At 36.8% G+C, this 144,179-nt stretch overlaps 4 long non-coding RNA genes across 8 annotated transcripts; 2 read left to right on the plus strand and 2 right to left on the minus strand.

Moving 5' to 3' along the window:
- The first annotated feature begins 32,101 nt into the window (after positions 1-32,101).
- LOC137237412 (uncharacterized) lies at positions 32,102-33,878 on the plus strand. The gene is made up of 4 exons (XR_010948941.1): positions 32,102-32,241; positions 32,301-32,422; positions 32,481-32,597; positions 33,263-33,878. It is a non-coding gene; the product is annotated as an uncharacterized lncRNA (long non-coding RNA).
- Positions 33,879-44,183: 10,305 nt separating this feature from the next.
- On the minus strand, positions 44,184-44,592 carry LOC137243325 (uncharacterized). Its single transcript, XR_010950501.1, has 3 exons — positions 44,541-44,592; positions 44,360-44,481; positions 44,184-44,301 (listed from the first exon to the last, which is right to left on the minus strand). It is a non-coding gene; the product is annotated as an uncharacterized lncRNA (long non-coding RNA).
- A 16,578-nt stretch (positions 44,593-61,170) lies between these two features.
- LOC137237413 (uncharacterized) lies at positions 61,171-120,231 on the minus strand. Of its 5 annotated transcripts, none has more exons than XR_010948945.1 (4): positions 120,163-120,177; positions 118,954-119,111; positions 70,226-70,655; positions 61,171-66,097 (listed from the first exon to the last, which is right to left on the minus strand). It is a non-coding gene; the product is annotated as an uncharacterized lncRNA (long non-coding RNA). The 5 variants fall into 5 exon arrangements; XR_010948942.1 differs by lacking the exons at positions 118,954-119,111; positions 120,163-120,177 and adding exons at positions 71,295-71,764; positions 74,099-74,419; XR_010948944.1 differs by lacking the exon at positions 118,954-119,111 and having other exon boundaries at positions 120,084-120,231.
- Positions 120,232-134,910: 14,679 nt separating this feature from the next.
- On the plus strand, positions 134,911-135,685 carry LOC137237414 (uncharacterized). The gene is made up of 4 exons (XR_010948947.1): positions 134,911-134,994; positions 135,064-135,189; positions 135,262-135,372; positions 135,425-135,685. It is a non-coding gene; the product is annotated as an uncharacterized lncRNA (long non-coding RNA).
- Positions 135,686-144,179: the final 8,494 nt, after the last annotated feature.

Below are 144,179 nucleotides of genomic sequence, written 5' to 3' on the forward strand. Positions count from 1 at the left end.
GCCGTGCCAGTAAAAGATAGGCATTATCCCTTGTCTCCGGCAATGCAAGCCATAGTGTACTCTGAAATAGACAAAATGTTAGAATTAGGAGTTATCGAAGAAAGCGAAAGCCCCTGGAGTAATAGAACCACGGTAGTTAGAAAACCCGGTAAAAACAGATTTTGCTTAGATGCGCGGAAATTGAATGCTCTGACCATCAAGGACGCATATCCCTTACAAAATATGGAAGGCATAATCAGTCGCATCGATGATACGCATTATATAAGTAGCGTGGATCTAAAATTCGCGTTCTGGCAAATAGAGCTGGAAGAAAGCAGCAAACCGTACACGGCTTTCACCGTCCCGGGGCGTCCCTTGTATCAATTTTCAGTCATGCCATTCGGCTTATGCAATGCGGCACAACGGTTGTGTCCATTGTACAGGTTTACAAGTATGATATGTATGAGAGGGAAACAATTTCTTTCCTTTTCTAACACACGGCAGTTTGACACTTCGGTCAGTGTCAAACTAGCGTGGAACCCAGTGGAACCTGCGTGGAACATGAGTTTTGACACTGAACGAAGTGTCAAAATTACCGGGGTTGCTTCGTCGAAAGCGACACAGGGAAGCAAAAAAGGGATCGGAATATCAGATATGGGTTGCTGTGATGGTGAATTTCTTTTAACGAATTTAGTAGGAAATTTTAAGTGCACCCATGTGGGTCCTTCAGAAAATTATAAAAAAGTCTTCAATTGGGGTATCTGAGGACGCGTAGTTATTTCAGTATTAAGAATACAAACACGGGAGTTAAGTTTTTCTACCCGTTCAAAAGTTCTCCGCGAAAAACAGTTTGAAACCGAGGTCGACTGCAATAACCCGTCCAAAAAAGCGGAAAGAAAAATGAATAGACGCGTTTTGTCCTGTTGTCAATAGTCCGAAGAGAAAAAGTATTCGAATTATTGGAAGCGAGGCAAAAACGCGTCTATTAATACCTCCCCCGACGGTTTTGGTCGTGTTTTAGCAATCGTCCCCGTTAAAAAGTATCACAATTTGTTAATTAAAATTGTCCAAAATATATGGTTATTAAAGAGAGATGTAATTAAGTGCTCGTTTGAAAGTAAATAAGTATATTTCTTTGTAATATAAGAAAAAAAATTTTAAGCAGTTTTCGATAGCAGCTACTAAACTTTGTTTGGTCCTAAGAAGTACAACAGTGCCAAATAGCATCCACAAAAAAACGAACAAGAACAAGCATTTTATCAGGTGAGCGTGGCTGTGTATGTGCGTGCTGCTACATATCCTACTTGTAGACCTGTACAATGGTTGTGTCGACTAATGGACCGCGTTATACCGCAGAGGTTAAAGTCAAACGTTTTTATATATCTTGATGATTTGCTCATCATTGCTCCAGATTTCGATACGCATCTGAAAATATTCGAAGAGGTGGCTATGTGTTTAAAAGAAGCAGGGTTAACGATCGGGTTAAAAAAATCAATGTTTTGCTTCAAAGAATTACCATATTTGGGTTATATTGTAGGCGGTGGGATGTTAAAGACAGATCCCGAAAAGGTGAAGGCTACTCTAAATATCCCCTTACCAAAAACAATGAAACAAGTAAGGAGTTTTCTTGGAACAGCTGGGTGGTACCGGCGATTCATAAAGGATTTTGCAACGTTGTCTGCACCACTTACAGACACCTTAAAAAAATCAAGCAAGTTTGAAATGACAGCTCAAGCTATTGAAGCCTTTAATAATTTGAAAAAAGCGCTTACAAGCGCACCTGTACTAAAGCACCCAGATTTTTCGAAGCGTTTTTGGGTCCAATGTGACGCCTCTGATTATGGTGTTGGCGCGGTGCTATATCAAAAGACGATGATAATGCGGAAAACCCCATCGCGTACTTCTCTCAGAAACTGAATGATTGCCAACGCAAATATACCACAACCGAAAAGGAGTGTCTCGCGGCGGTGATGGCAGTGCAAAGATTTCGTCCATATATTGAACTTATGCCATTTACCGTAGTGACTGATCACGCAAGTCTAAAATGGCTTATTTCACTTAAAGATTTAAGCGGGAGACTAGCGAGATGGTCACTGCATCTTCAAGCATTCAATTTCCAAATCGAACATCGAAAAGGGTCCGAAAATATAGTTGCCGATACGTTATCTCGTTGTATCGACGACATAACAATCTTTAATACCGGGCATAGATACTCTAGAGTTCGAATCTGAGGAATACTTAGGGTTGATAGTTACAATCGAGTCAAATGGGGAACGATTGCCGGATGTAAAAGTAGAGGATGGTTTTGTATATAAGAAAATGTTGGCAAGGGCTGTCGAGTTAGAAGAGTTATGGGTACCGGCGGCATTGACATCGACGTTAATTGAAGATGCGCATTGTTCTGAGACGGCTGCACATGGGGGAATGACGAAAACATTGCATCGGTTACGGCGGATGTATTATTGGCCTAATATGGTTGTACAAGTCCGAAACTTCGTTCGTGATTGCCAAGTGTGCAAGGAAAATAAGCCAAGTAATGCCATTTTGAAACCGGGTATAGGATCAGAAGTTATCACTGAAAGACCTTTTCAAAAAATTTATATAGATTTTTTAGGCAAGTATCCCAGGTCCTTTCCCTATTCCCTTTCTTATACGGTTATATTTGTGGTGGTGGATCATTTTTCAAAATTTACCTTTTTAAAAGCAATGCGTGAAGCAACTGCAACCAATGTCGTGAAATTTCTAATAGAAGAAATCTTTTTGAAGTTTGGCGTACCGGAAATAATACATTCCGACAATGGGAAGCAGTTCACGTCAAAACAATTTGCCCATATGATGCAAACGTACCGCATTAAACACCTAAAAACCGCCTTTTATTCTCCTCAGTCAAATGCAGCGGAGAGGGTAAATCAATCGGTTTTGGCTGCCATCCGCTCGTATTTAAGAACCGACCACCGGGATTGGGATTTGTACTTGCCGGAAATCGAATGCGCGTTGCGAAACGCCGTACATTCTGCCACAGGTGTATCACCCTACTTCGCCCTATTTGGGATGAACATGTTTACCACTGGCGCTGACTATGCTTTGGCCAGAAAACTAAGCGCCTTGGATGATAGCGAAACTCTTTTGCTGAGCAATAGGGACCGAATGAGAGTTATGAGGGAAAGGATTAAGGAGAATTTGCATAACGCGTATAGAACGAATGCAACACGTTACAACAAAAGGATCCGCGAAGTGCGATTCGTACCCGGACAGGAAATTTACAAACGTAATCTTGTGCTAAGCGATTTCAAAAATAATATCAACGCGAAGTTTTGCAAAAAATTTACTAAGTGTAGGGTAACGAAAGCGTTGGGTAATAATATGTACCTGCTAGAAACTCTTTCTGGGCGTAGTTTGGGTGCTTGGCATGCAAAAGACCTCAAGCAATAATTTACCATACACGTTGATGTGTCTCCGGCGATGAGGGTCAAGTCGTCCGGAGATGCACGTATGCCTCGTTGTCAGCGAACCTGTAAAAACAAATAGAAGTAACCAAAAAGTAAAATTCTCATATGGATATGACATAATTATACTTCCCGTAAACTCACTGATTTTTCATACATATTTTCCATCGGATTTAGTTGATAAATTTTGCCCGGCGTAACTCATGAAGCAGGAGACTGTGTCAGGGGTGGGTGTTCCCCGCGTTGGGCTGACAAGCCTTTCATCGTCTAACTTTGCGTTATACTCTGGTTGTTGTTTTAATGAAGCTGTTGTATATTGCTAAGATATTTTTGCAACGACGTAATTTTTGCCTAGTTACATGATGTTTTGCAGTGTATGTTGTATGCATTAAAAATTTTGCATACATAATTTTATTGTTTGTTAAAAATCTATAGTACACCTAAATTCGCATAAAATTTGTGGCATAAGTTGCTGCCATAATACATTTTTAATAGCCCATGTTACGACGCATGAGATCGAAGACGTATTCATCACGGACATCATCTGACACTGGTATATAACCAAGTGCAGGATGTAAAGCATGTGGGTTGAGTGGTTCCCATTTTTGGCCCAAGAGAGTATCGAGTTTTTCAGTAAATGAATCCATGCTTGCCTTGGTAGGAGTGTTATCGATCATGGAAACTTTTGGCGATTTAAAAACATCTTCAATGACTCCACAAAACATTGGTCAATATCGATAAGATTCTCTTCGTGTTGATATAGTTGTTTTAGCTCCGGACGTTGAAAAATTCTTTATTTATGCAATCTAATTCGTTATTTCACTTGCTTAGTCTCCAAATAACGTTAGGCGCCGTATTTTCTATCAGAGTATATCTTCTATTCAAAACGTAGTAACTAAAAGTCAAATTTGGGTCTTGTTTTTCTTTCTTCAGGATGACACACGGTTTTTGCACCACGACCGAGGCGCTCACCTGCGAAAGGGATCAGTTCTGTATTAATACAATTGCTTTTGTTGGTTACTACTAATTGCTCTGAGCGGTTTTGCAAATTGATTTAATGTGTAGTTTAATCTGCAAAAGCAAATAATATAATCGACAAAAACAAATAAAATAATCCGGCTATTTAATTGCAAGCTCACTTTTCTTTGCTCTCATCTGCGGCACTGGCACACTTTCAGAAGTAGTTTCCGCAATTGGTACAGCATATTGTTGTTCGTATTGCTCGAGCAATAACATTTTTTGTATTTTAATTGTTAATTTATATTTTGCAAAATATTGGCTAAATTATGGTATTATCTTTTTTTTCACTTAGTTTGTTTTGATTGTGTGCTCAAATGTCAAAATGATGGCGGACAACAAAACAAACAGAACTTAACGAAAGATAGAGCTTTTGATAGGGTTGCCGGACGTAGCATAAAGAATGGTGTAGAGACAGATTGCAGCAACAAAAAAAATTGCTACACTGGAACGGCAAACGATTAGCGGATAAGGAATAGAGTGATTAACGTTAGGCGAGTAGGGCGAAGAAAGAAGATATAAAAGGGGGTGACACAGGTTAAAACTAAGACAGTTTGAAGTGTTAAAGTTCTGGCATACGACTGCCTCCGCGCCACTGTGCTATAAAGTTTTTTAATTGTGAAACCTGTGTTGTGCGTTGTTTTTAAATAACTAATTTAAAATATAAATTTTTGTGGTTCCGGAAAACAAGGAGGTTCCGGCAAGGAGACGAGGATCGGAGTTCCAGGGCAGCGGATTAAAGGTGAGCCGAGTTAGGTAGCTTAGAGAAGTAGGAGTATGTGCGTATATATGTGGATACATATATGAGTACATATAGGTGAATGTAGGGCTAATAGTAATTTTATAATAATTTCTTTTGCTTGGATGGGGGTAATTGGTAAATTTTTTTGTGCATAAATTTTGTTTATAGTTTTGTTGCGGTTTTAAGCGAAATTTTTGCGTAAAAAGTTAAAATAATTTTTATCCAAGAAAAGTTTTATGCCTGTAGCCTGTAGATTCAAATCGTCCTGCGTGTGATAGATTTTTTCTTATTTGAATCTTTAATCTCCTGAAAATTTATTGTAATTATTAGTAATTTATTTATTAGCTAAATTAAAAGCTCTGGTGGATTAGTTAAATTAAATAAACAGGGATACTGTAGATAGGACGTTGGGAATAATTGGGTTAAAATTTTGATATGCGCACATATCGGTACGTACATATATACGCACGTAGGAAGTTAGTTACGGTAATTTACGAAATCCTGAAATTTTAACTAAATCCTGTGTGTCATAGGAAAGAGGGTTAGTGGCGATTTAGGAAAAGTGACTGGAGTGAGAATTGTGGTGGCGTAAAACGAACAGTGCGGCGACGTGTAAGTCCCAAAATAAATATTTTTTTGAAGTAATCGGTTTTGTGATAAAATCTTATTGTGTTATAGTGTGCCCGGAAATTTTGGCGTGGAGGGATTAGGCACAACTCGCCGTAAGTCTTTAGTTCCAAATTATCTTTTTTTTTTATATATATACGTATGTCCAGTTATCTAATTTTGATGCACCCGATGAGAACAACAACAAAATAGGGAAACTGGGGAAGACGTCCCGTTTATATACATATGCGTGGTTACATACACATTTTTGTTTAATGCTCTAAGGTAGGAGAATACCGTTAATGGTGTGCTTCGTGATTATGCCAGAAAACCAAAGCGATCTTTGGTTTTAACAATCTTTCGGAGCACCTATTTTGTTATGTGGTGTACACTCGACACAGAGATCAAAATTTGAATTTTTTTTACATATACCATTTTGCTGTAGTAGCCAATCACCAAAATCGAAAACTAATAATTTCGTGCATATCCAGTTTCCCGTAAGACTCCAATACAAGGCACAAAGGCCAGTAAGAAGCAGCACAAAATCACCCAAGAAGTGGTTTCGGATTTTACATATATTTACTCCTTATATGCATATATAATTTTTGTAGTTTTAGTTTTTTTTGTGTTTTTACGTTTTTTTTTTGTTGCGTACACGCATGCACACACGCATATATCAAAAAAAAAATTATTAAATTTTTCTAAATTTTCGTGATATACATATTTTTGGTACAATCAAGATTTTTTTTTTGTACATTTTTATGCACACCCTATTGAGGGTATGGTAACGAACCAAAAGCTTTTTATATTTGTTTTATAGTGTGCAGGTTGTTGGACTTGCCAATTATAGTTTAGCTATCTGCGTGTCTGCAAGCGAGTAAAGCAGTCGCATTAGAGTGACCAAATTTCTTATTTTTTTTTGCCAAGCTGAAATTAATTGTTAAGAAAATTATTGTGATTAGGTTAGGTGTACTGTATCGTTGTCCTATATATGGTAAGCGATTCTGCCCATAAATAACATTAATATCGAACACTTTTTTTGAGAAATTCTTAAAATCTCATACATATCTACATACATAGGTAGGGGTAAAACCAACTAAGAGAGCTCGATTAGGTAGGATCCATTACCCTTAACCGAGTAAAATTTTAAAATTAAATTTTTTTTGTTCTCGTTTTTTTATTTTATTGTATTGAATGATCGGCAGGACGTTTCATCATAGTGAAACATTTTTTTTAGCCTAAATAATAAGATTAGTTTTTTTTTATTATGATTCATTGTAATTCTTTTTATGATTTCAATATATTTTGAGTTTGTTGTTGAGAGTTAAAATGCGGAGTTAAGCACTTTTTGGGCGGGAGGTGAAGATGGCGTGATAGAGAGGTAAGTGGAGGGGACGGAGCATGGCTAGAGGGAGACCGCTAAAGTTAGGGTGCATGAAACGAGCTGTCCAAGGTAGGGCGGGCTTCCTGAGGTGAGATGTGTGTGAGGCTGAGAGGATGGATGATGAAAGGAATAAATATGCGTCCGTACGACTCCTTGGTGTTAGGGTTGAGGACCACTGCCCCTCTTATACTGAGCTAGTCCGGGTACCCCAAGGAGCCAAACAATACGTGTACGTGACACACTCTGTTAGTTGAACATGAACATACTTATTTAAAGATTATTTACATAATTTCGTTCTTAAAAAATTATTTAAATCTCGCAACATAAAGGAAAATTTAGTTAAAGCGGATTTGGGCTCCTTAAAGCACAGGAAGTGACAAAGCGACTCACTCATACAATCGTATTAATGTTGAATAGTTTTTCCTAATACATCATGTAACAGAAGTGATATCCGCAAAATGGGGATGAAGGCACAAAATTCGTTTTCAATTCAATCAGTACGCTGTTTAAAAATTGACGTACTTGCACATGACGCACGTTGAAAGTTTGGTTGCTACAATGAACTTAATAATCAGTTACCGATTACCATATATGTAATACTCCCATATTGCTACAAAAGGCTAGGTACATTCCCAAATATCAGAGTGCCGATATATTGCTTTTTAAACATTTTTGTTTTTGTATTCAATAATGGAATGTACCTAAATTAACATTTTTTCTTGTCACACTTGTGCTACTACAATCACAAAAATTTTATAGGCTGTCTTGTTTTGATTTCGATTTCAAAATACATTGCCGACTGTAGCATTATATGGACAAGTCATCGTATATTGCAATGATGACATGATATGAAACTTCTCGCTCTCTGAGAGCGCGTGAAAATGTGCATTTTTTATAACATTGACCATAGATGCCATCATCCTCAAAATCAAATTTGGGCATTTCGGAATAACTTTGGGGTATTTTACATGGTAAAGGTTTAATTTATGATTTTCACCGAAAACTTACTCAAGATTGTCAAATGGGATATCAAAAAACTCGAATTTTTTCAGGATCACAAATACAAAAAAAGCTTATTTTACCCGTTAAAATTTTTTCCGTGACAACACGTGAAATTTAATTTTTTGATAGCTAAGATAAAATGTACTTATCTCTTTTCGTGCGTTAATATAACAGCTCATTTAATTTTGTTATTTCTTGTACAGTTTTGCGTTTTTTATTTCGTGACAAAAAAAAACTAATCATTACTACATATATTATAAAGCGTTGGCTGTAACATGCCATCAAAGCGAAGCAACGCGAGCAAAGCGTTTATGTAGTATCTCCTTAACTCTTTTAATTAATTTTTGCATTTTCCACACCACCAGGAGGTATGCAATCAGGCGCGTTACCGAAGTTATTTTTGGGTGCTCGGTTCCCCAGTAGGCCTATATCACCCGTATAACATAATAATAACAATACGAGTAATAATAATAGTAATATCAATAAAAATATAAGTAAATTCATACATAGAACCAGCCAAGCTGAACATAATTTTCGAAAAATTAAAAGGCAAAAACATTAAAAATCATTAGTTCACAATGTTAATAAAAGCAAAAGGTTTATAAGCAAACAACATATCACCAACAAATAAAATTAACTGAAAAGTATAACACAAATCATAAATAAAGCAAATCATAGATATTGCACATTTCTTGATATAAAATATAAAGCAAAATTAATTATAAAATATAAAGCAAAATTACATAAGCGAAAAGCAAACAGCTTTTGGCAATATATGAGGATTAATAATATTTACAAATAGGAATATTTTGTGCAGAATTATATTTTACAAAATATGTTCATACAGACAGAAAAAACTGCAGCCAGTTCTCAATAAAAAAATTAATAGAAGGCTGGAAAGAAGTACTAGGAAATATTAGGAAATAAACGCTGATGCCATTTTACCACCTTTAAAGATGCGAAACGCACAAGATTTTTGTTTTAAAATTGGGGTTACAAAGATCTCTATTGAAAAATTTTAAAACGAAGAAAATGCGTAGCTTTACAAATAGAGCCAAAACCATTTTGGGATCACAGTCGCTACAACAAAGACGGGGTGTGACATCCTTCATTTTGTCGAATAAAATCTGGCCCACTCCTATTCTGTGACAGGCGGAGTCGAATTCCCTATTAAATATTGCTTCTAGCTCCTTAAAATATTCCGTAAAATCCTGCGGCGGCCTTACCAAATCACACCTGCCAATTTGTCTTTGCTCAGTGAAGAAGAATGCGGTTGAAGTCTCCTGAGTTCCTAAATAAGGCAAGGGTTGGGAACAAGTGTGCGCTTTAAAAATTTTTAAGTAAAGGTAGCCAAAAAAGTAGGCATTGGCATTTTGTCTTAGAAAATCGACTTCCATATCATCTAAATCTGTGTGTTCTTCTATTCTGAGCCGATTAAAACTATGATCCGGTCTTGGCAGACCCTGAAACTCCTGCCAAGATAAGTCCCGCATGAAACTGTCATTGCATACACTTGCAACTATGTTTCTAGTTTCTTCTAGAGAAAAATTTTTGTGTTGCGTAACGGGCTCGCAATTTCCTTGTACTACTAAATTTGTATACCGGAGTCCCCAAGACTTTTTAAATAGATTGGTGAACATGTAAGGCGTTATCCTCACACTACTTCCACCTCCTCTCCTAATTTGTCCAAAATAATTTTCCAGACCGTCTTGGCAAAGCCGTCTGGTCTGCAAAAATGGGAAACCTGACTACGACAGAAAGCGCCATAAACGTAATAAGCTATGTATATTATGTATCCAACCCTCGATATGACTAAAAGAATTGGTTATGTCGTTCCCTTTATCATCTTTGATTTTTAGGGTCTTTAAAAGCACAGCGGCTTCCTCAAGAAAACTAACCTGTTCCGTTGTCGCTGAAAATACCTTTTTAGTTGGCAAAATAGCATCAATATTAATGCTGTTGAAAATGTCGAATAGCTTATTCATGAAAAGAATATATTCCGCGGTGTTACAAAAACTAACAGATGTGGAAGCTAGACATCCGGAACTATAAAGAGCTAACATTCCAGAGCCTACAGTATCACTCATAACTTGAGCAGCTAATTTTACTTTCATCTTTTGAAATGTATTGGGACTTATATGTGCGTCTGTTAGCTTAGGTGCGCACCGAATAGGATTTTGGGAATCCTTGTTATAAAAATGTGCAATATCGGACCAACTAATACGAGAATTGAGGGTAACTGTATTCATTGGATTTTGAAGACAATTTCTACTACTCTTCAGAAGATGAGGACAATCATAGAAAAAGAATATTTTCTTGCCATTAACTTCAAAAAATGGACGAGTTTCAGATACACCTAAAAATTTTGTTAAGCTAACAAAATTCGACCCTTGGTCGCAAACAAAATGGCAAGGTATTAGACCTATATTTTGCAACTGGGTAATGGCCTCCAAAATATATTTTCTAGCAACATCCCCTCCGCAAGAACCATGGACAATAAAATAGGCCAAAGGGTGACACCAAGGCGACCCACTAATTCCTTGGACCATAAGAGCCATTGCACTAGTGCCTAATCTACATGTGCGATTTTCGTCGCCATAATCCTCAACTCCTACAATTTTGTCGTATTTTGTGGTATATTGCATATAGCTCTTTAGCGACATTTCGTCACACATTATCGACACGAACTTTTGTTCTTGGGTGAAGCCCCGGCTCCTCATCTTCAAACATTTTAAAGAGCTATTACTTAATCCCGGATCTCGGGGCCATTCTGAAATAAATTGGTCAAGAGTCCTCTCTTCTGGCAATCGAAGGATAGGCTTTAGGTGTCTATATGATAACGGACAACTAAAGTATATTGCTAAAGCCAAAGTTTTGAAATAATTGTCGTATCTACGACCTTTGGGTGGGCGACTACAATTTTGTAAGCCATTTTCCACTATGGGTTTAATTTGAGGTGGGAGCTGACTTTCTACAGCAATAGTGGGACCCACCTCGCTCTCTTTGTTTCTTAGTTGCTCCTCTAAATCTTTCAGCTTAGCTGCCACATCTGACAGTTGGCATCTCAAATATATAATATGCCTACTTTTTTCTTCTAATCTAATTTTTAATATTCGGTTTTCTTCTAAAAGTTTTTCTTCCCTTCGGGCTATTGATGTTAAACTTAAATTTGTTTGACTTCCTCTTTCTCTTAAAAAGTCATCTTCATAAACTATGCTTGAATCTAGCATATACTCTCCAGCCTCCTCTTCGGGAAACTCAAGAGACACTATGTCACTTTCCTGAAGACATTGTTCTAGAACATTCTCTTCAGCCTCCTGAGCTACAGATGCAAGGAGCATCAAACCGCTTGGCTCAGGGGATTGCTCTAGTACATTACCTTCAGCCTCCTCGGTTACAGATGCAAGAAGCATCAACCCGCTTGACTCAAAATATTGCCCAAAACACGATCCTAAAGGGATAAAATCTGAAGGGCTGAACTCAATTATTGTATTGTGACTAAGAAAACTGGTTTGAGAACTGGCTACAGGTACATTAGGAAGATTCGTATCAGGGATAGCTTTCGAGGTCAGCCTTTGTTTGAATTTCATTTTTATAGAGAAATGACGCTCGCAAGCGAAAAGATGTTTTTTGCTTCCTTGCTCCACACCTAAGCGATTTATCCATGCCATATATCTAAAAAATTATACATAAACTATTCACCGTAATAGAAAAAAATATATAAAATATGTTATATCAATTTTACAGAGAGAGCTCATTAAATAATATTTTTTAATTTTTATTATTTTATTAATAGTCTTAGTCATTTCATAAAGCTTCTGTGTGAAATCGGTATTATGCGCGTGTCTATGCGCACTACATTTTAAATTTACTCGTGTTAGATTCGTTTAACAAATTTACATGCCCAAAAAAATTAGGTTAATTCATTAGTAATATGGAAAATACGTAACGAATTTTAAATATTGAGGCGCAGTTATAGTAAACATAAAATTGCTTACATACTTAGTTGCAGCATTTTTGACATATATCTTATAGGAAATTATTTCAAAATCTGCAACTAAACTTAAAACCAACTTTATTTTGACTATAAACCTTAAACTTTACGACCAAAATAGATGTGCAGAAGTTCTGTGCAGAGAGACTTGAAACATACCAGTTAACGCGAAGCCCAAATAATCGGCAACAAACACAAAATAAAATGCAGAAATTTAGCATTTCTATTTTGGACTTAAGCTACAATTTTATGTAAATTTTAAACTTTAGCACACAACTGCTACTAAACGTCCAAAAAAAGCCAAAAGCCGCATTTTGGGCCCAGGATTATGATTACGAAAGCGGAAATTACAAATTTTCCTCTGTCAAGACTACTTCGAGAAAAATTACCTGGCGCTGCTCCGAAAAATCGCGGCAAAAGCTTTCTGTACTGCTGGTAGGTCCAGCTACGTAATCCAAATTATTTTCTCGAAGAGCATCTTTCTGCATAACTGTGTTTGTGTTTTAGTACAAAAAATCATCTAAATTACAATTACCACATGCAAATTTTCAACTTCTACCGACGTCAAAACGCGTTCTTTTACACCTCCCGACGTAACTATCACATAAAACAGTTTACGTACCTGGATTCGTCTTTCTCTCGACTGGGAAATTTGAAAAAATTCTGGCTACCCTCGCATCCCATGACACACTTTTTGTTTCTTGGCATTTTGCTAGCAATTAAACAAATTGTTATATTATTTCATATTTTTTCACTGCAGAAAACACTACTTACAACTTATTATAGTTTAAAATGAGTTTTCTAGTGGGTGATTCAAATTTAGTTGTGATCGGCCGATCCGTTTAGGGCGCAACCCGATTTATACCTACATACACACATTCATAATTTCAACTTTATATATATATATATAGATAGGAGATGTGGATAGACTGAAGTTAACAAAAAATTTTAACAGCGGAAGATTACTAAACATCCAAAGGGAATAACAGCCAAACAACTCTGTAGTCAATCTTTAGATGTTATAAAAACCTAAGTTTGTACGGCAGCCATAGTTCTGAAAAATCCCATTTGTAGGGAAGGTGCCACGCCCCCTTTTCCCCAATTCCACATTTTACTGGAGGTGTTAGGACTTATCATCATATAGCTCCTTATCAATTTTAATTATCCTACCATTACTACATCCAGAGATGTGCTGTATGATAAATTCCATTTATATGGGAGATGCCACGCCCCCTTCTCCCCACCTCACATTTTCTTGGGGGTGTTAGGGATTGACCTCATATAACTCCTTACTGAATTTCAATGTTCTAGCATGAATACCTTCAGAGTTATGTAGTAGGTACCAAATATTCATTTTGCATGGGAGGTGCCACGCCCCTTTTATATATCGATATTATTTTTAGCCTACGACCATCCTTGTAAGATTTCTAGTAGGTTGTGCAAATTTGGTTGTCATCGGTCGATCCGTTTAGGACGCAACTTGATCTATACCTACATACATACATACATAATTTGAGTTTTATATATATAGACGGCCCTCGTGGTGTGATGGTAGCGTGCTCCGCCTACCACACCGGATGCCCTGGGTTCAAACCCCGGGCAAAGCAACATCAAACAATTTTTCTAAACGGGGTCGCCCCTCGGCAGTGTTTGGCAAGCGCTCCGGGTGTATTTCTGCCATGAAAAGCTCTCAGCGAAAACTCATCTGCCTTGCAGATGCCGTTCGGAGTCAGCATAAAATCATGTAGGTCTCGTCCGGCCAATTTGTAGAGAAAATCAAGAGGAGCACCACGCAAATTGGAAGAGAAGCTCGGCCTTAGATCTCTTCGGAGGTTATCGCGCCTTACATTTATTTTATTTTTTTTTATGTTTAAAACAAAAGCGTGATACGGAAAAATCAATACAATGATCATTGTTTAATGAGTTGATGGCAATTAGAGCGCATATGATCGGCCCATTTAGAGCGTAATTAGACTTAAACTGATCAATAGAAAACATGTTATGTTGCCGCAAATTCCGTGATGGAACGTAAAAGTTCAAAGACTCCAAAAGCATGGGACAGTCGAAATTGCCATTAATAATGTCGTAGATAAATATTATCGATGAGATGATAACCCTTCTACTCTCTAGCGTATGCAGATTTATTAGCCTACACCTTGAGATATATGAGGGGAGGGGCAAATCAAATCTTATATCAGATAAACAGTATTTCATAAATATTTTTTGTACACGTTCAATCCTTTTTTATGTACCTCATAATAGGGACTCCATATTATGGAACCATATTCAAGCCTAGATTGTACAAAGGCATTGTGCAATAGCTTTTTAGTATATGGGTCCGGACGGACGGACGGTCATGGCTAAATGATTTTTTTTTCGCCCAGATCATTTTGAAGTCTATATCTATCTCGATTAGTTTATGCCGTTAGGGGGTACCGTTATGCGAACAAAGCTAATATACACTGTGAGCTCTGCTCAGCTGAGTATAAAAATGTTAAGAATTTCCTTTATAAAAATGGACGAAATCAGGGAAAATGTATTCCTATATAAAGAAGTGTATATATGACGCAGGATGCGAGTCATTATCAAAAGTCTAAGAGGAATTGACGCGTACGCACTTTCAACCAATAATAATTTTACTCTGCCTCATATTTTTTTACTACTCCAATATTTTCATTATTGTTTTTCTCGCCTACTAATTTTTAGTATGTAAACTTACAAGTGTTTTATGAAACAGTGCGCGTCACTTCATCAAAGTATGTCCCAATACTCTAAACTTATTGACAGATCCAACACGGCCATACTGACAAGTCACACGACCCGTGTGATATATTTCAAAGAGTCTCCCACTCGGCCATTACTGACTCAAAGTCTTACCTACAGTTTTTCTTTTATTCATTTTATAATAAGAACTACAATTTTCTTTCAATATAAATAAACAAATTTAAATTCATTACAAATATCGCTCCGCTAAGCCACGTTATCATTTTCCTCCACTTACACCAGTGGTTATATCTCCAATCTTACCACTTACACCAGTGGTCACAATTTCATTCTCCACCACTTACACCAGTGGTTACATTTCATTATCCACCACTTACACCAGTGGTTAAACCCAATTTTTCGTTAAAACTAAATTAAATAGATAACTCGAATATGTTCAATTTTCGGAAATTGTGTTCTTACATTTCTATGTCATTGCTTTCAATTTCCTCATCTTCGCCATCTATAAATATAGTACCATCAGGCATTTTACGCAAACGATCATGTGCATACTTATAAGTACGGATAGACTTTGGAGCGGATAGAGTGTACCTATCTCCATCCAAAACGTCAATAATTTTAAAAGGTCCTTTATATTTAGGATCAAGCTTTGTCTGGTTGCGTTCTTCATTTTGCAGCAAAACAAAATCTCCTACCGAGAATCTATTTACCGGAGCTTTATTCTTATCAAACCTCCTTTTATTGTATTTAGCATTTTTGTCAATATTTTCCAAGGCGTTTTGCTTCACATTATCGATGTCAATGTTCAATTCGGTTCCATCAAAACGAATCAGTTCAAGTGGTCTTGCAACCTTTCCTATCAATAATTCCAGAGGGCTGTATTTAGTCGCTTTGCTAACCGTACAATTTAAAGCCAACTGTACATCTTGCCACGAACAACCCTTGCTTGTCTCTACAGCAGTAAACATATTCTTAAGAGTACTCAGTATTCGCTCTACCTGACCATTCGCTCGCGAGCTGCCAGTAGCAATAAGATGCAATTCAATGCCATTAGATTTGCAAAAATCTTGAAACTCAGAACTAGAAAAACACCTACCCTGATCAGCAATTATGCGTTTAGGAGCACCAAAAAGTGATAAACTGAATTTTACTGCCTGGATACTATTCTTTGAATCAATATGTAAGGTATGGTGCAGAATTACAAATTTTGTGAATGCGTCTATTAACACAAAAACATATTCCTTTTGGTCACACTTACCGCTAAGCTTACCGGTTGCAACAATATGCACTGTGTGCCACGGAGTCGAGATCTTTGGAATGGAATGTAGCTCTGCCTGAACTTTACCAGAATGAGATTTAGAAACTTTACATGTAATACAATTGTATATAAATTTTTTGACATACTTTTCCATGTTCTCAAACCAGTACATATCATAAAGTTTTTCGAGAGTCTTTTTCCATCCGAGATGAATTAAAGATTCATGAACGGAATTTATAACCGACCATCTTAGGGTGCGAGGAAGGATTGGCAAACACTTCGTTCTGCCGTTGCGTTGTATATTGCGATGTAGCACACCTGACCGCAGCTCATAAGGTTTGGATAAATTGTCGCTAAGTTTTCCATTTTTTAAATCAGAAACTATTTGCTGAATTTCCTCATCGCGATGCTGTTCAGCAATTAGCCAGTTTCCGGAAATATCCGCAATGTTAACTTCTTTTCTTTCAAGTTTATCTACGTGAATGTTTAAAGTACGTTGTGGGTTTCTTGAAAAAAAATCAACGTGGGCTATACGATCGCCATTCCTATGTATAATATCAAAATTAAATGACTGCAGAAATGCCTACCATCTGTGTACCCTAGGTATCAAGTCCAGCTTGCTACGTGCCGATTTCAGGGAATTACAGTCTGTAATTACTATAAATTTCCGACCATATAAAAAAGTGCTTCACAGCATTCACAACCGAGAGTCTCCAGTTCATAAGAATGGTACTTTGCTCTTACTAAAATATGCCACAACACGAAGATTTTTGTCACTTCTCTGCATAAGCATTGCACCATATCCTAAAGCGCTTGCATCAGTATGCAATTCAGTAAGAAAATTTGGATCAAATATAGTAAGAACAGGAGAATCGGTTAACACTGCTATAATTTTTTTGTCTAATATTTTCGTGTGATGTCCTCCAAATAAGATTTAATTTACTTAAACTCGTTAGGGCATATAAGGGCGACATTACTTGTGAAAGTCTTGGAACGAATTGCCGAAAATATGAAGCTAAAACAATGAATTGGCGTAGTTGAGTCACCTTTTTTGGTGGAGGAAGAGTTACCAAAGCTTCTATTTTTTTTTTGGATTGGGTCTAATTTGACCATCACTCACTTCATACACAAGGTATTCTACCCTTCGCTTCGAAAATGTACACTTCTTAATATTAAGTGAAAATCCAGCGTCGGTAAGTATTTGTAAAACAATGCCAATCCATTTTATACTTTCCTCAACATCTTCTGTTCCTAATACCAAAATGTCATCCATGTAAACTACCATATAAGAATGAACTACCTCCCCAAGAACTTTCATAACAGCCCGTTGAAGGACTGCTGGAGCGTTTCGCAATCCAAACGGCATGGCCAGGTACTCAAAGTGACCTTCTGGTATTATGAAAGCCGTTTTTCTACAGAATCTGAATGCACCGGTATTTGATGATAACCGCTAAACATATCCAAAGTAGTAAAATAATAGCTTCCGTGAAGTCTATTAATTTGGTCTGATATTAAAGGCAAAGGAAATCTATCAGGAATAGTATTATCATTTAATTGGCGATAATCTACACACATGCGATCTGAACTATCTTTCTTTTTAACCAGTAAAATGGGGCTAGCAAAAGGAGAGCAGCTGGGCCGAATTACTCCCACCCTTAATAGTTCATTAATATTTTCGCGAACAATGCCCTGTTCTTCAAAACTTAGTCTATAAGGCCGTCTACAAACGGTCTTATTCGGATCTTTAAGGCGTATTTGCATAGGAGTAACAGCAGTAGAGGTACAAGGCGTGCCTTCCCTAAAACTTTCCTTGAACCTGTTCAAAATATTCTCCAATTTCGATTGAAATTGCTATGGAATATCAGTATTAAGATCTTTAATACTGAAGATTTTTATTTGCTTCTTACAATTATTTACTGAAATTTCGACTTTACTAAAAACTAATTCTTTACAACTCATTTTGACGCACACGCCCTGATAAAATCTCACGCCCTATCATGATATTGTATGACAAATGTTCATCTGGTAATAGGTGAAAAAGTATTTCCATCACAATTGAATTTATTTCAATTGTGGCTAAAATCTGCAATGTACTGGTAACATTCGCGTGACCAATACCTGACATATTCACAACATTGTTAAAACGCTTACCGCAAAACTTTGAACCTATAGATTCTTTCATAAGTGAACACTCCGCCCCAGAATCGTAATAAAAAGTGTATTGCTCACCTGACTCTCGTAAAATACCTGATGGCGACTTAACAGCACAAATATCGACTTTACGATTAGCAATACCGCTCGATGTTTTGTTTTTAAAATTTTCGGTTGGATTTGGACATCGAGAGGCGTAATGCCCCAAAACCTGACAACGATAACACTTGACTGATGCCTTGTTTGGATTAAAAGAACTTCTATTTGATAATTCCTTCTTGGGTGTTAATTGTGTGGCTTTATCCAATTTATATTTGCACATCACCGCTTTGTGTCCTGGTTTACCACAGATGAAACATTTGACAGCAAGTGGAACTGGGGAATGCTTCTGACGTTTGGTATTAATTCGTTCACATCCACTGCTCATTGTTGAAATTTTCCTCTTCGTAAACGACATCGAATTTAGTTCTTGCTGTAAAAGCTTTCTTGTTCCCACGTTTGATGTGAAAGCCAATCGATGAATGCGGGGGTCGAACTGAGCCACATGTGCCAGCACTGTTGAAATGACTATCCCTTCCGTGGACAAATTTTTCCATTTGGTCGATAATGACGACATTTATGTTGCTGCATAAGATGCAAAGCACTCATTTTCTTTTGGTTTTTTATTGCTTAAATTGATAAGGAAAGCAGCATTTGTCTCCGAAAAGTCGAGTCTTGAAACGAAACTATCTCTGAACACATTCCAAGTCATATCGGGGTACGAAATGTGTGTTAGCCAATTTGCAGCTTGTCCTTTTAAAGCACGACTAAGAACCAACATTAAAGATGCACCCTTTAAGGGCTTCTCTGCCATTCACATATCTGTAGTAGCTATCCAGGCTCGTGCACTTACATTAAATCCATCTGGATCAAATTACGGTAGCTGCACATCACTATTTGGACTGAAAGTCGAACCAAATATTTTTAACTGCGAAACAAACTCTTTATTTTGTTGTTCGTATAATTTTTTCCATACACTATTTTCACTATTTAACTCTTCTGGCTCATTGCCCACTTCTGATGACGCAGGATGCGAAGTCATTATCAAAAGTCTAAGAGGAATTGACGCGCACGCACTTTCAACCAATAATAATTTTACTACTCCAATATTTTCATTATTGTTTTTCTCGGCTACTAATTTTTAGTATGTAAACTTACAACAAGTGTTTTATGAAAAAGTGCGCGTCATTTCAGCAAAGTATGTCCCAATACTCTGAACTTATTGACAGGTCCGACATATATAAAATTTAGACATAGAAATTGTAAAAATATTTATGGGAAATAAAAATATAAAAGTAGTAGTTGACAGAAAAGGAGTCAACTTATCAATATATATAAAATGAGAGAGCAAAAATATCATAGTTAGCTATAAAATAAATTTTCTATGCGTGACGTTACGCTTTTGACAACATGTTTCATTGCTGACGCAGTGTTCAGACTTTATTCCAATCGGAGTATTTTGCTCCGCTCTTACCTCCTACTACATATTTTATCTCAAAGCCTTATTTTGGTCGAGTTGAAAACTAAATAGTATTACTTCTTAATATGTTTTGGTTGAAGTTTTCCTTGAGTACGTATGAAAGACTGATTGTTTACAAGTGACGATTCGATAAGATTACGTGAATTCGTTGTTCGTGTCTTAAGACATGTTTGTTTACATTTTACTCAGTTTTTGTACGGAATGAGTATAGAAGGAGTAAAATGTGTCTGTAAATCCTGCCAAAATTTAACATACAGCACTTCTTGAAGTTTTATATAATGAAGTACGTTGATTCAGTGAGGTCAGCTAACCCTATTTGGCGATAACAGTCGCCAATTGGGAGCACCAAGCGAGGTCAAATCTTCCTCCAACTGTCTCTACCAACTCAGTGAAGGTCTTCTCTTATAACATGATCTAGCTAGCGAAGCTTTCTGTTTTTATTCGCTGCGCTATCGTCATATCTGCGAAAAGCTCATATAGCTCATCATTATACCTAATTCGATACTAGCCGTCGACATCACGAATAGGACTATAAATCTTCCAGAGAACTTTTCTCCCGAATACTTCAAGATCCATCTGATCTTCTCTCGACACCTTCAATGATTCCGAGCCATACATGAGGACAAGTATGATGAGCGACTTGTAGAGTGAGAATTTTGTTCGTCGAGAGAGGACTTTACTTTTCAATTGCCTAAGGAAGCACTTTTTGGAAAGAGTTATTCTCCGTTTAATTCTGGGCCGACCTTGTTTTTGCTTCTCGAAATCATTCATAGCCTCGAATTTATATTCGTCAACAGTGACGTGGCTACAAGGGCCACGATTACAGCAAGTACTTATTCTTGTCCATATTTACTGCAATGCCCACTTTTTTGCTTTTTTATCTTATACAAACTCTTCGCCTACATGAACAGCCCGGCGGGTATCCCGTCATTACTTGGCACCTTTTGATTTTTTAGCCGTGATATTGCCATTCTCACTTCATCATAGTAGAATGCCGGAGAGAGTTTTTTATCACCGGCCTTCGAGGTATCGGGTTCGTCTTACCGCACACCCTGTACCTCAGTTACCAGGTCGCCATTGTCGTTCCTACAGGAATCTGCCCGGTCTTGAAACCTTCTGTCATTAAAAGAGCATGAAATATGTGTGGTAAACCGAAACTTATAATAATAATTTTTCGCGATAAATATCCGGGAAGATAGAGTCCACTTTTCTTCCATAATGTGGTGCGCTAATGGGAACATTAATTGTACATCCTACACGTTTTAGGCCTACTCCATGTCCATCTAATAAGGCAGATAACTTTTTTGCTGAAGAACATTTCAGGGCAAAAACACAATCGGCGTAGTCGTTTACTCAGGAAACAGTTTTAAATTCTAAGTAATAAATCGAAAAATTTCAAAAGCGATACGCCATCAACATTTTTTCTCAAATTATATTACAAATACAACAATTCCGGAATGCGGGAACTTGGCTCATTTGTTTATAGCGGTCCACCTTTACATTTTTATTTCACATATCTAAATATTTTTACAATTTCTATGTCAAAAAATTTAAAATCAAAGTTCAGCAAGAATATTACTTTATATAAGGCTACATTTTTCGTTGATATTGTCCATTTATGTAAAGGAAATGCGTAAAATTTTTTTCTTTTCTTTTTATTTCCCTTCCATTAAAGTTTTACGCGTTTAAATAGCAAATTGGGGCTTTTGACGGCAGGCCGCCAACCCAAAACCTATTTTAATGAGCTTAAATGAGCACTCATGTCATTTTAAAATTAAAATACTTTTTTAAAGATAAAATAGTGTTTAAGTTGACTATAAAAAATAAAAATAAATGTACGCGATAACCTCCGAAGAGATTTTAAGCCGAGCTTCTCTTCCAAATTGGCGGGACAGGACCTACTTTTCTTATGTCGACACCGAACGGCATTTGCAAGGCAGAGAGTTTTCACTCAGAGCTTTTCATGGCAGAAATACACTTGGAGTGCTTGTCAAACACTGCCGAGGGGCGACCCCGCTTGTTTCTAATATATTGATGTTGCTTTGCCCGGGGTATGAACCCAGGATATTTGGTGTGGTAGGCGGAGCACGTTACCATCATACCACGGCGGCCGCCAACCAAACCAATAAAAACCTATTTTAATTTAAACATAACTACGGGCAATTATATCAGGTTCTGGTGTGTGGGGTCTGGGACGCGGTTTTAGGCAAGTTTTACGAATTAGTTGACAGATGAACAGACGTTTAAATCCACAACAAATTAACGCCTTATTAACACTTAACGAAAGATATTGATTATGTCAGCCCATTTAAGTTCGAGCGTGTTTTTGCTCATAATTTTTTGCACTTTGTTTTTTGGCAGTATACAATGGACCCTATTAGCAGTTTGGAAACAGATAAAACTAATTAAGTGTTCCCTTTTTACTTTTCTGTTTTCATACACTAAAAATACAGTCATTGTGCGCATATCAATTTGACAACACAATTCAACATACATACATCTATATATCTATAAATCTTATAAAATAAAGTCGCTAAATGCCATGTATGCACATAACTTCACACAGAAGGCTCCGATTTTAAAACGGTTTTTTGCATTTGAAAGCTTAACTACGTGAGATGGTACAGTTAATATAATTGGAAGTTATATATTATAGGGGCGTGGCAAATGGCCAAAATGTAGCAAAAAATCATAAAATTTTTGTTTACACAGCTATAACTCATAAACGGATGGATGGATTTAAAAAATTCTACTTTTCAGTAAAACTTTGAAATATTTCCCTTCGATCTTCATCAAAAAAAAAAATATTTGATTCCTTTCTTATATCAGCCAAATTGTTTAAACAAAAGTAACATTTTTATCAAAAAATGCGTATGTGTGTTTGTTCGCTGTGAACTGTCCGCGCTAATTGCTTTTGAGTGAGGCTTGATGCGACACATACATACGTACATATATAGCATTCGCTGCGTTATTTAACTTCGGGCGTAGGTTTATAGGTATGTATGGATGTACATCACTCATAGTATAAAACAAAGTCGCTTTTCCTGTCCCTATGTCCCTTTGAATGCATAAACCTTTAAAAATACGCAACGGATTTTGATGCGCTTTTTTTTAATAGATAAAGAGTGATTGAAGAGGAAGCAACGGATGAACATATTTGGCCGAAAATTGAACCAGGAGACAGACATAGGCTAATTTTTATTCCGTTCTGGATAGGGTCTTGAGATCAAAACGTGGGCCTGGGTAATCCTGGGATATGTTTGTACAATATGGGTATCAAATGGAAGCTGTTTATGAGTACTTTGATACGGGATATTTTTCGTACCCGCGGATAACTAGGGTCTCGAGATATAAGCGAAAACGTGGACGCGTGTACCCCTAGAATGTGTTTATAGAATATGGATAACGAATGAAAGCTGTTGATGAGTGCTTTAATACAGGATAGTTTTCATACCTATTGGTGACTAGGGTCTCAAGATATGGGCAAAATCTCGATTCGGATACCCCTAGGATGCGTGTGTAATATGGATATCAAATGAAAGTTGTTGCTGAGAGCTTTAAAGTAATTTTCATTGCGATATTCGATTTAGTTGCATTAACCTGACAAAACTGAATTAATAATACCCACATACCTATTTACATACGTCCTATTCGATTTGCCTGGCAATAAAGGATGAAGAAGAATGGGAAAAACTTTAGAGAAGAGAAAAGAGAGAAGGAGACTGAGAAAGAGATAGAGTTAGACGAAAATAGAGATAGATGTAGCGAAAAGACGGAGGGAGGAGTGAATAAAAGGATTAAGAAAAAGTGAGGAGGGGTATAGAGTTAGACGGAAAAAGCTTATTAAAATGTATGGACATGGATCAAATTTAAGGCAGAAGAACGTCTGACGGGTCTGCTAGTACGTATGTATATATTAACAAACAATTATTTCGAAATTTTCTTTTGAAAAAGTATAGCAAAATGTTTTGTCAAAGCCACGTTCATTTTATTTCGTTAGCGTATGCGTCAATATGATTATGTTTGTTTAACTAATTAAAACTTTCCATAGGCACCTATAACAGAAAATGTATATGGAAATATCCTTATAAACGCTTAATAAGCTTTTGTATTTGCCAGAAAAAATGCGCCAAGGGTCCTGGGTTCAACTCCCAGGCAGAGTAACGTCAAAAATAAAGAAAACAATTTTTCTAATCGGCGTCGCCTCTCCGAAGTGTTTATCATACACTCCGAATGTATTTCTGCCATGAAAAGCTCCTCAGTGAAAACTCATGTGTCTTGCAGATGCCGTTCGGAGTCGGCGTAAAAGCTTGTAGGTGTAATCCCGCCAATTTGTAGGAAAAATTAAAAGAAGTACGACGCAAATTTGAAGATAAGGTAGGTAGGTTGAACTGGCCGGTCCATGAGGACCTCACATAGACTGATTGAGTCCGTAGTGTTACCAGAAGTTTGTTTTAACGACCAAACTGAAAAACCCTATCAAAAACCAGGACCTATGTTATAAAATAACTCCGTCCTCTTGGCAAATACTAGAAGCTTCCTAGGACTTAAGCCACTTGCTGCTCCTAGATCTGACAGCTGTATCATTCCTAATAGCTGGGGTCTTAGCCTGGCATGTGCAGGGCACGAGCACAGAACGTGCTCGATCGTTCCCTCCTCCAACCCGCACTTCCTACATCTGCTATCACTGACCAAGTCTTGTTTAAAGGCATGTGACGCCAGAAGGCAGTGTCCAGTCAGAATACCCGTCATGAGTCTACAGTCCTCTCTTTTTAATGATAGGAGTAACTGTGTTAGTCTAAGGTTGTAAGACCTACACATAATCTTCGACACTTTACAGCCCCGCGCTTGAACCCACGCCTTTCCCGCTTGGTCGATCATGTGCACCTCTCGCCTTCGCTTAATCTCGCCCAATCTAATTGGGACATCTATGTAGCAAGCTTCAATGGATGCGCCCTTTTTAGCTAGTTCGTCCGCTTTTTCATTCAATTTGAGGATAAGGTCGGCCTAAAATCTCTCCGGAAGTTATAGCGCCTTGCCTTTATTTATTTATTTTATTTATAACGAACCGAGTTTAAACAAACAAGATTTTTTATTGTGTAGCCTTGACGTTAATTAAGATGTATTGTTGTTATTGAAAATTCTTGAAATTTTGACTGAAAGGTGTTTGCTTATTTTTTATTCACATTGCTCTATTAGGTATAAATAGCGGCCACAAAATTGATCTCGGTGTAGTTTATACTTAAAAAGTGGTGTAAAAGTTCTCAAACTAAATGAATTCACGCAAACTTTACGCGATCCTTTTTGTCGTTGTACGCTGCATTTTATCCTATACGAATGGAGAATTTATACCAATAGAGGCCAGCCCACATTCGGTATCGATATTAGAGTGTTCCAAGTATCTTTGCAGTGGTTCCCTAATATCTTTAAATTCGGTCGTCACAGTTGCGGATTGCGTATACGAAAAAAAATGGGGGAATCTCGCCGTTCTAGCAGGTGTAGCCGATAATAATGAAGATAAGAGAGCTTGCGGTCAACAACACAATGTGCACAGTATAATTTTTGATCCTAAGTATAGGATATATTCACGATTTATGGACATAGCAGTGGTTAAAGTGGCTCGAGATTTTATAAAGCAGCCTAATTTAGTAATGCCTGTAGGGCTTTGCGATACCTCATTAACACAGGGCACGGAATTGAGAGTTAATGGATGGGGTTTGCAAAATACCATATATTATAGAGGTAGTACTTATCTCCGTAATACTACAATGCATATAATGGAAAGGGATCAATGCAATATCATATATAGCCATATATCATTGGTTGACCTAGCAAGCACAATCATTTGTGCTAAAAGTATAAAGGGGGAGCATTATGGAGATGATGGAGCAGGGGCAGTTGTGAATAAAAAACTTTGTGCGGTGGCAATTCATGTTGCTAATAGCCTCGAACATCCTGATTTATTTACAGATTTAACAAATGAAGACGTTAGAAAATTTTTAACACCCCATGCATGTTAGAGAGTGTTGTTATAAATTCACTGTTGAGTGGAATATTACCCTTACCCGACAGATACCGAATTTCGAAATATTTTGAGATATGTCGTTTTCGAAACAGCAGTTGCGATATGGTGACATTCCACTCAACAGTCAAACTGGCGATGTTTGTTTCGTATATCATTTAAAAATAAAATGTTATGATTTCGAGTAAATAAGTATTTTTGATTGTATGCAATGAAAGTGGTAAGTATGTAAATGATTTAAATTGTAAGACCAAAGTTTGATCACTACTGTAAAGTTCCCTAGTGTATGAATAGATCATGAGATAAAAAGAAAATTGCGGAGCAACTATTTTGAGGCCCCGGCAAACTCCGTGTAAAACAGCTGATCCAACCTACTCTATGGAAGTCAACTTAATCGGTTATTGAGGTCATAGAATAACGCCTTAAACATAACGATACAATATCCAACCTATTAGTTTTTGGTTTTCACCCATACCCATAATCTATACATTTTTGCGGTGGCCAATATATTCACAGGTTGGAGATAATATTTTTCGTTTCGAAATTTTTAACATTTTCTATTTAATGAAGTTATAACATATTTTAGGTTAATACACCAATAACCGATGTCAGTATACATTAAGTCAAAATATATTTACGAATTGGGCGGTTTGAATATGGAAAATATTCCAGGGCTTTAAAGAGCTGATATTTTACCAAAATATGATTTTACTTTGACAAAAGGTGTCGCTGAATGTCACACTGATCAAACTGTTTTGAGGAGTTGTAAGCCTAATTTTCGCTTCCAATTTACGTTCTGCTTCATTTAGCTTTTCCTACAAATCGGAGGAACGGGACCTATTTGTTTAATGCCGACAGAAATATACTCGGAGTGTTTGCAAAACTACTGTAAATGGCATCACCGCTCAAAAAAACTTGTTTTCTAATTGAAACACCATTTTTCTTAGTTGGCGATGTTGCTTTGCGTGGGGCTTTAATGCAACACCTTCAGTGTGTTGAGCGGCACGACGCCTTAATGATCAGATAACCCCTTCTTCTCTGCTCTGGCTTCGGCCGTGAACCGATGCATGCGCACAAGGGGCTACCGCTGTGCCTTTAAGGTGCACTTTCCCTCTGCCGACGGATCGATCCACGATGTCTCGGCTACTACAGTCCCGCCCTCTTTAAGCACCTTATATCTAGCGTGCAAGTAGGGAGGCGGCAGTGTCCAGCGGTGAAGCCAGCACTAACCAGTCCTCGCAGTCTCTCGTAGGTCACCGATCCATCCGATACCGCCGCCGACTAGCCCTACGGGAACAACCAGCAGCTGTACAGGTAAAACCCGTTACCAGTATACCTCCCTTCCCGCCTCCGCCCTGGTACGCGCTCCGTAGCCCACCGCTGCTGCTGTCGCATCTTTGCCCGCTGCTTCTATCCCGCCGCTTCTACGACAACTGTTTGGAGTCCGTTATCCTACCGCCGTTTAGCCGCCGTGCTGATTCCACCGCTGCTACGACGACCGTTGGCCGTCCGCTATCCCACCGCCGTGATGATCCCGCCGCTGCTACGACGACCTTTGGGCGTCCGCTATTCTACCGCCGTTCAGCCGCCGTGCTGACTTCCACTGCTTCCATACCGCCGTACTAATCCGTCCGTTACCGTACCACCGTTCAACGGTCCTGCCGATCCCCCCTCCGCTTCGACGACCGTTATCCCCCGCTCTCCTTTCTCCCCCACCAACTCCCCTTCGCTCCCCCAGCCGCGTGTGCGTGTGTTCGTAACACATATATACTGTGTTTTTATTCATTAGGGGTTTGTAGGACCTTTACTCGACCCTGGATTGACTGCGCGTTACCCCAGCCTTAGACAAAACCCTCCTCTTAAACTGTAATGTTGTTCTTTAGTGCATCTCTTATGGAAAACTAGGGCAGAGTACTTGGTTATAATTCGATTACAGAACGATTTAAGAAACACGGAAATGCGATGCTGTCACAGTTAACGATTATTCGTAGGATAGAGCGAAAGTTGTGCGAAAATATTGGTGTGCACTACCATCAGTTTTCCATTTGTAATAATTAAAAGTAGTAAGAGGAAATGAATAACAAAGTTAAAGAGGGAACGTGAGCAAAATGTTGCTATTTGTCTGGCATTATGAGAAAAACGTGCCCTAATCCATATTTTATATCCAACGCAGGGCTAATACTAAAGTACTATACTGTTCGTCGTCGGGTGCAGACGTGGTTTTCCTCGCGCTGCGAAGATAATTTCATTTAATATATTAAAATTGTATTAGCACTAACTATCTAACTGCCTTAAATGCAAGACGAAGTGTTTGGCTGATGACAAAATCAGTTGCGGTGTGTGTTTTCAGGATCTACATCTTAAATGTGCTAGGATAAATGCTGGCTGTGCGAATTTAATAAATAATAAGGAAAATGTCAATAATTGGCGTAAATTTGCAGAACTTTTTTCTCCTTTTCAGGAACTCCAGAACTTTTTAAAAGCTCCTCAGAACACCCATTTTTTTTTTTTTTTGATTTTGAAAATTAAAAAAAAATCGACTTTTGGAAAAATGTGAATATTGGGCGTAAATTAGCAGAACTTTTTTCTCCTTTTCAGGAACTCCAGAACTTTTTAAAAGCTACTCAGAACACCAATTTTTTTTTTTTTATTTTGAATTTTTTTTAACTTTCGACTGTTGGAAAAATGTGAACATTTGGCGTAAATTTGCAGAACTTTTTTTCTCCTTTTCAGGAACTCCAGAACTTTTTAAAAGCTACTCAGAACACCAATTTTTTTTTTGATTTTGAAATTTTTTTAAAAATTTCGACTTTTGGAAAAATGTGAATATCGGGCGTAAATTTGCAGAACTTCATTCTCCTTTTCAGGAACTCCAGAAGTTTTTAAAAGCTACTCAGACACCAATTTTTTTTTTTTTTTGATTTTTAATTTTTTTTTAAATTTTCGACTGTTGGAAAAATGTGAATATTGGGCGTAAATTACCAGAATTTTTTTCTCCTTTTCAGGAACTCCAGAAATTTTAAATAACTACTCAGAACAATTTTTTTTTTTAATTTTTCCCAAATTTGCGACTTTAAACATTTTTGAAAAATGTGAATGTTTGGCGAAATTCTGCAGAATTTTTTTTCTCCTATTCAGGAACTCCAGAACTATTGAAAATCTACTCAGAACAGTTTTTTTTTATCGATTTTCGACATTTTGTATGCTGCGTGAAGTAGGCATACAATAGTTTCAAAACCTTTTTTTTCTATCTAAAAAGCCAGAACTGTTTTCTCCTTTTCAGGAACTCCAGAACTATTTGAAACCTACTCTTTATTGTTTTTTGTTTTGCGAGATTGTGTATACCAACTTCATAGGCATAAAGAAAACACCAAAATTGCTTTGTGTTTGGTTATTTTTACGATTGCAACGATGCATGCAATCGAATGACATTTGCTGGAAAAAGAGTTGCCATTGCAAGAAACCCAAGCTGCAATTCTAAAGCTTAGGTTTTGTTTTTACTATTGGTAGTTTTATTTTAAAGACTAAAACGTGAGTTCAATCGCCTTGCATGAACTTGCAACTGTCGAACTATTGGTTAAAGGGAGGTAGTGCAATATTATTTATAGCCAGTCGTGCCTTCTGGCAACAATTACTTCTAAATTAATAAATATAATTAAATAAACTAGTATCGCCTGTGGTCGAAATTCGACCAACTTGTATTTTTTCAACTCAGTCTATGCATCAAATGTTGGAAATATAGCCAACTGGTCTAACTTACTTAAAATTTTCATTAAAATTTTGAACTTGATCTAAGACGTTGTACTTTTTGATTGTATTTTCTTAAATTTTCTACAAACCTTTCAAATGTAATTATAACGTTTTGGTATGGAGCTCCTTAAACAAAAAAATAAACATTATGTAAAATCAAATGAAATTAACATAGAATTATGGTGAAATTACTTGAAATTGAATTGAAAAATAGGGTTTTCCACACCGGAAGGTCCCCGTTGGCGCGCTACCGAAGTTAGTTTTGGGTGCTCGGTTTCCCAGTAGGCCTATATCACCCAAATACATATATCGCCCATTTACTTCAATAGTGTCATAATTCAAAAAACACGAACTTTTAGTCAAAAACCAAGAAATGTGCTAAAGGAATTTAGCCTATTTCCTGCCACCCGTTAGGTATGCAATGGGCGCTTTACCGAGTTTAATTTTGTATAAATACATATGTAATATGTAAGTGTGACACGAAGCGAAAGTTTCGAGTAGAATAGAGGATACCTTTATAAAAAATAAAATAAAAATATAATAAAAGTATGTAATGAGAAAGAAGGCAGAGTTCACTAAAAAAAATTTTATCAAAGAAAAAAAATAAAGTACTTAAAGTGCGAAAAAATTAAGTGAAGTGAATAAACAGTTCCACATAAAAACGCAATAAGTGCACTTAAACCTTTTTCCGGGTTTTAATGTTATAATTGTGGAAATATGAAGATTATAATGTTCGGATAATGTTGGGATTCCCATTGAGATCTATGTACGTATTTAATTTGTATTAAAGTTGTAAACACTTCATTTCATGAATATATATGACCATATCTACCATAAAATATCGTCTGTGAACGATATAATACTAAGATATAACAAAGCAGAATAAATTAGTAAGAAAAGAAAAACAAACAAAAACATTGAAATTATTCACGCAAACATATTTACTAAAATGAAATTAATTTCATAACTTTAAGCGACATAAACAAATTAGGGTTATGGGATCTAAGCATCTGATTAATGGATATATAATCCAACAAAGTTAGTCTAATAATAAATATAGTGGGTAATATACTGCCTATGCAATACGGCCGCCATGATGGCGGTTGCCGTTTTCACCTAAACCCAAGGGACGTTTTTTTTCGTTTAATATATAACGTGAAATTTTTCGATTCAGTCAAGCTGCATTTAATAATAATAAACTAAGTTGAAATTAAAAAATATATAATAAATTAAAATAAGAAATAAAATAAGTTAGCATAAAAGACAATATAAAAATTTTAATGTTATATTTTTGTAACTTTTTTTCAGTATAAGACGTACTTTATCTAAAATGGGGATTAAATCTGCAAATGCAAAAACATTTTCGGGCAAATTTTTGATTAATCGTTATAAATAAATTTAGTTAGTTTCAACAAAGTTAACTCATTATTTGTTATTTCATGTTTTTTTGAAAACAACTAAAATAAAAAACACAGAATCTGTTAAATAAAGACCTATGTATTTACGTGTAAGTGAAATTTGCCACAAAAAATGGGCCGGTCAAAAATTAATTCTATTTAAGATTTTTTGGTACGCTACAAATTATTTTGGAACAATTTTTTAGGATTTTGGTAGAGGCTATTATAGGTAAGTGGCAACAATGGGAAACCATGTTTTAATCTTTCACCGTTTAGCGCGTACGCTTATGTAGGTTTGTGTCTTAGAGCACTTACATAATTGGTCCACAGATAGCGCGCTTTTGTGCAATAAAGTAAATATCGATATTTGGAGAGATTTTTGGATTTACAACAAACTTTTTCTATTAATTATAAACAAATAGATTAATATTTGTTAACAAAAATAGGCCTATGCACTGCGGCTGGTACATACTGTAACGATTTTACTGCAATTCCCCTTATTTGCAATCTTCTGCCAACGTTCGTATCTCTAAACTGTTGAATAAATAACTCCAATATTGAATAATGGAAAAATGGCCTTTATTATACACTGAGAGAAAAACTAAATTGCTAAAATAACTTTTATCAGGGTCATTTATACAATTGTGCAAAGTTCAAGAAAAGCTATTTGATTTAACATTTAATAATGACAAAACAATAATTTTTAGGTTGATTTAAAAATTTAATAGTCGATCCAACTAGAAATAATGTCAAACGAACATTGTTCCATTTTTCTGTTAAATATCTACAACAATCATTTTTAATGCAACATTGTTATTGTCGATTTGAAATTATAACACTGTTGAATCAACATTATTTTGCGTTAGATCTTACTCTCTTAAATTGTACGTAGCAACAAAACCTACAATGAATAACGGTTAATGGCTTACTGATTTACATTTCTGCATGAGAAAAAGCGTCATTTGTAAAAAATTGTTGCAGCGTGAAGTCGATTTTTAAACAAATATTTAAAAAGGTGATTTTTAAAAGAATGGAAAGTGAAATTGTTGAAAATGTATTCTACGCCATAGGTAGTGAAGTAGTTAATATAACTCCATGTTCTGGCGAAGTGTTTAATGTAACTTCAGGTTGTGGCGAAGTTATTAATAACACAATAAATTCATTTCTGAGCGAGGAAGAAAACGACGAGAACAAATTAAAGGCGATTCTTAAAAGTTTTGATTTGGAAAATGTGTTTGAATATTTAAAAGGTGAGTATTAAATAATATTAAATAATGCATTTCTTGATTATCTCCATTTACGATTATAGCTGCACAAGTAACATACAGGAGTTTAAAATACTTAAGAAAAGAAGATCTGAAAGAAGCTATTCCACCATTGGGTCTTCGAGTGGAATTTCGGGAAAAGCTTATCGGATGGCAAAAGAAAGAGGTATGGTATTCGGTTCTAAAATCACCAACCAACTTAAATTTCTATTTCATTTTAATAGTTTGGCATTGACGACGAAACGATTTCCGCTGATTGCAATGAAATAAAAGGGCTTAATTGTCGACCTGATTTAAATGCTTCAACTAGCAAATATTTTTGCCAAAAAAACATAAATAAGGTAAAATTTATAAATGTTATTGTGGTCGCTTTTTAAAGCTCAGAAGTTCGCGGGCGTTATTTCGTTTTGTTGACAGGCATTTTTTCTCCTTTGAAAATGAAATAAGGCCCGCGGGCTGTATTTCCTTTTATTGGGAAATTACGCCCGCAGCGTTATTGCTCTTTCTCAAACTCAAAGTTTATATTATATTACCCGCTGGACTTTGTCTTGCCCGTAAAATATTTTGCCTACATTCAAGAAGGGAGCCTCGCTAATTTAATATCCCATTTTTTTCTACTTTATCTTCCATTTTTATTCTTAATCTTTTCCATCCCTTTTTCCATTAATTTCCATCCCACTCCCAATTCCTCTCCCACTTCCACTATCTCTTCCACCTCAATTTCATCATATTTGGAACCTCTATACCAAATATTAAATACCTGCTTCAAATAAATGCTGAGATAAAGCGAACTTAAATTTTTCCTAATAGAGAGCGTGGCACACCCCCACTTTTTCAAAATTTTATACTCAAATAGCAATAGTTTGAGCCAAACGTATTCGGATTTTTGATTAGAATCATTTTATTTTTGTTTACTTTGCTTTTGTTTTATTTTATTTATATTATTTCATTTGGATATTTATTTATTTATTTCATTTTTTATTTTACTTTATTTTATTTTCTTCAGGATTTATTTACGTTGTTGTCGAGTACCACACGTGGAAAGAAAATTTTAAGCTTTTACAAAGAGAACAGTAGACTTGACAATATCAACAGGGACGAAGTAATTGCTATTTTAGTCGAAGAAATATGCTACGGAAACACTTCTCTTAAACCGAATGATTTTTATTCGTTAGTAAACGAAATTTGCTCTGTTTTCCCTAGTGAAGTAGACACAAAGGTGATTTTATGTTTTATAAGAGTTTGAAATAAATTAATGTTGTAAACAATATAAAGTTCTTTACTTCTTGATGAAACAAATTTTTTAATTAAAATTTTCAGGAATATTACTATATTCCCCGGGCTGGAAAAAAAAAATCCGAGTGGAAAACTATTCTATAAATACGTAAACTGCCGCAAGTCCAAAAAAGGTTCGCGGAATAATATACCTCACAATGTAGAAAACAATACGCACCAATGCACTGAAGAACTAGACACTTCCATTATCAGCGCTTTAAAGTTGTCGCTCAGCAAGGAGAACGCAGATTGGAACGAAGTTTTGGATAAGTGGGCTAAAACTTTTGCAGCAAGGCAACAAGATGTGAAGAGCTTGGCAAGTGGCGATTTTTTAAAAGCCTGGCCGAAATTAGCCGATGCTCGGGCACCTGAGCTGGTAAATAGATAATAATATTGGTGTATATGCAAAATCAAGTTTAGTAGGTATTTAAAGATTTAGCTTTTTGACATAACTTCATACAGGCTATCTGTCAGGTTCAACCAAATTTAAGTACCTACTTAGCTTTTTCTTTTAACATGCACTTATGTATTTTGTACTAAATTTCCATTTGTTTTAAATTTTTCACTTTATTTAGATTGAAATTGACTTCGATTTTCTGTACCCATTGAAGCAAGGCTCTTTGCGCTCTAAGTGGGACCACCTTAAAAGGAATATTCTACGCTCTTATGAAATAAACATAAATAATGACAATTGTAAGCAGTTATTTTCTTTGGCAAAATCATTGACAAATACAGGTAAATTTATTATTATATGTATATAAATATGTTAAATACCCATCTAATGGAAATTTTTGTTAGATTCCCAGGATTACTTACTTTCAATATTGCTCACATCGGTATTACAAACATCTTCAAGGTTTACGAATAATTCGGGAAAACGCTCTAAAAAGATCACAATAATCGACGCACAGGAAAGTTTTGTTTTGCATATTGAGTCCATAAATGACTATCAACTAAAAATTGACGAAATTGTTCGTAAATATTATTCATGCCATTTGACAATTCAACCTTTCTTAATTGTAGTTGGATCTGTCAATGATCTAAAAAGCTTTTTCATATATTTTGATTCTACTTTATACAAATTTTCCACATTTCTCGAGAGCTTGGATGTTTGCTTTAAAATATTTCAAGTTTTTTCCTTGGCATATCCCGAGGGATGTGAATTAGTTTGGATTTTTATTCAAAAATACTTTTTTGACATAACTACCAAATTCGACTGCAAGTCTTCGAATATGGTGTCCCTTATAAACTTTTTAAAAAATACTTAAACTTTTAATATGTTTATCTGTTTTCAATGCTTTAAAAAGTTTCCTGAATCAACTATTTTGATTCGTCACTTTAAATTCGATCACTTGCTGAAAACAAAATTTCTTAAGATAAAGTGTGCCCAACACAATTGTGATCAAACATTTACAAATTTTACAAGTTTTCAAAGACACTTAAACAATCAACACAATGTTTCTAATAATGGTATTAGTAACAGTATATCTACTACTTACAGCTCAACAAATTATTCCGAATCAATTAATGGCAAGAATAATACTTTCATTCCCACAACTATTAATTATAAGTCAGCAGATTACACTATATCACATAACATAGACAGAAATGTATCACAAGATAACAATGCGTGTAATTTAGTTAGTCATTTGAAGAAGAAATCACTATATTTATGTTTAGGTTTACATCAAAACAATTGTATGACGAGAAAAAATGTTATTGAGGTGCAGAAAATGGTTACAGGTTTATTTAAATGTATAACAGAAACAATTGAAAATGTAATTAATATACATATATTTAACGAAATTCAAGACGATTTAAAATGCATACTAAATTTTTGTAACGACCCTTTTGAGGATATAAAATCTGAATACAGATTGTTTAAGATATTCAAAAGCTTAGACCTTTACGAGGAGCCCAAATCAATAACACTTAAGATATCTATTTCAAGAGTGACGGAACAGGGTAATCCGACCTTGGGCCCTAAATATTTTGATATTCATATCCTTCCGTTGTTGTTCAGATTTAAAAAGTTGTTTGAGATTCCGGATCTTTTGAAATTAACAATCGAAAATACCCGGAATAGTATAAAAGGAACTCTTATTAAAAATTTTGCAAGTGGGGATATTTACAAAATTAAGAGTCAAATGTATAAAGATGACATTGTCATACCCTACATTCTTTACTTTGACGAGTTTCAAGTGAACAACCCCCTTGGAAGTCACTCCTTTTCAATTTGTGGTTGTTATGTTTCGTTTCCTACTTTACCACAACGTTTTCAATCAAAGCTGACCTATATATTTCATGCTGCATTTATAAGCACCTCAAATTTAAAGAACATTGGGAACGAAAATGCATTTTATCATTTTATAGATGAACTCAAACTACTAAAAGATGGTGTTAATATCAATACAAGAAGTGAAATATATAGAGTTCGGTTTATTCTGGGTGTGGTAATCGGAGATAATTTAGCAGTGAATTCTATTCTTGGATTTGTCCAATCATTTAACTCCAAAAGATATTGCCATGTATGCAGCAGGATGAAGGAACAAACGAAATGTGATACATCTGAATGCATAGATTCCTTAAGGACTAAAGAAAGTTATGCAAACGACTTATTGCAGAATAACATTCAATTGACAGGAATTAAAGAAGAATGTATATTTAATAGGCTTCAAAGTTACCATGTTACACAAAACTTCTGCTTTGATATAATGCATGATTTGTATGAAGGTGTATGTACCTACGAGGTATGCAACATTTTATTGGGGTTAATCGAAGAGGGCGTTGTTACTCTGAACGCGATAAATAATAGAAAAAAGTACTTTCAGTTTGGGAAAACCGAGTTCGGAAATGATTCTCCAGCTTTGGATTATCTAAAGCTAAAAAAATTTAACTTAAAAATGACGGCGAGTGAGGCCAAATGTTTTACCCACTTTTTACCTTTAATGATTGGCGACATTGTTCCAATTGGCAACAAGCATTGGAAGTTACTTACACTATTATTGGAAATTTTAGATTTTTTAAGTAAATCAATATATTTGCCTCAGGAACTACCCAAATTACAAAATCTCTCAGTGTAGTTCTTCACAACAACACTTATACTTTGCAACGAATAGCTTGCTTAGTAACCAAACTGATTGATAACTCAAATAAAAGTCTTCTATAGCCCGACAGATTGCGTGCTTAATCAAAACTGCTCGATAGCTCAAATCAAACTGAACTCCAGCGCCTCTACATTTGCTGTCTTTTATACTCTCTGATTTCAACGTTCGCATCTTCTACACTGAGGGAAAAACAAAGGTAAAACTTACTATAACGAGGTTAATTCTACAATAAACAGCTATGATAGTCAACCAGAGCTGTAATTTGTCAAATCAACTATGGTGGAGTAATTTTTACGTTGAAAAATAGTGTTGCAATTATAAGATTGTTCCTTTTCAATTCAAAATAAATTAATGTTGATTTAAAAATTCACATTTTTTATTCAACTTTGAAATAGAGTTGATTCAAACCTGACTTTGTTTTTGTTTCAACATTTTTAACTGTCAGTATGAAAACTTCCTATGTTGCCTTAAAAATGTAGAGATTTTAAATAAGCATTGAAAAGTTGTTGGTTTAACTTTTTTTCAAGGTTGCTTTAAACACGCCTTCAATGTTGGTTTAATTATGTAGGGCTCTTTACTTACCATTCAAAATTCCTATATATGGGCAAGTCCTGTGTCACGGGATTCGCCCATATAATAATTTCCACAAGTAAAAAAAAGAAGTTTTTTTTCAACTCTTTTATTTTAATTGAAATAAAATTAAAGAAAAAAAACTTTTTTAAAAATAAGCTTTTATTATTTTGGTTAATAAAATTAACTAAAAAGTAAACAATAAATTGACTCTAAAGAAATATAACACTTTATAAGTTCATTGTAAGCTTAAACGATAATTAGGCTTTTTCGTCTGCGACAAAAAAATTCTATATTGTACATAATTATATATTTTTAACATTAAAACTTTACACCTAAATTATTAAATCTTACAGTTTATGTCACAGTCCTAATTGTTCTAATAAAAAACGTGTTAAATTTTGATGGTATAATTAAGAACATTTAGGATCTCCTTTTCTTGCTATCGCAATGTAACACGCTTTTATTAGAACAATGAGGACTGTGATATAAACTGTAAGATTTAATAATTTAGGTGTAAAGTTTTAATGTTAAAAATATATAATTATGTACAATATAGAATTTTTTTGTCGCAGACGAAAAAGCCTAATTATCGTTTAAGCTTACAATGAACTTATAAAGTGTTATATTTCTTTAGAGTCAATTTATTGTTTACTTTTTAGTTAATTTTATTAACCAAAATAATAAAAGCTTATTTTTAAAAAAGTTTTTTTTCTTTAATTTTATTTTTTACTTTTTAGTTCGTTTTATTAACAAGTAATAGAAGCTTGTTCTTATAAAAGCTTTAAATATAAGTATAGGGGGTGAAACAAAAACACATATATCAGTTACATCTGCGTATAATGCGTATTGGAATTTATTAGTACACATTTTATGCGCAGCAACTTCAGAGGTGTATTTAAAGTTTAAAGCATTGTAAATATAAGTATTGAAGTCATGAGCCTGGGCATTCGCGCAATTTTAGTGATGTAAATTGCATGGCGCCAGCGCCAATGCGGTGCCAGCTCAATGGTAGCTCATTGACGAAATTACTCCAAGCGAATTTTTGACGCTTCTTAGTAGTGAGTGCGTAGTACATATTACTTGCGCTATTGAGTGAAACGACTTTTGTGTGTCAGGCACGAGTTTGGTGTTATTGGCGCTACTGGCAGTGATGACACTGAGCTGTTGACGGTAGCGCTGGTAGTTCAGATTATGAATCAGAGAAAGAATTGATGACCCGTGTGAATTATTATGGCTTTGGCCGTGTAAATTATTACGGTGTATTTGTATATTTTAGATTTAATGCACAATTAATATTTGTGTGTTTGAGCGGCCAAATAATAACAGTAGTATTGCTAAAGTGCTGCTTAGTTGATGGAATGTCGCTAATTTCTTAGCGATGATCAGCAGATTGTCAATATTTCGTTCAACGGACGCGCGAAATTGCCACATCTGCTCAAATTTTCCAAAGATTTTCCATTCTTGATTTAACTTAAGCTGTTATGCCAATATTTTTCAGCCAGCTTTTTTCAAATAGGTAATTTTTCCAAAAGCAAAATAAATTACAGAAAAGATTACAGGGTTAAACAGCCTTAAAAATTCAGCTATGTTGGTTATACACAGAAATACAACAGAGGGTTGTGTCTCCGCTTTTCGCAAGCGATGAGATTCACCACGCGTGACACGTGATTCACCACGTCCAAATATCACAATCCACGGATAGGTACCGGCGTGTTTGTATGGGACTTAGGCTGTTATGCCAAAGTAAATACAAATCTTTACCGATAACTGTGTTATCGATTAATTTATCGAATTCTAACAAAGTAATATTGCATTGTCATCGGAGTTATACATGTGTGCAAAATTTCAGCTCATTCGGACACCGGGAAGTGTATCAAATTTAACTTGCAAGATTCCATTACAGACAACAAAAGTGAAAGTAAATAAAAGCTTATAATAAAAAACGTGTAATGTAAGAACTATGTATATATACATACGTAAATAAGTAACTTTGACAACTGTCCAGGCAGTGATATTTTGTTCGTTAGTTTTTTATAAAAATATGGCCCATACTTTAGAATTTGTATAAAAGTAAAAGCAATTAAACAAAACGGTATAATAAATATATAATCAAACATACTTAACTCTACAATAAGTATTGCCGTTATTTAGAGGATACAGGTGCAATGGTTTACTTAAAAATTTGGATATTTCGATAATATGAATTTCATCAATTTTACTGCCAACTTCGAATGATTGAAAATGCGTACAAAATTTTTTTAAAAGTATTGGGTAACATAATACGTATAACTTTTCGTTTTGATGTAAAAAGTTATGTATTTTATGAAGTTTAAATACATCCCTTTGGGAAGCTAAATAAAAGTTTGCTTTATATTTTGTGTATCTGTAAACAACTTCGTCCAATATTAGACAATTGTTATAGTCAATACTTTCATTGTGAACAATTTTAGAAAAATAGTCTGTCTTTGTTAAATTTATACATTTAACGAAATTATATTCGATTTCGTTTTCCACACCGCTCTCATGGTCTAATAAAAATTTGGCAAATTGTAATCCAGATTTAACAGTTAATGTATAAGGAGAATTCAGTCTCGATGTGGTATTACCTAAATATGTTTTTGCTTCTTTATGTTTTGCCTCAAATCGCATTCCCCACAAGTATTTAAGAGGACCACATTTTTGAATAACTGTCGAATGGTGAATGAGAAAATGATGTTTAGGTTTTAGCGATCCATATAATTTAATATACAGTAAATGGTGTTCTTTTACAAGATTTTGTAATTTGGGTAGTTCCTGAGGCAAATATATTGATTTACTTAAAAAATCTAAAATTTCCAATAATAGTGTAAGTAACTTCCAATGCTTGTTGCCAATTGGAACAATGTCGCCAATCATTAAAGGTAAAAAGTGGGTAAAACATTTGGCCTCACTCGCCGTCATTTTTAAGTTAAATTTTTTTAGCTTTAGATAATCCAAAGCTGGAGAATCATTTCCGAACTCGGTTTTCCCAAACTGAAAGTACTTTTTTCTATTATTTATCGCGTTCAGAGTAACAACGCCCTCTTCGATTAACCCCAATAAAATGTTGCATACATCGTAGGTACATACACCTTCATACAAATCATGCATTATATCAAAGCAGAAGTTTTGTGTAACATGGTAACTTTGAAGCCTATTAAATATACATTCTTCTTTAATTCCTGTCAATTGAAAGTTATTCTGCAATAAGTCGTTTGCATAACTTTCTTTAGTCCTTAAGGAATCTATGCATTCAGATGTATCACATTTCGTTTGTTCCTTCATCCTGCTGCATACATGGCAATATCTTTTGGAGTTAAATGATTGGACAAATCCAAGAATATAATTCACTGCTAAATTATCTCCGATTACCACACCCAGAATAAACCGAACTCTATATATTTCACTTCTTGTATTGATATTAACACCATCTTTTAGTAGTTTGAGTTCATCTATAAAATGATAAAATGCATTTTCGTTCCCAATGTTCTTTAAATTTGAGGTGCTTATAAATGCAGCATGAAATATATAGGTCAGCTTTGATTGAAAACGTTGTGGTAAAGTAGGTCACGAAACATAACAACCACAAATTGAAAAGGAGTGACTTCCAAGGGGGTTGTTCACTTGAAAGTCGTCAAAGTAAAGAATGTAGGGTATGACAATGTCATCTTTATACATTTGACTCTTAATTTTGTAAATATCCCCACTTGCAAAATTTTTAATAAGAGTTCCTTTTATACTATTCCGGGTATTTTCGATTGTTAATTTCAAAAGATCCGGAATCTCAAACAACTTTTTAAATCTGAATAACAACGGAAGGATATGAATATCAAAATATTTAGGGCCCAAGGTCGGATTACCCTGTTCCGTCACTCTTGAAATAGATATCTTAAGTGTTATTGATTTGGGCTCCTCGTAAAGGTCTAAGCTTTTTAATATCTTAAACAATCTGAATTCAGATTTTATATCCTCAAAAGGGTCGTTACAAAAATTTAGCATGCATTTTAAATCGTCTTGAATTTCGTTAAATATATGTATATTAATTACATTTTCAATTGCTTCTGTTATACATTTAAATAAACCTGTAACCATTTTCTGCACCTCAATAACATTTTTTCTCGTCATACAATTGTTTTGATGTAAACCTAAACATAAATATAGTGATTTCTTCTTCAAATGACTAACTAAATTACACGCATTGTTATCTTGTGATACATTTCTGTCTATGTTATGTGATATAGTGTAATCTGCTGACTTATAATTAATAGTTGTGGGAATGAAAATATTATTCTTGCCATTGATTGATTCGGAATAATTTGTTGAGCTGTAAGTAGTAGATATACTGTTACTAATTCCATTATTAGAAACATTGTGTTGATTGTTTAAGTGTCTTTGAAAACTTGTAAAATTTGTAAATGTTTGATCACAATTGTGTTGGGCACACTTTATCTTAAGAAATTTTGTTTTCAGCAAATGATCGAATTTAAAGTGACGAATCAAAATAGTTGATTCAGGAAACTTTTTAAAGCATTGAAAACAGATAAACATATTAAAAGTTTAAGTATTTTTTAAAAAGTTTATAAGGGACACCAAATTCGAAGACTTGCAGTCGAATTTGGTAGTTATGTCAAAAAAGTATTTTTGAATATAAATCCAAACTAATTCACATCCCTCGGGATATGCCAAGGAAAAAACTTGAAATATTTTAAAGCAAACATCCAAGCTCTCGAGAAATGTGGAAAATTTGTATAAAGTAGAATCAAAATATATGAAAAAGCTTTTTAGATCATTGACAGATCCAACTACAATTAAGAAAGGTTGAATTGTCAAATGGCATGAATAATATTTACGAACAATTTCGTCAAGTTTTAGTTGATAGTCATTTATGGACTCAATACGCAAAACAAAACTTTCCTGTGCGTCGATTATTGTGATCTTTTTAGAGCGTTTTCCCGAATTATTCGTAAACCTTGAAGATGTTTGTAATACCGATGTGAGCAATATTGAAAGTAAGTAATCCTGGGAATCTAACAAAAATTTCCATTAGATGGGTATTTAACATATTTATATACATATAATAATAAATTTACCTGTATTTGTCAATGATTTTGCCAAAGAAAATAACTGCTTACAATTGTCATTATTTATGTTTATTTCATAAAAGCGTAGAATATTCCTTTTAAAGTGGTCCCACTTAGAGCGCAAAGAGCCTTGCTTCAATGGGTACAGAAAATCGAAGTCAATTTCAATCTAAATAAAGTGAAAAATTTAAAACAAATGGAAATTTAGTACAAAATACATAAGTGCATGTTAAAAGAAAAAGCTAAGTAGGTAATTAAATTTGGTTGAACCTGACAGATAGCCTGTATGAAGTTATGTCAAAAAGCTAAATCTTTAAATACCTACTAAACTTGATTTTGCATATACACCAATATTATTATCTATTTACCAGCTCAGGTGCCCGAGCATCGGCTAATTTCGGCCAGGCTTTTAAAAAATCGACACTTGCCAAGCTCTTCACATCTTGTTGCCTTGCTGCAAAAGTTTTAGCCCACTTATCCAAAACTTCGTTCCAATCTGCGTTCTCCTTGCTGAGCGACAACTTTAAAGCGCTGATAATGGAAGTGCCGAGGTCTTCAGTGCATTGGTGCGTATTGTTTTCTACATTGTGAGGTATATTATTCTGCGAACCTTTTTTGGACTTCCGGCAGTTTACATATTTATAGAATAGTTTTCCACTCGGATTTTTTTTTCCAGCCCGGGGAATATAGTAATATTCCTGAAAATTTTAATTAAAAAATTTGTTTCATCAAGAAGTAAAGAACTTTATATTGTTTACAACATTAATTTATTTCAAACTCTTATAAAACATAAAATCACCTTTGCGTCTACTTCACTAGGGAAAACAGAGCAAATTTCGTTTACTAACGAATAAAAATCATTCGGTTTAAGAGAAGTGTTTCAGTAGCATATTTCTTCGACTAAAATAGCAATTACTTCGTCCCTGTTGATATTGTCAAGTCTACTGTTCTCTTTGTAAAAGCTTAAAATTTTCTTTCCACGTGTCGTACTCGACAACAACGTAAATAAATCCTGAAGAAAATAAATCCTAAAGAAATGGCGGCCACCGTGGTGTGATGGTAGCGTGCTCCGCCTATCACACCGTATGCCCTGGGTTCAACTCCCGGGCAAAGAAACATCAAAATTTTAGAAATAAGGTTTTTCAATTAGAAGAAAATTTTTCTAAGTGGGGTCGCCCCTCGGCAGTGTTTGGCAAGCGCTCCGGGTGTATTTCTGCCATGAAAAGCTCTCAGTGAAAACTCATCTGCCTTGCAGATGCCGTTCGGAGTCGGCATAAAACATGTAGGTCCCGTCCGGCCAATTTGTAGGGAAAATCAAGAGGAGCACGACGCAAATTGGAAGAGAAGCTCGGCCTTAGATCTCTTCGGAGGTTATCGCGCCTTACATTTTTTTTTTTTTTTTTAAATAAAAAATGAAATAAATAAATAAATAGCCAAATGAAATAATATAAATAAAATAAAATAAAAGCAAAGTAAACAAAAATAAAATGATTCTAATCAAAAATCCGAATACGTTTGGCTCAAGCTATTGCTATTTGAGTATAAAATTTTGAAAAAGTGGGGGTGTGCCAAGATTAAGAATAAAAATGGAAGATAAAGTAGAGGAAAATGGGATAGAAAGTTAGCGAGGCTCCCTTCTTGAATGTAGGCAAAATATTTTACGGGCAAGACAAAGTCCAGCGGGTAATATAATATAAACTTTGAGTTTGAGAAAGAGCAATAACGCTGCGGGCGTAATTTCCCAATAAAAGGAAATACAGCCCGCGGGCCTTATTTCATTTTCAAAGGAGAAAAATGCCTGTCGACAAAACGAAATAACGCCCGCGAACTTCTGAGCTTTAAAAAGCGACCACAATAACATTTATAAATTTTACCTTATTTATGTTTTTTTGGCAAAAATATTTGCTAGTTGAAGCATTTAAATCAGGTCGACAATTAAGCCCTTTTATTTCATTGCAATCAGCGGAAATCGTTTCGTCGTCAATGCCAAACTATTAAAATGAAATAGAAATTTAAGTTGGTTGGTGATTTTAGAACCGAATACCATACCTCTTTCTTTTGCCATCCGATAAGCTTTTCCCGAAATTCCACTCGAAGACCCAATGGTGGAATAGCTTCTTTCAGATCTTCTTTTCTTAAGTATTTTAAACTCCTGTATGTTACTTGTGCAGCTATAATCGTAAATGGAGATAATCAAGAAATGCATTATTTAATATTATTTAATACTCACCTTTTAAATATTCAAACACATTTTCCAAATCAAAACTTTTAATAATCGCCTTTAATTTGTTCTCGTCGTTTTCTTCCTCGCTCAGAAATGAATTTATTGTGTTATTAATAACTTCGCCACAACCTGAAGTTACATTAAACACTTCGCCAGAACATGGAGTTATATTAATTACTTCACTACCTATGGCGTAGAATACATTTTCAACAATTTCACTTTCCATTCTTACAAAATTCTTTTAAAAATCACCTTTTTAAATATTTGTTTAAAAATCGACTTCACGCTGCAACAATTTTTTACAAATGACGCTTTTTCTCATGCAGAAATGTAAATCAGTAAGCCATTAACCGTTATTCATTGTAGGTTTTGTTGCTACATACAATTTAAGAGAGTAAGATCTAACGCAAAATAATGTTGATTCAACAGTGTTATAATTTCAAATCGACAATAACAATGTTGCATTAAAAATGATTGTTGTAGATATTTAACAGAAAAATGAAACAATGTTCGTTTGACATTATTTCTAGTTGGATCGACTATTAAATTTTTAAATCAACCTAAAAATTATTGTTTTATCATTATTAAATGTTAAATCAAATAGTTTTTCTTGAACTTTGCACAATTGTATAAATGACCCTGATAAAAGTTATTTTAACAATTTAGTTTTTCTCTCAGTGTAGGCGCTTCCATTTCCAGAATCTACTAGTTGTCCATGAGCTCTCAAATTTATCAGCTGTAACTACATTTGCACGATTTTATAGCTTCTCTCATTGCATACTATCAGGAGTATCTCAGATATATGCATGTAGTTGTGCCTTGCTTCTCAGATGCGTGTACCTACATATGTGTAGACATAATGATTGAGGGTTTGTCAATGTCGGTCTTTTTCTCGCAGGTACTTTTAATTTCGCTTTATTTGGCCCATTCGATCCATCAACCTTTTCTTTTGACTTTCGTGGCCTTTGTCGAGTCTTCTCCACCATTATTCGATTACTACTGAACCCTTTCTCCAACTTGAAGTTAAGTGGTATATCTTGGTTCTCATAACGCATCACCCTTCTCTGCATATCGATCTTGATGTCATGGTCAACCAAGAAGTCCACTCCCAATATGACTTCTTCAACGATCTTCGCCACAACGAATTTGTGTAGAACCGTGACCTTTCCAATCAAGACTTCACATATCACTTCTCCCTGGACTTGGTTATACTCGCCAGTGACCGTACGCAACCTTGCTCCAGGTAACGGTTTTACTCTCCTGTTGACCCAGTCAGATCGGATCAAGGAATGAGATGCGCCCGTATCTACAGTCAGTACACGCTCCTTGCCATCCACATTCCCTCTGACGGTAAGACTGCTTGATTTCCTTCCAATTTGCGACACAGATATCACAGGACATTCAATAGCTGGAGCTAGCTCTCGATTTTTCCATCTGGCATGCTCTTGCTCATCTCCTCCAGCTTTGCGTTTACGGCCACCCAAGTTGGAACTACCAGGACCAAGATCGCAATGACGTGCAATGTGACCGGGCTTCCCGCGTTTTAAGCATTTGATAACTTTTTCACTCCGCTTTTGCGATCCTTTCAGCGCCTCCAATATTGCGTCTACCCACTCTGGCCTTTCTACCTCCACACGGCGTGCTTTGAAAACTGGCTTACACAGAAGCAACGCTGTTTCTTGAGTCAGTGCATGGGATGCCGTTTCTGCGAATGTGGGTTTTGGGTTTGCATATGTCGCTCGCTTCGTTTCTACGTCCCGTATGCCATTTATAAAACTCTGGATTTTTACCCTCTCGGTGTACTCCACGGGTGCGTCCGCATTTGCCAAATGTGCCAACCTTTCAACATCCGAGGCAAACTCCTGCAAAGTCTCATTCTTTGGTGACGGTTTCGCAACTCAATTTGGAATATCTGTTTTCTATGCTCGCTTCCATAACGTCTCTCGACAGCGGCCATCAATGCTTCATAGCTGTTCCGTTCGTACTCTGGAGTAGTCTGTAATATTTCGGCAGCTGGTCCTTTCAATGCTACGAAGAGTGCAGCAACTTTATCTTCAGCACTCCAGTTGTTCACTGCTGCGGTCTTCTCAAACTGAATCTTAAACACCTGGAAAGGAACAGAACCGTCAAAGGATGGTGTTTTTACCTTTGGATTGCTTGCTAAAATAGCTAGGCGATTTAGTTGTAACTGCTCCATACGACCTCTTAAATCATCTACTTCTGCCTGAAATTGAGCCATTTTTGCATCCTGCGCTTCCAGTTTTGATGATACCTGTTCTACAATTTCTGCCGACATTTCAGATATACGTGCCTCTTGCGCTTCCAATTGAGATGCCATATATGTCTTTTGGTCTTCCAGTTGAGATGACACTTGCGACGTCATTTCTGAAATACGTGCCTCCTGTGATTCCAGTTGGGATGCCATATATGTCTTCTGCTCTTCCAGTTGGGATGCCATATATGTCTTCTATTCTTCGAGCTGTGCTAGCGCAGCAAAATTTGTAGAAAAATACAAGTCGCACGTTTTTCAAAGCTTAGAATGCGAAATAATTCACGTGAAACACATTTACGAAGCAAATTTTGATAAGGGTCTGTCACCATTGGAATTGCTAAATGCCTTCTATGTTCAAAATCTGTATTCAATTTTCTCCAACATTTCTGTTGCTTCACGTATCTTTTGCACTATACCTGTCACTGTAGCTAGTGCAGAACGTCCCTTCAGCGTCCTTGCAAGAATCAAAAACTTTCATAGATTTTGTTCATGTCAAGAGCGAGTTTCAAGACTTGCCACGCTTTGTGTTTAATCCGTTTTGACAAGACAGTTAAATTTTGACATTATTATAAAAAATTGTGCAGCGAAAAAAGCAAGAAAAGCCACTCTTTGATATCCGAACCTTCTATATCGAATAATTAAAATTTATAATCATCATTATATTTGTCAGAAATGTTCTAAAATGTTACCAAATAACTAGAAAAGATTATTTGAAATAATATGTGGCTGTTAAAAGAGAATTTTATTCCTACGTTACAATAAAACAGTGTAAATAGTAAATATTCTGTGTTAATTTTATTTTCAGCTCTTAGTCCAAAAATCATTTAGCTGATATGGCAAACATTTTTTTTATGTAATCCATCAATAATGATTCATGAATGAGACGTCATTAATTCAAATTAATCAAATGTATTAGGGTTTTTTTATAGGGGGGCCCGCAAATTGTTTAGTCCCTGGCCCGGATTTTCTCTCTACGGCCCTGGCGCAGCGTGCCTAAAGCATACTGTTGATGGAGGCTTAGCACCCTTCGAAATAGATCTATCTGCGCAGCTATGGCAGGTTGTCTGGAAAAAATTTTTCTACTTACTATTCCAAAAACCAAAATACAATTTTTCAAATTTAGAAAAATTAAAAAATAATAATTATCATTAGAAAAACATTATTGTTCTGGCCACGAGCTCGAATCGAACCTTGAATCATTTATCATTGGCTGCCCCTTCAATATTGGTCGCCTTGTCGTGGAGAAGGGGCTTAAGTATCGTGTTGGAATCTCCTCTGCGGAGGGATCCCAACACGAGACGAACTAAGAGGAAAGCCCCATATGTCCTACAGCGTCGATGGCGTGTTCAGAAGAACGGATCACTTGTCGCTGCAGGAGGATTGCCGCACCAACAGCACCCAAGCCAAGGTGTTGAGGTACCCGTGCCGATGGTTGTGTGGTCAGCGGGTGTATATTGAATGGCTGACCGCGAACGGTCCCCTCCGATGCCCGGGCAAGGTCGGTTGTATAAGTGCCTTACCCCCGGTATGCTGGCTCTGCCGGGGGCTGACTAACCATTCCGTGCAAACTCGTGGGAACTGTATGCCCAATATAAATACAAATAATGAGGGGGAGAAAAGGGAGCGTTCTGGGAACGCACTCTGAAGACGATCTTCTGGAGACGCCAACAAACTCCTGGGGGAGCTCAACCTGGCGGAGCTGGGTGAGGTTGGGTCGTCAATCCTCGGAAGGCGAGCAGGCGAGTCTCAACCCAATGCTCGGATAACCTGATGGTCCTCCTCAGGGAAGAGGACATTGGTGTCTGCCTAGTGCAGGAACCATAGGTCTGGCGGTCACAGTTTATGGGCCTAAAGACCCGAAACTATAACCTCTTTTACAAACATGGAGAAGGTAAACCGAGAGCTTGTATCCTCCTTAGGAATACTATTAATGCTTTCTTTTTACCTAATTTCAGTAGTTACGACGTTGCTGTGGTCAACGTCGTGTCAAGAAGCGGCCGAAGCATAACGTTCGCCTCGGCTTATATGGTCGTGGAAATGATAGCACAAACAATCAAGAAGGAGACCATTGTGATGGGTTGCGATGCCAACGCAAGGCACGCGGTTTGGGGGAGCAGCGAGATAAACGAACGGGGTGAGTCTCTGTTTGAATTTATATTAGCTAACAACCTTTACGTATGTAATAAGAGCAGCTCTCCCAACTTTAGTTTTCCGAGTACGGCGAACTACCCGTGGTAGGAGGAAGTCCTTGATATAGCACTAACATCTGACTCCCGGGAGCTTACGGCAAGAAACTGGGAGGTGTCGAAAAAACGTTCCCTGTCGGATCACCGGTTGATCCTTTTCAACATAGACTGGGAAAAAGAAATAAGTCAGCCGCACAGAAACCCTAAACGGACGTTCTGGAGCCTATTTGACAAGATAGTTAGCGATAGACTCCATAGAAGTAGGACGCCTATACAATCTACAGACAGTCTTGACGACCGAGTTCGGTCTCTGGAGAAAAGTTTTCAGGTGGCCTTTAAAGTTGCCTGTCCAATTTCGAGGAGCGAAAAGACCTTCCCACCGTGGTGGGACAAAAATCTCAGCGACCTGAGGTCAAAGCTGAGGAGGATCTTCAACGACTGTCGATTCAGGAACGATTTCCAGGAGTACAGGACGGCTCTGAGGGAGTATAAGAAAGCCATATGGACAGCAAAATCAAGCTCCTGGCGAGAACACTGCGAGTCGGTTGAGTCCACGAAGGACTCAGCCAGGCTGGGAAAGATTCTTCCCAAGAGTCATTCAAACAAGACATTTGTAAAGCGCGCCGAAGGAACATGGGCAGGATCGGCGGCTGAAACTCTAAACATCCTTGTAGATGCTCCCTTCCCGGATGGATCGGGGGAGGGAGTACGCGATACAAAGGCGGCACATCAGGAACTACCTGTTGGCCTCATAAACAACCTTTTAGCGGAGAAGAAAATTGCCTGGGCAATGCATAGCTTCTCTCCATATAAATCACCGGGAGCGGATGGTATTCTACCTATTATGCTGCAGAAGACTCAGAAGTCTTTGCTTAAGGAACTAAAGGAGATCTTTGCGGCACGCTTTCGTCTCGACCACATTCCGGTCTCGTGGACGAAAACAAGGGTGGTTTTCATGCCTAAGTCCGGCAGAAGGGGGCATGAAGTAGCCAAAGACTTTCAGCCAATAAGTCTCACGTCCTTTGTTCTGAGAAAGTTGGAAAGGCTACTAGATATACATATACGGGAGCTTCTAGGCGAGGCTCCACTTTCCACGGCACAGCACGCGTACCTAAGAGGGAAATCGACAGAAACCGCGCTACATGAAGTAGTTCGAACGGTGGAAAAGTCCCTTCATCACAAGCAGTTCACTCTGGCTGCGTTTGTTGATGTGGAAGGCGCGTTTAACAATATAAGCGCTGAAGCGATTGAGGCTGCCCTCGGTAGGGGAAGAAGAAGAACCACTACGGATTTGGATTTCAACCCTGGTTCGCAACAGCGAAATAACAGCAGAGCTAGACGGAGCTAGCAGGTATGCAGAGGTACACCACAGGGTGGGGTGCTTTCACCTCTGCTCTGGTTGATCACCATAAATGAAATTCTGGGAAAACTTAACGCAGGGGGGGTTAAGATCGTGGCGTATGCCGACGACGTGGTAAGAAATGGGAACCCAAGCCAAGCATGGTACTTTGGATGTACGAGGCGGTGGTGCGACCGGTGCTTACCTATGGTTCCATAGTCTGGTTGGAAGCTCTAAGTAAGAGCTACAATCTCACCAGCCTGCAAAAAGTCCAGCGCACCGCGTGTGTTGGTGCCATAGTGGCCGGACGCACTTGCCCCACACCTGCTTTAGACCCCATTTTGCACCTGCTTCCGATCGACTTGCATATACTGTGTACATCGTCACAAACCGCACTGAGACTCAGGGAGTCTGGGTGTTGGGAGGATACTCAGCAAGGGCGTAGTAGTATCCTAAATAAACTTCCGGATGGTACATGTAGTACCGAAACAGATTACCACCCTCACAAACTGAAGTTTGAGTACGGTTGTAATACCGCCATTCCAAGCAGAAACGAGTGGAAGAGAAACCCGGGCATAAGGGACGACATCCAAATCTACACTGACGGCTCCAAGAAGGAATCGGGAGTGGGGGCCGGAGTCTTCTCTAAGTACCTAAATTTGTCTGCATCATTCAGATTCCCATCGCACTGCAGCGTGTTTCAAGCAGAGATCCTCGCGATTTGGCAAGCCTGCAAATCACTGGAGGGCTTGAATGTAGCTGGTAAAGTTTGCATCCTGTCGGATAGCGAAGAAGCGATAAAAGCGCTTTCCTCGCCACACGTTAACTCAAAATTAGTGTGGGCTTGTAAGCGACTCATATCCCAGTTATCCACCAATCTAGAACTACGCGTTATCTGGGTCCCGGGTCATAGGGGGATTGAGGGTAACGAGAAGGCCGACGAGCTAGCACGCAGGGGCTCATCGGAGATGAACGAGGAAATAACCAGTGTCGAAATAGGCATACCCTTAGCAGTAGCCAAGGGGAATATCCAAAGCTTCTACTTGAAGAAAGCACAAACAAAGTGGAATAACATCACCAACTGTGCAATATCAAAATCCATTTGGCCAAACTATGATGGAAAGGGGACGAGAAGTCTTCTGAACAAATCAAGGGCTAACACACGCAAACTGATAGCAGTCTGCACCGGTCATTGGGCAGTAGGTACGCACGCTCAGGTTCTTTGGAACCCCGTTTCTAGAAGACCTCAGAGGGTTATCTGTGATAGCAATCCTGAATGTTCTTAATTTTATCAACAACTCTGGCTGGTTGTAATACATTGACCATAACATTTCGTAGGTTTTTAGACGAGTTACATGGCATCAAAACGGCTTTAAATAGCTACTTGGGCGACCAGGGTCGCAGCCTTTCACCTACCTACCTAACTATCAATAGGCCGATAAAAACAAAAACAATTGTTATTAAACCATGAGCACTTGGGAATGTCAAAAAAAGTAATTGACAATAAACAAATCCAGCATTATCAGTGATTTGCAACAGATGGCGCAACACTGAATAAATATAGTTGGTAAAAAGGAGTAGAAGTAGCAATTTTCCAGTCAAACACACCACCGCTGTATAGCTAAATGGTTAGCGCAGCGTGCCTAAAGCGTACTGATGATGAAGGCTTAGCAGCCTTCGAAATGGATCTATGGATCTATCTGCGCAGCTATGGCAGGTTGTCTGAAAAAAAAAATAAAATTTTCTACTTACAATTCCAAAAACAAAAATACAATTTTTCAAATTTAGAAAAATTTAAAAATAATAATTATAATTAGAAACAAGTAAGGAAGGCTAAGTTCGGGTGGAACCGAACATTACATACTCAGTTGAGAGCTATGGAGACAAAATAAGGAAAATCACCATGTAGGAAAATGAACCTAGGGTAACCCTGGAATGTGGTTGTATGACATGTGTATCAAATGGAAGGTATTAAAAAGTATTTTAAGAGAGAGTAGGCCATAGTTCTATGGATGGACGCCATTTAGGGATATCGCCATAAAGGTGGACCAGGGCTGACTCTAGAATTTCTTTGTACGATATGGGTATCAAATGAAAGGTGTTACTGAGCATTTTAAGAGGGAGTGGACCTCAGGTCTATCGGTGGACGCCTTTTCGAGATATCGCCATTAAGGTGGACCAGGGGTGACTCTAGAATGTGTTTGTACGATATCGGTATCAAATGAAAGGTGGTAATGAGTATTTTAAAAGGGAATGGGCTTTAGTTCTATAGGTGAACGCCTTTTCGAGAAATCGCCATAAAGGTGGACCAGGGGTGTTTCTAGAATATGTTTGTACGATATGGGTATCAAATGAAAGCTGTTAATGAGTATTTTGAAAAGGAGTGATCCTGAGTTCCATAGGTGGACGCCGTTTCGAGATATCGCCATAAAGGTGGACCAGGGGTGTCTCTAGAATGTGTTTGTACGATATGGGAATCAAATGAAAGGAGTTACTGAGCATTTTAAGAGGGAACGGGCATTAGGTCTATAGGTGGACGCCTTTTCGAGATATCGCCATTAGGGTGGGCCAGGGGTGACTCTAGAATATTTGTACGATATGGGTATCAAACGAAAAGTGTTACTGAGCATTTTAAGAGGGAGTGGGCATTAGGTCTATAGGTGGACGCCTTTTCGAAATGTCGCCATTAGGGTGGGCCAGGTGTGACTCTAGAATGTGTTTGTATGATATGGGTATCAAATGAAAGATGGTAACGAGTATTTTAAAAGGGAGTAATCCTTAGTTCTATAGGTGGACGCCTTTTCGAGATATCGCCATAAAGGTGGACCAAGGGTGACTCTAGAATGTTTGTACGATATGGGTATCAAACGAAAGGTGTTACTGAGCATTTTAAGAGGGAGTGGGCATGAGGTGCATAGGTGGACACCTTTTGGAGATATCGTCATTAGGGTGGGCCAGGGGTGACTCTAGAATGTGTTTGCACGATATGGGTATCAAACGAAAGGTGTTACTGAACATTTTAAGAGGGAGTGGGCATTAGGTCTATAGGTGGACGCCTTTTCGAGATATCGCCATTAGGGTGGGCCAGGGGTGACTATAGAATGTTTGTACGATATGGGTATCAAACGAAAGGTGTTACTGAGCATTTTAAGAGGGAGTGGACATTAGGTCTATAGGTGGACGCCTTTTCGAGATATCGCCATTAGGGTGGGCCAGGGGTGACTCTAGCATGTTTGTACGATATGGGTATCAAACGAAAGGTGTTACTGAGCATTTTAAGAGGGAGTGGGCATTAGGTCTATAGGTGGACGCCTTTTCGAGATATCGCCATTAGGGTGGGCCAGGGGTGACTCTAGAATGTGTTTGTACGATATGGATATCAAATTAAAGGTATTAATGAGGGTTTTAAAAGCGAGTGTCCCTTAGATGTACATGTGAAGGCGTTCTCGCGATATCGACCAAAATGTGGACCAGATGATCCAGAAAATCATCTGTCGGGTACTGCTAATTTATTTATATATGTAATACCACTAACAGTATTCCTCCCAAGATTGCAAGGGCTGTTGATTTCGCCTTGTAGAACTTTTTCATTTTCTTCTACTTAATATGGTAGGTGTCACACCCATTTTACAAAGTTTTTTCCAAAGTTATATTTTGCGTCAATAAACCAATCCAGTTACCATGTTTCATCCCTTTCTTCGTATTTGGTATAGAATTATGGCATTTTTTTCATTTTTCGTAATTTTAGATATCGATAAAGTGGGCGTGGTTATGGTCACATTTCGGCCATTTTCTATACCAAGATAAAGTGAGTTCAGATAAGTACGTGGGCTAAGTTTAGTAAAGATATATCGGTTTTTGCTCAAGTTATTGTGTTAACGGCCGAGCGGAAGGACAGACGGTCGACTGTGTATAAAAACTGGACGGGGCTTCCACCGATTTCGCCCGTTTTCACAGAGAACAGTTACCGCCATAGAGTCTATGCCCCTACCAAATTTGAGAAGGATTGGTAAATTTTTGTTCGACTTATGGCATTAAAAGTATTCTAGACAAACTAAATGAAAATGGGCGGAGCCACTGCCATTTTGAAATTTTCTTTTATTTTTGTATTTTGTTGCATCATATCATTACTGGAGTTGAATTTTGACTTAATTTACTTATATACAGTAAAGATATTAAATTTTTTGTTAAAATTTGAATTAAAAAAATTTTTTTTTTAAAAAGTGGGCGTATTCTTCATCCAATTTTGCTAATTTTTATTTAGCGCATATATAGTAATAGTAGTAACGTTCCTGCCAAATTTCATCATGATATCTTCAACGACGGCCAAATTACAGCTTGCAAAACTTTTAAATTACCTTCTTGTAAAAGTGGGCGGTGCCACGCCCATTGTCCAAAATCTTACTAATTTTCTATTCTGCGTCATAACGTCAACCCATCTACCAAGTTTAATCGCTTTAACCGCCTTTGGCAATGAATTATCGCATTTTTTCGGTTTTTCGAAATTTTCGATATCGAAGAAGTGGGCGTGGTTATAGTCCGATATCGTTCATTTTAAATAGCGATCTGAGATGAGTGCCCAGGAATCTACATACCAAATTTCATCAAGATACCTCAAAATTTACTCAAGTTATCGTGTTAACGGACAGACGGACGGACGGACGGACGGACGAACATGGCTCAATCAAATTTTTTTTCGATACTGATGATTTTGATATATGGAAGTCTATATCTATCTCGATTCCTTTATACCTGTACAACCAACCGTTATCCAATCAAAGTTAATATACTCTGTGAGCTCTGCTCAACTGAGTATAAAAAATTATTGTTCTGGCCTTGAGCTCGAATCGAACCTTGAAAAAATGACTTTTCAAAATTTTCAAGGGACTTAAATTGGTAAAGCAGAATATAGATTCATACGTCTTTTATAGAATAATTAATCGCTTTAAGTCGTTTACGAGTTTTCAAAAGGTGTTAAACTAAATTTAATCATATCTCTTCTGTCAAAAAAATTTTTTTTTTAGTTACAACCTTTTTAAAAGGTCTCCTGAGAGATGACCTTATTAACGACTTCGCTGAGATACGGCCTTATTAACAGTTGTCTGAGGTACGTCCGTGTTACCAATACTTTTAAGTTACCACCTTTCTATTAGGATGGGTCGATTTTTCTGAATTATTTTAAAAGAACTTCAAGAAATGTCTATCTATCACTCTTCTGCCGTTGTCATGTGATATTTCTTTTACTTTTCTTTGTTGCACTCAATCTGCCCTAGTCAATCCTACTTGCACGTTTTCGATTTCTATTTCAGAAAAAACGTATCCGTAACGTAAATAAATAACGAACACAAAGTGTAAGTTTCATTTTGCTGCAAATTTTCAAATTTGGCCAGCGTCTTTGAACTAGTTTTCCCGATACTGAAGCAAAGTTTCTATAATTCAAATGCAACCTGATCTGAAAAAAACCTTTTTTTAAACTCTTTCAACTTTTAAGTAGGAGTTAAGAATTATTTAAAAAAAATAAATAAAAAATTCGATCCCCTTCGGCATGAAATTTCTAAATTTAAGAATTACCAAAAATCTCATATTAAAAATTGCCCAATAGTATTGAAAATACTATTTGCGATGCCCGGCTTATTGCGATGCACAGAAGTTCAATATTTACGAAAAATGTTAGTTCACCAACACTTCACACATTGAGATTGAACAAATATGCTTACTGATCAGTTATAATAATTAACCAAATGATTAGTTGGAGACTGTAGAAACATTTTAATCAAAAAGTAAATTTTATAACATACTCTTTTGAATTGAGTGCATAAATATCGTAAATGCAATAACCATGGCTTTTGAGTTGAAATTTTAATAGCTTTAAATTCGTATAAATCTCAATCAAATCATAGCCAAAAACTTTCCAAACGCAATAAGCAATTTTTTTATTAAATGTTGACATCTCAATTTGCTAGGGTCGTACAAAATAGTTTTGTATGGCGGAGGGTCTGATAGGCGAATACAGAATTTTTAACAAATCAGCACGAATTTTAAAATTGTTGATGTTGTTTTACGGGTAAAGGTTTTGGCGAGTGATACCGATGTTGATGATCCTTTGCCAGATATAGACCTGGTACGTTCCGCTAACAAGCACTATAAAGGTACTAGCCCCACCATCTCGGGGACGATATGTGTTTACATTGAACCTTCTAGGCCATAGTTTCTCCCCACCCCCTAGTTCCATGAGGAAGCTGGGGTCTCCAAAGCCTCACCTGCTAAAGAAACAAGACTCGCACGTGAAAGTGAGGTTTACAATTGGGTTGGAGAATCTATAAATTACATGGCAGCCCCTTAATTTCCGAAATTTTAAATTAAAGTGGCTATTTGTAGGAAATTATTTCTTTTCGTTCAAAGTAAACAGGGCCGTTCAAAATTTTTTATATTGAAAAAAAAAAAAAAATGTAAATGTTTAAAGAATTTTGATGGTCCCTTTAATGAATAAATTTTCAATTAAAATTTTTTTCAGTGCTACAATATTTTTGAAAAATTTACTGCTGTCAATTTATTAGTGTAAATTTGATTATCATAACGAAGTGCCTTGGCTTCATATGGAAGTGCTTTTTCTTTGCACTTTCATATGAAATTCAGGCACATATATATGTGAGGGCATATGGGGTGCTATGAAAATTTTTTTTATATTCTAAGTGTGAATCTGTATCTGTTCTTATTCTTCAGGGCAGAACAAAAACAAAAGTGCTATAAGTGTATAGGGGTTGAGCAGCTCTGAAAATAAAGAATTAATTAAAAAAATCCAAAATTTTAGTACTTGTTACCTAAATATTTGGATTCAAGCGCCATGGGGTTGTGAACTATGTTCAAAGTACGTACGTATTATCGACTAAACATCCCTTTCAAGGTGTTTTGAAAATTACATGGACAATTCACAAGAATGTCATATTCATGTAAAATTTTAATAGTTGAGTTGTTTTCATCGTTTCCAATAAAAAATTAGATTAAAGCATAGCATATACGGCGAATAGGTGAATTGGGAATTTCCTAACAAAAAAATGTGTATAAGATCTCTAGACCCTGTCTCCATAGGAAATCGGTTGATGTCTGAGCATCAACTGAGGGCATATAGTTAAAACGAAAGGCGGGTTTTAGAAACCACAAAATTAACCCGCGTATACGCTCCTTGCATTAACCTCTTTGCACTAAATACAAAATCTATGAATAAAACAAATACAAAAATTATTGTATATACCAAAATGTTTACTTTCTACAAATAAGTACAGTACTACTACCACTTTATAGATAAAGAGTCAAAGACTGTGAATGTGTCGATCAAATCTCATTTTGTTATTGTGGTTGAATAAATATTTGCTGAATAATTAATTCAATTTTAGCTCTTACCTTCTCAATTTATTTACCGCCATTTCATGGTCGATGAATAGATACTTCTCTATCTATTGCACTTGGCGCCGTTCGATACTAAATGACGATTTTGAAGTAAAAAATATCAATAGGAAGTTTAGATTAGCTTAAGAATATTTTTAGGGACACGAATTTCGATACGTACTTCACAATATCGATACTTTTGACATTCGATGCCGTTATTTTATACTCGATACTTTTTGGCATCGAGTACTTTTACCGCAGTATCGTAAAGAATTTCAAGTAAAAGATGGCGAAATACGTGCATGGTAAGAGGTAATCGATCAAATAAACAGTCATGTACGTTTGTCTCTTTCTAATTTGTTTCACGAATCGGAACAAATTCTGCGCTGACAAAATGTCTGTTATTTTGTCACAGTCTAATTTGTTTTGCGAATTGGAACAAATTTTTCGCTGAAAGATGTTTAGTCATTTTATTCAGAAAAAGCAGACAACTATCTTCACAATCAAGGTTGCTATGGATCATTCCTGTGTCGGATTTACATAGAACGCTTCAGCGCTTCGCTTTGCCAGATGAATTTTTAGATGCGGTATTGCTACACAACTTTTTTGGAACGTAAAACGAAGCAAAAATTTCACAGATCGTGTCGGGTACCCGATTGTAGAGCGATACTTCATGTGAGTACTGTATCGATATCGTGTCCCTAACTATTCCATTCTTTGCTAGCCAGTTAGTCGACTAGTTAATTAATCGCACTCAATAATAAACTCATAAAAGCTAATCTTCATTTTCACGTGTGTCCTGTCCGTAGAATCAAGTTTATAAGCAGTCAAACCTTGCAGCTAGTCATCTTTTTTACGCTTTTTAACGTCGTTACTTCTTTATTTCGTCTTTCCTACAGATGAAAGGAAAAAAATTATCGATTTCAAAATTACCGACTATCGAAGACGAAAACTTAGGCCAAATTTATATATAAAGGGATTTTGTATTTATCCACTAATCGGTAATTAAAAAACTAGATTTTATATATAAATTTTTTCCTTCAACAATCGTGTACGTAAATACAAAACGCGATATACCTCCGAGGAGATTTAGGACGATTTCCATTTTACGTCGTGCTCCATTTTAATTTGGCCTATAAATCGGCGGGATGTAGGTCTCCATGTTGTATATCGGCTACGAACAGCAGTTGCAAGGCAGCAGACGAATTGTTGTTGAGAACGTTTTTGATGGCAGTATTATGCAAGGAGTGTTTTGCCAAACAATTGCCGAGTGGCAACAACGCTTATAAAAACTGTTTCTGAATTATTTTAATGTTTCTTTTCCAGGGCCTTGAACCCAGGGCTTTCGCTGGGGCGAGCTTGCATGATACTACTACACCACGGCGACGGCGTGTTCAAGTAAACATATACAACATTCCGTTTCTCCATGATACGGCTTAATGTAAATTAGACTGGGCTGGTACCCATGTGAAATAAAAAATTGCAAAAATTCGCCCCGAAAACGCGATATCCAGGTCATAAGAAAACGTTCAAGAAATTTTTTTCTTATCCCTTTGTAAACCAAATTTAAAGTTCTTTTATTTGAAAATATCTATTTTCCTCCTTTATAATTCATTTTCTTTGTAAAACTGCTTTCGATATGCATTTTGCTTCCACAATTGAAGCATGATTTCTTGGTCATTCTTGAGTTTTTCTTTAAGGGTCCAAGAACGGCTCAACAAATGCTTGCAGGCTTAAATTTGAGGGGGCAGCACAGATCTCAAAAAAATTTGATAAAGAAAAAGGAAAATATAAATTTCCAAATAAAGAGTTTGGCTTACAAGAGGAATATAAAAAATTTCTTGAGCGTTTTTTGTAATCTGGATAGAGCGCCTAAGTTTGGGGTTTATGTGGAAAGGATCTTGGTTTGATTTTTCATTTTATTTTTTGCTTGATCCTAACAAATACAGCCGAAACTGTTTTTCCGTAATAACTTTGTTGTTTGACATCTGACTTTTAAATTTGATATGTAATATATTCTGTCTTAGATATCTCTATAAGTCCTTTTGATGTCCTTTTGAGCTCTGCAATCGTTTTCACATCTCGTTTCTTCATAGTTTGGTGAAACGAAAATCATACTTTGAGGAGCTACAACTGGTTTAGTAGACAAACCCCCAGCGGGGTAGTGGACTTCGAATATACCCGTGGTAGGTATGACAAAAATTATGACATCAATTTTAGAAATCAGATGTTAAATAACCAAGTTAAAACACAAAATACGTTTTGGCTGTATTTGCAAGGATCAAAAAAAATTTTTTTAGACCTTGTCAACATAATACCGATTTCACACAGAGGGATAATGAAATAATTAGTAAATTTTTCTACATTAAAGCCCTTATTGAACTCAATCTTCCATATAAAATACAAATTCCTAATTATCTCATTATTGCTTGATTGAATGCATAATGGAGTCAAAAATTTAGTACGTTTTGCTTGATGGGTTCGATTTTATTGTCGATGTAACAAATGGCAATCAAAAATAAATTATTTTCAACAATTTACGAAAAATAGAAAAACTCCAAAAAAAATTAAAAAAAAATGTTTTTGTTGCATTTGTAGTAAAACATAAAATGGCTTTTTCAAAAATAGGCACATATTTTTTCTAAAAGCGTAATTTTTTTTTTTTTTTTGAGGCTGCTGACAGATCATGGCTCAATTACATGGTTGGCTCATCTCGTCAGCTGATTTTATTTTTTTTTTTTCATTTCCCTGGTATAGGGATTGTCAAAAGGAGATGGCAAACGCAAAATGTAATCAACCCATTGACAATCATTTACTGCCGTGGTGCTCAATTTTTTATAAAAAAACATAGTTTCAAATCACTTTGTTATTTTTTTAGTAAACTCGCATAATTTATTGCATTATTTTTCCACAACACAGGAAGAATTGCAAATTTGTATGTTTTCCCTCCATTTCATTCGCCTCAAACCAACACGCAAATTGTGACAATCTGTGCAAAGATATGTTATTGCTGTAGATATGAGCCAACCATATAGTTGCACCATGGTCATAACAAACCGAGATGGTCGGGCTTGGTACCGGAACGTACCGGAACTGCATCGGGCGAAGGACCATCAACATCGATAACACTCGCCAAGGCCTTCCGGGAGTGTCCTTATCGCTACAACAACAACAACAACAACAACATATGACAGATGTTCTCTGTAGGAAGCAAGTGGCCCTGTGGGAAAAGCAAAACTTAATTATTTCATTAAACAAAATTGTGATTCAATTAAGTTTCTGTGTGAAATCGGTAGAAGTTTAAAATTTAGGGGCGGAATTTGGACTTTCCACCCAGTCTAATGTACGTGAGTATCGGTTTGTATTCCAATTCGGATTTGGCGCGCTAAACCTTTTTTATACATTTTTTTTATATTAATTGCACCACACGGAAATCAAAACCAAATCTTCATATACTTTTACTTTTTTAACTTTTTTATTCAATATTTTTTTTTTTTTTTTTTGAATTTTACATTCTTCATTAATTTATAAGCATTCATTATTAAATATACATATATATATATATGTATTTATATATAAAGTTTCTATTATTATAGTACTTTACAAACTTGCATAAAATAGTAAAATCATAAATTCAAACATAATTCAAATTTAATATAATTTATTTAATATGCAATTTGAAACGATCCATTGTAAAAAAATGTTTGTGTTTGCCTTTTTTGATAAACGTATTAAGCATTATGTTTAAATTGTTAAATTTTTTTTTTCTTTTTTCTTTCTTTGCTTATTCGCGTTATTTAAGTAAATCAATTGATAAGCAAAATTTGTTTTCGTATGTTTGTATGTAAAATGGTAAATATTAATTGTGAGCTATATGTATATAAGCATGTAATTATTTGCAAGCAAATTACAAACTATTCTGTGCTGTTTGTGTAATCGGATATATGCATAAATATATATGTGTGAGCTGGAAAGCGTGCGTTTGTCTTTCTGTGGTTCAAGTTTTGTTGCGCAATCTTAAATACGTGTAACGCCATATAAAAGCTATGTTGATTAATATTCGGTTTATTTGAATCTCTGAAGAATTTATCCAAAACATATCTGTTTTTTTTTAATTTGAAATCCGTAGACATTTAAAGATACATAGCCAAAATGTATCTATGATTTGCATAAATGTCTTTTTCTTTTCTAATTATTTATACTTGGGGTAATCACAGTTGGGTGACAAAATTAATATCTGGCATCATTGGCCAGGTATTACACCAGCTTAACGCGTAAGAACTAATACCGCTATGTAGATCGTGTTTGTCAACTCGTGAGGAATTTGCAAACATAGGCAGTTGGCAGGGTTTTGAGTGGGTTAAAATTAACAGACGGGGTAAAACCCTGCATAACACGAAATTGTGATTACCCTTATTGCAGTATGTGCTAATATACATTAAAGCCATAGATAAGCATGCATTTGGGTGCCATCTTATTGAAACTTAAATCCTCCATGTACAGCCAATTAATAAAAAAAATATTTCTATAAAGCATTCCAAAATCAGAGAACATATGACAATAGAGAACCACCAACAGAACGAATAGTGGGAAACAGTAAACCATCAAATCGCGGGTAGGTAATTAACCATTGGGGAAATGTGGCATGAAATTCATCAATTCCAACGCTAGAAAAATTGTATTTTTATATAATAACAATTTAACTATTTTTTTACGTTTTCAGTCACATTTTTGTGAAACGTTAACGAAAACACCGCGTTTTTTGCAAATCTTCAGTTTGACAATTGCTATTGCTGTCCGTCGTTGGCGATTCTCTATAGTTTTACTTCTCTGCACAAAATTCAAATTTTTGGATTTTTTGCCTTCTACTTTTTAAAGCTGCAAATTTATTGATTTGTTGCACCTTTTCACATTTACATATATACCACTCTTCGAACATATGTCTTTTTGCGTTTAGTAGACACTTAAAAATGATGTACATACAATGGAACAATTTTCCATCATACCTTGTCCAATCTGGTTTGGTTTTCGGTGTAGTGTCATCTTCAGCGTCATTTTTCGTACTTACTTCAAAGCATCGGCTAACTATGATAGTTCGTCCACAACCAGCTGTTGGTACCTTACACCTGTTCGCTATAGCACTAGCTGAGAACTAGTCGCAAATTAATATAAAGCGAGACCATTTTCACCCCCAATGGCATAGCAATATCATCTAATGATTTAAATCAGTGATGTGTGAAGCCAACAGAGCTTTGAATACAAACACACGATTTTTTGTAGTAGTGTGTGTGTGTGCACAAGAGAATGTTGAACAAATTTTGAGCATACCCTTTATGCCAGAAGTTCAAGCGAAAGCTGATTCACATCTTGCTCTACTGAAAAAAGTCGCTGCGCTAGCAGGACATGTAGGTGAAAGCCGAAAGAAATTTCGACGCTCTTCGAAGCTCTTGAGGGCATTTCTAGTGTAGCTCTAGTAAGCTAGATAAGTTTAGACCAGAGGTCGTCAGCTAGTATAATAATTATTTGCGCTCAATTCATAGTTTCGAAACTCTCGCTTGTGTTCGCTAAAACATTTGAAGCTCTTTCGAAAATTTTAGATTTTTAATCTATTTATTTTTAACTAAAATGCATTGGCTTCGAAATTCCTAAAAGGAAATAAATGAAGTTGACTACCTTTTTGCTAAGGACCGCAGTACAGATTTGTAAATTGTGTAATCGAGTAAAAAGCTACATTTTACCCTATGCACAATGCGCAATTTTTTCTTTTAAAGTATAAGTTAGTGTTACCACATTTGTTCATTTGAACACAAAATTACCCATTTTGTTCAATTTTCGTTTTATCGGCTTTCAACTACATATACTTTCATAAAAAAATCAACAACAAAAAGAACGTTTTGCGTATAACGTAAAGTTTGACATTCCCTTCGGAGGTGCTTGGGTATATGAAGAGGTTTTCTTTCATGTTTACTTAAGTATAATTACAACAAAAAATTTTCATAAATTTAATTTAATGTTTTACAAACATGTTTTGTTGGCCGTTTTAAGAACACAAAATGCAACAAAACAAATATTAAGAAATATGAATTAAAAACAATTTACAATTACAACAATTAACTTGTTTGAACAAATAAAACAACTTGAACATTAAACTAAGCTTAATTTGTAAATATTCCTGGCTAAATACATACATACAACGAAAGGATCATCGATTCAAACATTCTAGTAGCGCAATGATTTCAAAACCAGTCAGAAATATGAGACTCATAAATATGATCATATATGAGTTTATTATGACTCCGATAATTGGAATTATGAGTCTTCCGCTTATAAAAGGTGTAAGCGTTTCCCACTGAGGACTCCTTTCCGACTCTTTTATGGCTCCGAATGTTTCCTTTGATGCTTATAAGCAAACAACGAAAAAGGACTACTTATGGATTTAAACCGAATAGCTCATTTACTAAATGTTTGAAGAATCGACATACAATGTAATGAAAATTTGATCATCTATGTACGATTACGAATCGTTCACTCAAACAGGTTAATGGGATTGGAATATTTTCCACAGTAGGCATATCAGAAGTAAATGATGTCTAAAATCAACATAACCGGAAGGTTGAGAAAATCCTTTCTTAAGCAGTTGTGCTAGCTCCGGAGCCCACATTCGCAACACGCCTTAATCGTTCAGGGAGTGAAGTTTTTTGGACTGTGCAACTGACAAACGTGATAATACAACGGTTGGGCATTAAATTAGTGATTTCTAAACTAAAAGAACTCTGCCGTTCAAAAAAAACAAAAACAAAGCATAAAAAGGCCCGCAGAGACATGCACAAAGATTTTGCAAATTACTATGCCAATAACTGCCCGGAGAATCCCGTTCTCAATGGCAAATGCCCGAAACTCGAAGTAGTGAAAAGCACTCTCCCCAAGGGTATGTGCGTCACTCTGGCACAACTTCGATATGGATACTGTTAATAGGTTAAACTCTAACTTATCCAGAATCACCCACACCTTCACAATGTATATCCCGCTTGTAACGTGCCCCCACATGACATCACCCATCTTTTCAATTGCAATGTGGAATCAACACCCTTATGCTCATATGTCTTTGGTCCAACCCTGTTGAAACTACAATTTTTCTTAGACTTCCGTTAGAGGATATTGAGGACAATATGTGAGTGATCGCACCAACAACAACAACAAAACCGGGAAAGGTTCATATGTCTGATATTTCTTTCCCACATTCAAGACACTATCGAAGAAAAAAAAAAAAATTCTTAGTTGACAATCGTATGTACTGAGTTGCGTAGAGTTGAGCGCAAATAAGCACATGGAGGATTATTTTTAACAAACAATGCCTTATTAAATCGTTTTCGACCCCTTTTGATTGCTAAAGAGTGATTAATCACTTCGCGATTAAGTTCCTTCCAGTGACTACCTCGTGTACTTTCGAAGCGATGTATTGAAGATACAATAACAAAATATATAGCAATCACAAATTGATTATAAATACGAGTCGAAGAAGACTAAAATGTGATTACAAAATGGAGTTTTAATAGGGTATCATTCTTTAACCAGAAAAGAGACTCTATGATTGGATTTATAATTGCGGGACTCTATATGTATGTGATTTTCTTTGAACTGCAATATACTTCTCTTTCGTCATTCGTATACAATACCAACATGTATGTATGTAGGTGAACAGGCTTACTTAATGCATATTATAATAAAATAATTGCAAACAAAATTTTAATATGATAACATTTATAACTAAAAACGAATACATGTGTGTTGGTATGTACATTAGATATCTGAATTATTTGCAATTTTGTACACATGTACGTAAATAAATATATATGAAGGTAGGAGTTATATAAATAAACATGCATTATAAATAAAAATTTGTAAAACAAATGATGTGCACACAATACAAAATAAGTTGATTTTATATATTGAAGATTTGTCTTGAACAATATTGAAAAAATATGCGCTTTTTTAATTAATTAATATTCAAAGACCTTTCGCGCATTTTTGTTTTTTAATAATAATAATTACAAGTTATGCGGTGTACACAATTTTTAGTTTCTTCTCTATCTTTTATTAAAAACTTTATAATGAATTCGTTTGTATGTATATAACTAGGTACATATATGCAGTTTCATTATAATTCGTATTATCAGTTTGTATATGCATATATGTATGTATTGAAGTGGTGATATGGAAGTGCTTCGGCCTGCTGCATTTCTTTTCCGCCTTTTCAATTTGCTCGATTTATTTCGCTCAAACGTACACTTTCATATTTGTAAGTATGTATAACCGATTTACTGCCAAGCACCAACTGTATAATTGTCTATGTAGTGGCCCACACGTCGTTTACGTCCACCTGAGAAAAGTGCAATATAAAGTTAGTGGGCATTTTTATACAATTTATTATAAGATATTTTAAACAATTACAAATAATAAATAAAATAGTAAATAAGTAACTGTGACGTACATGGACACAAAAAAATAATAATATCTGATAGACAAGTTCAATAAGATATACTTCAATAAACATTTAATAGGCTATTTATACTCGTCTGCTGTTCAATTAAAAAGTTTTCAATCTTCATTGAAATTAAAAATAAAATTCTATTATAGATAAGGTATATCTTTTTATATCATACTTGAAAATTTAAACTTACATACATACTATATACAGTGGTGTTCACCTGAATAGCACACTTTAGTTAAATTTTCTTCCATATGAAAATAGTTATTGTTTATTCGTTTAACAGAAGAAAGGCAAATTTCAAACTCCACTGAATGGGCTATAAAAAGTTGAGTACTCAGAAAAGGTTTTTTAAATAGTTATAAGACTTAAAGATTCATTTTTTATTTTTTTAGATTTCTGTGAATTTTTTTTATTAAGCACTGAACTTACATTCTTACATGCAACGCCTTTTTTTGCCCCAACCGAAATAGTTATGCGTTGCGATAATGTAAAACATGTGTGCAAACGTCAAACCGAAATGTCACGCAGAACAAAAACTGGAAATGGTTTTCACGCAGCAAATTCAATTTCGGTTGCTCTCATACAAGTTGTATGTGCATGAGACATTTTTAACAGAAAATGACTTGTATGCGTTTATATTAGGTTTGCAGAACGGCAACATTGTGGTTAAGTACAAGTGTATTGACTGTCAGAAAGGCACTCGACTAAGTTGTCATAACGGGAAAATCTTCGGTTGAAAACAGTCGATTGGGGTTCTGTGTAGGGGCAGGGAAAGATTGAAACAGGGTTTATGTAGTCACAAAAGCGTTGCCGTGTTCCGTAACATTTTAATTTTATATCATGGTGAAAACTTTCCAGTTCAGAATTAGAGATTTTCATCAAAATTTACTTTATTACCTGAGGTTACTTCTCTAAGTCTTAAAAGCATAGAAGACGTAGAGTTTTTCAAGTAGTTGTTAAAAAGCTTTTTAAACGCAACAACAAATGATATGGGCAAGCTATTTTCTAGGTTTTCTATATTTTCTATACCCGACTCCATTAAATTTGTTTAATACAAGAATGTGGTAACAGCATTTTTAAATAAAAAAAACAACTATATTATTGCAGAAGCGTATTTCATAATTTGGTTTATTTCTACACTCGCAGCACCGTTTTTTTTGCGCGGGACTTTCACAGTGCCATAAGTTAAGGCTGATTTACAGATACGCTTTGGTGGTGTTGCTTCGATCTGACGCTTTGGCAGGCCCATAACATATCAATGGAACTTCCTGCAATTTTTTGTGCTTTGAAGCCATCATTTGCACATATCTTCCATTATTTATATTTCCGCGGTAATTTATTAAACTTTTTAATTTTTAAATACTACTAAATTTTTTTCAAACTATCAAATGCAACTCAGCTTAAAATAGTCTTACGTAACACAAATGCAACTCTAGACCTGAGATTTGCATCAGGTGAGCGAGGCTAAGTTTGACGTTTATCGCTTAGTTGACACACTTAGTATAGCACACTATGAAAGGAAAATTATGTTTTTAGCTCAGAGTAAATGTAAAAAATGTATGAGTTTAACCCCCCATGTTAGGTAAACTCTGAGTTTAAAAGTTAACTTATCGTTCTGCTAGTGGGTCTTATGGTATTGTATATATTTTAATTCAAATTCAAGAAAAAAGTGGTGAACAAACAGTTAATCACCCCTATTCTGCATTTCAATTACCTTCCCGTTCTACGCTCCGCTTTAATCGAAGTTTGGTATTCTGCATTACGACGGAATCGTAAAGAGAAGAGGAAGAGCAAATGATTTTTCGAAATCAGCTGTTGGTACGGAATGTGTGAACATTGGAACAAAATAAATTAAAGAAAATTTGTAAAAAAACACTGAAAAACGTTTATATTTTATTGTCCACGCCATTTTGTACAAAAAAAGCAATAGAATATATTGCCGCAGTGTTATATTTTTTTGAGTGAAGTGCTTTCATAATTGTAAGTGTGTTTTTGTCGTTCTTTTGGCCAATTCCCTGCCGTGGCCACCGAGTTTTGTTAAAACGGATTCCTGCACGAATATAGTTGACATTTTCTGAATTTTAAGGATGCTAATTTCATTGCACTGGCCTAAATTACTTTATAAAGGTTTATTTATTCTTTCCGCAAGGATTGTTTACGTTTTCGCTTCACCTTCCTCTACGCCGGCAGCTTGCTTTGGCATATAACTGGACCCAACGAACAGACACAAATTATAGCTGTCTATTATAATGGAATCAATAGCCGCGGCGTTATTTGTGGAGTTGGAAAGCAACGCATACGAAAATGGCCAGGCGAGAATGGAAAGGCAAATACTGCGAGATTTGTGTAATCTATTTGAGATGAGTGACGAATTGTAAGCTTAAAAGTGGTAAAGTTTAATGACATATTTTCTTATCTAGGTTCAAAAAAAACTTTCGACTTAACAAGGATGCTTTCAAGTATGTATTAGATACTTTTGCGGGACAAATACGTCCAAGGACTTCGACATCGACATGTTGTTTTTGACCTGGAAACATATAAAAAACAATCATCATCAAGCCTTCTACGTTTCTTAACAAGTTTTACTTACATTTTTGTTAAAATTCTGTTATAAATTAATAAAAAAAATAAAAAGAATATATTTTTCCGCCAACTAATTTGCAACTTAGAAAAACGGAACTACGATCGAAATGCAGAATACAAAAAATCGAACGATTCGAAGTTGGATCGAAAGAGATTGGAACACATAATACCAAAATTGCCAAATCGAAAAAATTCCAATCCAAGTCGAAATGCAGAATAGGGCTGAATAATACTAAAAAAAAGCCAAATTGAGCTCTTCGGCTGAGCACCACTGTACATGCGTTTCATACACATATTCAAAAGAAATACATATATAGGTTTATTGATGAATACGCACTACGTATGAGTTAATGTATTATTGCAAATACTTTATAAAATACTTTATAAATTTCCTTGTACTTATAACACGTGCTTACTAAATAACACTGTACAAAAGCATTTTTGGGAAGCAATAACTACAATTAAGAATGAAAGCCCTACATCCTTTAAGTAAAATCTTGAAATCGTTTTCCATTTACATTGGTCAAATTGCTATATGCTAAGGTAATTTAAGCTTTGCAATTTGTCTAAGTGTTTTTAGAAATAAACAAATAAAATACCTGTAATACCCAGTTGGGGTATAATGATAAAACTTAAATTTGTAGAATATTTTAAAATATCTCACAAAACCGTATTTTTTTCCTTTTGTTTAAAGATTGTTCGTATAAGTTAGCACTTAAGAGGTAGCTAAAATATTAAATTTAAAAAAATACGTTTGATCCAAAACCCAAAAAAAAAAAAAAAATTATTGAATTGATGTATAGTGTTCTTACATAAATTATTGTTGAAAATGGGAGGTTGAGCATATTAAATATTGCAACTTAATGGTAACGTGACGGAGTATTCCAGATTCGAAATGAAGGGTGATTAACTTAGGCTAAAATATATGTATGTCGCTATGAGTATGATTTAATTGTACGTACGTACATATACACATTAGATAAGCAATATGACAAAAACAATTTTAAAATACAATAGACAAATAAGACTTCGAAATATATATACCTCTTGTTCAGAATCAATTTCTCAACTAGTCGTCTGGTCTTGAATAGTCACTATTCGAATTCAAACAACTAGTCATGATGATGATAATCGATTATTTTACTAAATAACTTTTTCTAATCGACCAATCGATTATTCGATTATCAAGAGATTTACTTCGAAAGCACATAAAGACAATACACTATTTAATCAACCTCATAAACAAAAAGTGTTGGAGCTTTAAATAGATATACCTACATTGGACATTTTTTTGGTTAACTTAAATAGTTGTTTTGTACTTTCCAAAAACGCATACAAAGATATTTATATTTTAATATATGATGTAAAAATTGAAACTAAACTGAAAATCTTAAAACAAATGTATAAATAACTTCGAATTTTTTAAATACGTACTTTTCTAAACAATAACATTCAATGGGACTTTTCTTTGCTTGATTTCAAACGCACTTGCAATTTTTTCGACTGCGATCAGTAGTGTTGTTGTAGGTAGTAGGCGGTGATATTAAAGTTGATATATATTAAATAGTAGAGCGAGGTGTGTGTTGTTGTTCGATATATACTTATACATATATTTTTGCTTTAACATGATTAACAAGCATTCGTACAACAATACAAACATTATTATTAAAGTTTACAATTTTCTTTGTTTTTTTTTTTTTGAATAAAAAAAACACAATAATATTATTAGCATGTACTGTAGCGGATTTTCGGTTTGGTTTTTTAAAATAAAACGAACAACAATTGGTTGGTTTGTTTTGTTGGTGTGTTCTTGGTGTATTGGTTCACATAATTTATTTACGTTGATTCAGGCGGTTTACACGTACTGAAAGTAGATAAAAACACGTGGAAGAGAGAAAGAGAAAAAAACAAGAAAACAAAAACATTGATTAGTCAAACATACAGACAAATAACATATGGTTTAAAAAGGTAAGCAAATTTTAGTTAAACAACAACTAACGACAAGAAATTGCAGGCGGTTTTTGGGTTTATTTTTGTATTTAGTAATAACAGAGCATCAGCAGGGTTTCATATTTGTTATTAATTTTTAAGGATTTGTTTAATTTTCTAAAGGCAAGAACGGATTGTAGGGTATAATTGCAATGGCGTTTTTGTTAAATTTCGGCGCATTCTGTAGCATTTTTTTCATTTCAGCTAACGAATAATGACTTAAGTCCAACGTTGATTAAAAAAGAGGAACTTCATGAACTCAGTGTTGACTTCCGAATTTAACTTCGAAAATTGAAATGCTTAAGACAGATGTTAATATACAAATACAATAAAATAGAATTTGAATTAAAATAAATTGAATTAAAAAAATATCTTAAAATATAAAAATGTTAAATGAAACTTAAGCATTAATAGTTTCTCAAACATCAATTTGAAAGATTTTAGTCGAATAGTGTTACAAAATTAAAGCACAAACGCAAATGCAACATCAAACATTTAAAAATATATTACGAACTTTTAATTGACTCTCCACATCCGCGTCGATCAAGAATGCAAAGTGTATAAGTGTGTACATTTTAGCAGTCAGATTTGCTTTGGGGTAGGGATCTGTACTTTAATTTCACACCTGTTTTTCACGAAGGTTTATATTCATTTTAATTTTATAGATTTTTTATAATATTTTTCTTTTTATTACTTTCCATTGCTATTTTGTTGAAGTATTGTATAGCTTGTTATGTACTAATATATGATTTTACTGTTTTATAAAATTATTTGTAAAATAATAAAATTATGTTTATATATATTTGATTCGAATTTTGCGTTGTTTAAATTTTTTAATGTTTGACTGCAGTGAGTGATAGTTTTATTATATCTGTTGTGGCTGTGTTAATTTTGTGGGTTGGCTATTTCATCTGAAGTTTTTCTTTATATATTTTTTGAGTATCGTTAATATTTCACTTAATAATTTAAATCGCAGTTTTCTTCCTGAATAAGAAATTAAACAAAATATTTTTGTAGTATTTGTAATACACATATATATTTTTTTTGCTTGCTTATGTTGTATTAAGTTATGTGGCATAGTGTTATATTAGTTATGTGTTTAATGTTAACAATCGCTTAAAGAAGTGCTACACCGTTAGAAAATAATCAAGTCGTTAAGATGACAAATTTCTAAGCCAAATGTGTAAACAATCTGCTTTCTACGCCTACTCCTTTACTACCCAAAAGTTAACAGCAAGTTTTATTCACTTTCACATAACGAAGACTCCCTGAGGAAGGTGCGAATAGCACCAAAACGTGTAGGGGAAAAGGAAAACTTGTTTTTTTTTGTCGCCTTATGTATTGGCCCATCAAAATTGAATTAATAATTTTTTGTTTATTGCACCACTACATTATTATATTAAGTTCTTTCTTTTTGAAGGACACTGGAACGATAGTATAAAAATGAGCCATCAGTTCTCATAGCAAAAGTTTATCAAGTAACACTTATTTTAGCGGCTAGGATGCGGCTTAATTTCTCGCGCAAGGCTTTTAGTTATAGAGTTTCTTGTGTGCCCTTCTTTATTTAGTCAATAGAAAAACTGTATTATCAAAAAGAGCGTTCGGTAGAGAAAGCATACATTATTGCACTGAAGTCTTTCCATTCTTTAATGAGCACTTTAAAAAATTCGGCTTGCAAATAAAGAGCCAGAATTTCGTGACTTTTTTGAAATTTTTACTATTATTAGATTTTTCGAATATCGAAAAATTAAGTTCAAAGAAAAAAATTTTTTTTTTCAAACAACACCGTATTGTATAATTTAATTTATTATGACGATTTGGAGTAGATTTACGCCACTAAAATCAATTTAGCAGATTTTTTGTTCTTCAATTAATAATCATTCGGTAAAATTTCTCAAGTGGTCTCAAGTGTATAAATGACAGGTTCTCAATCAGTCTAACTGATTTTTCAGTTAAAACAACTTATGCAATTGGTCCTTTCCACAGTGAACGACTGTCAATATTACGCCAATACATCTGCAAATTTTTTAGCTTATGTCCACTGCGCTCGCCACTTAGTTCTTATCAACATGGTGTCGCAGAAATCTCTGTCATATAAACAGGTTTCACTGTTAATAGAGCTATAGAATATTTGATTTAGACGATTAAAAGGGTTAAATCAGAATCAACAATTTTTGCGAAATTGATTTCACAGCCATTTTTGTTGAATTAAAAGTTTACAGAAATCTCGGTTGAATTAACCTATAATTCGACTGATTTTACCAGATTTTTTAAGTGATTAACTTCTCTGTCACGACTTTATTATTTGTATATTCAGTAAATATTTATGATAATAAGTTATATGTATATGTGCACATGCTTTTAGTAAGTACGCAAAAAATTGTTAACAAATGTGATAAGAGAAAATAATATTTAACAAAATCATGCATGCAGCGATCAAAAAAATATTATGGCAGCGTTTCTATAAAACTATAAAAAAACGAAAAATTATTAAAAGCTTACTAAAGGTACCTCTAACTGGATTTGGTTATAAAAGCAAAGAGGATAGATATAATAAGAGCCCTTACTCGTTATATTTTTGGCATTTACTCGATGTAAACTGTGAGGTAGTCGCTACTTTTTTTTTGGGCGAGATGTTTATAAATGTCTTCGATACATTTTCATGGGGTATTTGTGTTTATTTTTCCGACTGTATTTAATGAATTATTTAATTCTCTTTCCAAAAATCACGTTTGCATAAAGTGTCAACACCGCATGGATAAATGGGAGGCAATTCAAAAATGTCCCTCATAAAAAGAAGTAGCGACTACCCCACAGTTTACATCGAGTAAATGCCTAAAAAATAACGAGTGACGGCTCTTATTATATCTATCCTCTTTGATAAAAGTTTCTAGGCATGAAAAGACAATAGAGGCAGGCATTTGAAGTAACGGTAGTTTGAGTGCGTAAAGGAAATTGCTAGTTTTTTGAGATAAACAATCACGAATTAAAATTGTTATTATAAGAGTTTTTTCATATACAAGAGCGAGGAACACTCATTTGTTTGACTATTTATTATTTATGCTTCAAGTACAGCAACAGCAGCAAATACAAGTTTATAGTTTTAAGCGTTTTCAATTAATTGTTGCTTAGTTTTTGTTTCGCAGATTTTTTTTTTTTTTTTTTTTTTTTTGAGATATTTGCTAATAGTTATTGTTAAACATGCTTGAATTGCAGAAATTTACGCTTGTTTCATCGATCTACGCTTGCAGCAGCAATATATTGTACATATACTATATACATATATAATAGTTTTATAGTTATAGAGTTCATAGATACCTTGTTTAATTTTTTATAAATATATTACGCCCAGAAATCATTTAAAAATTTCTCGTGTTTAAATAAATCAGTAACAGTATCAGTATTTATCGTCTTCTTATTTTTATAGCGATGATTTTTTTGTTTTTTTTTTTCTTCAAACGCCATTCACTTGTTTACGTATAGTTAGCATATGAAAAGTATTATATGATTTAACGTAATCCTAAGTATTTTTTTCTGTGTAACATTTCATATATTTTGAAACGTGTTTTTTTAGTTGTTTTTTCTGCTTTTAAATTTTTTTTTGTGTATAGTATTGCCTGTTATAATCCAATTTTAAATGTAACCTACTGTTTGCATTTACACAATTCATACATTTCAAAACTTCTGATTTACAGTCCTTTGCCAAGTGGTTTCCGCCACATTTAACGCATATTTTTTCACCCTTACATGCCTCACTCCCATGGTCGTACGAATAACATTTCATAAACCGTGACAATGCCAAATACTCCTGCACCTTGCACCTCCGCCACTTGATTTTCAATCTTCTCTGGTCCATCATTCTTTTGAACGGTAGTGGATCACATTCCAAAACTACCATATATGTATTCTTCAATTTCATATTTCTCTTTATTTCGACTTCTGAATCTGCCTTGAATATTTCTGGATTTTGATTTTTTATTGCCTTTGTAGTACATATTCCTTTGTATGTAGGTCATAAAATTCCAAACTCTTGGGCAGATAACTTCAGGTTAAGGCGTGGCACATTTTCATTGAAAATGCCCAGAATCGGGTTTTTTGTAATTTTCGAGAGCCATGTCCGACAAAACCTTATAAAAAGTTGTTAATATGCTATTTATCTTCTAAAGTTTATTTATAACAAATAAAAGAATGGGAACAGTTTTTGGAAACGGGCGTGGCAGCGCCTCTTATTTGATCATGCATTGGGTACCGTTTCTGAAGCCGTTACTAGAATACCGTTTGACGTAACTTAAACATTTTTAAATGGGTATGGTAACCTCTTTTGACCAATGAAGAAACTCTTTACACTCATTTCTTGTACAAAGAGGAATACTTCTTATAAAAGACACCCAAAATCATTAAATAAACACCCTCCATGGTCTAAGGCAGTGGCCGTCAGCTAGTGAAATAATGATCCGCGCTCACTTCACACATATTAGCCATTATGCAGTGAGTTTTCTAGCTCCGTATCCCTCTCAATTCTCACGGAGTGCTTTGGATCATTGGGAGAATGAAGAAACAGAGGTCGTGATATGTACAAATAAGTTGGCAGATATCGCCGTTGTGTTCCATTTAAAACATGGGGCTAAAGGCAAAGCAGCGCATCTATTTTTGAAAAAGGATGTTTATTAAAGGCAGCGTTGCCAAACTAAAGACAATAAATTTACAAGTTGTTGGGTTGATGGCAAATAAGGACAAAACGAAGTACCTGCTGTCATCGTGCAAAGAGTCAGCCATAATTTCGAAATAGTAAAAGACTTCTTTTTTTTGGGAACCAGCATTAACACAAGCAACATCTGTTCTTAAATCCAGCGAAGAATAACTCTTGCCAATAAATGCTACTTAGGACTAGGTAGGCAATTGAAAAAGGAAGTCGTCTCTTGGTAAAGAAAATCATGCTCTACAAGTCACTTATAGTGCCCGCTATATGGTGCAGAAGCATGGACCATGACAATATTAGATGAAGCGGCTCTACGAGTGTTCGAGAGAAAAGTTCTTCGAAGGGTTTACGAACCTCTACGCGTTGGCAATGGCGAGTACCGAAGTAGATTTAATTATGAGCTGTACGAGCTTTACGCAGACATCGACATAGTCTAGCGAATTATAATGCAGTAGCTACGCTGGGCAGGCCATGTTATGCGAATGAAAGATGACGCTCCGGCCAAGTAAATATTTTCATCGCAACCCACATATGAAAGCAGAGCAAGAGGGCGGACCCCACTACGATGGAAAGACCAGGTGGAAAAAACTATTTAAATTCCCTTGGTATGACTAATTGGCGCCAGTTGGCTGAGCGAAGAAGCGATTGGCACGCCTTGTTGGACGGCTATAACCGTTTAAACGGTTAAGCGCTGTCATACAGTTGTCAAAAGGGGGGATTTATTAAATGATTTTGGACGATTTTATTAGAAATATTCATATTTATAAAAAAGAATGATCTATACTTTCTTCACAATAGTTCTAGTAATTCTTCTTCCAGTAATGGCTATCGAAACGCAGAATAATGAATGGTCGAAGAAGGAGTGCTGAAACACCTATTTCAAATATTTTAGTTTCTTAAACTTCTTGTTATAATGGTATTTTGAAAGGAAAATACGATTGATATAAAGATTTTTTTTGCAAAGATAATACCTTTTACATTGGTCTATGATTCTTTATTAAAAAAAATGTTTATAAAATAGGCGTGCCCCTTAACCAATGTGGGAGAAATATGTGTAACGGATTTTGACTATACGTCAATTGGTTTTGCTAAACGTTGGAAAATGCTTGATTGAAAAAGGAGAGTGCCACGAAATGACCACAAATTGTTTTCCTTTTTCATTTTCTTTTATAAATACTCTATAAGTAAAACATCATATTTACAACTTTTTATAAGATTTTGTCGGGCGCTATTCTCGAAAATTAAAAGAAACTGGGTTTGGACATTTTCAGTTGGAATGTGCCACGCCTTAATTTATTGTAATCTGCCCAGGAGTTGTAATATTTATTACTTACATGCAAAGGAATACATTGGGGGTGCGGTACAGTCTTTTTACGGAAAACAAAATTTTAAGACCACTCTAATGTACATCTGTTTACTACATATTTCATATCTTTGGATATTACGAATGTGATAAAATTACTGTTCAGCCTTATTCATGAAAGCACAGCCGAAGAGAGTCCCGTCCTTACTTGCGTTGTCGTTAATGCATTTGCGTACGTATGTATCAATAAATGTATGTAGGTGAACGTCTCGCAATGGGCTGATCAATGAAAAACTCTAGCATTACTTCAATATATCGTTGGTCTGAGAAGGAATGTTCCTCAAGAACACGCCGTTTTTTGACCGACCCATAAACGCTTTCGCTACATATAGTGAGGTCAATAACCTCTTTACGGTTTTTAACAATACAAATTGGTTCATTACCTACATTGCAAACCACCAGGTTAGTTGTTAAAAGGTAATCGAAAAGTGTCTCACCACGAGTGTTTATGTCGGAACTACCCCACTGGACTGAGTGGGCGTTTGCGTCCTTCCCAATGAACAGATGGCCCTTACTTAGGTCGGCCACCAGATCCTTTACCGTCTTTTGGGGAGGAGGTTCCTCTGCATGGTACGGCATATAAACGGAGGCTAGCGTTAATTGCGTGCCTCCGTTTTCCAAGCTATCCGCTGTAACGTCGCCATTGCTATAGTTAGGTAAGAGAAAGATGTCTAGCTCAGACTTTACCAAAATACAGGTTATAACTTTACCATCATCTGCAGATCGGATGAGATTAAACCCAATTGCCCCCAATCCGTGAGTTATTCACCCAGAGTTGTTGGATAAGGACCACGTCGACGTCGCCTTTAGAAAGGCGACTGATGAGGGCAGCCGAGTCTTCCTTACACTTGTTCGGGTTTATCAGCGTGATCTTGCTCAGACTCGCTTGCATTCATCCTTATGTCGTGGTCCTCCCCGTCGCTATGCAGCAGAGCATCCTCCATCGAAAAGTTGCACAGAGCCCCTGCGCAATATGACTTGACGGAAACTAGGCTTTCTGCATCGGCGAGCTCCGCTTCCACTTCGGGTGCCTCGATGTCCGTGTTCAAAGAGGCAACCGAAAGGGATGCGCGCTGTAGGTCGCCACTGTATACGTGAATTACGACCTCGCCGAGGTCGTAAAACACTCGTCCTTTACTCTGTTTAAGGGGCTCGAGAGCTTCTTCATTCAGGGTCAAAACGACCTGCCGCCTAGGTCCTAAAGCGTCATCGACCTGAATGAAACCCCAGTCATGATTCGGGAGAGCCGGGTTCATTAGCTGCAAATCCTGAAAATTCTATCAGGTTCTGTTGAAACTGCTGAAACCCATGCCCTAGCCCTTGGCCGAGCCGGAATGTCCTTCCAGTCGACGACCTCAATACACACAAGCACAACAGGCCTTGTGTCTCCTCAAGCGATGACCTTGATCTGGCCCTGGTCCATCCTGCGCCAGAACCTTGCGGCGGACTATCCGGAGACTCCATCAGAACATCGAGAACAGCGTTGCCGATTTCATTCCGGACGTACGGCCACTGGTCTTTAGGGATTACAGCACGGTTCAGGATTCCTATTAGAATCCGGCCCTTGGCTACCTCGGCAAAGCTGGGTTTGGCTACAGCCTTTTCGGCGCGGGTTTGATGTTCTCGTCGGACCTTTGGCGCTTATAAGGGGCTGCGCTTTCTACGTTTGTTGCCAGAGAACCCCGAAAATTCGGCAGCAGAGCTCGCGCCCTTTCCATCGGCTTCCCGACGTTCTCTGACAGCGTTTCCGGGGAACGCCCTCATACCTTTACAGGACTTTTGCAGCCCTTCTTTTGTTTCTGTGGAACGATCCCCTGTGGGACTCTTCTTGAGAATGGGTCCGACCCGTAGTTGCCCTCGCGGTCGAACCCCCGGATAATGGCTTGTTTATGGCTCCTTTCTCCTTTGACTCAATGTCACCAGATGGTGGGACCCCTGTCACAGCCGTGGGGAAACCAGTCGCCGTACTGGCGTCAGACGGACGCCCAGCATCAGCATGCGCGTCAGTGTTCGCCGTTGCCAGCGCAACTACCTTCGCCGCCATACTGGTGCCTCCCACCATCAGATGGGATCATCCATGGGGAGCCGACCCGTCGTTTCCAGTGCAGTCGTTCCCCTGGTAGAAATAATTTTTGCGGCCCCTTTTTCCATTGGCTCGGAAGTGGACATGTCGCGAGACCCCTGCCACAGCCGTGGGTTGGTTGCCCGTCCGGCGCTTTGTCGTTTTCCGGCATCAGAAGCGCGTCAGAGTTCGCCGTTGCCAGCGCAACTACCTTCGCCGCCATACTGGTGTCGACACCCACCAAGTCGCTCTTCCCTCTGCTTGCGGTAGTCATCCCTAGTGCGTTAGGGTGTATGGGTTCCCTTGGCCAGTGCGGTCCTTCTCCTTGTGGAGGAGGACGAAATTTTTTTTTTATTTTATTTATTATTCATCTTGTTCGTACGACCCCTTGCTAGACAAGGATCAATAAATTCGAAAGGGGAAGAAATGCCGTCCGCCGCGGCAGAGCCCCTTAGCGCGGTAAGACCATTTATACTCTCTGAGGTGGCCCAATGTCAGAGAGGCTCCGTGCAAATACAGCCAGATTAACCACACCGCTGCAAACATCCAATGGGCACGGTGCCGTATAACACCCTGGATTGGGAGGGGGAAGATCTTTGTCATCGCTCACCCTAGGACTAGGCCACCACAGTCACGGAAATCCATACGAACCTGCATCTTACCGGTTGACATAGTACCGTGGTCAGCGAATAAGCCCGCATCGCGGCAAGATGTCTGTCCTTCGGGAAGGTCCTCGAAGGTAAATCGCGCCAAATATTTTTTTATTTACATGTTCTACTACGACTCTCAATATCATCTGCAATTAAAAGGGTTCTGTGTATGTGATTTCGCAGCTGAAGCGAATTTTGAATATGAATCTTATCGCAGTTCTCTCTTGTACTACTATCTACTGATAGCTGTCATAGTTAGAGTATTTTCGTAAAACACATTTCGCGCAGATCATTTCGCTGAACATGGTTACTGTGCAGCACGTCTAAGTTAATTTTAATTTTCATTTCAAAAATTGGGGGTGGCAAGGGATTATTGATAAAGTTGTAAAAAAATCTTCAAAAGTTTACGGGAAAATATTGCTGCCTTTACAAAGCCTAAAATTTCATAATAACATTTGAACCCCTACCAAAGCTTAAAAACTTCAGGATTCTGCACACCCCGCGGCCAGTTTTTCTTTTAAATGCTAATTTAAAGTAAACTGGATTAGAAGACTTTAAGTTTGTTTAGACAAATTTATCTGTGCGAATGTAGTCGGAAGTTTGCTCACCCATAGAACAGCAGGGCATATGAGTAATTCGCTAATGTTTCCGCGGCTTAACCTTAAGAAGCATAAGTAGTATCCACACAGCATCGGTTAACTTCTTTGCTCAGTTATTAGGGCCAAATAGCCCATACTGGCATAAGACTAAAGTAAACGTCCTAAGGAGATGCGTTCTGGCTCAACAAACAAGAAAATAAAAAAAAGGTTAAGCATGTCCTTTATATACATAAATGGACAATATCAGCCAAAAATGTATCCCTATATAAAGAAATATATATATAAAATTTTGAATAAGAAATTGTAAAAATATTTATGGGAAATAAAAATATAAAAGAGGAGCACACATTACATGGTTTGGAAAGTTGACAGAGAAGGAGTCAACTTATCCATATATCGTCATTTAATTGCGCTCCGCCATGAACCAATAAACAGATCCCGCACTGAAATATGAGAGCAAAAAAATTATAGCTATGAAATAAATTTTCTATGCGTGACGTTACGCTTTTGACAACATGTTTCATTGCTGACGCAGTGTTCAGACTTTATTCTAGTCGGAGGAATTTGCTCCGCTCTTACCTCCTACAACATATTTCATCTCAAAGGTTTATTTTGGTCGAGTTGAAAACTAAATAGTTTTACTACTTAATATCTTTTGGTTCAAGTTTTCATTGTATACGTATGAAAAGCTGATTGTTTATAAGAGACGATTCGATGAAATGACGTGAATTCATTGTTCGTGTCTTAAGACATGTTTGTTTACATTTTACTCATAGTTTTTGTACGGAATGAGAATAGATAGAGTAAAATATATCTGTAAATCCAGCCAAAATTTAACATACAAAGATAAAATTGAGTTTAAGGTGACTATAAGAAATAAAAATAAATGTACGGCGCGACAACCTCCGAAGAGATTTTAAGCCGAGCTTCTCTTCCAATTTGTGTCGTGCTTGTTTTTTGAATTTTTTCTACAAATTGGCGAGACAGGACCTAATTTTTTTATGTCGACACTGAACGGCACCTCCAAGGCAGATAAGTTTTCACTCAGAGCCTTTCATGGCAGAAAAACACTTCTAGTTCTTGCCAAACACTGCCGAGGGGAGACCCCGCCTGTTTCTAACATATTGATGTTGTTTTGCCCGGGGTCTGAACCCTGGATCTTTGGTGTGGTATGCAGAGCACGTTACCATCACACCACGGCGGCCGCCAAGCAAACCAAAAAACTCTGTTTTAATTTGACTATCACTACGGGCAATTATATCAGGTTACCTGTTACATGTACGATCTTGGCATATCGTGCGGACTGGGACGCGGTTTTAAGCTAGTTTTACGGATATCTGAAAGGTGAACAGCCATTTTAAGATCGAGCGTGTTGTTGTTCATAATTTTATGCAGTTCTCCCAACTCTGGTTTTTTGGCAGTATACGATAACCCTATTAGCAGTTTGTAAACAGATAAAAGTAATTAAGTGTGCCCTTTGTACTTTTCTGTTTTTATTCACTAAAATACAGTCATTGTACACACGTAAATTTGACACCGCAATTCAACTCTGCAAACATACATACATATACATATATAAACAAACAATTATTTGGAAATTTTCTTTTGAAAAAGTATAGCAAGATGTTTTGTCGAAGCCACGTTGATTTTATTTCGCTGGTATATGCGTCAATATCAATCTGGTTGTTTAACTAATTAAAACTTTCCATTACAGTTATTAATTAAATAGGCGTATTAGGCTCCTATATCAGAAAATTTTTATGGGAAGGTCATTATAAACGCTCACTAAGATTGGCACGAATCTCCAAATTATAAGTCCTTAAAGGAGAAAAGATAGACCCACCAATAAGTATACCGAAATGATCAGGATGAAGAGCTGAGTTGATTTAGCCATGTCCGTCTGTCTGTATGTTTGTTTGCATGCAAACTAGTCCCTCAATTTTTGAGATATGTTTATAAAATATGGTGAGCTGGTATATTTAGGTGTCCGATTAGACATATGCTGGAACAGGTCGGATCGGACCACTACAGCATATATTCCCCATTCAACCGATTTTCCAGAAAAGAGGATTTTTGTCATATCTTCCTCAATTCTCTTTCGGGATTATTTTAAGAACATTTTCGGGACTATTTCAAATTTTTCTAAGACTATTTCTAGACCGTTTAGCAACTGTGTTCGAGATCTTCTTTGGGCTGCTTCGAATCCGTTGCTGGATTGTTTTCGTAATAATATCGTCGAGACTTTTTGGGAACTTACTCCATATAGTTTCAATATTATTTTCGAAAGTATTTCACGATTGTTTTGGTAATCATATCGCAAGAACTGCCACCGAATATTTTTGTACTATCGCCGGATCTGTTCGTTGTTTTTAGAACTATTTCAAGATCATTAATAAAAGTATTTGAGGGGAGTATTGGATTCTGCTTTTTTAAGAACTTGTGAGGGCGAGTTAACATCACCCATAAACAAACATGCACAGATACGAGTTAACAGCGCCATCAATGTTGCTGACATACGCCGTCTCAGCCATGGCAACATTAAGCCCTCTTGCTAAACATATTGGCACTTCCAACAAGGAACAGTGTGAGACGAAATAAGACTGACAAGTATACATGTGTTTGGTTAGGTGTGTATTCGAACTATAGGCAGATATTTTATGATTTTTGGTACCGAAAGGAGGAATGACCCAGTAGGTTCGGCCCAAAAACAAGTGAATAGAGAATGAGTTAGTTCGAAAACAATAATCAGGTGATCACTAATGCAATTTATGGTAATAAGAAATTAGTTCGAAAACAACGAAAAGACCACCAATGCAATTCCAATGAAAACAGCAGCTTCAACTAAAGGAGACAAATGAGAAGAAGTCAGTTCCGGACATAATCGTAATCTATGCGGTCAGGACTAATAGTTCTCCGCGAAAATAAAGAAAATACTCTAACTATCGTTAGAAATAAAGTGACAGTTCTAAAAACTTAAAGAAATATAAACTCCCTTAAATGCTTTGTCGGGAATGTGAATAAATTCGGTATAGCCAGTAAAACTGTTTATTCTCGGCGGCAAAATTATAAAATCTAAAACAATGTAATAATTTTTTAATAAAGTGCAGTGTCGGAAACATGGTGTTTATGGAGAGAAAGTTGTGTAGGACTTAGAGTCTGCCTCCAAAATGTGTCAGGACTTTGAGTAAACAGCGAAATATCAAATTTCGATATTGATTTTATAAATCTTGTTTCGCCAAAGATAGTTCAAATATCTGCCGATCATATATATATATATATATATATATATATATATATTATATATTATGTGACTGTGGTTTTAAACACAAAAAGCTTTAAATGGATGAAAATGTGTCAGGCCTTTGAGTCCAATTGAGTCATGTCGTTGAAGTTATAAATCTTCTTTCGCCAAAGACATTTGCAATACCGAGAAAAAGAAAAAAAAAGATGTATATTGGAACGATTTTCCGTCATCCCTTGTCAAATTTGGTTTTGAGACAAACCGGTTTCGGCGTTGTGCCATCATCAGTGTCGATTTTCGTTCTGATCTGTTGTTGTCATTTGTCCTGTATTTATAGTTCGTAGGTATATGAGCAGGTATTGTCAAATTGATGCTTGTGTATATTTAGTTATGTGTATGTGCTGTGGGTTCGTTCAGAACCGAGGGTGGTTTACTAATCGATTTGTGTGGCTGACTGGGGTAGGTAGAAATCTGTGATTTTAGTCGTTTGACCTTCTTTGTCGGTTTTTTGTTTTGGTGTGTTAATTGTTTTGTGTTTATTTGTTGTTGTGCGTTTGTCTGTTGTACCTGTGTGATTAAGTTGTTTCCTGTAAACAAGTTTTAAAGGCTCGAATATTGTGTCAGAAATGGTGTTTATCTGTTCGTTTATTATTCTACCGTCGAATGTTTTCTGTTTGTAGATTTCCATGTTTTCGAGTACGTTGAGACGTCGGCCCTTTTCTTGTATGTGAAGAACCCTAACTGTTTTATTGATGTTTGCTGGGGAACATTCATTCTCGACCATGTGATTCGCGAAGTTAGACTCGGGTATAATGTTTGGATTCCGTATTTTTTTGTTGTAATCTCTAATATGTTCTCTGAACCTCGTTCTTATTTGCCGTCCTGTTTGTCCTATGTAACTATGCTGGCATCCGCAGGTAAGCTTGTATACGCCGTGGCTGCTAAACGGATCCTCTGAGTTAATGTTAGTTCTTAGTTTTCGCCCTAGATTGTTCGATGTTTTGAATGCTGTGTTAATGTTGTATTTTTTAAAGAAATTTGCCAATTTATATGTTGCTTTTCCAGTATATGTCATAGTCGTCCAGCTATTATTTTCTTTTTCATTATTTCTTTTTGGTTCTCCATTTGTCCTTCTGAGCTTATCTACTAGTGCTTTTTTATATCCGTTGTTTGCAGCGATATTATATATGACCTCAAGTTCTCTCTTATATGCCTCTTGTGTAAGAGGTGTTCTTTCAAGTCTATGTACCAAGTGCCTTAATGCTGCATTTTTATGATGTTGAGGGTGATTTGAGGTATTGTGTATTATTGTGTCGGTGGCCGTTGACTTTCTATATATGTCATAGTTAAATCTTTTGGCTTCTTTATCAATATTTATCGTGAGGTCTAGATAGTTGATTCCTCCTTTTTTTTCGGTTTCCATTGTAAATTTTATATTGCCGTGCTGTTTGTTGAGGTACTCCAGTACGAGCTCTTCGTTATTAGTAGTTAAAACGCATATTATGTCATCCACGTATCTAGCATAAAATGACACGCCTAATTTGGACTTCAGCTCCTGTATGTACTTTTCTTCCAGATTTTGCATGAACACTTCCATAAGAATTGCTGATGTGGGGCTTCCCATTCCAAGACCGTTTGTTTGTCTATATATTTTATTGTTGAATTTAAAATAGTTTTGACGTAAAGTGGTTCTTAGCGTATTTGTGATTTGCATACTTTTTACTTTGTTTTTTGTGTTATGAACTATTGTTGAGCTAACTATGTCCAAAGTCTCCGATAGTGGTATAGATGGGTATAGATCTTTTATGTCAAAAGATACCAATTTGCTGTTTCTTGTTAGCTCTACGGTCTCGAGTCTCTCTATTAGTTCTGTTGTGTTAGCTATTGCATATTCGTTCCTTAGCTCCAGAGTGTCTATCAATATCGTTTTTAAATATTTGGACAGTTTGTAACATGGTGCCGTTTTAAAATTAATGATGGGCCTCATTGGCGTGTCCGGCTTGTGGATTTTTGGTAGCGCAACCAGTGGAGGAGCCGAAGGGTTCATTTGGACCAATCTATGTGCCATGTTAGAATCTACTATATTTGTTGCATTTTTTATAGCAACTTTGATTTGTTTTTGGTATTCATCTGTGGGATCCTCTCTCATTCTACGACATTTCATTTCCTCTATGAGATCCTCGGTTTTGGATATATATTTCTCTTTTTCGATTAGCACAGTGGTGTTTCCTTTGTCCGCTTTCGTTGTGACAATATTGTTTTTCCTTAGTTTATGCCGTAGATTCTTTATTGTTTTCTCCTCTGTATTCGCTTTTTCTCCTTCCTGTGCTTTCACCTCCTTTCTTATGATTTCTCTGCACATGTGTCTTGCGTGCTCCTGTTCTTCCTGTGGTATCAATGATATTGCGATCTCCGCATCTACAATCGCTTGCTCCGTTTTTCTTACTGTATTCTGGTCCATGATATTGTGCTTCAGGCCCTTTTCGAGAAGTTGTGCCTCTTCCTTGGTAATGGCCACTGTTGTGAGGTTAACGAACTTGTCATGAAACTGGTGAGTGTTTTGGTTTTGGTTACCCTCTCGTCGTCCTGCCAGCTTGTCCAATTTTCGGTTCAGCGACCTGTATTTTTGTTGTAGTTCCTGATCGACCTCTGTCTTAATGCGGTTGAAGCATTCCATTAATACAGTCGTAGGTAGTTGTTCTGCCAATCTTAAATGGATAGATAATAACTCGGCATTTATCTCATCCTTCTTCGAGTATAAGCTTTCCAACTCATATTTTAAAAAATCCTTTTCCGCTTTTCTAACTGTTTTCCTGCTAGATTTGGTATTTGCCTTTATTGTTATTTTTGCGAATTTCGGAGTAACATTCAATTCCAGGCATTGTTTGTTGAACCAAATGCTCGCCTTTGCTTTATATATTTTCAGTAGGCGTCGCTTGTAAATTGTTAGTAGTCCGTTCGCGTTCAAGTTAAAAGCCTGACAAGCAATAACTGACTTATCTTGTTTGGTTGATTTTCCGACAGGATGGAATCAACTATCTAGACCTCACGATAAATATTGATAAAGAAGCCAAAAGATTTAACTATGACATATATAGAAAGTCAACGGCCACCGACACAATAATACACAATACCTCAAATCACCCTCAACATCATAAAAATGCAGCATTAAGGCACTTGGTACATAGACTTGAAAGAACACCTCTTACACAAGAGGCATATAAGAGAGAACTTGAGGTCATATATAATATCGCTGCAAACAACGGATATAAAAAAGCACTAGTAGATAAGCTCAGAAGGACAAATGGAGAACCAAAAAGAAATAATGAAAAAGAAAATAATAGCTGGACGACTATGACATATACTGGAAAAGCAACATATAAATTGGCAAATTTCTTTAAAAAATACAACATTAACACAGCATTCAAAACATCGAACAATCTAGGGCGAAAACTAAGAACTAACATTAACTCAGAGGATCCGTTTAGCAGCCACGGCGTATACAAGCTTACCTGCGGATGCCAGCATAGTTACATAGGACAAACAGGACGGCAAATAAGAACGAGGTTCAGAGAACATATTAGAGATTACAACAAAAAAATACGGAATCCAAACATTATACCCGAGTCTAACTTCGCGAATCACATGGTCGAGAATGAATGTTCCCCAGCAAACATCAATAAAACAGTTAGGGTTCTTCACATACAAGAAAAGGGCCGACGTCTCAACGTACTCGAAAACATGGAAATCTACAAACAGAAAACATTCGACGGTAGAATAATAAACGAACAGATAAACACCATTTCTGACACAATATTCGAGCCTTTAAAACTTGTTTACAGGAAACAACTTAATCACACAGGTACAACAGACAAACGCACAACAACAAATAAACACAAAACAATTAACACACCAAAACAAAAAACCGACAAAGAAGGTCAAACGACTAAAATCACAGATTTCTACCTACCCCAGTCAGCCACACAAATCGATTAGTAAACCACCCTCGGTTCTGAACGAACCCACAGCACATACACATAACTAAATATACACAAGCATCAATTTGACAATACCTGCTCATATACCTACGAACTATAAATACAGGACAAATGACAACAACAGATCAGAACGAAAATCGACACTGATGATGGCACAACGCCGAAACCGGTTTGTCTCAAAACCAAATTTGACAAGGGATGACGGAAAATCGTTCCAATATACATCATTTATCCACCCTGTCGGAAAATCAACCAAACAAGATAAGTCAGTTATTGCTTGTCAGGCTTTTAACTTGAACGCGAACGGACTACTAACAATTTACAAGCGACGCCTACTGAAAATATATAAAGCAAAGGCGAGCATTTGGTTCAACAAACAATGCCTGGAATTGAATGTTACTCCGAAATTCGCAAAAATAACAATAAAGGCAAATACCAAATCTAGCAGGAAAACAGTTAGAAAAGCGGAAAAGGATTTTTTAAAATATGAGTTGGAAAGCTTATACTCGAAGAAGGATGAGATAAATGCCGAGTTATTATCTATCCATTTAAGATTGGCAGAACAACTACCTACGACTGTATTAATGGAATGCTTCAACCGCATTAAGACAGAGGTCGATCAGGAACTACAACAAAAATACAGGTCGCTGAACCGAAAATTGGACAAGCTGGCAGGACGACGAGAGGGTAACCAAAACCAAAACACTCACCAGTTTCATGACAAGTTCGTTAACCTCACAACAGTGGCCATTACCAAGGAAGAGGCACAACTTCTCGAAAAGGGCCTGAAGCACAATATCATGGACCAGAATACAGTAAGAAAAACGGAGCAAGCGATTGTAGATGCGGAGATCGCAATATCATTGATACCACAGGAAGAACAGGAGCACGCAAGACACATGTGCAGAGAAATCATAAGAAAGGAGGTGAAAGCACAGGAAGGAGAAAAAGCGAATACAGAGGAGAAAACAATAAAGAATCTACGGCATAAACTAAGGAAAAACAATATTGTCACAACGAAAGCGGACAAAGGAAACACCACTGTGCTAATCGAAAAAGAGAAATATATATCCAAAACCGAGGATCTCATAGAGGAAATGAAATGTCGTAGAATGAGAGAGGATCCCACAGATGAATACCAAAAACAAATCAAAGTTGCTATAAAAAATGCAACAAATATAGTAGATTCTAACATGGCACATAGATTGGTCCAAATGAACCCTTCGGCTCCTCCACTGGTTGCGCTACCAAAAATCCACAAGCCGGACACGCCAATGAGGCCCATCATTAATTTTAAAACGGCACCATGTTACAAACTGTCCAAATATTTAAAAACGATATTGATAGACACTCTGGAGCTAAGGAACGAATATGCAATAGCTAACACAACAGAACTAATAGAGAGACTCGAGACCGTAGAGCTAACAAGAAACAGCAAATTGGTATCTTTTGACATAAAAGATCTATACCCATCTATACCACTATCGGAGACTTTGGACATAGTTAGCTCAACAATAGTTCATAACACAAAAAACAAAGTAAAAAGTATGCAAATCACAAATACGCTAAGAACCACTTTACGTCAAAACTATTTTAAATTCAACAATAAAATATATAGACAAACAAACGGTCTTGGAATGGGAAGCCCCACATCAGCAATTCTTATGGAAGTGTTCATGCAAAATCTGGAAGAAAAGTACATACAGGAGCTGAAGTCCAAATTAGGCGTGTCATTTTATGCTAGATACGTGGATGACATAATATGCGTTTTAACTACTAATAACGAAGAGCTCGTACTGGAGTACCTCAACAAACAGCACGGCAATATAAAATTTACAATGGAAACCGAAAAAAAAGGAGGAATCAACTATCTAGACCTCACGATAAATATTGATAAAGAAGCCAAAAGATTTAACTATGACATATATAGAAAGTCAACGGCCACCGACACAATAATACACAATACCTCAAATCACCCTCAACATCATAAAAATGCAGCATTAAGGCACTTGGTACATAGACTTGAAAGAACACCTCTTACACAAGAGGCATATAAGAGAGAACTTGAGGTCATATATAATATCGCTGCAAACAACGGATATAAAAAAGCACTAGTAGATAAGCTCAGAAGGACAAATGGAGAACCAAAAAGAAATAATGAAAAAGAAAATAATAGCTGGACGACTATGACATATACTGGAAAAGCAACATATAAATTGGCAAATTTCTTTAAAAAATACAACATTAACACAGCATTCAAAACATCGAACAATCTAGGGCGAAAACTAAGAACTAACATTAACTCAGAGGATCCGTTTAGCAGCCACGGCGTATACAAGCTTACCTGCGGATGCCAGCATAGTTACATAGGACAAACAGGACGGCAAATAAGAACGAGGTTCAGAGAACATATTAGAGATTACAACAAAAAAATACGGAATCCAAACATTATACCCGAGTCTAACTTCGCGAATCACATGGTCGAGAATGAATGTTCCCCAGCAAACATCAATAAAACAGTTAGGGTTCTTCACATACAAGAAAAGGGCCGACGTCTCAACGTACTCGAAAACATGGAAATCTACAAACAGAAAACATTCGACGGTAGAATAATAAACGAACAGATAAACACCATTTCTGACACAATATTCGAGCCTTTAAAACTTGTTTACAGGAAACAACTTAATCACACAGGTACAACAGACAAACGCACAACAACAAATAAACACAAAACAATTAACACACCAAAACAAAAAAACCGACAAAGAAGGTCAAACGACTAAAATCACAGATTTCTACCTACCCCAGTCAGCCACACAAATCGATTAGTAAACCACCCTCGGTTCTGAACGAACCCACAGCACATACACATAACTAAATATACACAAGCATCAATTTGACAATACCTGCTCATATACCTACGAACTATAAATACAGGACAAATGACAACAACAGATCAGAACGAAAATCGACACTGATGATGGCACAACGCCGAAACCGGTTTGTCTCAAAACCAAATTTGACAAGGGATGACGGAAAATCGTTCCAATATACATCATTTATCCACCCTGTCGGAAAATCAACCAAACAAGATAAGTCAGAAAAAAAAAGGTTTATTACTTATTTTCTTATGCCGACCCAAAAGTCAGTGTATGAGCAAGAACCCCACCCCATCCGCTGAAGCATAGCTGGTTGACCTTAAACAGAGTATACTCCTTGAACTCTATACCTATATGGTCGGGTAGGCAATCCATGGTTCGACCCCGTACTGTGGCACTGCCTATTAATGTCCTTTTGGTATTTTGTTGTAGTAAGGCTGGCTGTTCATTCCTTGATAAAGAATGTCGGCTAAGTGTTGGGCATCATGGACCGACAGGTTCGTTACAAACTTCACTATACCCTTCCTTCTGCTTATTACCGTGTGCTTATCTCCGCGACTGCGAGTATTTCGCGATTTATTGGAACCATTTAAAGATTGTTTTCTAAACGATCTCGTTATTTTTTTCAAAATCATATCTTCGCATATCGTGCGGACTGCGTTTAGGCTAGTTTTACGGATATGTGAAAGATGTTTAAGCCTTTCGACCCGGACGCTACGGATGTGTACCACCTAAACTTCAAACGTTTCTTAACCGTTTCAATTAAATTAGTTTGAGTTTTGCTGTTGCCCTGACCATATACATATATTCTTTTCTAAATACATACTAACAAGTCCCGTTACAACTGGTTGTTATTTGTTTTTACTATATCTTTTTTGTGCATTGAAGAGCAGTAAAATTGAAGTGCGAAGTTAGTTTTTTCAAGATTTTTCTATGATATTAAGTGTTAAAAGCGCCAAAAAGATTTAAAATAAATAAAGATATATGTTTTAAAAGTGTTCACAATTTCAAACGTAAGTGTTTATTAAAAACATATATTTTTACGCTTTTTTTAACATATGTTACCTATATGTACCAGTCGCCCGGCGGTAAGTACTAAAATTTATTATTCCGCCAGAAAATGTACCCTGAAGATATCCGAAAAATTCTAGAAGATGAAACTGATAGTGCTAGTGACTATGAGGACATTTCAAGAGGGAGCTCCCACAATTTCATACCAAGTGATTGCACTAGTTCCAGTGGTAACGAAGAGTCCGCAAACGAGGAGAATGTGGCTGCTGGGGGAGAAGTCACACCAATGGGTGTATCGAGTTCTAACAGTGATAACGAAGAATCAAGAGATAAAATTGCTTCAAAACCCATCGCATCAAACACTAATATTATATGGAATACTCCTGATGAGAATTTCGTACGGAAAAATATGTTTATGAACCTCGAAATTACACAATAGCAGAGAACATACTAGAAAAGATATACCTAAGTTATCTGGAAAAAAACTGAAGAGACGTGAAACGGAGTTCAAGTGCACATCAACTGGACTGTTGTGCCCAAAACGGCAAGACACTAAAGAAGTATTGGTACTGAGCAATTGTCACGTAGTTACTGTAGCGACTGTGACAAAAACCTTGAAAGAGGCGAAAAAATTGAAGTACCATGTCCAAATCAAATAAAATTTTATCGGGAGATTATGGGAGGGCTCGATTTAGCTGATCAAATGTCTGGACTTTACGAATACGATATGAAATCGGATAAGTGGTGGAAGAAGGTATTTTATAAGCTTTTATTTACCTTCACTTGGCTGTTGTATGTAATGGAATCTTGCAAGCTAAATTTGATACACTTCCCGGTGTCCGATTGAGCTGAAATTTTGCACACATGTATAACTCCGATTACAATGCCATATTACTTTGTGAGAATTCGATAAATTAATCGATAACACAGTTATCGGTAAAGATTTGTGTTTACTTTGGCATAATAGCCTAAGTCCCATACAAACCCGCCGGTACCTAACCGTGGATTTTGAGATTTAGACGTGGTGAATCACGCGTGTCACACGTGGTGAATCTCACGCTTGCGAACAGCGGAGACACAACCCTCTGCTGTATTTCTGTGTATAGCCAACATAGCTGCATTTTTAAGGCTGTTTAACTCTGTAATCTTTTCTGTAATTTATTTTGCTTTTGGAAAAATTACCTATTTGAAAAAAGCTGGCTGAAAAATATTGGCATAACAGCTTAAGTTAAATCAAGAATGGAAAATCTTGGAAAATTTGAGCAGATGTGGCAATTACGCGCATTCGTTGAACGAAATATTGAAAATCTATTGATCATCGCTAGGAAGTTAGCGGCGTTCCATCAACTAAGCAGCACTTTAGCAATACTACTGTTATTATTTGGCTGCTCAAACATACCCATATTAATTGTGCATTAAATCTAAAATATACAACTCAAAAATGACTCCGGTTGTTATGTCCGCAGCATTTATTTGGTTCAAATACACAACCAATGGCGGCCACCGTGGTGTGATGGTAGCGTGCTCCGCCTATCACACCGTATGCCCTGGGTTCAACTCCCGGGCAAAGCAACATCAAAATTTTAGAAATAAGATTTTTCAATTAGAAGAAAATTTTTCTAAGCGGGGTCGCCCCTCGGCAGTGTCTGGCAAGCGCTCCGATTGTATTTCTGCCATGAAAAGCTCTCAGTGAAAACTCATCTGCCTTGCAGATGCCGTTCGGAGTCGGCATAAAACATGTAGGTCCCGTCCGGCCAATTTGTAGGGAAAAATCAAGAGGAGCACGACGCAAATTGGAAGAGAAGCTCGGCCTTAGATCTCTTCGGAGGTTATCGCGCCTTACATTTATTTTTTTATTTTCATAGTAATTTACACGGGTCATCAATTCTTTCTCTGGTTCAAAAGCTGAACTACCAGCGCTACCGTCATCAGCTCAGTGTCATCATTGCCAGTAGCGCCAATAACACCAAACTCGTGCCTGACACACAAAAGTCGTTTCACTCAATAGCGCAAGTGAAATGTACTACGCCCTCACCACTAAGACGGCCCATACATGACACAAAAGCCATGCGCAAATATAAAACGACGAAATTTGTGCAAATGAAAATTTTGACATACACGGCTCAAAAACACTGGGCAATATTCATTTTTAAAGTAGCGCAACAAATGAAACATGTGTTTTAATTGTATAAAAAAGGCACTAATTGTTTAAAAAATGACTGCTTATTTTCCACAGTGCTCGTAATTCACGGTATAAGTCAATTGTACATACCCGTTTGTATCACTACCAGTACCAGCAAAATGAAGAACAAGTAAGGAAGGCTAAGTTAGCGTGTAACCGAACATAACATACTCAGCTGCCAAATTACAGCTTGCAAAATTTTTAAATTACCTTCTTTTAAAAGTGGGCGGTGCCACGCCTGTTGTCCAAAATTTTATTAATTTTCTATTCTGCGTCATAAGTTCAACTCATCTACCAAGTTTCGTCGCTTTATCTCTCTTTTGTAATGAATTATCGTAATTTTTCGGTTTTTCGAAATTTTCGATATCGAAAAAGTGGGCGTGGTTATAGTCCGATATCGTTCATTTTAAATAGCGATCTGAGATGAGTGCTCAGGAACCTACATACCAAATTTCATCAAGATACCTCAAAATTTACTCAAGTTATCTTGTTAACGGGCGGACGGACGGACGGACATGGCTCAATCAAATTTTTTTTCGATCCTGATTATTTTGATATATGGAAGTCTATATCTATCTCGATTCCTTTATATATGTACAACCAACCGTTATCCAATCAAACTTAATATACTCTGTGAGCTCTGCTCAACTGAGTATAAAAATACAGCCATTGTACACATATCAATTTGATAAAGCAATTCAGCTTTACAAACATACATATGTATATATAAGCAAACAATTATTTGGAAATTTGCTTTTGAAAAGTTAGCAAAATGATTTGTCAAAGCCTCGTTCATTTCATTTCGCTGATATATGCGTCTATATGAATTTGTTTGTTTAACTAATTAAAACTTTCCATTATAGTTATTAATTAAATAGGCTTATTAGGCTCCTAAAAGTTAAGCTAGAGAAGGAACGTTGAGATGAGATCAAAGAAAGCTCTAGCAGCATACTACGCCCGCAAAAGGGCTTTTAGGCGGAACTGGGACTGGCACCACATGTAATTCATGGCATGAACAGCACAGTCATTCGACTGATGCTAACATATGGAGCTCTGGTCTGGTGGAAGGCGCTAGAAAAAAGAGCAATCATCAGACGATCGGAAAGGTTCAAAGGCTGGCGTGCTTGAGAATGTCAGGCGCCGCGAACAACGCATCTCAGGAAGCGCTAAATGTAATATTTCACTTGACGCCTCTACAAGTCTTCATGCATGGATTAGCCGCTAGAGGAGTTCTACGACTAACAGAAACTAACATGTGGAAGACAGCTAAGCAAGGACACGCGACGATTAAGGATGATATGACGAAGGGGCAATTAAACGGAATAATAACCGACCTAAGATCCAAAACAAACCACATCGCAGGGGTTTTGGACTTCCAGGTTAAGAACATACGATATCCTTCAAGAGAAGAATGGGAAGTAGGCCTAGACAACGACAACGGTATCACAATCTTCACCGACGGCTGGAAAATGGAAAAGGGAACTGGAGCTGGGATATACTCAACACATCTAAAGTTAAGCCAATCATTCCGACTTCCTGACGCATGCAGTGTATTCCAAGCCGAGGTCTATGCCATAGACATAGCGGCAAAGCTGCTCCAAGATAGTGCGGTCTCCAACACCGACGTAGCAATCTTTGTTAGCAGCCAAGCCGCCTTAAGGGCATTAGAGTCCAACATTATAAAATCCGATATCGTGCGGAGGTGTAGAACCTCTCTGGCTTCAACAAGTCACCTCAATGTCTCCCTTCGCTGGGTCCCTGGGCACAGCGGCATTGAAGGGTAATGAAATCGCCGATGAGATGGCTAGAAAAGGTTCCAACTTAGACATAAGTAATGTGGATAGCTCCGTCCGACCGCCGCTGATTTATCTCCTAGGGAGAATCGATGAATATGAGAACAGGGCAATGGACTTGCTATGGCCCAATAGGGTTTACTGCGAAGTTTCAAGGTCCTTATGGCCATGCTTGGATAAGAAAGGCACCATCTTCCTTCTCAAACTGAACAAATCTGCGTTGAGGGTACTTGCGGGTGTCATCACAGGTCATTGTGCTATCGCACCAATGCTCCGACGGTGGCGAATACCAACAAGCTCCTTCTGCTGAAGCTGTCAGGATGAGGAGGAAGAGGAGTTAATCTACCACTTTCTCTGCCGATGTCCGGCGCTTCAAAGAAGAAAGCTCAGATTTCTGGGTTCTTTCACAGCCTGGCAGAGGTTGGAAAGGTGGACGCCTCACTTCTCCTTAGGTTCATCCGGGAAAGCAAGTGGTTCGTTGAGGACCACTAGGAGGTAATGGAGCTAAACTAGTCTGCCGCCACCCTCACAACTAACCTAACCTATAAGGGTTAAATCCACAACAAATAGACGCCTTATTAACACTTATGTAATGATATTGATTACACGACTCTAAAAAAAAATTGTTGTGCTTTGTTCTAAAGTTTATTTCATGATTTTATGTTGTACTCTAAAAAAAAACGAAAAGAAAATACCTTTTTTCCGTATAAAGCTTGCTTTCGTAATAGTTATAGTAACAATACTCATGGCGCTAAAACGATAAACAACGATCAGGTGTTTTGTACAAATCTAGAATAACCTAAAATGTCGTCGCGAAAGTGTAAATATGATGATGCTTTTTGTTATATATGTGGGCAATTTGTTAAAGTTCGAGATATAAAATATGAATTACATACATCTCTCATCCTCTGTGAAGGCTACGAAGAAAAGAATATTTTGGCTGTCCTGTTTGAAATCAAGACAATACATGGGCTCCACATGTTGCTCGTATTTATTGTAAAAGATGTTTGGAAGGTAAGTACCAGTACCAGAACCACCGACAAAATTATGGCAGAGAATTGGCTCATCTCTTAGTTCTTATAAAAGCAATGGCGATAAGAAGTTTTTACAGACACCAGAACAACCAAAACATCATTTCATGACTACTGAAGATTTTAATGATTTGATTAGAGATTTAAATTTACCAAAAAGTAGAGCTTTTAGGCTCTCGCTTAAAACAGTGGAATTTGATTTATGATGTTAATATCACGGATGAGCGAACTGGGCATGAAACATTCTCAACATTTTTCACAAAAGAAGATGGGCTTTGTTTTTGTAATGACATAAATGGTATGTTCGAATTGACATACCTTGTGTTTCTAGCGAATGGCGTTTATTCATTGACAGCTCAACAAAAAGTTTAAAAGCTGTTTTATTACTCAACGGAAATAAATTTCCATCTCTTCCAATTGCTCACTCAGTACATCTTAAAGAAAATTATGAAAGTGCCAAAATTGTGCTTGAATCTGTAAAATATCGCGTGTTCAACTGGCAGCTGATTGGAGATTTTAAAATGGTCGGATTTTTGATGGGCCTTCAAAGCGGATATACAAAGTATCCGTGTTATTTGTGCTTATGGGACAGTAGAGCGGATGCTAAGCATTATACTCAACGGTCGGGGCCTGTAAGAAAGGGACTTTGTGTTGGGAAAGAAAACATAAAATTTGAGGCAATTATTGAAGCGGAAAAAGTGTTAATGCCGCCCCTGCACATTAAATTAGGGTTGATGAAACAATTTGTCAATAAACTGGATCAAACTTCAGAAGCATTTGAGTACTTAAGAAAATTTTTTCCAAAGTTACCGGAAGCAAAAATTAAAGCAGGTGTTTTTGTTGGTCCACAAATCAGACAGATTTTCGGCGATGAAAAATTTCCAGCATGGCTGAATCGTACTCAAAAAGCGAGTTGGAACTGCTTCAAAGCAAACGGTTATGGTTTTTTAGGTAATAACAAAGCTGAAAACTACGAAAAGCTAGTTGAAAATACTCTAAAAAAAAATTCAAGACAATGGGCTGAAGGATGTCATTGAAAGTGCATATGCTGCACGCTCAATTAGATAAATTCAAAAACAACATGGGAGCATATTCAGAAGAGCAAGGAGAATGTTTTCATCAGGACATTATGAGCTTCGAACAATGCTATCAAGGCCAATATAACGAATACATGATGGGAGACTATATTTGGGGTTTATTGAGGGATAGTACCTATGAACATAAAAGTAAAAGTGTACACTTTTACATAATTTTTCACTTCTTTGTAAGTTATTTCGATATTAAAACTTAATAAAAATATTTATTTGAATTGTTTCATTTTCAAGTAAAAATTAAAACCACATATTTTGAAGAATATTATTCGAGCGATTTCCTAAAAAGAAAGCAAACTTTTTCATCCCATATATTTTTTTCGTTAAATTACGACCTTAAGGATTGAAATTTAATGCATTGAAGTCAAAGTCAAATTTGTGTTGACCCGTATTATGTCAGCCCATTTAAGTTCGAGCAGTGTTGTTGCTCAGAATTTCGTGCATTTCTTCCAACTCTGGCTTTTAGGCAGTATACAATGGAAACTATTAGCAGTTTGGAAACAGATAAAACTAATTAAGTGTTCCCTATGTTTTGTTTTCATTCATTAACAAGTTCGGCTGTAACCGAACATTACATACTCAGTTGAGAGCTGTGGAGACAAAGTAAGGGAAAATCACCATGTTGTAAAAAGAACCTAGGGTAACCCTTGAATGTGTTTGTATAACATGTGTATTAAATGGAAGGTATTAAAGAGTGTTTTATGAGGGATTGGGCCATAGTTCTATAGGTGAACGCCATTTAGGGATATCGCCATAAAAGTGGATCAGGGTTAACTCTATCAAATCAAAGGTGTTAATGAGTATTTTAAGAGGGAGTGATCCTTAGTTCCATAGGTGGACGCCGATTCGAGATATCGATGAGCATTTTAAAAGGGAGTGGGCCTTAGTTCTATAGGTGGACGCCTTTTCGAGATATCGCCATAAAGGTGACCCGGGGGGACTCTAGAATATGTTTGTACGATATGGGTATCAAATGAAAGGTGTTAATGAGTATCTTAAAAGGGAGTGATCCATAGTTCTATAGATGGACGCCATTTAGGGATATCGCCATAAAGGTGGAGCAGGCCTGACTCTAGAATTTGTTTGTACGATATGGGTATCAAATGAAAGGTGTTAATGAGTATTTTAAAAGGGCGTGGGCCTTGGTTCTATAGGTGGATGCCTTTTCGAGATATCGCCATAAAGGTGGACCAGGGGTGACTCTAGAATTTGTTTGTACGATATGGGTATCAAATGAAAGGTGTTAATGAGTATTTTAAAAGGGCGTAGGCCTTAGTTCTATAGGTGGACGCCTTTTCGAAATATCGCCATAAAGGTGGACCAGGGGTGACTCTAGAATTTGTTTGTACGATATGGGTATCAAATGAAAGGTGTTAATGAGTATTTTAAAAGGGCGTAGGCCTTAGTTCTATAGGTGGACGCCTTTTCGAAATATCGCCATAAAGGTGGACCAGGGGTGACTCTAGAATTTGTTTGTACGATATGGGTATCAAATGAAAGGCATAGATTAGATTGATACGAATCTTTTGTTTACGCTCTCATATTTTCGCTCTCACTAGGGATTTATCTTCTAGTTGTTGCTGGCAACAATCACAGATAAATCCCTGGCGCCAGCTGAAGCGGGTGCCAGAACAAAAAATGTGCCAGCCAAAACAAAAAACGTGCCAAAAATTTTTGTAAACTTTAGTTTGACCTACAACTGTAGAATAGCGTTCAAAAATTATAGGAAAAAGGATAAAAAAGCTTGTTTTAGTGTAAGTATTATTAGTTCGAAGGCGGAGGGTAAATATTATTTCCCATTCAAAAGTTATCACTAGAAACAGGGTTTGTAAATATGAACTCCCGATGCAACCATTCCATTTTGATCACAGAACCTGGAACGCCAGACATGTAGGATAAGCCCTATCCATTAAATAATGTTAACTATTATATCATAGGTCCGATTTACTGAAATATAGATAGAATATATGGTTTTCACTGCGAGTTAAATGCGTTACAATATCTGACTAATTAATTTAATCGAAATGTTAGTTTTACTTAGATTTGTTTATATTTAACTCTAACTAGTCGTATTATTGTAAAATAACTTTAAGGAAATAAATATTTTACGACTATCATTTTATTAAATGATTGAAACTATAATCGCCGAAATGTATGTCAAAAATCCCCATTTTCAGATCTAGTAATTTTTGTTTGGAGTGGCATCATTGATAAATGTTATAAAAAATGTGCATTTTGACAGCGCTCTCTCGAAACAAAGAGTTGCAAATCCATTCATCTATGATGAAAGGTGTTAATGAGTATCTTAAAAGGGAGTGATCCATAGTTCTATAGATGGACGCCATTTAGGGATATCGCCATAAAGGTGGACCAGGCCTGACTCTAGAATATGTTTGTACGATATGGGTATCAAATGAAAGGTGTTAATGAGTATCTTAAAAGGGAGTGATCCATAGTTCTATAGATGGACGCCATTTAGGGATATCGCCATAAAGGTGGACCAGGCCTGACTCTAGAATTTGTTTGTACGATATGGGTATCAAATGAAAGGTGTTAATGAGTATTTTAAAAGGGCGTAGGCCTTAGTTCTATAGGTGAACGCCTTTTCGAGAAATCGCCATAAAGGTGGACCAGGGGTGACTCTAGAATTTGTTTGTACGATATCGGTATCAAATGAAAGGTGTTAATGAGTATTTTAAAAGGGCGTAGGCCTTAGTTCTTTAGGTGGACGCCTTTTCGAAATATCGCCATAAAGGTGGACCAGGGGTGACTCTAGAATTTGTTTGTACGATATGGGTATCAAATGAAAGGTGTTAATGAGAATTTTAAAAGGGCGTGGGCCTTAGTACTATAGGTGGACGCCTTTTCGAAATATCGCCATAAAGGTGGGCCAGGGGTGACTCTAAAATTTTTTTGTACGATAAGGGTATCAAATGAAAGGTGTTAATGATTATTTTAAAAGGGAGTGGGCCTTAGTTCTATATGTGGACGCCTTTTCGAGATATCGACATAAACGTGGACCAGGGGTGACTCTAGAATGTGTTTCTACGATATGGGTATTAAATTAAAGGTATTAATGGGGGTTTTAAAAGGGAGTGGTGGTAGTTTTATATGTAAAGGCGTTTTCCAGATATCGACCAAAATATGGACCAGGGTGACCCAGAACATCATCTGTCGGGTACCGCTAATTTATTTGTATATGTAATACCACGAACAGTATTCCTTCCAAGATTCCAAGGGCTTTTGATTTCGCCCTGCAAAAATTTTTCATTTTCTTCTACTTAATATGGTAGGTGTCACACCCATTTTACCAAGTTTTTTTCTAAAGTTATATTTTGCGTCAATAGACCAATACAATTAGCATGTTTCATCCCTTTTTTCGTATTTGGTATATAATTATGGCATTTTTTTCATTTTTCGTAATTTTCGATATCGAAAAAGTGGGCGTGGTCACAGTCGGATATCGGTCATTTTTTACACTAATACAAAGTGAGTTCAGATAAGTACGTGAACTAAGTTTAGTAAAGATATATCGATTTTTGCTCAAGTTATCGTGTTAACGGCCGAGCGGAAGGACAGACGGCCGACTGTGTATAAAAACTGGGCGTGGCTTCAACTTATTTCGCCCTTTTTCACAGAAAATAGTTATCGTCTTAGAATCTAAGCCTCTACCAAATTTCACAAGGATTGGTAAATTTTTGTTCGACTTATGGCATTAAAAGTATCCTAGACAAATTAAATGAAAAAGGGCGGAGCCACGCCCATTTTGAAATTTTCTTTTATTTTTGTATTTTGTTGCACCATATCATTTCTGGAGTTGAATGTTGACATAATTTACTTATATACTGTAAAGATATTAACTTTTCTTTTAAAATTTGAATTTTAAAAAAAAAATTTTTTAAAAGTGGGCGTGGTCGTTCTCCGATTTTGCTAATTTTTAGTAAGCAGACATATAGTAATAAGAGTAACTTTCCTGCCAAATTTCATCATGATATCTTCAACGACTGCCAAATTACAGCTTGCAAAATTTTTAAATTACCTTCTTTTAAAAGTGGGCGGTGCCACGCCTGTTGTCCAAAATTTTATTAATTTTCTATTCTGCGTCATAAGTTCAACTCATCTACCAAGTTTCGTCGCTTTATCTCTCTTTTGTAATGAATTATCGTAATTTTTCGGTTTTTCGAAATTTTCGATATCGAAAAAGTGGGCGTGGTTATAGTCCGATATCGTTCATTTTAAATAGCGATCTGAGATGAGTGCTCAGGAACCTACATACCAAATTTTATCAAGATACCTCAAAATTTACTCAAGTTATCTTGTTAACGGGCGGACGGACGGACGGACATGGCTCAATCAAATTTTTTTTCGATCCTGATTATTTTGATATATGGAAGTCTATATCTATCTCGATTCCTTTATATATGTACAACCAACCGTTATCCAATCAAACTTAATATACTCTGTGAGCTCTGCTCAACTGAGTATAAAAATACAGCCATTGTACACATATCAATTTGATAAAGCAATTCAGCTTTACAAACATACATATATATAAGCAAACAATTATTTGGAAATTTGCTTTTGAAAAGTTAGCAAAATGATTTGTCAAAGCCTCGTTCATTTCATTTCGCTGATATATGCGTCTATATGAATTTGTTTGTTTAACTAATTAAAACTTTCCATTATAGTTATTAATTAAATAGGCTTATTAGGCTCCTAAAAGTTAAGCTAGAGAAGGAACGTTGAGATGAGATCAAAGAAAGCTCTAGCAGCATACTACGCCCGCAAAAGGGTTTTTAGGCGGAACTGGGACTGGCACCACATGTAATTCATGGCATGAACAGCGCAGTCATTCGACTGATGCTAACATATGGAGCTCTGGTCTGGTGGAAGGCGCTAGAAAAAAGAGCAATCATCAGACGATCGGAAAGGTTCAAAGGCTGGCGTGCTTGAGAATGTCAGGCGCCGCGAACAACGCATCTCAGGAAGCGCTAAATGTAATATTTCACTTGACGCCTCTACAAGTCTTCATGCATGGATTAGCCGCTAGAGGAGTTCTACGACTAACAGAAACTAACATGTGGAAGACAGCTAAGCAAGGACACGCGACGATTAAGGATGATATGACGAAGGGGCAATTAAACGGAATAATAACCGACCTAAGATCCAAAACAAACCACATCGCAGGGGTTTTGGACTTCCAGGTTAAGAACATACGATATCCTTCAAGAGAAGAATGGGAAGTAGGCCTAGACAACGACAACGGTATCACAATCTTCACCGACGGCTGGAAAATGGAAAAGGGAACTGGAGCTGGGATATACTCAACACATCTAAAGTTAAGCCAATCATTCCGACTTCCTGACGCATGCAGTGTATTCCAAGCCGAGGTCTATGCCATAGACATAGCGGCAAAGCTGCTCCAAGATAGTGCGGTCTCCAACACCGACGTAGCAATCTTTGTTAGCAGCCAAGCCGCCTTAAGGGCATTAGAGTCCAACATTATAAAATCGGATATCGTGCGGAGGTGTAGAACCTCTCTGGCTTCAACAAGTCACCTCAATGTCTCCCTTCGCTGGGTCCCTGGGCACAGCGGCATTGAAGGGTAATGAAATCGCCGATGAGATGGCTAGGAAAGGTTCCAACTTAGACATAAGTAATGTGGATAGCTCCGTCCGACCGCCGCTGATTTATCTCCTAGGGAGAATCGATGAATATGAGAACAGGGCAATGGACTTGCTATGCCCCAATAGGGTTTACTGCGAAGTTTCAAGGTCCTTATGGCCATGCTTGGATAAGAAAGGCACCATCTTCCTTCTCAAACTGAACAAATCTGCGTTGAGGGTACTTGCGGGTGTCATCACAGGTCATTGTGCTATCGCACCAATGCTCCGACGGTGGCGAATACCAACAAGCTCCTTCTGCTGAAGCTGTCAGGATGAGGAGGAAGAGGAGTTAATCTACCACTTTCTCTGCCGATGTCCGGCGCTTCAAAGAAGAAAGCTCAGATTTCTGGGTTCTTTCACAGCCTGGCAGAGGTTGGAAAGGTGGACGCCTCACTTCTCCTTAGGTTCATCAGGGAAAGCAAGTGGTTCGTTGAGGACCACTAGGAGGTAATGGAGCTAAACTAATCTGCCGCCACCCTCACAACTAACCTAACCTATAAGGGTTAAATCCACAACAAATAGACGCCTTATTAACACTTATGTAATGATATTGATTACACGACTCTAAAAAAAAATTGTTGTGCTTTGTTCTAAAGTTTATTTCATGATTTTATGTTTTACTCTAAAAAAAACGAAAAGAAAATACCTTTTTTCCGTATAAAGCTTGCTTTCGTAATAGTTATAGTAACAATACTCATGGCGCTAAAACGATAAACAACGATCAGGTGTTTTGTACAAATCTAGAATAACCTAAAATGTCGTCGCGAAAGTGTAAATATGATGATGCTTTTTGTTATATATGTGGGCAATTTGTTAAAGTTCGAGATATAAAATATGAATTATATACATCTCTCATCCTCTGTGAAGGCTACGAAGAATATTTTGGCTGTCCTGTTTGGAATCAAGACAAGACATGGGCTCCACATGTTGCTCGTATTTATTGTAAAAGATGTTTGGAAGGTAAGCAAATTTTAGTAAACTAAATAAAGTAAACATATTGATTCCTCTTTCTAGATTTTAGGTTGGTATCGAGGTGAGAAAAGATATATGAAATTGGCAATACCAAGAATCTGGCGAGAGCCAAAAGATCACGTTGAAGACTTCTACTTTTGCATTGTGAATCCGAGTAAAAGACGTAGAGGTAAAAATGCAAAACCTATCGAATATCCTAATATTGAATCTTCTTCTGCTACAGTCGCACATGATCTGACATGACCAGTACCAGAACCACCGACAAAATTATGGCAGAGAAGTGGCTCATCTCTTAGTTCTTATAAAAGCAATGGCGATAAGGAGTTTTTACAGACACCAGAACAACCAAAACATCATTTCATGACTACTGAAGATTTTAATGATTTGATTAGAGATTTAAATTTACCAAAAAGTAGAGCTTTTAGGCTCTCGCTTAAAACAGTGGAATTTGATTTATGATGTTAATATCACGGATGAGCGAACTGGGCATGAAACATTCTCAACATTTTTCACAAAAGAAGATGGGCTTTGTTTTTGTAATGACATAAATGGTATGTTCGAATTGACATACCTTGTGTTTCTAGCGAATGGCGTTTATTCATTGACAGCTCAACAAAAAGTTTAAAAGCTGTTTTATTACACAACGGAAATAAATTTCCATCTCTTCCAATTGCGCACTCAGTACATCTTAAAGAGAATTATGAAAGTGCCAAAATTTTGCTTGAATCTGTAAAATATCGCGTGTTCAACTGGCAGCTGATTGGAGATTTTAAAATGGTCGGATTTTTGATGGGCCTTCAAAGCGGATATACAAAGTATCCGTGTTATTTGTGCTTATGGGACAGTAGAGCGGATGCTAAGCATTATACTCAACGGTCGGGGCCTGTAAGAAAGGAACTTTGTGTTGGGAAAGAAAACATAAAATTTGAGGCAATTATTGAAGCGGAAAAAGTGTTAATGCCGCCCCTGCACATTAAATTAGGGTTGATGAAACAATTTGTCAATAAACTGGATCAAACTTCAGAAGCATTTGAGTACTTAAGAAAATTTTTTCCAAAGTTACCGGAAGCAAAAATTAAAGCTGGTGTTTTTGTTGGTCCACAAATCAGACAGATTTTCGGCGATGAAAAATTTCCAGCATTGCTGAATCGTACTCAAAAAGCGAGTTGGAACTGCTTCAAAGCAAACGGTTATGGTTTTTTAGGAAATAACAAAGCTGAAAACTACGAAAAGCTAGTTGAAAATATACTAAAAAAAAATTCAAGGCAATGGGTTGAAGGATGTCATTGAAAGTGCATATGCTGCACGCTCATTTAGATAAATTCAAAAACAACATGGGAGCATATTCAGAAGAGAAAGGAGAACGTTTTCATCAGGACGTTATGAGCTTCGAACAATGCTATCAAGGCCAATATAACGAATACATGATGGGAGACTATATTTGGGGTTTATTGAGGGATAGTACCTATGAACATAAAAGTAAAAGTGTACACTTTTACATAATTTTTCACTTCTTTGTAAGTTATTTCGATATTAAAACTTAATAAAAATATTTATTTGAATTTTTTCATTTTCAAGTAAAAATTAAAACCACATATTTTGAAGAATATTATTCGAGCGATTTCCTAAAAAGAAAGCAAAATTTTTCATCCCATATATTTTTTTCGTCAAATTACGACCTTAAGAATTGAAATTTAATGCTTTGAAGTCAAAGTCAAATTTGTGTTGACCCGTATTATGTCAGCCCATTTAAGTTCGAGCAGTGTTGTTGCTCAGAATTTCGTGCACTTCTTCCAACTCTGGCTTTTAGGCAGTATACAATGGAAACTATTAGCAGTTTGGAAACAGATAAAACTAATTAAGTGTTCCCTATGTTTTGTTTTCATTCATTAAAAATACAGCCATTGTACATATATCAATTTGATAACGCAATTCAGCTTTGCAAACATACATATATATAAACAAACAATTATTTGGAAATTTGCTTTTGAAAAGTATAGCAAAATGTTTTGTCAAAGCCGCGTTCATTTCATTTCGCTGATATATGCGTCAATATGAATTTGTTTGTTTAACTAATTAAAACTTTCCATTATAGTTATTAATTAAATAGGCTTATTAGGCTCCTAAAAGTTAAGCTAGAGAAGGAACGTTGAGATGAGATCAAAGAAAGCTCTTGCATAGCAGAAAGATTCAAAGGCTGGCGTGCTTGGGAATGTCAGGCGCCGCGAACAACGCACCTCAGGAAGCGCTAAATGTAATATTTCACTTGACGCCCCTACAAGTCTTCATGCATGGATATCGTGCGGAGGTGTAGAACCTCTCTGGCTTCTACAAGTCACCTCAATGTCTCTCTTCGCTGGGTCCCTGGGTACAGCGGCATTGGAGGGAATGAAATCGCGGATGAGATGGCTAGGAAAGGTTCCAACTTAGACATAAGTAATGTGGATAGCTCCGTCCCACCGCCGCTGATTTATCTCCTAGGGAGAATCGATGAATATGAGAACAGGGCAACGGACTTGCTATGGCCCAATAGGGTTTACTGCGAAGTCTCAAGGTCCTTATGGCCGTGCTTGGATAAGAAAGGCACCAGCTTCCTTCTCAAACTGAACAAATCTGCGTTGAGGGTACTTGCGGGTGTCATCACAGGTCATTGTGCTATCGCAGCAATGCTCCGACGGTGGCGAATACCAACAAGCTCCTTCTGCAGAAGCTGTCAAGATGAGGAGGAAGAGGAGTTAATCTACCACTTTCTCTGCCGATTTCCGGCTCTTCAAAGAAGAAGGCTCAGATTTCTGGGTCCTTTCACAGCCTGGCAGAGGTTGGAAAGGTGGACGCCTCACTTCTCCTTGGGTTCATCAGTGAAAGCAAGTGGTTCGTTGAGGACCACTAGGAGGTAATGGAGCTAAACTAATCTGCCGCCACCCTCACACCTAACCTAACCTATTAGGCTCCTAAATCAGAAAATTTGTATGGAAAGGTCATTATAAACGCTTGATAAGCTTTCTATAACTTTCATGAAAATGAAATGATATAAAATTAAAGAAAAAAAACTTTTTTAAAAATAAGCTTTTATTATTGGTTAATAAAATTAACTAAAAAGTAAACAATAAATTGACTCTAAAGAAATATAACACTTTATCAGTTCATTGTAAGCTTTAACGATAATTAGGCTTTTTCGTCTGCGACAAAAAAATACTATATTGTACATAATTATATATTTTAACCATTAAAACTTTACACCTAAATTATTAAATCTTACAGTTTATATCACAATCCTAATTGTTCTAATAAAAAGCGTGTTAAATTTTGATGGTATAAGTAAGAACATTTAGGACCTCCTTTTCTTTCTATCGCAATGTAACACGCTTTTGTTAGAACAATTAGGACTGTGATATAAACTGTAAGCTTTAATAATTTAGGTATAAAGTTTTAATGTTAAAAATATATAATTATGTACAACATAGAATTTTTTTGTCGCAGACGAAAAAGCCTAATTATCGTTAAAGCTTACAATGAACTGATAAAGTGTTATATTTCTTTAGAGTCAATTTATTGTTTACTTTTTAGTTAATTTTATTAACCAATAATAAAAGCTTATTTTTAAAAAAGTTTTTTTTTTCTTTAATTTTATTTTTTACTTTTTAGTTCGTTTTATTAACAAGTAATAGAAGCTTGTTCTTAGAAAAGCCTTTTTCTTAAATTTAATTTAAATATGAATTTTTTTAAATTTTTAGTAGCGTAAAATATTGTTTAAATTAGTTACGTAATCTTTACTTAGTTATTTGTAACGTGCATGCATCAACTTACTTTTTAGTTAATTTTATTAACCAATAATAAAAGCTTATTTTTAAAAAAGTTTTTTTTTCTTTAATTTTATTTTTTTCTTTAATTTTATTATATCATGATCCGAATATATTGGGGCATATTCATAATCGAAATAAAATGTGACTAAGTTAGTTGAAGCATTTTTGACAGAGAGCACATATAAAATTGTGTCAAACAGTGTTAACTAACTTAACTTTGCCTATGCCGCGTTCAGTTTACAACTACTTATTGCAGATCTCTGATCTGTGGGTTAAATCTGTTTTAAAATAAAATTCCAACTTTCGCTTAGCTAAAATTCCATCACCAAAAATCTGTAAAACAAAATCAAGTGCGCAGAAAAGTACACTTGGTACACTTGCAACACTTACCGATAACAGCCTAACCGCGTTAGCGTTGTTGTATCACAGAATTTTTACACTTTGAAAATGACGGCTGTTGTTTGCAAGGTTGCATTCCTTTGAGTCTTCGTTTTCACCATCTAGATTAACAAAGTCATGAGCCTGGGCATTCGCGCAATTTTAGTGATATAAATTGCATGGCGCCAGCGCCAATGCGGTGCCAGCTCAATGGTAGCTCATTGACGAAATTACTCCAAGCGAATTTTTGACGCAACTTAGTAGTGAGTGCGTAGTACATTTTACTTGCGTTATTGAGTGAAACGACTTTTGTGTGTCAGCCACGAGTTTGGTGTTACTGGCGCTAATGGCAATGATGACACTGAGCTGATGACGGTAGCGCTGGAAGTTCAGCTTTTGAACCAGAGAAAGAATTGATGGCCCATGTAAATTACTATGGCTTTGGCTATTATTGGTTGTGTATTTGAACCAAATAAATGCTGCGGACATAACAACCGGAGTCATTTTTGAGTTGTATATTTTAGATTTAATGCACAATTAATATGGGTGTGTTTGAGCAGCCAAATAATAACAGCAGTATTGATAAAGTGCTGCTTAGTTTATGAAACGTCGCTAACTTCCTAGCGATGATCAATAGATTTTCAATATTTCGTTCAACGAACGCGCGTAATTGCCACATCTGCTCAAATTTTCCAAGATTTTCCATTCTTGATTTAACTTAAGCTGTTATGCCAATATTTTTCAGCCAGCTTTTTTCAAATAGGTAATTTTTCCAAAAGCAAAATAAATTACAGAAAAGATTACAGAGTTAAACAGCCTTAAAATTGCAGCTATGTTGGTTATACACAGAAAGACAGCAGAGGGTTGTGTCTCCGCTTTTCGCAAGCGTGAGATTCACCACGTGTAACACGCGTGATTCACCACGTCTAAATCTCAAAATCCACGGTTAGGTACCGGCGGGTTTGTATGGGACTTAGGCTGTTATGCCAAAGTAAACACAAATATTTACCGATAACTGTGTTATCGATTAATTTATCGAATTCGAACAAAGTAATATTGCATTGTCATCGGAGTTATACATGTGTACAAAATTTCAGCTCAATCGGACACCGGGAAGTGTATCAAATTTAGCTTGCAAGATTCCATTACATACAACAACCAAGTGAAGGTAAATAAAAGCTTATAATATAATATAGTTTGTCACGACCCACCAATAAGTATACCACAATGATCACGATGAAAAGCTGAATTCTTTTAGCCATGTCCGTCTGTCCGTCTGTCTGTTTGTATGCAAACTAGTTCCTCTATTTTAGAGATATCTTGATAAAATTTTGTGAGAAGGAATATTTAGGTGTCTGATTAGCATTTGGCGGAACCGTACGGATCGGACCACTATAGCATATATCCCCCATATAACCTAACTGATTAAGTATTCCCTTTCTACTTTTCTGTTTTTATTAACCAACAAGTAAGGAAGGCTAAGTTCGGGTGTAACCGAACATTACATACTCAGTTGAGAGCTGTGGAGACAAAATAAGGGAACATCACCATGTAGTAAAAAGAACCTAGGGTAACCCTGGAATGTGTTTGTATGACATGTGTATCAAATGGAAGGTATTAAAGAGTATTTTAAGAGGGAGTGGCTCATAGTTCTATAGATGGACGCCATTTAGGGATATCGCCATAAAGGTGGACCAGGACTGACTCTAGAATTTGTTTGTACGATATGGGTATCAAATGAAATGTGTTAATGATAATTTTAAAAGGGAGTGGGCCTAAGTTCTATAGGTGGACGCCTTTTCGAGATATCGCCATAAAGGTGACCAGGGTTGACTCTAGAATGCGTTTGTACAATATGGGTATCAAATGAAAGGTGTTAATAAGTATTTTAAAAGGGAGTGGGCCTTAGTTCTATGGGTGGGCGCCTTTTCGGGATATCGCCATAAACGTTGACCAGTGGTGACTCTAAAATGTGTTTGTACGATATGGGTATCAAATGAAAGGTGTTAATGAGTATTTTAAAAGGGAGTGGGCCTTAGTTCTATATCTGGACGCCTTTTCGAGATATCGCCATAAACGTGGACCAGGGGTGACTCTAGAATTTGTTTGTACGATATGGGTATCAAATGAAAGGTGTTAATGAGTATTTTAAAAGGGAGTGGGCCTTAGTTCTATAGGTGGACGTCTTTTCGAGACATCGCCATAAAGGTGGGCCAGGGGTGACTTTCGAATTTTTTTGTACGATATGGGTATCAAATGAAAGGTGTTAGTGAGTATTTTAAAAGGGAGTGGGCCTTAGTTCTATATGTGGACGCCTTTTCGAGATATCGCCATAAACGTGGACCAGGGGTGACCCTAGGATGTGTTTGTACGATATGGGTATCAAATGAAAGGTGTTAATGAGTATTTTAAAAGGGAGTGGGCATTAGTTCTATATGTGGACGCCTTTTCGAGATATCGCCATAAAGGTGGACCAGAGGTGACTCTAGAATTTGTTTGTACGATATGGGTATCAAATGAAAGGTGCTAATGAGTATTTTAAAAGGGAGTGGGCCTTAGTTCTATAGGTGGACGCCTTTTCGAGATATCGCCATAAAGGTGGGCCAGGGGTGACTCTAGAATTTTTATGTACGATATGGGTATCAAATGAAAGGTGTTAATGAGAGTTTTAAAAGGGAGTGGGCCTTAGTTCTATAGGTGGACGCCTTTTTGAGATATAGCCATAAAGGTGGACCAGGGGTGACTCTAGAATTTTTTTGTACGATATGGGTATCAAATGAAAGGTGTTAATGAGTATTTTAAAAAGGAGTAGGCCTTAGTTCTATATGTGGACGCCTTTTCGAGATATCGCCATAAAGGTGGACCAGGGGGGACTCTAGAATTTGTTTGTACGATATGGGTATCAAATGAAAGGTGTTAATGAGTATTTTAAAAGGGAGTGGGCCTTAGTTCTATAGGTGGACGCCTTTTCGAGATATTGCCATAAAGGTGGGCCAGGGGTGACTCTAGAATTTTTTGTACGATATGGGTATCAAATGAAAGGTGTTAATGAGTATTTTAAAAAGGAGTGGGCCTTAGTTCTATAGGTGGACGCCTTTTCGAGATATCGCCATAAAGGTGGACCAGGGGTGACTCTAGAATTTGTTTGTACGATATGGGTATCAAATGAAAGGTGTTAATGAGTATTTTAAAAGGGAGTGGGCCTTAGTTCTATAGGTGGACGCCTTTTCGAGATATCGCCATAAAGGTGGACCAGGGGTGACTCTAGAATTTGTTTGTACGATATGGGTATCAAATGAAAGGTGTTAATGATTATTTTAAAAGGGAGTGGGCCTTAGTTCTATATGTGGACGCCTTTTCGAGATATCGACATAAACGTGGACCAGGGGTGACTCTAGAATGTGTTTCTACGATATGGGTATTAAATTAAAGGTATTAATGAGGGTTTTAAAAGGGAGTGGTGGTAGTTTTATATGTAAAGGCGTTTTCCAGATATCGACCAAAATATGGACCAGGGTGACCCAGAACATCATCTGTCGGGTACCGCTAATTTATTTGTATATGTAATACCACGAACAGTATTCCTTCCAAGATTCCAAGGGCTTTTGATTTCGCCCTGCAAAAATTTTTCATTTTCTTCTACTTAATATGGTAGGTGTCACACCCATTTTACCAAGTTTTTTTCTAAAGTTATATTTTGCGTCAATAGACCAATACAACTACCATGTTTCATCCCTTTTTTCGTATTTGGTATATAATTATGGCATTTTTTTCATTTTTCGTAATTTTCGATATCGAGAAAGTGGGCGTGGTCATAGTCGGATTTCGGCCATTTTTTACACTAATACAAAGTGAGTTCAGATAAGTACGTCAACTGAGTTTAATAAAGATATATCGATTTTTGCTCAAGTTATCCTTTTAACGGCCGAGCGGAAGGACAGACGGTCGACTGTGTATAAAAACTGGGCGTGGATTCAACCGATTTCGCCCTTTTTCACAGAAAACAGTTATCGTCCTAGAATATAAGCCTCTACCAAATTTCACAAGGATTGGTAATGGTTTGTTCGATATATGGCATTAAAAGTATCCTAGACTATTTAAATGAAAAAGGGCGGAGCCACGCCCATTTTGAAAATATCTTTTATTTTTGTATTTTGTTGCACCATATCATTACTGGAGTTGAATGTTGACATAATTTACTTATATACTGTAAATGTATTAACTTTTCTTTTAAAATTTGACTTTCAATAAAATTTTTTTTTAAAGTGGGCGTGGTCGTTCTCCGATTTTGCTCATTTTTATTAAGCATACATATAGTAATAAGAGTAACTTTCCTGCCAAATTTCATCATGATATCTTCAACGACTGCCAAATTACAGCTTGCAAAACTTCTAAATTACCTTCTTTTAAAAGTGGGCGGTGCCACGCCCATTGTCCAAAATTTTACTAGTTTTCTATTCTGCGTCATAAGTTCAACTCATCTACCAAGTTTCATCACTTAATCCGTATTTGGTAATGAATTATCGCACTTTTTCGATTTTTCGAAATTTTCGATATCGAAAAAGTGGGCGTGGTTATAGTCCGATATCGTTCATTTTAAATAGCGATCTGAGATGAGTGCCCAGGAACCTACGTACCAAATTTCATCAAGATACCTCAAAATTTACTCAAGTTATCGTGTTAACGGACAGACGGACGGACGGACATGGCTCAATCGAATTTTTTTTCGATACTGATGATTTTGATATATGGAAGTCTATATCTATCTCGATTCCTTTATACATGTACAACCAACCGTTATCCAATCAAAGTTAATATACTCTGTGAGCTCTGCTCAACTGAGTATAAAAATACAGCCATTGTACACATATCAATTTGGTAACACAATTCAACATACATATATATAAATAAACAATTATTTGGAAATTTTCTTTTGAAAAGTATAGCATAATGTTTTGTCAAAGCCACGTTCCTTTTATTTCGCTGATATGTATATGCGTCAATCAGACCAATTCTAAATATTCTCGCGGAATTTTGTTCTCGCGGATTTTTTTATTCCCGCGGAAAAATTCCTCCAATTCTTTTCTCCTAGGGAGAAGAGTAATTGGGGAATAGGAATTTCGAATTTTCGAAGTCAGCTGTTTTGTCAATTGAAATTTCGTTGCGCATATCTTATTTTGTTTAAAAAATTTTAAAGTTTAATTATTGGTGCCAATTTGTTTGAAATTAAGAAATAAGGTATAAAAAATGCACATTATTGCAGTTCATGTGGTATTCACTGAAATGAGTAATGAATTGGTGCCACAGCAACATCAACAGAGGAGCATAAGAAGAAGACCGGCGGGATAACACAAATCCGCCGGAGTGGCCTGCATTCATTCTGCAAAGCAATTTTCTGGCGGCCAAGTCGAGTTGAGTTCGCCTTTCGCCATATGCCAAAATCTATTTAAGCCTTCTTAAAAAATCCTTGCGCAATTTCTGGATGGCTGCATCAAATATGCGAAGAGCTCTTCCGTTGCTTATGATATATTTTTCGACTTAAAATAAAGAATATTGTGGTTGTTGTTGTTGTTGTATTAACAGTGAGAATATTGTGGTAGAATGTAAATACATATTTTAGCACAAATTTGTACAAATAAGTGTTCTTTCTTAAAATAACCAATTTCCTTTAACTATTTTGATGCATTCCCTTTAATTTAACTAGTGAAAAAACTCCTATGGAATTGCATAGAAATCTCCCTCACATTCATAATACCCACTTTTCTCCCATAACCGGTTTCCGCTTTTTCGAACATTGTTCAGAATAGGAGGAAAGGGAGAAGTGAAAAAACTCACAAGGAATTTTTATTTAGAATACGAGGAATGGGAGAAGGGAAAAACTCGCACGGAATTTTCTTTTAGAATTGGGCTGATTATGAATCTCTTTGTTTAATTAAAACTTTCCATTACAGTTATTAATTAAATAGGCTTATTAGGCTCCTATATCAGAAAATTTTTATGGAAAGGTCATTATAAACGCTTACTAAGCTTTTTATGACTTTCGTGCAAATGAAACGGTATATTAAGTTTGTCACGAATCTTAAAATTATAAGTCCTTAAAGTAGAAAAGATAGACCCATCAATAAGTATACCGAAATGATCTGAGTTGAGTTGATTTAGCCATGTCCGTCTGTCTATATGGTTGTTTGTATGCAAACTAGTCCCTCAATTTTTGAGATTAGGTGTCCGATTAGACATTTGTCGGAACATGTCGGATCGCACCACTATAGCATATATTCCCCATTCAAACGATTTTTCAGAAAAAAAGGATTTTTGTCATATCTTCCTCAAGTCCGTTTCGGGATTATTTTAGGAACATTTGCGGGACTATTTAAAATTTTTCTAAAACTATTTCGGGACCGTTTAGAGACTGTGTTCGAGATCTTCTTGGGGCTGCTTCGGATCTGTTTCTGGATTATTTTCATAATAATATCGTCGAGACTTTTTGGGAACTAACTCCATATAGTTTCAAGATTATTTTCGAAAGTATTTCACGATTGTTTAGGTAATCATATCGCAAGAACTGTCACCGAATATTTTTCAGCTATCGCCGGATCTGTTCGTTGTTTTCGGAACTATTTCAAGATCATTATTAAAAGTATTTCAGGGGAGTATTGGATCCTGCTTTTTTAAGAACTCCACTATATCCTTCCTTCTGTTTATCACCGTGTGCTTATCTCCGCAACTGCGAGTATTTCGCGATTTATTGGAACCATTTGAAGATTATTTTCTGGACGATTTCGTTATCTTTTCAAGATCATATCTTGGCATATCGTGCGGATTGGGATTAGGCTAGTTTTACTAATATGTGAAAGATGAACAGACGTTTAAATCCACAACAACACTTAACTAAAGATATTGATTACACGACTTTATCCAAAAAGTGTTGTTCTTTGTCTTAAACTTTATTTCATGAATTTCTGCTTTACTATAAACAAAATCGAAAAGAAAACACCTTTTTTCGGTATAAAGTTTTCTTTCGTAATTGTTATAGTAACAATACTCATGACGGTAGAGTGATAAACAACGATCAGGTGTTTTGTACAAATCTAGAATAAACTAAAATATCGTCGTGAAAGTGTAAATATTGTGACGAAAATTATGATCACTAAGCGATACTACCATCACTAAGCCGATACTAAGCAGCAAACAAATCAATCATCATGTACACACATCCATACAAGGTAGCAGAGAGATACTCGCAAACGCATGTCATCATCAGCCGAAGTAGTACTCACATATACACACGCATATGGATACAAACTACAAATATACGTGTATATAGCTGGAAAAGAAGCATTAAGTTCACAAAATTACTAGATCTTAGGAGAAATTGGTGAACGAGGAAACCGAGATTATAAAAGCAACACAAGCTGAGGCATGACTAAGCAGTTTTGATTTAAGCACGCTATTGGTTGTGAAGTACAAGTGTTATTGTGAAGTACTTTCAAAGTGGTTTAGTAAAGACCATTTTGCATTATTGAATATTGAAATTATTTATTCAACAGCTTAGCGATTCAAACGTTAGCAGAAGGTATGGAATAAGCGGAATTTCACTAAATTCGTTACAATATGATGATGCCTTTCCTTTATATGTGGGCAATTTTTAAGGTTCCGGATATAAAATATGAATTAAATACATCCCTGATTCTCTATGAAGCCTACGAAGCATATTTTGGCGGTCCTGTTTCGAATCAAGACAAGACATGGGCTCCACATGTTGCTTGTAGTTATTGTAAAAGATGTTTGGAAGGTAAGCAAATTTTAGTTAAATAGTAAATTAAATAAAGTAATCATATTGATTTCTCTTTCTATATTTTAGGTTGGTATCGAGGTGAGAAAAGATATATGAAATTTGCAATACCAAGAATCTGGCGAGAACCAAAAATCACGTTAAAGATTGCTACTTTTGCATTGTGAATCCGAATAAAAGACATAGAGGTAAAAATGCAAAACCTCTCGGATAACCTGATCTCCTTCCTCAGTTTATAAGATTGAAGTTTCAAGTTTCACGAAATGCTTACGTTTATGTCATATATTGTTGGGATATGTGACACGATCAAAGCTATTTCATGCAGACCATAAAAAACGGGAAATCGCTTAGGTACATATGTACATCTGTTTACTATATATTTCATATCTTTAGATATTACGAATGGGATAAGATTATTGTTCAGCCCCATTCATGAAACCACAGCCGAAGACAGTCCCGTCCGCGCTAAACCATCCAAAGCAGTGGGCCCAGACGGCATAGCCATGCCGATGCTTAAAAGCCTAGGGAAAGAGGGTTTCAAATATTTAGCGCAGGTCTTCAACCTGTCTCTTTCCACCTTTGTCATACCCGAGAAATGGAAAATGGCCAAGGTGGTCCCGCTACTAAAGCCTGGTAAACCAGCTAACATAGGAGAGTCGTATCGTCCGATATCTCTCCTATCGCCAGTAGCAAAGACGCTCGAAGCCATTTTGCTCCCTTATTTCCAGGCAAATTTGCAGCTAGCCTCCCATCAGCATGGCTTCAGAAAACTCCATAGCACTACCTCCGCGCTAAATGCCATTAGCACCCAGATAAATTGCGGTTTAAATCAAAACCCCCACCATAGAACAGTACTCGTAGCGCTAGACCTATCAAAAGCTTTTGATACGGTCAACCATGGCTCGTTACTGCAAGACCTGGAAGGGTCTACCCTTCCCCCATGTCTTAAAAGGTGGACCGCAAATTATCTGGGTGGTCGGCAGGCATGGGTACAATTTTGAAACGAAACATCAAAACCAAGAAGAATTAAACAAGGGGTACCACAGGGTGGTGTCCTATCCCCACTTTTGTTTAATTTCTACATATCTAAGCTACCTTCACCACCGGAAGGAGTCACAATCGTTTCCTACGCCGATGACTGCACAGTAATGGCCACAGGCCCAGGCCCACAGATCGATGAGCTATGCAATAAAATAAACGGCTACCTCCCTGAACTCTCCAGTTTTTTTGCCTCGCGAAACCTGGCATTATCATCGATTAAATCTTCCGCGACCTTATTTACAACATGGACGTCCCAAATGTCGACCATTTTGAACATCCACGTCGATGGCTCTACGCTACCGACTGTCCTACACCCCAAAATCTTGGGTGTGACGTTTGATCAGGACCTACATTTTGGTGAGCACGCAGCCGCAATTGTTCCGAGAATTCAGAGCCGTAACAAAATCCTCAAATCCCTTGCTGGCAGTACCTGGGGAAAAGATAAAGAAACGCTCATGACTACATACAAAGCAATTAGCCAGCCGATTACGTGCTACGCGTCACCCATATGGTCGCCAAGCCTAAAAATTACCCACTGGAAGAAGCTACAGGCCTACCAAAATACTGCTCTCAGAATTGCCACGGGCTGTCTTCTTATGTCCCCAGAACACCATCTGCATAATGAGGCGAGAATACTCCCCATCAGGGAAAGAAACGAGATGCTGACCAAACAGTTCCTGTTGAATACCCAGAAACCTGGGCATCCCAACAGACATCTGATTGACGAGCCAGCACCGCCTAGGGGCTTAAGGAGTCATCTCCGTAAGCATTTTGAGGAAATACGGCACCTGGGAACCCAGCTGTATGAAGCGAAAAAACACAAGCAGGTCCTTGGTGAACTCCACAAACAGGCGTTGGACCGTTATGCCGGGAATTGCCCGGTGAATCCAGTACTCAAAGTAAAGTATCCAAAACTTGCGGAAGAGGAACGCATACTCCCCAGGGAAACGCGTGTCACTCTGGCTCAACTTCATCCTGGATACTGTAACAGGTTAAACTCTTACCTATCCAGAATCAACCCCGACATACAAAATGTATGCCCCGCTTGCAATGTGTCCCCACATGACACCAACCATCTCTTTAATTGTAATGTGGAACCAACGCCTCTAACACCCCTTTCCCTATAGTCCACCCCTGTTGAAACAGCAAGTTTCCTTGGACTCCCGTTAGAGGATATTGATGACAGTTTGTGATCGGTCGCGTCTGTTATGTGGGGCGAAGCACTGCTACAACAACAACAACAGTCCCGTCCTTACTTCCCGTCCGCTTCAAACATCCAATGGGCGCGGTGCCGTATAATACCCTGGATTGGGAGGGGGAAGATCTTGGTCATCGCTCACCCTAGGACTAGGCCACCATAGTCACGGAAATCCATACGAACCTGCATCTTACCGTGTAGCATAGTCCCGTGGTCAGCGACTGAGCCCACATCGCGGAAAGATGTCTGTCCTTCACGAGGGTGCTCGTAGGTAAATTGCGCCAAATATTTTTTTTGTATTTACATGTTCTACTACGACTCTCAATATCATCTGCAATTAAAAGAGTTCTGTGTATGTGATTTCGCAGCTGAAGCGAATTTTGAATATGAATCTTATCGCAGTTCTCTCTTGACTGCTATCTACTGATAGCTGTCATAGTCAGCTGCTGGTGGATGGATTTACTTAGCCGACTCTGTAGCATTATATAGAGCAGTCATCGTATATTGTGACATCTACTGCTACTAAGTTTTAGACGCATTGGTAATAGCACAATAAAAGAGAATTAGAGCTTTTTCTTGCAAATGCTAATTTAACGTAAATTAGACTAGAGGACTTTAAGTTTGTTTAGACAAATTTATCTGTGCGATGCTATATTTCAGAAAAATACCATGCTTATTTTATTATAAAGTTGCTGTTGTACAGTGTAGTCGGAAGTTTGCTCACCCATAGAACAGCGGGGCGTATGAGTAATTCGTTAATAGCCGTGTTTTTTTACATGCGTATACGTTTGCGGGCAAAAAACGCTTATCCTCGCTTAGATTATTCTTAGGAGACCCATCTAGCGGCAGTGGTTAAATAACTAGCTACAGAACAGGGTGTACCTAAAATCGGAGAAACAAACCTCTGGTGTATAATAATGTATAACATATAGCTAAATTAGTTGCGATGAATTGTGGTCACGCACCATTTTAAGAGGTGAAACATAGACACATATTTCAGTTACATCTGAGTATAATGCGTATTGAAATGTAGTAGCAATTTCATAGGTGTATTTAAAGTTTGACGCTTAGCATTCCCTTGAGAGCTTTGGGGACAAAATAAGGGAAAATCACCATGTAGGAAAATGAACGTAGGGTAATCCTGGAATGTGTTTGTATGACATGGGTATCAAATGGAAGGTATTAAAGAGTATTTTAAAAGGGAGTGGGCCATAGTTCTACAGGTGTACGCCATTTCGGGATATCGCTATAAAGGTGGACCTGGGGTGACTCTAGAATGTGTTTGTATGATATGGGTATGAAGTGAAAGGTGCTAATGAAAATTTTAAGAGGGAGTGGGCCTTAGTTCTATAGGGGACGCCTTTTCTAGATATCGCCATAAAGGTGGACCAGGGAATGTTTTGTACGATATGGGTATGAAATGAAAGGTGTTAATGAAATTTTAAAAGGTGGACCAGGGGTGACTCTAGAATGCGTTTTTACGATATGGGTATTAAATGAAAGGTGTTAATGATTATTTAAAAGGGCGTGGGCTTAGTTCTATAGGTGGACGCCTTTTCTAGATATCGCCATAAAGGTGGACCAGGGGTGACTCTAGGATTTGTTTGTACGATATGGATATCAAATGAAAGGTGTTAATGAGTATTTTAAAAGGGAGCGCGCCTTAGTTCTATAGGTCGACGCCTTTTCGAGTATCGCCATAAAGGTGGACCAGGCTGACTCTAGAATTTGTTTGTACGATATGGGTATCAAATGAAAAGCGTTTGTATAAAAAACCTTCGCTAACACAGCACTTTTCCAATTAAAAGAGGGCACACATATATGCAAATATTCAATATATATTGTCAAACACACCGAAAGTATAACACTACGGAAATGAAATTAAATTGAAATATAAAATGAAAATAAGACTGAATTTAATATATTTAAATACAATTTAAGCTGCGCGACGGCGGGTGGGCGATGAATAGGGCGAACGATTGCGATTCGGTCGATGCGTTTAGTTCGGCAGTTTTAAGCAAACTAAATTGAGAGTGAGCGCGGTGTTGGTCGGCAAGCACAGCTGAGCTGCACTTTCGCTTGGTCGCACTGGCCGGGTGTTGCCAGACGGAGGGGGGCGGACTTTGTCCGAAAACTGGATAATGTCTTCAACATGCTCCCCCTCCGCCCGACGAGTTGATGGGTTAAGGGCGGCGTCAACCCTGTCCAAGGCCGCCCGTGCCTCGGTTACTAATTGCCTGAGCTTCTCCTCCTCTTGACGAGCCGATCGGGTTTCTGCTGCTCTGTGACGGGTTTGTGCGCGTGCCCGCGGGGTTGCCCTGTCTCGGCGTTGAGCGTTGTGTTCATGGCGTCCCGCGTTGTTGCTCTGGCGTCGAGCCCTGTGTAACAGCGTGTAGTGGCCGAGGGCGCATTTTCGGCACCTGGACGGGGAGTCACATGCCCCGGTGCAGTGTGACACTGCGAGGTAGTTGATACAGTACCGGTGGTTCCTCGTACACTCGTAGCGCTCCTCCGGCTTCATTACGAGGAACGCCCGGCAGTGCCTTAGCGCATGTCGCTGCCCGCATAGCCGGCATTTCTGGATCTCCGTAGATCTGCGGGTCCTGTAAAGACAAGAAAAGAAAAAATACGTATGTATTTCTAAAAAAATGGGCTAGAAAAATACGTTGGGGAGGGTAGCTTATATGTAGATTGCTAGGGGCATGAAGCAGAGGGTACCTGTTCCGGTATTATTAATTAAACAACTTATAAACAAAACATGGTTTAGATTTGGTATAGTTAATCCATAATTAATTAGTACTATGTAACCTTGTTATAATATTCATTATACATAAGAGAGGCACATGCATAAACCAGTAACTAAAACATCACAAATAGCTCACGATAATATGTACATAAATATGCACGCTCATTATTCTCTTTGTTTGAGCAGCGCTTGCTTTGATTAGCGGCTACCCTTCAAAAAACGCGAGTACTGTATAAATAATGTAAGGAATACTCCTTTGGGAGTATAGGACTGCTCCAAATCTAATCCGTATTCAACAAAAAAATTGCTCCAATTAACATTGCGATGTCCTAGGAGAGGAGTAGGTGATCCCACTCTCGCTTTGTTTGTGAGTATTCCATAGAGTACATACGTGAGAGTACTTTCCAAAGTACTTTCCCTATTGTACTCCATGGAGCACCCACAGAGGATCATATGCCAAAGTACTAAAGAGGAATTGTGTCGGAAAGAATTATGGGAGTGAATTTAATTTAAAAAAAAGTAAATAAAGAGGGGCAATACAACTTTTATATTTTTTACTACGAATATTCATATACTAATATTTCTCTATACTATAGTATTTATACATAAAACCAGTGCGCATTTTATCAGAGTTGCCATAGTAAAATTTTATTATAAGTTATTTGTATGCAATATTTTACTTTTGGCAACTCTGTTCGATCGTCATCGTGTCGTGCAATGATCGGCTGATGGTGGTCCGCAAACGCATTTCAAAGGAGTATTGTTAGAGTACTCCAACATGAAGAAAATGGAACACGTAATCCAACAATTTCTGCAGGGTAGCTGTTTTATGCATTTCTATCATAAAAAATTTTTGTCTCGTCCATTTGGATTTCAACGGCAACTCATGGGTACAAAACGACTCGGAAGTGGAGCATCAAGGCAGGCCGTAAGGTTTATCCATCATTTTATAGTCTTAGAAAAGCTAAGGCAGAATGCTATCCAAATGAAATTGATGTGGATGAAACACGTGCGGAAATTAAAGTCCAGCCCGTATTAGATAAAACTGTTGAGCGTTTAGTTTTAGCAAATCAAGAAGTCTTTGTTAGTTTATTACCTACAAACTTGACGTATACTTTAATCAGCAAGTGGGGTTGCGATGGAAGCTCTGGCCATAGCACATATAAGCAAAAGTTTACATGCAGTTCTGACACTGATGAGTTTTTGTTTATATTTTCTTTCGTTCCTCTTCAATTACAGGATGAAAAAGGTAACATTGTTTGGCAGAATCCTCGACCTTCTTCTACCATGTATTGTCGTCCAATTAGATTAATTTTTCTAAAGAAACAAAAGATTTTATTGTTTTTGAAACGAACAAAATTTTAGAGGAAATAAATGCGTTGTTGCCAACAAAGAACATGCTCGAAGAATACGAAGTTTCCGTAAATCACAATATGCTTCTAACAATGATTGACGGAAAAGTTTGCAATGCTTTGACTGAAACTTCTTCCGCACAAAAGTGTTATATTTGTGGTGCACTCCAAAAGATATGAATAATGAGTTACGGGATTTTACGCCTAACCGAGATAATCTTGGTTTTGGTTTGTCTACTCTCCATGCATGGATAAGATGTTTTGAATGCTTGCTTCACATAAGTTATCGCCTCGAAGTAAAAAAATGGCAGCTTAGGAATGAGGCAGATAAAGAGAGTGTAAAGCTGCGTTCCAACGAAATCCAGAATAAATTTAAAAGTGTACTTGAATTGATAGTAGATAAACCAAAACCAGGTTTCGGCAATACCAATAACGGCAACACTGCTCGTAGGTTTTTCGAAAATTTTGAGGCTAGTGCTGAGATAACGGGATTGGATGTAACGCTTATCAAAAAATTCGACACTCTCCTTCGCGCATTAGCATCTGGGTACAATATAAATATCCAAAGATTTGAAAAATTTGCGGTCGAGACTAAAAAACATTACATAGATCCCTATCCATGATTTAATATGCCTGTTACAGTTCATAAAATCTTAGTGCATAGTACTGATATTGCAAAATCAGCAATTTTACCTATTGGTCAACTTTCTGAGGAAGCACAGGAAGCCCGTAACAAAGATTTGAGACGATTCAGGGATGATAACACACAAAAGCAGTCACGTGAAGCCACGAATAGAGATCTTATGAATATGTTGCTTATAACATCGGATCCTTTAGTTAACAGTTTTATGGAGATGCCTAAGAAAAAATTTAAAAGTCTGACCTCAGAAGTCTTAAATTTACTGTCCCCCGATAATGTTGAGGAGGCAATGAATACCCCAGTTGTTTCAAGCTTTCACAGTAGTGTTGCTGATGCTCATGACTATTCCACAAGTGACTCATCGAATGAAAGTGATGATAGCGAATAATAACGTAATTATAAAAGATAACCTACCCTATAACTTTTTGTTGGATCAGGTTTTATTTAATTTAAATCTATTGTCTTTTCTACTTTGTATGATACTTTACTTTTAAGTTTTTGTAATAAGTAATTTTCACATAATTAATTTAATTATTTACATTGTTATTATTATTATTGTAATTCACTTTTACATTCCTGACTGGTACTATAAAATAATTTTGTAAAAATTGTAGTGCCAGGATAAATACTCAAATAAATACAAAATATGTATGTACATATGTACAGTCACTCACATAAATAAATAGACACCCATTTTTGGACAATTCTTACAATTTTCGTTTCTCAAATTTATTTTAACTAATTTCCCATACGAAAATTTGTCACGATCTCTAACAAAAACTAAATTATATTTAAAAAATGTTTGAAAAATTCAACGAATTTTCATAAAAAATTTTAATTTTTTTTCCGAATTTTTAGAATTTTTTAAAGTATTGAGATTTGTAGTCCATTCAATTTAAGTACAATAAAATATATTCTTAAGTCCTTTAAATTTTTTTGGATCTATGTCACTTATTCACATGAGTTACTGTATATGAAATAAGCAAATGTATGCATATGAAGTAAAATTTTGGAAAAATATAAAAAAAAGAACATATGGCTGAAAAAAATGACGTAGTTGTAATAAATGACTGCATATGAAACGGAAAATCTTATAAAATAATTTTGTCCAGCTAGCTTGTTCTACACGAAACACTGTGCATCGCCATAAAGATGAACCAGGGCTGACTCTAAAATTTGTTTGTACGATATGGTTATCAAATGAAAAGTGTTAATGAGTATTTTAGAATAGAGTGGGCCTTAGTTCTATAGGTGGACGCCTTTTCGAGATATCGCCATAAAGGTGGACCAGGGCTGACTCTAGAATTTGTTTGTACGATATGGTTATCAAATGAAAAGTGTTAATGAGTATTTTAAAATAGAGTGGGCCTTAGTTCTATAGGTGGACGCCTTTTCAAGATATCGCCATAAAGGTGGACCAGGGCTGACTCTAGAATTTGTTTGTACGATATGGTTATCAAATGAAAAGTGTTAAGAGTATTTTAAAAGGGAGTGGGCCTTAGTTCTATATGCGGCCTTTTCGAGATATCGCCATAAAGGTGGACCAGGGGTGACTCTATAATGTGTTTGTACGATATGCGTATCAAATTAAAGGTATTAATGAGGGTTTAAAAGAGAGTGGTGGTAGTTGTTTATGTGAAGGCGTTTTCGAGGTATCGACAAAATGTAGACCAGGGTGACCCAGAACATGATCTGTCGGGTGCCGCTAATTTATTTATATATGTAATACCAAGAACAGTATTTCCGCCATGACTCCAAGGGCTTTTGATTTCGCCTTGCAGAACATTTTCATTTTCTGCTTAATATGGTAGGTGTCACACCCATTTTACAGTTATATTTTGCGTCAAAAAACCAATCCAGTCACCATGTTTCATCCCTTTTTCGTATTTGGTATAGAATTATGGAATTTTTGAATTTTTCGAAATTTTCGATATCGAAAAAGTGGGCGTGGTCATAGTCGGATTTCGCCCATTTTTAATACCAAGATAAAGTGAGTTCCGATAAGTACGTGAACTAAGTTTAGTAAAGATATATTTTTGGTCAAGTTATCGTGTTAACGGTCGAGCGGAAGGACAGACGGCCGACTGTGTATAAAAACTGGGCGCGGCTTCAACCGATTTCGCCCATTTTCACAGAAAACAGTTTTCATCATAGATGCTATGCCCTTACCAAATTTCACAAGGATTGTTAAATTTTTTTCGACTTATGGCATTAAAAGTATTCTAGACGAATTAAATGTAAAAGGGCGGAGCCACGCCCATTTTGAAATTTTCTTTTATTTTTGTATTTTGTTGCCCCAAATCATTACTGGAGTTGAATGTTAACATAATTTACTTACATACTGTAAATATATTCAATTTTATGTTAAAATTTGACTTTATAAAAATTTTTTGTAAAGTGGGCGTGTTCGTCATCCGATTTTGCTAATATTGATTTAGCACACATATACCAATAGGAGTAGCGTTCCTGCCAAATTTCCTCATGATATCTTCAACGACTGCCAAACTACAGCTGCAAAACTTTTAAATTACCTTCTTTTAAAAGTGGGCGGTGCCATGCCCCTTGTTAAAAATTTTACTAATTTTCTATTCTGCGTCACAAGGTCGACCAGCCTACCAAGTTTCATCACTTTATACGTCTTTGGTAATGAATTATCGCACTTTTTCGAATTTTAAAATTTTTCGATATCGAAAAAGTTGGCGTGGTTACAGTAAGATTTCGTTCATTTTAAATAGCGATCTGAGAGGAGTGCCCAGAAACTTTCTACCAAATTTCATTAGGATACCTCAAAATTTACTCAAGTTATCGTGTTTACAGACGGACATGGCTAAATGAATTTCTCCCAGATCATTTTGGTATATAGAAGTCTATATCTATCTCGATTAGTTTATGCCGTTACGGGGTGCCGTTATGCGAACAAAGCTAATATACACTGTGAGCTCTGCTCAGCTGAGTATAAAAATGTTAAGAATATCCTTTATAAAAATGGACAAAATCAAGGAAAAATCTATTCCTATATAAAGAAGTATATATATAAAATATAGACATATAAATTGTAAAAATATTTATGGGAAATAAAAATATAAAAGTAGAGCGCACATTACATGGTTTAAAAAGTTGACAGAAAAGGAGTCAACTTATCAATGTATATAAAATGAGAGAGCAAAAATATCATAGTTAGCTATGAAATAAATTTTCTATGCGTGGCGTTACGCTTTTGACAACATGTTTCATTGCTGACGCAGTGTTCAGACTTTATTCCAATCGGAGTATTTTGCTCCGCTCTTACCTCCTACTACATATTTTATCTCAAAGGTTTATTTTGGTCGAGTTGAAAACTAAATAGTATCACTACTTAATATCTTTTGGTTGACGTTTTCATTGAGTACGGATGAAAGACTGATTGTTTAAAAGTGACGATTCGATGAAATTACGTGAATTCATTGTTCGTGTCTTAAGACATGTTTGTTTACATTTTACTCAGTTTTTGTACGGAATGAGTATAAAAGGAGTAAAATGTATCTGTACATCCTGCCAAAATTTAACATACAGTACTTCTTGAAGTTTTATATAATGAAGTACGTTGATTCAGTGAGGTCAGCTAACCCTATTTGGCGATAACAGTCGCCAATTGGGAGCACCAAGCGAGGTCAAATCTTCCTCCAACTGTCTCTACCAACTCAGTGAAGGTCTTCTCTTATAACATGATCTAGCTAGCGAAGCTTTCTGTTTTTATTCGCTGCGCTATCGTCATATCTGCGAAAAGCTCATATAGCTCATCATTATACCTAATTCGATACTAGCCGTCGACATCACGAATAGGACTATAAATCTTCCAGAGAACTTTTCCCCCGAATACTTCAAGATCCATCTCATCTTCTCTCGACACCTTCCATGATTCCGAGCCAAACATCAGGACAGGCATGATGAGTGACTTGTAGAGTGAAAATTTTGTTCGTCGAGAAAGGACTTTACTTTCAATTGCCGAAAGAAGCACTTTTAGGAAAGAGTTATTCTCCGCTTAATTTCTGGGCCGACCTTGTTTTTGCTTTTAATGCTGCTTCCTAAATAGACGAAATCCTACACAATCATTAATTCGAGACAACAATGACGTGGCTACAAAGACCACCACGACAGCAAGTACTTCGTTCTGTCCACATTTACTGCAAGACCCACTTTATTGCTTGTATATACCAACTCTTCGCCTCCATGCTTGAACAGCCCGTCGGGTATCCCGTCATTACTTGGAACCTTGTGATTTTTTCCGTGTTATTGCTATTCTCACTTCGTCGTAGTTGTATGCCGGATAGTGGTTTTCATCATCGGCGATCGGGGTATCGGGTTCGTCTGCCCCACACCCTGTACGTCAGTTACATGGTCGCCATTATCATTCCTACTGAAATCTGCCCCGGTCTTGAAACCTTCCGTCATTAAAAGAGCATGTAATATGTATGTAGCGGCCACCGTGGTGTGATGGTAGCGTGCTCCGCCTACCACACCGTATACCCTGGGTTCGCACCCCGGGCAAAGCAACATCAAAATTTTAGAAATAAGGCTTTTCAATTAGAAGAAAATTTTTCTAAGCGGGGTCGCCCCTCGGCAGTGTTTGGCAAGCGCTCCGGGTGTATTTCTGCCATGAAAAGCTCTCATTGAAAACACATCTGCCTTGCAGATGCCGTTCGGAGTCGGCATAAAACATGTAGGTCCCGTCCGGCCAATTTGTAGCGAAAATCAAGAGGAGCACGACGCAAATTGGAAGAGAATCTCGGCCTTAGATCTCTTCGGAGGTTATCGCGCCTTACATTTATTTTTTATAATATGTATGTAAACCGAAAATTATAATAATAATAATTTTTCGCGATAAATATTCAGGGAGATTGAGTCAACTTTTCTTTCATAATGTGGTGTGCTAATGGGAACATTGATTGTACATCCTACGCGTTTTAGGCCGACTCCATGTGCATCTAATAAGGCAGATAACTTTATTGCTGAGGAACATTTCAGGGCAAAAACACAATCAGCGTAGTCGTTTACTCAGGTAACAGATTTAAATACTAAGTAGTAAATCGAAAAATTTCAAAAGCGCTACGCCATCAAGATTTTTTCTCAAATTAGATTACAAATACAACAATTCCGAAATGCGGGATCCTGGCTCATTTGTTTATGGCGCTCCACCTTTATATTTTTATTTCTCATATCTAAATATTTTTACAATTTCTATGTCAAAAATTTTAAAATCAAAGTTCTGCAAGAATATTACTTTATTAAGGCTACATTTTTCGTTGATATTGTCCATTTATGTAAAGGAAATGCTTAAAATTTTTTTCTTTTCTTTTTATTTCCCTTCCATCAAAGTTTTACGCGTTTAAATAGCAAATTGGGGCTTTTTACGGCGGGCCGCCAACCCAAAACCTATTTTAATGAGCTTAAATGAGCACTCATGTCATTTTAAAATTAAAATACTTTTTTAAAGATAAAATAGTGTTTAAGTTGACTATAAAAAATAAAAATAAATGTAGCGATAACCTGCGAAGAGATTTGCGTCGTGCTCGTTTTTTTAATTTTTTCTACAAATTGGCGGGACAGGACCTACTTTTCTTATATCGACACCGAACTACATTTGCAAGGCAGATGAGTTTTCACTCAGAGCTTTTTATGGCAGAAATACACTTGGAGTGCTTGCCAAGCACTGCCGAGGGGCGACCCCGCTTGTGTCTAATATATTGATGTTGCTTTGCCCGGGGTCTGAACTCAGGATATTTGGTGTGGTAGGTGGAGCACGTTACCATCACACCACGGCGGCCGCCAACCAAACCAATAAAACTCTATTTTAATTTGACCATAACTACGGGCAATTATATCAGGTTCCGGTTCGTGCGGACTGGGGCGCGGTTTTAGGCTAGTTTTAGGAATTAGTTGAAAGCTGAACAGACGTTTAAATCCACTATGGCGGTGACAGCTTATGGTGTGGGCGGCATTTTCATCGAGAGGAAAACCAAAAATTTGCCTCGCGAAAACAGGTTTTTTGGGAGTGTCAAATTTCCGTTAGATTAACAAAGAATATGGGCTAGAATTTGTTGTTATGAATGTATAAACAAAAGAAAGCCAAAGTGGTAAAGTTAAAATTAAGAGTGCGTTTAAATGAACATGTACCACTGTACAAACAAACAATTATTTGGAAATTTTCTTTTGAAAAAGTATAGCAAAATATTTTCTCAAAGCCACGTTAATTTTCTTTCGCTGGTATATGCGTCAATATGAAGCTGTTTGTTTAACTAATTAAAACTTTCCATTTTTGTTTTTAATTAAATAGGTTTATAGGAGTCTACTATATCAGAAAATTTTTTTGGAAAGGTCATTACAAACGCTTACTAAACTTTTTATGACTTTCATGAAAAGGAAATGGTATATTAAGTTTGCCACGAATCTCGAAATTATAAGACCTTAAAGGAGGAAAGATAGACCTACCAATAAGTATACCTGAATATAATATAAGTATAGCTGAATTGATTTAGCCATGCCCGTCTGTCCGTCTGTCAGTATGTATGTTTGTATGCAAACTAGTCCCTCAACTTTTGAGATATGTTGATAAAATTTGGTGAGCTGGTATATTTAGGTGGGCGATTAGCCATTCTCGGAACAGGTCGGATTGGACCACTATAGCATATATTCCCCATTCAACCGATTTTTCAGAAATGAGGACTTTTGTCATATCTTCCTCAATTACGTTTCGAGACTATTTTAGGAACATTTTCGGGACTATTTCAAATTTTTCTAAGACTATTACGGGACCGTTTAGAGACTGTGTTCGAGATCTTCTTGGGTCTGCTTCGGATCCGTTTCTGGATTGTTTTCGTAATATTATCGTCGAGACTTTTTGGGAACTAACTCCATATAGTTTCAATATTATTTTCGAAAGTATTTCACGATTGTTTAGGGAATAATATCGGAAGAACTGCTAGCGACTATTTTTCAACTATCGCCGGATCTGTTCGTTGTTTTCGGAACTATTTCAAGATCATTAAAAAAGTATTTCAGGGGAGTATTGGACCCTCCTTTTTTAAGAACTCCACTATATCCTTCCTTCTGTTTATCACCATGTGTTTATTATTTTCTGGACGATCTCGTTATTTTTTTTGAAGATCATATCTTGGCATATCGTGCGGACTGGGTTTAGGCTAGTCTTACGGATATGTGAAAGATGAACCGATGCCTAAATCCACAACAAATGAACGCCTTATAAACACTTAACTAAAGATATTGATTACACGACTCTGTTTTATTATAAACAAAAACCAAAAAAAAATACCTTTTTTCGGTATAAAGTTTGCTTTCGTAATTGTTATAGTAACAATACTCATGGCGCTAGAGTGATAAACAACGATCAGGTGTTTTGTACAAATCTAGAATGACCTGAAATGTCGTCGCGAAAGTGTAAATATGAGGATGCTTTTTGTTATATATGTGGGCAATTTGTTAAAGTTCGAGAGATAAAATATGAATTAAATACATCTCTCATCCTATGTGAAGCCTGCGAAGCATATTTTGGCTGTCCTGTTTGGAATCAAACAAGACATGGGCTCCACATGTTGCTCGTATTTATTGTAAAAGATGTTTAGAAGGTAAGCAAATTTTATTTAAATAGTAAATTAAATAAAGTAAACACATTGGCCCGCTGACTAAAATACTGTTTAGTTAAAATCTTGCCTAAACACAAAATGGGATTTAAAATTTTGATCTGTTATAGTCATATTAAACACAGTTTTCAGCTTAAATAAGCATGAGCAGGGTATCCACATGAAAAAAAGGCATTGATTGGCGCTATGAAGAAATTTTTTAGAAGTTTTAAAAGTTCACCCTGTTCCTTACAACCGTGGTTACTTGAATCCACGTATAAAAAATGTTAATTTGTTACTTGACAAGAACTCTTAAAATACTACAAAAATTGTCAAATGAGTACCTGAAGACGCGTTTTGATCCCAGGAATCATAATCCCGTGGCGGATAATTATCATTCAATTATATTTAAAAGTTATTAGCAAACGTTTTGTAAAAATTCGCTGTTTTCTATCAGCCGTCTATTTAAAATTCGGAGCGCACTTGTAGGAAAAGACCTACTAGTTTGCTTCTCAAGCTAAACTAATCTCCCGTGAGAATAGTTACGGGTGGCAGCACATATCATTTCGGTATGCAACGACGGTGGCGCATACCAACAAGCTAGCTCTGTAGAAGCTGTCGGGATAAGGAAGAAGAGAAGTGGATCATCACTTTGCCGATGTCCGGCACCGCGAACAAGGCGACTCATGTTTCTGTGCGAACGGTTTTTCGACAAGTCTGCATAGGTTGGGAAGATGTATCTTTCACTCCTGCTTAAGTTCATCAGATAACGCAAGTGATTCGTTGAGAACCATAAGGAATTAATTTGATTGGATGAATCGGCCGGCAACCGGCACTTACTGAAGGCACTCATAGCGAAAAAAAATGTCCCCAAGTAGAAGTGTGGGAAATTCCTACGCACGCTCTCTCAACCTAACCTAACCCACACAAATACTTTTTGAACACCAGTACTTAAAAAATACTAATTTAAAATAGAAAAGGTCGTAGAGCCGAAGTGTACGTACGGAAATTCCGACAAAGGCGATGCTGGTACACAACATTTTTAAATGCTCAGAATGGAGTCCGAAAAGAGCACGAAATCACAGTCCCATGGATACAGTTCAACAACTTCGTAAATACTACTAGACTCAAAGCAAAAAGCGGGACAAGAGAAGGTTATACGAAAGCGATTCTCTAATGGGCGACGGTTGTGCTTGGGGTTTAAAGTGTTTTAGCGTGCCACCCGTAAAAAAAGGCTAACTTAAATGGAGACGATAAGAGAGTGTGGTTGCAATTGTATTTACAAAGAAAAAAGTACGAGCGAAAGTGTTCTGCTTTTTGCCAAACTTAAGCTTCACTTTAGAACTCTCCTATATTACATTATTTGCCAACAGAGAGTACAGGATGGGGCGAAGCACTGCTGCTACGACAACAACAACAACAACAACAAGAGAGTACAGGTCCTCTTCCTGGCAGTTCGTATTCTCAAAGCACAAGGGCGGTATATTAACTCACCCTCTTCACCATCCCGTATAAAATGCTTGTAATTTGCTCCGACTTTAGCTTATATTTTGGAGTCCGATTTCCACTTCCGATAATACTTTTTACAAATTCTGCTTACGTGTGCGATTCTGATAAACTTACTTTCGTAACATCCCTAATGTACGTACATAAATATACACGATTGAATACAATAGTTGCTTTCTTTAGTCTTTGACTTTTATATAATATACATGTAAGTATATTTGCTAACCTTTAAGTAGTCGGTTAAAATTTTGTAACGCGGAGCACAGTGGGATATTTTGAGAGCGCTTTTAACAAAATCACATCACGGCAAAGGATAGTGCAGTTGTAGCATTGCTTTGAATGCGTTTCTTTCAATGCATTCTTGATGGTACAATATTCATACACACATATCGACCACACAAGTATTCAAGTTAAACTGACCCACATAATTATTTGAACTCAGCGGGAGTTCAACATCACATGTGCATGCCGACACACACGACACATATCTGTTTACATTTGTCAACCCGTCACATTGACCAACACACTTATCGATCAGTCACGCTGATCGACATATTTGTCTGTTGGTCATATTGACTACCAAAATATTTATATGCATCTAATTACATGTGTCCATAAATAGGTCACCATAATAATATGCTGACTTTTCATATATGCATTATGAATGTACATATGTACTTTTAGTTTGTAAGTATTAGTGTAAACACATATTTGTAATTTAAGAAATTTTGTATAAAAGAGAAAGTATTTTCTAATTAAATGCAATTATTGTCAGACGCTAAACAACGAAATTCCTTTTATTTAAACGTTTATATTTCACAGTGAATCAAAAAGAATTTTTATCTTTTTTCTTATATTGTGATGTTTGTGTAGTGTTTTTTCGGTGGAAGCAGTAGCCGTAATCAAACAGTGGAAACTATGACAAAAAAAAAAATAGTTAAAACTGCAACCAGCCAAGCAGTAATCATTCCGCATAGCACAACATCTAAGCGTGTGTTAAGAGTGTAAGCAATTCCTTGAACCTACCAGCACTAAATGGTGTGCGCCTAACTCTGACAAATAATGTCAAATTCCTAGGCGTAGTTTTGGACAAAAAAAAAATATATTGCATTATATACGTGTAAGCGAACCACTGGCAATGGGGACTAACCCTCAATATATGCTGATGGATTTATACCGCGATTATTCGACCCATAGAATAGCCGTATGTGGTCAGCTTTGAGCAACGCGTCAAACCTAAATTTGCTGGATAAAATCCACAGATCTAGTTTTACTAGCGTAAGTAGTGCTCTAAAACCAACGCCTAGCGAAGCTTTAAAATTGTGCTTTGCTTATTGTACTACACCGAAAGAAAAGTCTCTTGTAAAATTAACATTTCTGCATTATCAATTTCACATTGCGGCGAAAAATGCCCGAAATTACCGAATCAGCAGGTTTCACGTTAAATTGATATGAAAACAGTTAAATCAGTCTTTCATGTTAATAAAGGCCATCCATTGAAAATGCTATGCAATGTAGTTTTTTTTTTTGCTTTTGCTCCTGCTCTGAAAATGTATGGAGCATAGAGCAGAGCCGTAGCATAATACAGTAATATCATTCCTTAGGCTATGAACTACGTCGCGTTTTAGAGCGGGGCAAATAGCAGAAAAAATGCAGATCCTAAAAAGTTCTATAAATTTTTTGTGCTACGGCTCTGCTCCTTCTCAGCAAACATAGTTTCTAACGTTTGAGAATTATTGTAATTTTACATTTGAATTCTAATGTAGTTCTCTAATGCAATATCAATCGAAACCTAGGTTAGAGAACTAGGTTAGAATTCGACTGTGAAACGATTCGAATAACACTAGAAATGTGATGTTATGATTATTGTCACAGTTATCGATTATTTGCACGACATGATCACTCATTCTTCACAAATCACCCACAGAATATTGTGCATTCACGAGTTCAAAATTGCTTCGTTCTGCGCATCTACGTCACACTTTACTGCTTGAGTGAATGAAAGAAAGAGAGAAAAAAAAAAGAGCTAAAGGAAAATGACGTAAAAATTGCCCATAAAAAACAGATGAACTAATGTTTACATGCGCAATGCGCCACCTTCTATAATTCCCTCATGCTCATTCTTAGTGTTATACAAACAAAATAAAAATAGTGGAAATATTACAAGTTGCGAAATAAGTTTTTTTATTTATAAAATAAATACTAGTAAGTGAAAATTAATCAAAAAAAGTTAAAAAAGGAAAGCGAGCAGATTATTGAAGTGCTATTTGAATAGCATGAAGAAAACGCTTCCTCATCCCTACCTCAAACCAACGCTGAGCTCAATCTTTAAGTACGGTTTTAATTTATTATAATAGAAAAAGCATTTGAAATATGTTCATTCTTAATACACAAGATTACAACCAAATAAACGTATTTGATATAATGAAACAATGAAAAATTCGCTGATTTTAAATAATTGAACTTAATTGCGCATCACTTCAAAATTCTCATTAGAATTTGACGTTAGAATGCGATTAGAATTCTAACCCTTTTCTCGATATCGAGCACGAAGTATCCTTTTTGTCGAGAATGCTATAATTCGCGACAGTTTCGCAAACCGTCCTCTAACCTTCTACCTTAGAGAAATACATTAGAATTCGATTCGTCTTCCAATCGTTTTCTAACCTAAATGTTTGTTGGGTTACTCTGTTCATGTTCAGAGCCGGAGCAGTAGCAGGGCATATTTTTCGTTGGTACTGCTGCTCTGGAGTACCTTAAAGCTGTAACGACATTGACTGATCTAAATATGCATACCATAGTATTTTTTGTCTAGATTGTCCAAACTCAAATCAGGAGAGGACCAGCGTTTAAAAAACTGATTTGAAAGAGATGCATGTAGAAGCCGCTTACGACAAGTTTTATGGTAACGGTTTATCTTATTTATAATAAAAATTTTTTGTAACTAACCATGTTTTAACTGACCCAAATAAAGCTTATGGAATCACATATGACCGGTTGAAGTACATAAACTGTGACGACTTGGCGTTGGCATTTCCAGGCAACGAAAATATAGGTTATAGAGCAGAATTTAGGGAAACATTACGCTTTGGAAACACAAGTACGTAATATACTTCTTTATAAAGTTTTAAATAGTATATTTTGTTTTAATATTAACAATTTTCTGTTTTAGTTTCCAGAAGAATCTCTTTCGACTCTTAATATGAACTCAAATGTACAAAATTGGCTTGAAAATCAGCGTCTTCCCTCACCAGCTAGCAATTCCAATTCGGCGAAAGTTACGGTAAGGGTTGTTTTGAAGCTGTGGATATTCTTTAAACTTCAATTTCTTGCAGAATGCAATTGACATGGTGAAAAACTCAAAAAGCGGCCAATCTCTACTAAGCTTGTATCAATTGACGGAAAAGTTGGATATGGATGATAGAAAAAGATTGCTTAACATTATTGTGGAAAACTTCTTCGATTCTAATTCACGAAAGTACATAATACCGCATCATATGTATAAATCATATGAATAAATTGGCTGAAAAAATTGTAGAAATTTTTCCCACACAAAATATGGAAATATATTACATATCTCCCAAGGATGGACGGAGAACCAGTGCATCTGGTATTTTATACAATCGCTTCAATAACTTGAATCCCAAGCGCTTAAAACTTGGAAGCACCACGTCAGAGGAAGAGAATGCATCTGATAAGGAAACACTCTGCTCCACTAATACATTTCACTTAAGAATAAAATGAAGTGTATGAGTGGTGACGAAAGCGATGCAATCAATTTATTGAGCGAGACATATAAGTACCGCATTAATGATATACGTCATTTAAAAGACCTGAAATCTATCCTGGCATTTTTTTTTTCATTTAATTTATGCACGGTTACTCACAAAAATAAGTACAACACTTGCATTGAACACCAGAGCCAAAAAGAAGATTGCAGCCATGGCATCTAATGATCCAAACGTGAACGCATCTGTTGACCAGGATGCCTCGTTTATTGATTTATCGGAGCGGTTTGGAGGGACAAAGAGTAGTGGGGACAAAACGGAAGAAAACATGGAGAAAGATGGTGCCAGTAGCGCGACACCTACGGCAGGCGGGAAAACAGGGACGTTGCCCAAGCAGAACACAGGTGCACAGGTAACGCAGTCCGTGCTTTTACGGCCGCCCTCGGTATCTTTCCCGCGCCCTCCACCATTCCACAATTTTTCTAACCAGGCCATAGCTCAGCGACCTAAAACCCATCAGATACGAAACGAAATAGCACCTATGATCAAAGAAATGATGGGTGAAGCAAAAGAGGCCCTTTTAAGTGAAATGAGAACAAATATGCAGGAGATAATGGATGGTTTGCGAAGCTCAAGCGGTGAGATGGGAGCTGGTGGTGGAGAAAATAGAACGCGTGGTCCATACAAGCGAAGGAGGCACAATACTAGCAGTGAGTCCATGGAGTCGAGGCGGTCGATAACTCAAAATGAACTTTTCAATGAAATTGTCCATAGCAACGGCAATAACAATGTAATTAGAGATGTCAACAGAAGCACCCGTAACCCTAGGAGGCCTACAGTGGGTAACTTGCCGGCGTTCACGGCGCAAGTACATCAGCGTCACATCCAAACAGCACAACCAGCGGGGCACAATTCGTACTCGGAAAGCGTCCCAATTGAAAATCAAGGTAGAAATTCGGGTATGAGACCTGAACTTAATATAGAAAAGTGGGGAATTAGTTTCCAAGGATTCCGAGATTCCATGACCATTGAAGATTTTTTGTTTAGATAGGAATATTTAAAGGAGAAGTACGGTTGTTCATGGGGAGATATTTTAAGGGATTTTCATCGTCTACTGGGTGGCGAAGCACGCGAGTGGTACTGGTTGTACATTCGCACGAACCGAAATGTAGACTGGCCAACCTTGCAGTTTGCACTACAAAGGCAGTTCGCCTCCCAGTTGACAGATTTCGAACTGATGAGGGAGATAAATGAACGTAAGCAGAAACCCGGGGAAAGTATTGATGAATACTTCCATGCTATTGGCATACTACGATCTCGTTTAAGGAACCCCATACCCGAATATGAAATGGTTCGACTAGTGAAAGGAAACTTGCGGGAATCGTTGGCAAAATTGGTTTATCCCATCGCGGTATACTCTGTCGAGCAGCTTAGGATGGAATGTAAGGAGGTGGAAAGATGTTTCCCTCGACGAGACCGTGTGCAGCAAAGTGGATTCGCGCCTCGTGCTTATCAGGTGCATGAGATCACGCCGACACCGACACATGAGCAGGAATCTCCCAGAGATGAGGGTCAAGTCTCTGTGGAAGAGGTCCGCTATCAACGCGTAACGAAGCATCCACCATCGCGCGATCAGACAAGCCGGAAAAACACATGCTGGAATTGCGGACTCGAGGGCCATCTTTTCACCGACTGCCTGTCATTGCATAGGCGCATTTTCTGCTTTAAATGTGGAAAGCCGGAGGTCATCACGCCCAAGTGTCCCGTATGTAGCCCGACGGGAAACGCCAATCGGAACGCGATGACAGCGGGGGTGTCGCGCTCCACTCAGTTCCCGCAAGAGCAGATGCATCAACCAGCACAACTTTAGATTTGGATATAAGATGCCAGAACGAACAGCCCGGATTGAAACCAAAAATCATTTTTGGAAGCCAATCACAATCAAAGGCTAACAAAAAAACTATTCTACACCGACCAGTTACCCTTTCTTTTGAAGAACGCATGATGAGATACCGCGAAGCCAGAGAACGAATTTTTGCCGACAGTGTGCTGCTAGGTCGTCGTATGGTATCGGTTAGGATACAAAAGGCAAGGGAGCGTTTTCGACGACGAAAGCTGCTTCGTCGAGAAGTTGTGGCAGCAGTAAAAAGGGCAGATAGAAGTGACCCGCGGGTATTCGCGGATATAGAGTTGAATGGGATTCAGACACGCGGACTATTAGACACGGGGGCATCGGTTAGTATTTTGGGGCGAGGTGGTCGTGAGTTAGTACAGGAATTAGGGTTACCAATAGAACGATTTATTTCATCCGTTACTACTGCCGGAGGTGGAGCGCATACTGTGTTAGGAAAAATCAAAATACCTGTGAAATACAAAAAATTACTTAACGTTATAACTTTTTATCTATGTCCATACCTGGAGCAAAACATATATCTAGGAAAAGATTTTTGGCGCGCATTTGAGCTGGCTCCAAGCGTTGTAGGTTGTGAGGAAATTGACCTATCTAAGCTAGAACAGCAGATGGTGAAAGAAGAAGATAGGCACGAGCGTCGCCTGTTGCACGATCTGACGCCAGAGCAACAGCAAAGATTAGAGCAGGTCAAAAATAGCTTTAAAACATTTGAACAAGACGGTTTAGGTCGTACTCCACTGGAGAAACACACCATTAAGTTAGTAGATGATGCCGTGCCAGTAAAAGATAGGCATTATCCCTTGTCTCCGGCAATGCAAGCCATAGTGTACTCTGAAATAGACAAAATGTTAGAATTAGGAGTTATCGAAGAAAGCGAAAGCCCCTGGAGTAATAGAACCACGGTAGTTAGAAAACCCGGTAAAAACAGATTTTGCTTAGATGCGCGGAAATTGAATGCTCTGACCATCAAGGACGCATATCCCTTACAAAATATGGAAGGCATAATCAGTCGCATCGATGATACGCATTATATAAGTAGCGTGGATCTAAAATTCGCGTTCTGGCAAATAGAGCTGGAAGAAAGCAGCAAACCGTACACGGCTTTCACCGTCCCGGGGCGTCCCTTGTATCAATTTTCAGTCATGCCATTCGGCTTATGCAATGCGGCACAACGGTTGTGTCCATTGTACAGGTTTACAAGTATGATATGTATGAGAGGGAAACAATTTCTTTCCTTTTCTAACACACGGCAGTTTGACACTTCGGTCAGTGTCAAACTAGCGTGGAACCCAGTGGAACCTGCGTGGAACATGAGTTTTGACACTGAACGAAGTGTCAAAATTACCGGGGTTGCTTCGTCGAAAGCGACACAGGGAAGCAAAAAAGGGATCGGAATATCAGATATGGGTTGCTGTGATGGTGAATTTCTTTTAACGAATTTAGTAGGAAATTTTAAGTGCACCCATGTGGGTCCTTCAGAAAATTATAAAAAAGTCTTCAATTGGGGTATCTGAGGACGCGTAGTTATTTCAGTATTAAGAATACAAACACGGGAGTTAAGTTTTTCTACCCGTTCAAAAGTTCTCCGCGAAAAACAGTTTGAAACCGAGGTCGACTGCAATAACCCGTCCAAAAAAGCGGAAAGAAAAATGAATAGACGCGTTTTGTCCTGTTGTCAATAGTCCGAAGAGAAAAAGTATTCGAATTATTGGAAGCGAGGCAAAAACGCGTCTATTAATACCTCCCCCGACGGTTTTGGTCGTGTTTTAGCAATCGTCCCCGTTAAAAAGTATCACAATTTGTTAATTAAAATTGTCCAAAATATATGGTTATTAAAGAGAGATGTAATTAAGTGCTCGTTTGAAAGTAAATAAGTATATTTCTTTGTAATATAAGAAAAAAAATTTTAAGCAGTTTTCGATAGCAGCTACTAAACTTTGTTTGGTCCTAAGAAGTACAACAGTGCCAAATAGCATCCACAAAAAAACGAACAAGAACAAGCATTTTATCAGGTGAGCGTGGCTGTGTATGTGCGTGCTGCTACATATCCTACTTGTAGACCTGTACAATGGTTGTGTCGACTAATGGACCGCGTTATACCGCAGAGGTTAAAGTCAAACGTTTTTATATATCTTGATGATTTGCTCATCATTGCTCCAGATTTCGATACGCATCTGAAAATATTCGAAGAGGTGGCTATGTGTTTAAAAGAAGCAGGGTTAACGATCGGGTTAAAAAAATCAATGTTTTGCTTCAAAGAATTACCATATTTGGGTTATATTGTAGGCGGTGGGATGTTAAAGACAGATCCCGAAAAGGTGAAGGCTACTCTAAATATCCCCTTACCAAAAACAATGAAACAAGTAAGGAGTTTTCTTGGAACAGCTGGGTGGTACCGGCGATTCATAAAGGATTTTGCAACGTTGTCTGCACCACTTACAGACACCTTAAAAAAATCAAGCAAGTTTGAAATGACAGCTCAAGCTATTGAAGCCTTTAATAATTTGAAAAAAGCGCTTACAAGCGCACCTGTACTAAAGCACCCAGATTTTTCGAAGCGTTTTTGGGTCCAATGTGACGCCTCTGATTATGGTGTTGGCGCGGTGCTATATCAAAAGACGATGATAATGCGGAAAACCCCATCGCGTACTTCTCTCAGAAACTGAATGATTGCCAACGCAAATATACCACAACCGAAAAGGAGTGTCTCGCGGCGGTGATGGCAGTGCAAAGATTTCGTCCATATATTGAACTTATGCCATTTACCGTAGTGACTGATCACGCAAGTCTAAAATGGCTTATTTCACTTAAAGATTTAAGCGGGAGACTAGCGAGATGGTCACTGCATCTTCAAGCATTCAATTTCCAAATCGAACATCGAAAAGGGTCCGAAAATATAGTTGCCGATACGTTATCTCGTTGTATCGACGACATAACAATCTTTAATACCGGGCATAGATACTCTAGAGTTCGAATCTGAGGAATACTTAGGGTTGATAGTTACAATCGAGTCAAATGGGGAACGATTGCCGGATGTAAAAGTAGAGGATGGTTTTGTATATAAGAAAATGTTGGCAAGGGCTGTCGAGTTAGAAGAGTTATGGGTACCGGCGGCATTGACATCGACGTTAATTGAAGATGCGCATTGTTCTGAGACGGCTGCACATGGGGGAATGACGAAAACATTGCATCGGTTACGGCGGATGTATTATTGGCCTAATATGGTTGTACAAGTCCGAAACTTCGTTCGTGATTGCCAAGTGTGCAAGGAAAATAAGCCAAGTAATGCCATTTTGAAACCGGGTATAGGATCAGAAGTTATCACTGAAAGACCTTTTCAAAAAATTTATATAGATTTTTTAGGCAAGTATCCCAGGTCCTTTCCCTATTCCCTTTCTTATACGGTTATATTTGTGGTGGTGGATCATTTTTCAAAATTTACCTTTTTAAAAGCAATGCGTGAAGCAACTGCAACCAATGTCGTGAAATTTCTAATAGAAGAAATCTTTTTGAAGTTTGGCGTACCGGAAATAATACATTCCGACAATGGGAAGCAGTTCACGTCAAAACAATTTGCCCATATGATGCAAACGTACCGCATTAAACACCTAAAAACCGCCTTTTATTCTCCTCAGTCAAATGCAGCGGAGAGGGTAAATCAATCGGTTTTGGCTGCCATCCGCTCGTATTTAAGAACCGACCACCGGGATTGGGATTTGTACTTGCCGGAAATCGAATGCGCGTTGCGAAACGCCGTACATTCTGCCACAGGTGTATCACCCTACTTCGCCCTATTTGGGATGAACATGTTTACCAGTGGCGCTGACTATGCTTTGGCCAGAAAACTAAGCGCCTTGGATGATAGCGAAACTCTTTTGCTGAGCAATAGGGACCGAATGAGAGTTATGAGGGAAAGGATTAAGGAGAATTTGCATAACGCGTATAGAACGAATGCAACACGTTACAACAAAAGGATCCGCGAAGTGCGATTCGTACCCGGACAGGAAATTTACAAACGTAATCTTGTGCTAAGCGATTTCAAAAATAATATCAACGCGAAGTTTTGCAAAAAATTTACTAAGTGTAGGGTAACGAAAGCGTTGGGTAATAATATGTACCTGCTAGAAACTCTTTCTGGGCGTAGTTTGGGTGCTTGGCATGCAAAAGACCTCAAGCAATAATTTACCATACACGTTGATGTGTCTCCGGCGATGAGGGTCAAGTCGTCCGGAGATGCACGTATGCCTCGTTGTCAGCGAACCTGTAAAAACAAATAGAAGAAACCAAAAAGTAAAATTCTCATATGGATATGACATAATTATACTTCCCGTAAACTCACTGATTTTTCATACATATTTTCCATCGGATTTAGTTGATAAATTTTGCCCGGCGTAACTCATGAAGCAGGAGACTGTGTCAGGGGTGGGTGTTCCCCGCGTTGGGCTGACAAGCCTTTCATCGTCTAACTTTGCGTTATACTCTGGTTGTTGTTTTAATGAAGCTGTTGTATATTGCTAAGATATTTTTGCAACGACGTAATTTTTGCCTAGTTACATGATGTTTTGCAGTGTATGTTGTATGCATTAAAAATTTTGCATACATAATTTTATTGTTTGTTAAAAATCTATAGTACACCTAAATTCGCATAAAATTTGTGGCATAAGTTGCTGCCATAATACATTTTTAATAGCCCATGTTACGACGCATGAGATCGAAGACGTATTCATCACGGACATCATCTGACACTGGTATATAACCAAGTGCAGGATGTAAAGCATGTGGGTTGAGTGGTTCCCATTTTTGGCCCAAGAGAGTATCGAGTTTTTCAGTAAATGAATCCATGCTTGCCTCGGTAGGAGTGTTATCGATCATGGAAACTTTTGGCGATTTAAAAACATCTTCAATGACTCCACAAAACATTGGTCAATATCGATAAGATTCTCTTCGTGTTGATATAGTTGTTTTAGCTCCGGACGTTGAAAAATTCTTTATTTATGCAATCTAATTCGTTATTTCACTTGCTTAGTCTCCAAATAACGTTAGGCGCCGTATTTTCTATCAGAGTATATCTTCTATTCAAAACGTAGTAACTAAAAGTCAAATTTGGGTCTTGTTTTTCTTTCTTCAGGATGACATACGGTTTTTGCACCACGACCGAGGCGCTCACCTGCGAAAGGGATCAGTTCTGTATTAATACAATTGCTTTTGTTGGTTACTACTAATTGCTCTGAGCGGTTTTGCAAATTGATTTAATGTGTAGTTTAATCTGCAAAAGCAAATAATATAATCGACAAAAACAAATAAAATAATCCGGCTATTTAATTGCAAGCTCACTTTTCTTTGCTCTCATCTGCGGCACTGGCACACTTTCAGAAGTAGTTTCCGCAATTGGTACAGCATATTGTTGTTCGTATTGCTCGAGCAATAACATTTTTTGTATTTTAATTGTTAATTTATATTTTGCAAAACATTGGCTAAATTATGGTATTATCTTTTTTTTCACTTAGTTTGTTTTGATTGTGTGCTCAAATGTCAAAATGATGGCGGACAACAAAACAAACAGAACTTAACGAAAGATAGAGCTTTTGATAGGGTTGCCGGACGTAGCATAAAGAATGGTGTAGAGACAGATTGCAGCAACAAAAAAAATTGCTACACTGGAACGGCAAACGATTAGCGGATAAGGAATAGAGTGATTAACGTTAGGCGAGTAGGGCGAAGAAAGAAGATATAAAAGGGGGTGACACAGGTTAAAACTAAGACAGTTTGAAGTGTTAAAGTTCTGGCATACGACTGCCTCCGCGCCACTGTGCTATAAAGTTTTTTAATTGTGAAACCTGTGTTGTGCGTTGTTTTTAAATAACTAATTTAAAATATAAATTTTTGTGGTTCCGGAAAACAAGGAGGTTCCGGCAAGGAGACGAGGATCGGAGTTCCAGGGCAGCGGATTAAAGGTGAGCCGAGTTAGGTAGCTTAGAGAAGTAGGAGTATGTGCGTATATATGTGGATACATATATGAGTACATATAGGTGAATGTAGGGCTAATAGTAATTTTATAATAATTTCTTTTGCTTGGATGGGGGTAATTGGTAAATTTTTTTGTGCATAAATTTTGTTTATAGTTTTGTTGCGGTTTTAAGCGAAATTTTTGCGTAAAAAGTTAAAATAATTTTTATCCAAGAAAAGTTTTATGCCTGTAGCCTGTAGATTCAAATCGTCCTGCGTGTGATAGATTTTTTCTTATTTGAATCTTTAATCTCCTGAAAATTTATTGTAATTATTAGTAATTTATTTATTAGCTAAATTAAAAGCTCTGGTGGATTAGTTAAATTAAATAAACAGGGATACTGTAGATAGGACGTTGGGAATAATTGGGTTAAAATTTTGATATGCGCACATATCGGTACGTACATATATACGCACGTAGGAAGTTAGTTACGGTAATTTACG

This window comes from Eurosta solidaginis, chromosome 1, assembly GCF_040869045.1.
Source record: "Eurosta solidaginis isolate ZX-2024a chromosome 1, ASM4086904v1, whole genome shotgun sequence".
Taxonomy (NCBI): Eukaryota; Metazoa; Arthropoda; class Insecta; order Diptera; family Tephritidae; genus Eurosta; species Eurosta solidaginis.